Source organism: Rana temporaria, chromosome 1, assembly GCF_905171775.1.
Source record: "Rana temporaria chromosome 1, aRanTem1.1, whole genome shotgun sequence".
NCBI classification, from domain to species: Eukaryota; Metazoa; Chordata; class Amphibia; order Anura; family Ranidae; genus Rana; species Rana temporaria.
In genome coordinates, this window is record NC_053489.1 from 466,931,135 (window position 1) to 467,074,024 (window position 142,890).

The window sequence follows — 142,890 nt, forward strand, 5'->3', positions numbered from 1 at the left end:
GAACAAACCGAGCGTGTGTGGGCCCCATTGGTTTGTTTTCCATCTGTGAAAAAAAATAGAACATGTTTTAAATTTTTCCTATGGATAAAAAAACGATAGAAAGAAACGATCGTCTGTGTGGAAGTCCATCGGTCAAAAATCCATGCATGCTCAGAATCAAGTGGACGCATGCTCGGAAGCATTGAACTTAATTTTTCTCAGCATGTCGTAGTGTTTTACATCACCGCATTTTGGCACGGTCGGATTTTTGACTGATGGTGTGTAGGCAAGACTGATGAAAGACAGCTTCATCGGATATCCGACTAAAAAATCCATCGGATTAGATTCCATCAGATATCCGATCGTGTGTACGAGGCTTAAGGGTGATGGATTCCAAAGAGTGGAAGTTAAAAAAATGTAGGCAAATCAGAAAAAGATATTGCAAGTGTTACACAATCATAAATTGGATTTTATGATGTATTTAGGTGATTTTAGAGCCTAATGGCCTGAAAAACATTCCAATGAAGCAGGAACATAACTCTGATAGAAAATCAATTGCTGACTTGCTTGTAGCTATTGAGCGCAGAGCTAGGCAGTCCTGATAGCCATACAAATCAGCATCTGTTTAAATATTAAAAATAAGTGAAACTTTAAAAACTGAATACCCGGCTTATATAAAAAGGACTTACAAAAGATATTTATTTCTCAATTTATTCCATCCTGTTCTTATTTTGTTTATTAGAAGCAGCACATAGCTGAAGGCTTATCAAAGCTATTAGAAACTTGGATGCAGTTTGACATTAGCAGCAGAAACCACTTTTCCATTTCTGTTATGTGAACTTCTAAAATGTTTATGTTGGCCTTCAGTATTGGGACTGGAATAAAAGCTGGATTATTTCATATCAACATGCAGCTACGGACATACATTGTATTGAATGCCAACATGTCTTGGAGGGCTGCTCATGCTTCTAATTGCAATGGCACAGGCCATATTTTTCATTATTTTCTTCTATGCTGAAAATAAAAATAAACACGCACACACATTTTCTTTAATAAACATACATTTATAATACAAATGTATAAAGCGTGGAGCACCAACATAGGGAATGCACTTAGTAATAAAAAGCAATAAAAGCAGTTGTGGCAGTAGAATGAATTAATTTTATTTAGGGCTGTGGAAATTAACTATTAATTCCTCAATTAATCTAAAAAAAATTTGATCGATTAAAATTTTTTGGATCGATCAACATTCTTTTGATTGGTACTCACCTCTCCGTCGGCTTCTGGGCCTTCAGGGAGTTCTGTCGAAGATCCGGTGACATCGCGGACACCGGCTGGGCTTGCCGTGTCCATCTGAAGGGCTCTTTTGCTATGCCTTCATATCTGCATGCCGGCGGAACCTCACTATCTGCCACACGCAAGGGCTGTTACACTTCCCTCTATCACTTCCCTCTATCAACCTGGGATTCTACAGCCATCCATTGGGAGTTGTGATAGTTCCCTTCACGGGACATCTACATGCCGACGGGCTGATGTTAACCCCTCCTCATCTGGATTCAGCAGTGGTATCGTTGTACACATTTTTATACCAGTATAATACTTAACTACATGTTTTTATGACTGCTTTTGCTACCATTTGGTATTACTCACACCATTCTTACAGTTTAAAGTATATAGCTACATCGATTTTATCCCCAGTGCAATATTTATTTTGTTACCTACTTGAAGACTATAAAAGTTTTAATGCTATCCCCAATCGAGCACTGCCTGTGTGTTTTTTGTATCCTGCTATCCATTTTTCCAGTGGTTGGTAGCTGCACTGGGAATCAGCCTGCAAGGAGATCAGCTAAAAGTAATTGGATCTGTATGTGCATTATAATTAATTGAAGTATGACGATTAATCGATTAAAAACAAAACGATTAATCGAACACAAAAATTGTAATCAGTAACAGCCCTAATTTTATTATATAACCAAAACCATTGTACTTTCCTGATTATAGGCCTCTTATGTAGGCATGGCCCCTTTCAGTGTCTTGGAGTGGGCAGGGCCCCTCTTGAAGTGTTACCCAGAACAGTAAAATCAGTCTGTACAGTATATGCAGTAAAGCATGCTTGTTATACTCACTGTGGAACCTAAGGGGTTATCCTCTGCATTGTGTAAAAGGCTGTTTGAACCTGTATTCACAGATCATCCCCTTCTTGCATTGCCTCCAAAACATGCCTAGATAAGACAGAGTTATTGTAGTCAGCTGCACATGCTCCGTTTGATGTGTATTGCTAGAGAGCTTTTTTTTTCCTTGGAAGAGTGCATGTGATCAGCACAGGGCAAACCAGCACTGTCCCAACAGAGGGTTAGGGGTCCTGCATCCAGACAACCAGTGCAGTATGAAAACCCCTCCTACAAGCTTTAACCAGGAACTGATAGAAGTCACAAGACTGCTCGAACTGCTGGTGAGAAAAAGTATTTAGCAGTTTATATTTACTAAAACTATTCCATGTCCATGTTCTGTGTACAGTGGGAGACCAGATATAGTGAATATGCAGGGTCCTGGGTTTAGTAACACTTTCAAGTGAACCTGTGCCCAGATCATGTATGTGATAGTAAATCTCAAACTCTGTGGAGTGAATGTATGATTTCTCCAAAATTTTATATTAGAATGCAGAAACATCTTAGCCCGGATCTGCAAAAGCCTTCGAAAGAGCCAGATCACAAGTGGCTGTTGTAAACAGTTAAATGATTTGAGCAAATATACATCCTGCATGTTTTTTTCTACAATTTGTGTAGACATAAATGGTTATCATACACCTATGGTAAAACAGTCTGTTGGATGGTTTGTGTAAATATACATCCTTAAATTTGGTGAAAAAAATGATTTTTTTCCCTCAAATGTCTCAATTGTATATTTTGTGTCATTACCATGATCCACCACCAAAAATCAACCCAAAAATAAATTTCCCTCCTTCTGACGTGCATGGGAATGCCACATAATGTATATGTAAAATATACTGTATGTTGATTGTACCTGTAGTGGGGACAATACAATAATGTGCATTTTCCTTTAAGAGGACAATTAACCACTTGCTTACTGGGCACATATGCCCCTTTCCTGCCCAGGCGAAATTTCAGCTTTCGTCACTGTCACGCTTTGAATGACAATTGCGCGGTCGTGCGACGTGGCTCCCAAACAAAATTGGCGTCCTTTTTTCCCCACAAATAGAGCTTTCTTTTGGTGGTATTTGATCACCTGTGCAGATATATGCCCTCATCGTATCACTTAAGTTGATGAATACCATTCCCAACCCTAGTTGGCTCCACTGATTTTAATAATTGTTATTTCCCTCATCATTGCTGTTAATGTGACATTGGTACATATGTAAACTCATAAAATGTGTCCATTGACCAATACAGACCACTATGTGGCGTCAGGTTATGCACTGTTATACCCTTGCTGCTTATTTTGCACATGCACATAATTTATGGGTGCGATAGCATTATGAAATGACATTTACATGAAATGATTGTTTCATCTATGTGGTTCCTGCTTTTGAGACTTGTTATGCAATTTTATGATTTATAAATATGTACTTTTTTTACCTACACCATGTCTGTAGCCTCATCTAAAGTCCCACTTTCCCTTTTTTCAGTATAAACAAAAATAGAGCGACAATTTTGAAAAAAACCACAATATTTTTTAGTTTTTGCTATAATATTGTAAATATCCCATTTAAAAAAATAAAAATAAAAATTTCAGTTTAGTCCGATACGTATTCTTCTACACATTTTTGGTAATACGCGCGCCCGGTGGCCGTATATAGACGGCCTCCCGGCAGGACAGAGCCACCGCAGGGTGGGAAGAGGTTGAAGTGTATGTTACCCCAACATTTTATAATTCTAATATGTGTCATATCACCATGTACTTTAGTTCAAATATTTTTTTACTGGATTCTTCAGATATATAACAAAAGTAGTACATCAACATTTTGGTTCGATAATGTCATCATAAACAGATATAAGACTTATATAAGTGAACAAAACACGTTACCAGTATATTTTTATGGTTTGTTATTAACTCAATACAACTAACAGAATATTATTCTTTCATAATAAATGAATCCTTGTTTACCCCAAATGGGAACACTCTGTAAACAAGGGTATGTTGCTAAACATTAGGAAAGGAAGGGAAAAAAGAGAGGAAGTTACCGTATGAGTTCTATCTCTTATGCCGCGTACACACGGTCATTTTTCAGCATGAAAAAAAATGACATTTTTAAAAACGTCATTTAAAATCCTCATGCGTGGGCTTCAAATCGTTTTTCGGCTTCTGAAAAACAACAACAAAAAAATTCGAACATGCTGCATTTTTTAATGTCGTTTTTCGGGTTGTAAAAAATAATCGTGTGTTGGCTTAAACCCGCGCATGCCCAGAAGCGAGTTATGAGACGGGAGCGCTCGTTCTGGTAAAACTACCATTCATAATGGAGTAAGCACATTCATCACGCTGTAACAGACAAAAAAGCACGAATCGTCTTTTACTAACAAGGAATCAGCTAAAAGCAGCCCAAAGGCGAATAGAACTTCCCCTTCAGAGTGCCGTCGTACGTGTTGTACGTCACCGCGCTTTGTTCATCATTTTTTAAAAACGATGGTGTGTGGGCAACATCGTTTTTAATGATGAAGTTGGAAAAACGTCGTTTTTTGGACATGCTGAAAAATGACATTTTTTTCATGCCGGAAAACGACCGTGTGTACGCGGCATTAGTCTTGTCATCTACCGGAAACACAAACTTTTGTAAATTTAGCTATGGCACCATTTTTGTGTGCTAACATTAATTCAAAATGGGATATAGAATTGACTTTTAAAATGACATCAGATAGGTTAAAGTGGATTTCCATAATTTAGTTATGGGGAGTCTCAAGGCCAATAATATATTGGTTACTCTAATCCTGTAATTGAGTGGGTATATATCTAAGTTTAGACCTAGAAAGGCCATTGCTGGTGTGAGTGCTATTAGATTTCCTCTAAAAGATGCTATAAAAGAGGAAATTTACTTCCAAAAACTGGACAAAGCTTTACATCCCCAAAGTGTATGTAATAAATTACCTATTTGATGTTACATCTCCAACATAGGGAGGATGGAGATGGGAACACTTTGGAAAGTCTGTATGGGGTTAGATACCAACAATTTAGTATTTTTTTTTTAGTTTTCCCAGTGTTCCATACAGGAAAATGCCAAGCTAATATCCGTTATGCCATGTTTCCCATGAGAACGATTGGGAGAGATCATTCTCCTATTTAAGCATATTAGAAATCTTGTTATTTGGGGGAAAGGAGGAGATGAGTTTATAAAATAGTGTTATGCCTCTTTTATTGATGACTTTGCTAGAGGTGAAGAAATCCCATATCACCCTAGGAATCTCCATAGTCCTATTGGGTTTGAAATTCTTGAGGTGTGGTTTGGAATTAATCTTACCCGAGAAATGGGTCTTTTGAGTATCTGGCAGGTTAAGAAAAGAAATATATGCCTTGCTTAATCCAGTGAGTCACAGTAAGCCATGCTTTGCAGTATTCAATAGTTCTTATTGGTAATGGAACATGGACTGCGTCACTTATAGGTTGTAATTTGGTTAAAATAAACTTCCAGGCTGTTAAGGTAGCTTTAAGTGTTAGGTAATTAGGTATATTCACTTTTGGAAACAAAAGGCAAGATGCGCCAATCTAAGTGCAGTAAGCCATTATTTATTAAATAAATAAATAAAAGACAATAAGGTGGCTACTCACAAAAGGAGAAATAACACGGGCACTGAATGAGATGCAAGCCTGGAGTCACTGTGGTATCGTCATCTATGGGGATCCATATCCAAGGCAGCTGCACGCTGAGGATGTTTCACACACAAGGATCAGGAAACCGGAAGAGACGATGAGATGCGGCGTGCGTTCCACCGTGGGGCACAGCGTGCCGTTGTCGCACCGGAAGTGACGTGGAAGTCCAGGCCAGCCAATCGGATAACGCGTTTCACACCGTCAGCTGTTTCGTCAGATCCATCTGACGTCAGATCAGATGGATCTGACGAAACAGCTGACGCTGTAAAAAGGGGTTATCCGATTGGCTGGCCTGGACTTCCACGTCACTTCCGGTGTGACGACGGCACTCTGCGCCCCACGGTGGAACGCACGCCGCATCTCATCGTCTCTTCCGGTTTCCTGATCCTTGTGTGTGAAACATCCTCAGCGTGCAGCTGCCTTGGATATGGATCCCCATAGATGACGATACCACAGTGACTCCAGGCTTGCATCTTATTCAGTGCACGTATTATTTCTCCTTTTGTGAGTAGCCACCTTATTGTCTTTTATTTATTTATTTAATAAATCATGGCTTACTGCACTTAGATTGGCGCATCTTGCCTTTTGTTTCTCTGATTCCTTCAGAAGTCTGCTTCTGCTTCGGGTGTTGCCGCCAAGTGTCCCCTACAGCCACCATATATTGAAAACCAGGACGTTTGTGGACATTAGCCCTCATTTATCCAATTTTTTTTGGACTTTATTTGTGTAACGGCTACCCACTGGTGAGAGGGTCTCAGCCGTTGGAGACGTCCTTTTCCCTGGCAAGCTGCGATATGCCAGTACCGCTGGTATATCCCATCGAACGCCCTTCCAAGAAACGAGACGGGCTACGTTTGAAGGGTCAAGCAGACAGACTTTATTTGGCATATTTCACCTGCTTATATCTGCTTACAACTGTTACAAGAACAATGACAGTTTCCGACCCCCCCCCTTCACCCAGTAGGGGGCTTCAACACAGACCCCCTGAAACAATGACATCTCCTTGAATTAATCACTTGACCAGTCTCTAGACGCTTCGGCACCGCAAACCACTTAACATTTTCTGGCCAGGCACATTCCTTTCTCAATAGAATTCAATTAACCTTTAAAACAATTATCACTCACACATAATCCCCATCAGCATACACCTCACAGGGGGGCTGTTACCTACACAAGAGAGAGTTCATTAGCTATGCGAAGGGAACATTAGCATTCAGCAATGAAAGAGACTTGTCCAATTAACCCTTTGAGCTCAGAATACAATGTGGTACATCCAATTGTGACAAGCCATGCAGTTCCTTGTAGTCCTTCCTGCATGACGATTATAACTGTCCCGGCAGCATGCATATGTCCGTTACAATTTGATATTATTTTACACCTCTTTTGTTATACTATTTTATTATATGCTTTATTAGATTGTGCACCATATACCATTTTCTTTACATATATTCACTTTTGAGGGTAGGTAATAAGTGAAAGTTAAAGAATGGAGTTCGATACCTTTAACTAATTCATGTTCAATATTCAACCATAACTTATCATTTGAATATACAAACCAATGCTTCATCTGATCTAGTAATGATACATAGTAGTAGAGGCGAACATCAGGAAGATTCATACCTCCTTTTGCTCTCGCCAAGGTCACAATCAAAAATGCAACACTAGTTTTTTTTCCTTTCCAGATCAAGTTGTTTAATTTTGACTTGATTAAAACAACATTCCGGTAATGGGATTGGAAGGGATCGGAAGTAATATAACATTTTTGGTAGTGTTTGCATCTTGAATACTGTTTACTCTACCACTCCAAAATATATATTTTTTTGGATAGATTGGAGGTCTTCAGTGATTTGTTTTAATAAGATAGTGTAATTGACCTCATACAGCTTAATGGTGGGGTAAGTGAGACGGATCCCCAAATATGAGATAGATGGATTATCCTAGTACATATAGTTTTGTTGCAAATCGTCAACTTGATCTGGTGGAATATTCATTGGTAAGGCGTAGCATTTGCTGGGGTTTATTTTATAATAGGATACTGTTCCAAAGGCATCTAAATTATTCTTGACGTCGCTCAGAGAAGTAACAGGAGACGAGCGTGTTAATATACTGTCATCTGCGAATAGTCCCAGTTTATGTTCTAATTTTAATACCACAAATTTTAGGATTAGATCTGATGATCTCAGCAAGGGGTTTGATTATTGATTATTGATTATTAATGAAAAAATTATGGGCGATAAGGGACAACCTTGTCTGGTTCCATTAGATAATGTAAAACTACTTGAAATGCTTCCTGACGTGAATACCTTAGCCGATGGTACCGTGCAAAGAGACATTATGGCTTCATGAATAAAGCGGGAAAAGCCAAACTTCTTGAGGGTTTCTGCAATGTAATTCCAAGAACCCTATTGAATGCCTTCTCTGCTTCTAAACCAAGTAGTAGAGAAGGCATGCGTCTGTGCTCTATATGATTGATCAAGTTAATCATCTTTCTAGAGCTATCAGGACTTTGAAGACCTTTAACAAATCCCACTTGATCTGGTTCAATAAGGTAGGGTGTTATTTCTATTAAGCGGTTGGCTAAGACTTTAGAGTACAGTAGGTGACCACGATATTGTGTCAATCTCGCTCCCTTTCTCAGGGAGATTGACCACCTACGAGCCCCGTTGCGGGAGCCAGCGCCGAGCCGGCTCGCCGCAATGGGAAAAAGCCATCATAGAAGCGACGGGGATCCGACTTGGATTACCGCCAATTATAGCCACGCCGTTTGGTATAAATCATGAGGGGGAACTCCAAGCCAAATTTTAAATAAAAAAACGGCATGGGTTCCCCCCCAGGGGCATACCAGGCCCTTAGGTCTGGTATGGATTGTAAGCAGAACCCCTATGCCAAAAAAATCCATACCAGACTTGTATCCAAGCACGCCGCCCGGCCGGTCAGGAAAGGAGTGGGGATGAGCTAGCGCCCCCCCTCCTGAGCCGTACCAGGCCGCATGCCCTCAACATGGGGGGGTGGGTGCACCCCAAAGTACCCTGTCCCCATGTTGATAAGGACAGGGCCTCTTCTTGACAACCCTGGCCGTTGGTTGTCGGGGTCTGTGGGCGGGGGGCTTATCGGAATCTGGGAGCCCCCTTTAATAAGGGGGCCCCCAGATACCGGCCCCCCACCCTAGGTGAATGAGTATGGGGGGTACATCGTAACCCTACCAATTCACCTGGAGGAAAAGTGTCAATAAAATAAACACACAACACAGGGTTTTAAAATAATTTATTAGTCAGCTCCGGGGGTTTTCTCTGCTCTTCGTGGGGTCTTCTCCGCTCTCTGGGGGGTCTTCTTCCATCTTCTCCGCTCCCCGCTGTCGTCTCGGTGCTTCCCGGTTCTTCTCCCACTCGACCTCTGGTGCCTTCTTCGGGGCTGGCCACGCTATCTTCTTTGAAGCTCTCTTACTAGTGGCGGCCTGCCCGGTCTTCTTTGCCGCCTTCTGCCTTCTTCTTTTCTTCTTATGTTGACTCGACGATTCCTCCTGCTGTAATGCCGGGTGTGCGAGGCGGCGGCGATTCATATAGGCCTCTTATGACGTCACAGTCCCACGCCATCTTTCTTTTGGAATGAGATCCCTTAGAGGTATCCATAGATGATTCCATCGGGGCATTAAAGTCTCCACAAATTATAACTTCCTTTTTGTATTTTCTAGACCGTTCTAAGGATCTTTTGCTGAGGATTTTTATTGGGAGAATATACATTGACAATCGTCAATATTGAGTTTTCAATCTTTGCTACCAATATAATATAGCGCCCTTGGGAATCTGTTTTGGAGTTAAGAAGTTGAAAGGAAATGATCGTGACAACACATTTTTTCTCCTTCTGATTGTTTGACAAGAATATGTGAGGGAATTTATGATGGGAGAATTTAGGTGGATTGTCTCTTGCGAAGTGTGACTCCTTGTTCTGTATCAGCATCTGTTGTACCTGTGACAAGCTTCTTGTAGACCCAGTCTGTAAGGATGTATGCAGCAGGTTGATTGATGACTTTAACAGATAGCTTACTCAATGAATAAAGACTCCAGGGGTGTTTTCCAATGCTTCTTTATGCTTCAAGGTAACAAGGATATGAACATAGAGGCTTTCTCATTGGTACATTTCCAATGAAGTTACACAGCTCCCACACTCTGCAGTCTTTTCAAAGCAACTAAAGCAAAATGGAGTTTAGAGCAGGAAATGGAGGGTGGGAACAACCAAACTAGCCAGAACAGAAGGGGGGTAAGGATCATACCAAATAACATAGTAACATAACATGCAATAACAACTGCTAGACAGTAAAGCTGCGTGGCAGCACACTCCCCGCCTGGTATTGTGAGATACCACTATACTCTACATGGTTTTCTTTTAACATACTATTAACATTGCATACAGTAACATGCTATCTAACCTTCTCAAGTCTATAAGCTAGCTATATTATAGGTCTTAAGTGGCTCCTTCACATAACGCTGAATCAGAATTTTTGAAAGCAGGCATTATTAGGACTGTCTGTGACCGGTCTCAGGAAGGTTTTTGAAGCCCCATCCTTAACGATCCTGACTTCCACACTTTGGACTCTTCCATTATCACTAGTGATGGCATTTGTAATAAGTCCAACTGGCCACTGGATCCGGTGAGCTTGCTGGTCTTTTAGCAGGTTTGACTTATTTAGTCGTCTACCGACTAGAAGCATGCCTTCATTGTCGATTATTGGGTTCAGTTTGAACAGTGGGCTACTCTTTGAGACTGGTCTATTGCCTCTCAAGCATTTATTCTCTTCTGCAAAGACTTCTTCTTGCACAAGACGTATGATGAATAATTCTGCGTTCTCGTACTCTAACGCAATGGGTAACTCCTTGCAAGTGTGCCATCCATGACAAGACGATGTCTGATTGGACTTGCGGAAAGTCTGGACAATATGACTCGATCTTGGTTTAGTCTTCACCAATCTTTTCCAAGAAGAGAAACGTTCAAAACGTCTCGCTTCCAAGTTTCTTCTTGAGCAGATGTTGGAACTCAATGTTGTTACTTCAGGGTGGATTTCTGTATCAGTATCTGGATCCACCAGGTGGAAATCGATATCTTCTTTTGAGTTTGTAGAAGACTGGTCCAATAAAAACTTGGGTCCTGAAAACCAAATGGTTTGCGTGAGGACAACTGCTGGCACTGACCTCGTTGCAATGTCTGCGGGATTCAAACCAGTCGGGACGTAGTACCATTGTTCAGGTCTACTGATTTTCCTTATTCGTTCTACCCTGTTAGCCACATACACATAGAACCTTCTTACACTGTTGCATATGTAGTCAAGTACGACCTTGCTGTCAGTGTAGTACTTAACCTGATCAATTTCAGCATCCATTTCATTTTGCAGGAATTCTGCGACTTCGACGGCTAGGGTTGCGCCACACAATTCTAATCTTGGAATAGTGTGAGCAGGTTTTGGAGCTAACTTGGCTCTTCCTAGTAGAAAACCGACATAGGATCTCCCGGAGGGATCTATGATCTTGAGTTAAGCCACAGCCCCTATAGCCTCGGTAGATGCATCGCAAAGGACGTGAATCTCTTTTCTCAGACTTCTTGAAGTTGAAGTGGGTGAATAGCAGCACGGGATATTAAGTTCTTTCAGTACTTTCATGGAGTTTCTCCATTTCTCCCATTTAGGCAGCAGGTCTGGTGCTGGTTCAGCGTGAAGGTTATCTAAAATCTTCTGCATAAATGCTAGAAAGTGCTCTTGCATCTCAGGTTTGTTACAGAGAGTTTTCTTAAGTGCATCAAATCTGGTTAAAGCTTTTCCTCGATTGTTAGGGATAGTAAGCCTTGGTACTCGGAAGGGTAATAGAGCTACCCAATTATTGGAATTGTCCTTGAAGAACTCTTCATCCATAATCTTGATGAACTCCTTGTCTTCGCCTGAAGGGGCAATCTTGTTGTCATCGCAAGTAGTCTGGTACACTGAATCACCAAGGTCCTTCTGAGAAGTGAGCTTGCAGTTTATACCTTGGAGTGCTTGCTATGGAACTTCGTTTTTAAAATCAAGTCTTTCCTTCACATAATAATGCAATGGACCTTTCATCGACCAATAGGCAACATTGGTTTTGTAGGAAGCTACATCCAAGAGCTTGTGAGATTGATCTAAACAGACTTCTCCTATTATCACCCATCCAAGATCAAGTTTCTGGGCATGAGGAGCATCGTCTGGACTGGTACATAACTCTTATTTTATGGACTCTAGGAACGTCTCTCCCTAGTAGAATCAAAATCTTAACATCCTTGTTAAGTGGTGGAATGTAGTCAGCAATGTGGTTTAAATGGGGGTGATGACGTTCAGCCTCTGGTGTGGGGATTTCTTCTCTGTTGTTCGGTAGCTGATCACATTCGATTAGAGTTGGAAGAGGAAACTCTATTCCTCATATTCTGATGCCACTATGAAGCCATGGGCTCTTCTCCCAGAAGTATTGATCTTTCCTGCACATGTCTGCAAGGTATAGGACCAGGCCTCTCCATGAATGTTGAATAGGTCAAAGAATTCTGTACTGGCCAATGAGCGATTGCTCTGATCATTGAGAATGGTGTACATTTTTATGGAATTTTGTGGACATCCTTCAGGAAAAACCCTTACAAGACATATCTTGCTACAAGACTTGTTATGAAGCCCTTCTCCACATAAGTCTGTACACCTTGTGGTTACAGGGTTGGCATGTTGCTCAGTTCTCTCCCCGCCATCATCTGATGTAGACTTGGGGTTTTTGCCGGGTGAAGGTTTCCTTTTGAACAGGTCTGAATGAAGAGCGTCCACATGTTTGGCACTGTTACACAGAGAACATCTGATGGCGATCTTACAGTCTCTAGCTAAATGATCGGAGGATGCACAACACTTGAAACAGATATTATGCTCTTTGAGGAATGACTTGCGTTCTTCAATAGGCTTGTCCTTAAATGCATGGCATTTGCAGAGAGAATGTGGCGTTATGGATATGACACTGTTGATTAAGATTGCTTGCCTTAATGCCTGTAGCCAAGACGTTGGATGCTATCTCGGTCTTCCTCACGGCAATAGGATGCTTTAAATCCTTAAATTTACTGTTAGTGGCAGTACCCCTTGAAGTAGTTAAAGGAATGGTGGTTGTATCTGGATAGAAGAAGCTTGGGTAATTTTTGGATTTTGCAACCTTCCGCGCAAACTCTGCAAAATAAGAAAAGGGAGGGAAGGAAACATGATGTTCATACTTATATTTTGATCCTACACTAGTCCACTTTCCCTGAAGATGACTAGGCAACCTTGCTACAATAGGATTTACACCCTGAGCAGTGTCTAAATAGCTAAGACTGGTAAACTAGGATCTAACTTAGCAATTTCAAGTTCATGAAGGAGGTCACCTAACTCTCTAAGTTTATAATTGTCCTTAACAGAGATCTTAGGCCCCGTACACACGGCCGAGGAACTCGACGTGCCATGCACGTCGAGTTCCTCGTCGAGTTCTGGGATGAAGCCGCCGAGGAGCTCGGCGGGCCGCCTTCTCCCATAGAACAACGAGAAAATAGAGAACATGTTCTCTATTTTCTCGTCGAGCTCCTCGGCGGCTCCATCGAGCCAAAACTGTACAGACGACAGAGTTTCTCGGCAGAATCCGGGTTTTGACCGAGTTTCTCGGTGAATTCTGCCGAGAAACTCTGTCGTGTGTACGGGGCCTCAGTGTAGCTCTCACCCCCAAAGGAGCCGCTGGATAGTTTGGGATTGGCGTATTAAGTTAACCTTTTTCTTTTAGTCTAGGGGTGACACTTGTGAGTGTAGGTACAGAGCGAGTGTCCAGACATCAATTAAGTTTTAAATGCTTTATTCCAAGGCCCAGCACGGCCAACATCAACATGGCACACTATAGAGAAAGGTTGATGAGCATAGAGAGAACTTTAGTATCAGGCCCTGGATATGAAGGAGAGCAAGCCTGCTCTCGGCAATAATTTAGCTCAATTCGTCGCCACTCCAACTAGAGTGGGTAAAGTGCCCCCGGACAGGCAGTTGTCACAGGCCTGGCAGTCGGTGCGCCACTTGCAAATCACTGGGAGGAACAGACCTCTGCCACAGGCCCGACTCAAGGCCTCTCCCATAGGCTTAGAAATTTTGGATATGAAGGATTGAATGGAGCTAATCCTCCCAGTTAGTTTAAATAAGGGTCACCATTTGACAGCTTTAGTGTACCTGTCATGCAACGTGATGACCGGATCCCCGATGGTTCGTCTAGGCCTCCTGGACAACCTCTATTTCTAGGTTCTCCCCGAGCCGTATCCCCACCGTGCAGCTCTCAGCTTAGGATCCTCTCAATGAAGGTCTGGGACCCAGCAAGTCGCTGGGGCCCCTCTCAATGTCAGGGCGGTCATCAAATCTAGACAGTACAGTTGTAATCAATTCTCGTAAAGCCATACACTTGCTGAACTCCACAGCGTCGATGCTTTCAGTTTTTATAGCCACAGGGGATACTGATGGTGCGCCGACTTGGACCATGGTTGGTATCTGATGTTCGCTGGTAGGTGGAGCGAAAGGTGTTGCAGATTGGTTCAATCTAGGTAAGGGTCTGACGTCTGAAGGTCTCTGAGCATTTGAAGTTGAAGAGAGCTGTATCACAGGGGTCATAGAGTTCATCCTGTATTTTGCTGCTGTACCCTTGTAATCTCTATTCGCATAGGGTTGTGGTGGCACGCGAGCCGCATAGGTTGACTCACTTGATTTTGTGACATGCGGTAGTTATAATTCTCAAATGCCTTCTTAACCCTTGAGAGAACAGTGTTCAATTGCTCAGAATTGCTGCTAGTTTCATTAGTGGTTGTTATACAACTTAAAGTCTTCTCCCATAATGCAGTCAGGTTACTAGATGTTTCTTCCTTACTTGCTTCATAAACCTCCCTTGCCTTCAAGGATGAATGAGGGGCTCTGGCAGGACGAGCAGAATGAAGTAAGGAGTCTGCTTTATCTTGATTAAATGCAGGTAACTCTGTGGGATCTCTGTCAGTCATAATGAAAAGTGCTGTCGTTTTGGTGTCTTGTTAGAAATCTCTGTAGGTGGTGACTTCTGTTATTAAAGCGGTGGTTCCCCCTTAAAAACAATTTTTTTTATTCCACTGCCCCCCCCCCCCACATTACAATCGAATTAAGGCTCTTATTATTTTTTTGCTGCTGTACATACCTTGATACAGCATCTTCACCCGTGCATCCGGGTTGCGAGTCCCGCGGGAGTGGGCGTTCCTCACATGCTGTTGATTGACGTTTTGCCCAAAAACGAGCTCTCCCCCCGTCGCGTAAGCCGCATCACGATTGGCGAAAGGAGCCGAACGGCGATGCGCATGTGCAGTATAGCGCCGACTCGCCGTTCGGCTCCTTTCGCCAACCGTGACGCGGCTTACGCGACAGGGGGGAGCTCGTTTTTGGGCAAAACGTCAATCAACAGCATGTGAGGAACGCCCACTCCCGCGGGACTCGCAACCCGGATGCACGGGTGAAGATGCTGTATCAAGGTATGTACAGCAGCAAAAAAATAATAAGAGCCTTAATTCGATTGTAATGTGGGGGGGCAGTGGAATAAAAAAAAGTTGTTTTTAAGGGGGAACCACCGCTTTAAGCAGGTTGAGCTGAGGAGCTGGATATTTGTGACAGCTAGTGCTGCAAATGGTTCAGACTGGATAGCTCAGCTCAGTGCACAGATCACTATCACTTTATACAGGCAGGAATACACAGTTATTTCAGTAGATTCAGGTATTGGATTCACAACCAAAACAGCTTGACAATGATGATTCCTTGGGACTTGATATAGCTATGATACACAGTCCTTGCACAGTTAAAAAGGTACTTATAACTCCCAAATAAAGGCAAAACTTGTTTAAGCTGGTATTACTAGAGAAGTGGGTCTGCAGCATGGACCAAAATCCCTGGCAGTGAACAGTTATGGAGTATTGAGTAGGAGGCTGGCTTCATACACAGAGTAATGCTTCTGGTGGCTGCAGAAGTGGCACATAGGCCTTAACTTTCAGTGCACAGCCTGAGGATGGATTCCTGTGTTAGGATTTTTGTTCCACACACACACGTGGTTACTCACATTTCTGAAGCTGCAGAGATAGCCGTGTGATGGATTCTTCTGGAAATGTACTATTCTGTATCAGCATCTGTTGTACCTGTGACAAGCTTCTTATAGACCCAGTCTGTAAGGATGTATGCAGCAGGTTGAATGATGACTTTAACAGACAACTTACTCAATGAATAAAGACTCCAGAGGTTTTTTCCAATGCTTCCTTATGCTTCAAGGTAACAAGGATATGAACATAGAGGCTTTTTCATAGTTACATTTCCAATGAAGTTACACAGCTCCCACACTCTGCAGTCTTTTCAAAGCAACTAACGCAAAATGTCGTGAGGTATCCCTTACCGCTTGTCACACCAGGCAGGTTCAGTCTCTCCTGGATGGAAATCCATTTGTAAAGCCTCTAAATGAGCTTTATGGTTGCAGCCCCTGTCTGGTGGTCTGGGGGCAAGGCCTGTCAAAGAAAGCTCTAAAAACGCTTTGGAGAGAGTGGTAGCATTTTCCCTTAGTTTTTTCTTCTTTTCTCTGTTTGTCAGTGTTTTTCCTGTTTTGTGTCCTTTTTCCATTTCCAAGATGGCAGCAGCAGTGGAAGTGCAATACACTCTGAGCATTGACGACAGGAAGTGGTGCACCCACTGTGGGCAGTATTTCCTGGCTTGCTCATTTCCAAGATAGCTCACAATTTGAGCTTGCTATCATCACTGATGGCCGGGGTGCACATACAGTATACTTTATGAATAGTATTTTTCAGGCATCATGCATTCAATACAGGTACTTTATTGTGTCCAAATTAAAGAAATACTCCCTCAATGACTCCATTATTTTTTTTAAATAACACACACTTTTTTCCCCTTAAAATCAGGAGAAAATTGCGTGTGCATGTTATACGCTGATCCATGCTGTCTGAGTGAAGAGGAGCGAGAGCAGCTGAATTACATAGAGCCGTGATCTCCTTCCTGTGTATCCGGCACTTCGTCGCGCACAGCCATTTTTCCTGGCCCAGCATTGGACCACTGTACTGTCTATCATATGAGCAGGGGCAGGAGGCGTGGCTGTGAGTGACGGAGCGCCGGGTACACAGGAAGGAGCGCTCGCTCCTCCTCTTCCCTCGGAGACAGCAGGGATGATCTGACAATAAAAGGTAAGACTGCAGATGGGCACTGAACAGGCAGTGCATTTTGGTACATGTATAGGCTGCAGATCGGCACTAATCAGGCTGCAGTGAGGAGCAATGTTGCAGATGGGCACAGATCAGGCTGCACTAAAGCTACAGATGGACACAGATCTGGCTGCATTTAGCCTGCAGATGGGCACAGATCAGGCTGCATTGAGACTGCAGATGGGCACCGATCAGGCTGCATTGATGCTCAGATACCATCATTTTGCTTCAAAGTGTTTATTAAAAAAAACATTTGTTTCCTGAAACTTCCCTCTTAAATTGGGGTGAGTGTTATACACCGTTGCGTGTTTTACGCCCATAAATACGGTACTTACCTTGTCACCAGGATCCTATGATGTCCCCCTGCTGTGTCCTCCACCGGATTATCTGCCCGATGTCCTGTGTTCCGGGCTCTGTTCCCTGCGAGCGTCATGATGCATGGGGGCGGAGCCCGGTGGCAAATTAAAAAAATACAAAAAACATAACACATACAGTACACTGTAATCTTACTTCACCTCCCTTTAGTCCCTAGATCTTTGTCCAGTGCCCTGCCTGCACTTTTATAATAAAAAATATCAGTGTCAACTGGTCAAGTTTTAGGATTGGGGGGGGGCGCCAGACCGTGCCCTTCATTTTTGACCCATCCCACTTCTCATAAGCCCCACCCCTTATAGAATCCACCCACTTTTTCCCCTGTATTCCACTTGCTTCCACCCATAATGTCAGGAGTATACAGCTCAGCATCACAGGACAGAGTGTACAGCCCCAGCATCACAGGACAGAGTGTACAACCCCGGCATCACAGGACAGAGTATATAGCTCAGCCTCACAGATCAGGGTATACAGATCAGGGTATACCGATCAGGGTATACAGATCAGCATCACAGATCAGAGTATACAGCTCAGCATCACTGATCAGGGTATACAGCTCAGGGTATACAGATTAGGGAATACAGATCAGGGAATACAGAGCAGGGTATACATATCAGTGTATACAGATCAGGGTATACAGATCAGGGAACACAGATCGGTATATACAGATCAGGGTATAGAGCTCAGGGAATATAGATCAGGGTATACAGATCAGGGAATACAGATCAGGGAATACAGATCAGGGAATACAGATCAGGGTATACAGATCAGGGAATACAGATGGGGGAATACAGATCAGTGTATACAAATTAGGGTATAAAGGATCAGGGAATACAGATCAGTGTATACAGATCTGGGTATACAGATCAGGATATACAGATCAGTGTATACAGATCAGGGAATACAGATCAGGGTATACAGATCAGGGTATACAGATCCGGGTATACAGATCAGTGTATACAGATCAGGGTATACAGATCAGGGAATACAGACCAAATTTGTATGCAAAACAATATACCGCTTTGAAATGAGAAAATCTACCATAATAATACCACCAGGGAGGTATCTAAAGCTGATGATTGGTTAAATTAGATTGGAGTACTCTTACATGCAAATTGGACTGAACAAAGTCTAAACAAAGTTTTATATAAGCCCCTTTCATACTTGTTGTGACTTGTCCTGCGACTCGGGACCGCAAAGTCGCATTACAAGTGCACCCCATGTTTTCCAATGAGTACATTCATATCTGTGCGACTTCAAGTCGCACCAACTTCAAAGTAGTCCCTGTACTACTTTGGTCAGACTTTAATGTGAGTTGAGGTCCATAGACCTCAAGTTTACACAGGCATTCCCTGAAATTGCAACAAAACCGCAGCAAAATCGCAGCTGGAAAATCAAGGCAAAATCACAGCAGTGTGCTTTGTGTTGTTGTAGAATCTCATATTAGCCAACGTACTTCATATTATTATTTCATATTGTTCATATTGATTTGCATATGTTTTACTGATTATATAATTATTATTCATATTGTTATTATATAGTAGTGGTCTTATGAATATTATTATTTAATGGTAAGCAATAGTTATTAAATCTTTATTAGTGTTATTCTATAAGAATATAGAATGTCTTTATTTTACTGAACTTTAACTGGTATTCTTAAGACGGAGTCATACGCTAAGTAGGTGAAAGTGCACTGGGACACAGTTCATTTTAAGTTCAACTAATTAGACAAAGGAACATTCTGACAACAGTTGAAATATAGCTGATCAGATAAGCACCAAAGATAGTGATACAAGTGGTATAAAATAATTAGGCAGTTTTGAGAAAGTTATGATCAGAACATTAATCAAGCTTGACAGGGTCTGTTTGCGCATTATTACAACTTAAAATACATTGTATAAGTTACATTAATGTTTAGACAATATTGAATAATGTAATTAGCTGATATGCGTGTGTGTATATATATGTATATATATATATGTGTGTTTATGTGTACATGTATGCATATGTATAATGTAAATAATACAGTACCTTTTACTGTATGAAACCAAATTAATAAATATATACACATAGAATTAGTAAGACATAACAGATAAGGTGGGGTTATTGAAAGTTCATTCTCTGAAAGTCTTAAATCTGTCATCCTTGAAGTTGTGGCTAACAGCTGGGTGCCAGACTGTCTCTACACAGGTGTTTTTAATTGGACAAAACCAGTTATAAATCACTTTAATGAACATATAGGAATTCTAGGAATAATTAAGTTTGTTTGGTTGTAGGACATTGATGTAGATCTTAGCAACCAATCACATCTAGGAGAGATGGCTAAGATAAGGCTCAACAGGGTATATAAGAGCCAGTTTTACAATTGTTTGTCAGACAAGTCAGATAGGCGTCTATCAGGCTGACCGCTTGTCCACGCAGCCCTATTGCACGGGTGACACGCGGTCAGAACCAGTAGGCAAATATCTGTCCATAACTTGTCTCCTCGTATGAGTTAAATGGGGAAAACTTCTTAACTTGTTCCAGAGTGTGGTCTCAGGTGAATTTCCCTCACAAACTTGGTTGAGCTGGTCGACCAACTGGTCCCCATCAGGTAACGGGTTTCCAAGAATTGGCAGAAAAGACCCATTCTGGTTCAAGGTGAGAACAATTCACTATTGTTTAAATTTGTTTATAGTATAAGAATACCAATATCTAATATGGTTGCATTGTAAGAAATTGTATAAATTAGACCTGTATCTTGTAATACATTGAACATAAAACTGTATGTTACCGGTTGTTAATAAACCTACATTGTTGAAGTCCTGCCTGGTTCGAAACTTTGTTATTCTACTTCATTTGGTGGCCCGTACGGGGACAGCATGACCTCAACTCCGATCTTGGTTAACTCCATGCTGGTGAGGCACTTAGCTCAACACAATATTGCACAATTTATATCAGGTTGGCAGACACCTATTATTAGTTCTGCATTGTGTTGTGCCGTGTTTCGCTAGCGCTAGGAGGGGCAGGTGTTTGTTGTTGGGGTATCGCTGTCCACCAGGCAGATCTTTGTGATAGCAGGTTGGGTTTTCTCAACTGTAGGTGTCTTAGGGTGCAATGTACAGGGTGAGATACCCTGGGTGAAATTTGAATTATTTTGTTTAAGAAATGAAATTAAATGGGGTACCCCTGTAGAGGGTTCGTTACTCTCTGTGTGAACCTAAGTTTTACATGCATGTTGGTTACCTGGACTGCACAATTTAGTCAGGAAGAGGTTTTGGGGACTTAAGACCCCTGGAGAACCTACATTTACATGCATGTTGTTTCCCTGGACTGCAAAATGTAGTCTGGATGAGGTTTTGGGGATTTAGGACCCCTGGAGAACCTGCGTTTACATGCATGTTGTTTGCCTTGACTGCAAAAATGTAGTCTGGATGAGGTTTTGGGGATTTAAGGGCCTCTGGAGAACCTGCGTTAACATGCATGTTGTTTGCCTTGACTGCAAAAATTTAGTCTGGATGAGGTTTTGGGGATTTAAGGGTCCCTGGAGAACCTTCGTTTACATGCATGGTGGTTTGGCAATCAATCTGGAGGAGGCTTTGAGTAGACTAGTAGAAAAAGGTACCTTTGTTTTGTATAACATATAATATAAAAATTGTGATGTAAAATAATACTCATGAGTTTAGAAATGTCAGGAAAGGTAAGTCCTGACAGGTAAAATAAGGTAAAGGTTTTGGAGCTCCATTTGTTAACAAAGTTAAAAGGTATGTATCATCTTTGTACTATTGGTCTATGTATGTTTATATGTTTCTGTTGTAACGGTCTGTGTACTAACTGAGCTAAGATCAGGTTGAGACATTCCTGATCGCCGTGGCAAGCAGGGCTTGGCGGTTTTTCGTGTCTTGAGACAAGCGTTTTGGTAAGGAGACGTATGCACATACGGTGCCTATTGGCTTTACTCTGAGCACTGCTGTCCATAAGTAATTACTAACTAACCTGTCAGTTTTAATCATTCTGTGAATATGTATGTATATATATGTATATGGTCAGGAATTTTGTTCACATGTATGAATACTTTGCTAGGTGGAATGCATGTGTATTGCTATATGGAAAACAGAAGATAATGACATTTTGTTAATGAATGTTCATAAATGTGAGTTAATTTCTAGGGAATATTGTATGTGTGATTAATGAAGGGAGACTGATCATCTCCCAAATAAGGTTAAAATAGGTCTGTAGTGGTTGTAAAGATGTTGGTGTGAAAGGACCCTGGGTGTTAGTTATATGAGCAAATTGTAAGAAGTATGCAACAATCCCTCCTGAACAAGGTGGAAGAAAAGGTTAAAGTGGGGAACTACAAGGTCCAGCATTATTCTCACTGTACACTGTATTTTAAAACATTCTTGAGGACCTAATATAAATTCTGAAAAGAAACCAAGTTTAAAGGGGTTAGAACCACCTTGAAAACTCTGTATTAGGATTGAGAGGGAGACAGTGTGGCCACCTGTCTCCTCCCCAATGAGGTATTCAAGCTGCACATAGAAACAGTCCCCTCAGCTAGATAGCTAAATGAATAGCTGAGGAGTTAGAAGTTATTTAAACTAAAAAAATAAAATAAAAATAAAAGTTGTTTGTTTTAGGTAGTTTGCGACACAACGTTCACATATTTTTTGTATCTAGCATACTGCTTTTGGAAGGAAAATGTATATAGGTAATCATAGGATCTTAAACTGAAAAGAGGGTTTGTTTTGTTTTATAGTCATTAGCCCCCTTTTCTTGCTGAAATACTGCAATAGGCAGATGGTTCAATGTGACATAAATAATAGTGAAGTTTATATTCATAAAAATATTAGTCTTTTTGGTGGGACAGATGACTTTAATGATCTCTTCTTTAATTGGATGCTTAGACACAATTTGTGTAGCTGCTCTCTTAGTACTATCTGTTGTGGAACCTCAGGTCCCAGCATGGCTGGAATCTGTAGATAAATTCACTGCTGTTAATGTAATTAATGTTATGCTTAAAAAGATTTTACAGTGTAGGTTTTACCTGTTACACAAAATAATATATTTCTTTCGGTATGTATGTAGGAGCGTAGAAGGTTTAGGCCACCATGTTTGAAATAGTGGTCTGCACTAAATCACTTTTGTGACAGTTTATTTCAGTTCTCTGTATCTCTAAGGCCCCGTACACACGAGAGGATCTATCCGCTGGAATTGATCTGCGGATCAGTTCCAGCGGATAGATCCGCTGGTGTGTACAACCCAGCGGATATTTTTCCGCGGATTTTTTTCGGGCCGACCGATTTCCAGCGGATAAAAATTTCTTAGCATGCTAAGAAATCTATCCGCTGGAATCGGCTTCAGCGGATCGATCCGGTGGTCTGTACAGACTCACCGGATCGATCCGTCCGATTCCCTCCCTCGCATGCGTCGTAATGATTCGACGCATGCGTGGATATCCTTATATGACAGCGTCGCGCACGTCGCCGCGTCATCATCGCGGCGACGGCGCGACACGTCACCGCGGACGGAATTCCGCGGGGATTTTGATCTCCTGGTTAGTACCAGGAGATCAAAATCCGCCAGAGGATTTATCCGCGGATACGGTCCGGAGGACCGTTTCCGCGGATAAATCCTCTCGTGTGTACCCGGCATCAGAGGCCCAATTAGGGAGCTATGTCTGGTGACTTTAGACAGACACCTGTTGAACTAGCAGAATATCTCAGAATACTTTCTTATTCTTATACATTTGTTAATTTTTTATTTATTTTTTCTTCAAATGGAAAATGTCTATCCTGAAAATAGTAACCCATTTTATTTATAATAGGTATTCTGTCTTTTATATTACTGACTGAAGTAGTGAAAGGTGCAGTTTATATTTAGTGTATCACTCTTGTAGGGAGGGTGTTTATTACCCCTAATAGCTTTTGTTGTTTATTTTGTCATTTCCCTATCAGTATTATGTATACTGTCATCTTTGAATATTTGCCCACTTCATAATATTAACAAATATAGCAGTAGGGGTTCTTTACATTTGTTTCTTATTCTCTACATGGAATAGTGAAGAGTGATGTATGAAAACAAAATATAGTGCTACCATCCTATTATATGTGCTATTTTCGCGTTCGTGTTCGCTACGTCGCTGCTAGTCTAGTTTCCCGTCGCAAAGTTAGTCGTCGTTTGACCTGCCCTAACTTTACTCAGCAATCGTATTGCTGTTTAAAGTATGGCCGTCGTTCCCGTGTCGAAATTTAAAATTTAACGTCGTTTGCGTAACACGTCCGTGAATACGGAATTACGCTACACGCGTCGCCGTTCGAAAAAATGACGTCACGGCGCGCAAAGCACGACAGGAATTGCGAAACTGAGCACGCGCAGTAGGTCCGGCGCGGGAGCGCGCCTAATTTAAATGGCACGCGCCCATTTGAATTGGCCTGCCTTGCGTAGTTTTCATCGCAAGTGCTTTGTGAATCAGGCACTTGCGATGAAAACTTGCAGCGGTGTAACGTATCTACGATACGTTACGCCGCCCCACTTCTACCTGAATCTGGCCCTTAGAGTCTTAATTTTAATATTAGCTTGTAAGCTCTGGTGAGCAAGGGCCCTTATTGGTATTGGCGATAACTAATTTTGCCCTACCTGATTATAATATTTAGTAATCATCAGGCTGATTATTAGTTTGACTAAAGTAATAATTTGTTTCTTTATTCCAGGAGCAGCTAACACTTTTTATATGTAAAGTTATACTTTGTAAATTTCATAACTTCTAATTTTATTATTATCCAAACTTTTTCCTAGTTATGCTACTACAGGTAGCAAAGTCAGGTTTTGAATTAGCGTCACTCTGCATTAATATGATCTAATTAACAATAAAATGTGCATACAAAGTCTATTTTGTGTGCCTGTATATAGATTATATTGAAATGAAAGAACTAAGCTGTAGATATAGATATACTTTAATAAATGTTTGTTCCTTTTTTTAAAGTAAATAGAAGTTTTTCATATGGTCATGCAAATATGCGAGACAACAGCACAGTATCTGATGTGGGAAGCACTGATATCAGATAATTGTACCCATTTTTATGAAAAATCTGTTCCATTCCATTCTATGCTTGTCATAGATGATAGAACCTTGTGTCTACACTCAAATTCAATAATGGACAGGTAGACCAAATAAAATAAAATTTGCTGGGCCATATGAAACTTTGGATAGATTGTGTCACTAATTTTAGGAGTTCTAGAGGCAAGTGATAGTTGCTTAGACTGCATAATGCACCGTGGGAGATAAAATGTTTATGTGTCTACAACAATTAACTAAATTGGTGCAGTTTTGTTTCTATACAGACTCTTGTTTTAGATGTGATCTCTTGTTCCAATCAAAGCCACTACAGGAATGTATGTCGGTAACTCTTGAAGCCTGCAAGTACATTAAAGATCATACAAGGAAGTGGAAGAATTCACACTTCAAGTGTCCATTTAAATCCACATTTGTGACAGTGACATTTTCAGTTTCTATTGTAGTCACAGTCTGTGTGAGATTAGCAGGATTGTTATTCACATAATTACAAGTGGAATACATATAAGAGACTGTTGCAGACAAAGACATTGGAAGTATTTCAGTAATGGACAATTCTAAATAATTATATGTGATACTCTGTATGTAAAGAATTACTGTTGTTTTGTTTGTTATACTGTATATGTCATAAGTATTATTATTGTGAATACCTTAAAGTGGAACCTTGGTCAGAAAATTAAGTCCTGCTTGATCACTTGAGGCTGACCCCTTTTGCAAGCATTGCTATGAAACTGTGAGCTATAAGTAACACATAGGGCCAGATCCACGTACAGCGGGCGCAACTTAATTTTTGGGATTTAAGTTACACCGCTGCAAAATTTCTACCTAAGTACCCGATCCACAAAGCACTTACCTAGAAATTTTCAGCGGTGTAACTTAAATCCGTCCGGCGCAAGGCGTGCCCAATCTAATGGGGCAAGTCCCATTTAAATTAGGCGCGCTCCCGCGCCGGACGTACTGCGCATGCTCCCGACGCGATTTTCCCGACGTGCTTTGCGCGAAGTTACGTTGCGCCGAGTTTTGTGAATCTCGCCGGGTAAAAAAAGTTGCGTCGGGAAAAAAAAGAGATGCGGCGGGAAAAAAAAAATGTAAAAAAAAATTTGACAGCGTCGCGGGAAAGAAGGGTCTACTTTTACATGGTGTACTAACTTTACACTTGGTAAAAGCAGCCCTAATTTTGCGTTTGCAAACTAACAACTTACGGAGACTTCACAAAGGGAAACCGCTTCGTGGATCTCCGTAAGTGCTAATTTGCATACCCGACGCGGAATTTCGATGAGAAATGCCCCCAGCGGCGGCCAAGGTACTGCATCCTAAGATCCGACAGTGTAAAACTATTACACCTGCCGGATCTTAGGAATATCTATGCGTAACTGATTCTGTGAATCAGTCGCATAGATAGAAACAGGGATACGACGGCGTATCAGTAGATACGCTTGCGTATCCCTTTTGTGGATCTGGCCCTAAATTCCTATACTGTTTAAAATCCATTGTCTCACCCTGCTCTGCACATGATCAGCTGTGCTCTATTTTTATTTTTATTTTTTGCACTAATTAAAATCTAGAGGCCAGTCTTCTGACAACCTGAAATTCTACTGCTGCTCAGAGGTTGTGAGCTTCAGTGCAATGGTAGCTGAATAATCAAGGTGGAATGTGGTTTTCTTGTTAATAAACATTATTTTATCAAATTTTTATGAGTAAAGTTCCACTTTGAGAAAATGTTCACTCATTATAACTATTAGTTTTATAATTTGTTGAAAAAAAAAAAAAGTAGGGAGGTGTAATGTAATAAGTATGACATTTCACCAAGAATGTATGGTATTGATACTTTATAAGGTACGTTATGTTATTTATATCTTGATATTTGCAAGAACTCATTTATATGTTAGGGGATGCTTATACAAAAAGCAATATGTATATGTGTGTACAGATTTGATATGATGTTTTATAATTCATGTTTTTAAGACATAGGAGAGGTCAAAAAATAAATAAATAAAATAATTAGGCTACTGACAGTATAGCAGTGACTGACAGAAGAGACCCATGCTGACTGCTATAGAATTATTGAACTACAGTATAGAATGTGCGGGGATGGACAAAAAGTGAAATGGGTTTGGGTTTAGCAAACTTTGTGGGAAGACTGCAAAATTAAAACTAATGACAAATCTGGACTGACTATATTGACGGTATGATATGATCAGAGTAATAGTGACTGATAGGTGGAGTCGAGGTTAAGAAATTATAAGAATTTTACAAATATTGTATGGGAAATAGTATAAGATGGGTAATGTAAATAAATAGTATATATAAAATACTTTGTATTGAACCAAATGTACTTCAAGGGATTTATACTGGTAATGTGAAGAAATATTCTAAAAGTATTGTGTTGTGAAAAACTATGTACATACATGTGTAAAATTTTTGTGGATGTTGTAGAAGTAAAAGAACACACTAAATTAAGTTATTAGATAAAATGACAGCGTAGGAGCCATTGCTTTGTAGGTTGCCTTGAAATGCTTGCCGGAGGCCTATTGTATCCTGACACTGACTATTTTTTCTATTTATTTTTACAACTAAAATTTTGAAGTGTATTTTATATCCAGACAAATATCATATGATCTCAGAGGACATGATGCAACTTGTTACAAATGTTAATTGCCATAAAGAAAGGATTTCATGCAATAAAGGAGGAACTTGGAAAATCTGAGACTTGCATCTTTGCAGAACAGGTATGCACTGAACTTGTGTCTTACAGCATCCAACGCAGTTTGTTGCTATTATACTGGACCAGCAAATGATGATGAAGAATGATATCTCTCCAGAAACATCAAGCACTTGACTAAGCCGAAAAGACCTATGCAGGAAAAGACAGAGCTTTATGGGACTGAGTCTGTTGAATGGTCCCAGGAAACACATACTTGGCTTTCATTCACTGGCTAAACGGATTGTTCATCTTCCTTGTTATCCTTGTTGTGATGTTGATGAGTAACTGTTGCCTGTTGCAAGAAGTTTGTGGCAAGGATGATCACGATGCCACTAGGACTATATTACTTTGTCTTCTGTGCCACACGTGGAAAAAACTTTGCAGCTAAAGAAGAAGATGCAGTGTGTTTTTGATTGGACTATTTTTTGTTTATTTTTGGACTATTTATGTGATGAGTGTTTGGATACATAGGGTCTCTGAAGATCATGATGAGCAGTCTGCATTGTAATTGCTTTGAAGCTTATGCCTCAATAGGGGGGAAATGTTGTAGAATCTCATATTAGCCAACGTACTTCATATTATAATTTCATATTGTTCATATTGATTTGCATATGTTTTACTGATTATATAATTATTATTCATATTGTTATTATATAGTAGTGGTCTTATCAATATTATTATTCAATGGTAAGCAATAGTTATTAAATCTTTATTAGTGCTATTCTATTATTCTATAAGAATATAGAATGTCTTTATTTTACTGAACTTTAACTGGTATTCTTAAGACGGAGTCATACGCTAAGTAGGTGAAAGTGCACTGGGACACAGTTCATTTTAAGTTCAACTAATTAGACAAAGGAACATTCTGACAACAGTTGAAATATAGCTGATCAGATAAGCACCAAAGATAGTGATACAAGTGGTATAAAATAATTAGGAAGTTTTGAGAAAGTTATGATCAGAACATTAATCAAGCTTGACAGGGTCTGTTTGTGCATTATTACAACTTAAAATACATTGTATAAGTTACATTAATGTTTAGACAATATTGAATAATGTAATTAGCTGATATGCGTGTGTGTATATATATGTATATATATATATGTGTGTGTATGTGTACATGTATGCATATGTATAATGTAAATAATACAGTACCTTTTATGAAACCAAATTAATAAAAATATACACATAGAATTAGTAAGACATAACAGATAAGGTGGGGTTATTGAAAGTTCATTCTCTGAAAGTCATAAATCTGTCATCCTTGAAGTTGTGGCTAACAGCTGGGTGCCAGACTGTCGCTACACAGGTGTTTTTAATTGGACAAAACCAGTTATAAATCACTTTAATGAACATATAGGAATTCTAGGAATAATTAAGTTTGTTTGGTTGTAGGACATTGATGTAGATCTTAGCAACCAATCACATCTAGGAGAGATAAGGCTCAACAGGGTATATAAGAGCCAGTTTTACAATTGTTTGTCAGACAAGTCAGATAGGCGTCTATCAGGCTGACCGCTTGTCCACGCAGCCCTATTGCACGGGTGACACGCGGTCAGAACCAGTAGGCAAATATCTGTCCATAACTTGTCTCCTCGTACGAGTTAAATGGGGAAAACTTCTTAACTTGTTCCAGAGTGTGGTCTCAGGTGAATTTCCCTCACAAACTTGGTCGAGCTGGTCGACCAACTGGTCCCCATCAGGTAACGGGTTTCCAAGAATTGGCAGAAAAGACCCATTCTGGTTCAAGGTGAGAACAATTCACTATTGTTTAAATTTGGTTATAGTATAAGAATACCAATATCTAATATGGTTGCATTGTAAGAAATTGTATAAATTAGACCTGTATCTTGTAATACATTGAACATAAAACTGTATGTTACCGGTTGTTAATAAACCTGCATTGTTGAAGTCCTGCCTGGTTCGAAACTTTGTTATTCTACTTCATTGTATGTTTTGTAATATTTTTCTTCCGTAAATATTGTTCTTTATTGTTCTTTAACTTTTTTAGTATTTATACAATATTTAAACAGTTAAATAGCTTTAAAAAGCTGAATCATTTAATATTTTAATCAGAAATTGAAAAACTTCTGCATCTGTAGGGTGCTACCATATTGTAAACTCTGTTGCATTCCTGTCTGGGCATCACTGTCAGTAATGCAAACATGTTCTTAAAAGATTAGAATTGCAACAGCAGATGTTATGAATTGTGCATGTAAAATACAGTGATAGCTACCGTGGGCTAGATTCAGAGAAAAGTTACGCTGGCGTATCTATTGATACGCCACGTAACTTCTACTATGCTCCGGCGCATCTTTTTTCTGTATTCAGAAAACAAGATACGCCGGAATTTAGCTAAGATCCGACTGGCGTAAGTGTCTTACACCGTCGTATCTTAGGCTGCATATTTACGCTGGCGGCTAGGTGGCGCTTCCGTATATTTACGCGAGGAATATGCTTATTAGGTAAATACGCCGATTCATAAACGTATGTTCGCCCAACGCTTTTTTTTATGTCGTTTACGTTCGGCTTTTTCCGCCGTAAAGTTACCCCTGCTATATGAGGGGTATCCTATGTTAAGTATGGACGTCGTTCCCGCGTCAAGTTTTGAAAATTTTACGTCGTTTGCGTACGTCGTTCGCGAATAGGGCTGTACATAAGTTACGTTCACGTCTAAAGCAATGACGATTTGCGGCGTAATTTCGAGCATGCACACTGGGATTCTTTCACGAACGGCGCATGCCGTTAAAATACGCGGGGTCACAATTAATTTAAATAAAACACGCCCACATCATCCCCATTTGAATTAGGCGGGCTAATGCCGGCCCACATACGTTACGCCGCCGAAACTTAGGGCGCAAATTCTTTCTGAATACGGAACTTGCGCCCTAATTTACGGCGGCGTAACGTATCTGACATACGTTACGCCTGCAGAAAGATACGCTTATCTTTCTGAATCTAGCCCCATGTGTGTAAAAACAGTTAACTGCACACACATTAAAAATAATAAGTTCACCTTTTATTTAAAAAAACAATAATAAATGCAGGTAAAAAAATGTGCTTTTATTCCTTATTTTTTTTACACTGGGGCCTGTAAAGCATTGCACACGTGAACAGCAGATTGCAGGTGTAATGCTAGGCTTCTGCAAACTAATGCTGAGTACACACGATCGGTTTGTCTGATGAAAACGGTCTGATGGACCGTTTTCATCAGACTAAACCGATCGTGTGTGGGCCCCATCGGTTATTTATCCATAGGTTAAAAAATTAGGAACTTGTTTTAAAATTATCTGATGGATAAAAATCCTATAGAAAAAAACGATCGTCTGTAGGCACGTCCATCGGTTAAAAATCCATGCATGCTCAGAATCAAGTCGACGCATGCCTGGAAGCATTAAAATTCATTTTTTTTAGCACGTCGTTGTGTTTTACATCACCGCGTTCTGACACAATCGTTTTTTTAACTGATGGTGTGTAGGCAAAACTGATCATCAGTCAGCTTCGCAGAGGCGTATCTAGTGAAAATGGCACCTATGGCAAGCAGTGAAACTGCGCCCCTGTCAAAACATTTGAAACCCGTCTTTCAGATAACCTTAACAAAAAAAAAAAAAATCACTGATGATGCCAACACACTGGCACACATTGCCATGAGTAGAGAGACCGCTCCACATTGCCCTGCACACAGACCGCTCCGCATTGCCCTGCACACAGACCGCTCCGCATTGCCCTGCACACAGACCGCTCCGCATAGCCCTGCACACAGACCGCTCCGCATTGCCCTGCACACAGACCGCTCCGCATTGCCCTGCACACAGACCGCTCCGCATTGCCCTGCACACAGACCGCTCCGCATTGCCCTGCACACAGACCGCTCCGCATTGCCCTGCACACAGACCGCTCCGCATTGCCCTGCACACAGACCGATCCGCATTGCCCTGCACACAGACCGCTCTGCATTGCCCTGCACAACCACAGAGAGACAGACTGCTACACATTGCTCTGTACATAGACTGCTACACATCTCCCTGCGCAACCACAGAGAGACAGACTGCTGTGTCCCCCACCGCAGACCACCCCCCTCCTCCAATAGTACAGACCTCCCTGAACAAAACACCCCCTACATAGAATATAGCTCTGTCCAGCAGCAAAAAAACGTCAGCAAGCCCACCTCCCCCACCTCGGGCAACGGAAGACATTGTTACTGCACCAGCGAGTGGCTCATATACACAGAACACCCAGGCAGCAGCTGGAGAGTAGAGGATAGTGTGTAGCTGTGCAGCCTGGGTGTAGAGCAGATTGTGACAGGCTTGGGAGAGACAGAAAGGAGGAGGACACATGCAGGCACGAGCTAGAGGTGTGTTTCCAGCTGTAGAAAAAAAAATGCCAAAAGGTAGCAATGCCACTGCTTACTTACTGGTAAAGCACAAACAGTTCAGACGTCAGCCCATCTCTCCCCCTATACAGTACAGTCCCACTTCAGGCTACCCATATCTTCTTCATCAAATCTGGCGGGCTGTGGAAGGAGGTGGGTGGGTTATAGCAGGCATCTGAATGCTGATTGGCTGAGAGTCGGTTGGGGGGGCGGACAATTTCTGCAGAGGCACAGATAGGATCAGGTTGGATCGGCTAACTGTCAGGCATCCTCGGAACATCCTCAGCCACTCACGAGCGCCCCCTTCATGTGGCGCCCATGGCACTAGCCATATGTGCCATAGCCTAGATACGCCACTGGCTTCATCGGATAACTGATGGAAAAATCCATCAGACCGTTTTCATCGGATGGATCGATCGTGTGTACAGGGCATTAGTACACTGTCTGCCTGTACTTCCAATACGGGCAGATAGTGCCGTAGCAGTTCATTGAGAACTAAAAGCCCTCAGCCGCTGTGGGCGACCTTCCAGTGCCTTTGCAGTTCATTGAGAACTACAAGCCCTGGGCCGTAGTGGGCAACGGTATTTGTAGTTCATTCATTCACAGATCTGTATGAGTTATTGCCGCCGCCAAATGGACTGAGCCGAAAACAGCCATGCTATTCCTAAACTATGACAGCAAGTTCAGGGAGAGGATCCCTGCAGTGAAAGGTAAGGGGGATCAGAGGGAAAGAATGCATGTTACATGTTCCATCCTAAATATGGGGAGGACATGTAACTTGTTCCAAAGGTTAACATAGCCTTTAACTTGCCCCAGTAACAATCACTCTCAGTCTACTGGTGCTTGAAATGTGTCTCAGAGCAGAAAAATCTCTGCACAGGGTGGGATTTGAAAGTGTAATTGTCACAAAGCACACTAATGTATTTACATATTCTGAACAAGCAATAAATGCATCTTAAAACAAGCCCTAGTTAATTTTTGTATCTACAAGCAATTAGAGGGAATCCATGTTCAAAATTTCACAACAAAGGCACTTTGTTCTTTTATGAGGAGGTCTTCCAGCAATCTAATGAAAAATCTCAGCAGGTGTTTCTTTTTTTTTTTTCGTTTTTCTTTTACAGCAGGTGTTTCTTAGCTGTTAAATGGATTAAAGAAAATCATTTTTTGTTAAGGCTACTTTCACACTGAAGTGTTGTCGGCGGTGGTAAAGTGCCGCTATTGTCTGAAGTGCTTTGTTGTTTTTGCGGAGCTATTGGGCCACTAGTAGGGCACTTTTAACCCCCGCGAGTGGCCGAAAAAGGGTTAAAACTGCGGTCCGTGTTCATCCGATCCCCCATAGGGGAGAACGGAGGAAAGACAGGGCGGCCCCTGCACAGTGTGCGGGGACCGCCCTGTCAGCCGACGGCTCAGTGGGGATTTTACGGAGGATCCCCGCTGGGCATTTATGGACACACGGAGCGGATCATTACTGATCCGCTCGTGTGAAACGGCCCTTAGGCCTTGTACACACGATCAGTCTAAACCGATGAGAACAGACTGAAGGACCGTTCTCATCGGTTAACCGATGAAGCTGACTGATGGTCTGATGTGCCTACACACCATCAGTTAAAAAAACGATTGAGTCCAACGCGGTGACGTAAAACACAACGACGTGCTGAAAAAAACGAAGTTCAATGCTTCCAAGCATGCGTCGATTTGATTCTGAGCATGCGCGGGTTTTGAAACAATGCTTTTACGTACTAAGCATTGGTTTTGACCTATCAGTTAGGCGTCCAACAGTTAAATTTTAAAGCAAGTTCTAAATTTTTGGACCCAAGGATAACTGACTGATGGGGCCCACACACGGCCGGTTTGGACTGATGAAACTGAACTTCAGTCCGTTCCCATCGGTTTAGACTGATCGTGTGTACAGGGCCTTACAAGTTTTCTTCTAAGATTGCCCTGTATTTGACTCCATCCATCTTCCCATCAACCATGACCAGCTTCCCTGTCACTGCTGAAGAAAAGTATCCCCACAACATGATGCTGCCACCACCATGTTTCACGGTGGGGATGGTGTGTTCAGGATGATGTGCAGTGTTTGTTTTCTGCCACACATAGCGTTTTCCTTTTAGCAAAAAAATAAACATTTGGTCTCATCTGACCAGAGCACCTTTTTCCACATGTTTGCTGCCCCCCCCCCACATGGCTTCCCGCAAACTGAAAACATGACTTCTTATGGCTTTCTTTCAACAATGGCTTTCTTCTTGCCACTCTTCCATAAAGGTCAGATTTTTGGAGTGCACGACTAATAGTTGTCCTGTGGACAGATTATCCCACCTGAGCTGTGGATCTCTGCAGCTCCTCCAGAGTTACCATGGGCCTCTTGGCTGCTTCTCTGATGAATACTATCCTTGCCCGGCCTGCCAGTTTAGGTGGACAGTATTGGTAGGTTTGCAGTTGTGACATACTCATTCCATTTTTGGATGATTAATTGAACAGTGCTCCATGAGATATACAAAGTTTGGGATATTTTTTTTAACCTAACCCTGCTTTAAACTTCTCCACAAATGTATCCCTGACCTGTCTGGTGTGTTCCTTGGCCTTCATGATGCTGTTTGTTCACCAAGGTTCGCTAACAAACCTCCAAGGGCTTCACAGAACAGCTGTATTTATACTGAGATTAAATTACACACAAGTGGACTCTATTTACTAACTATGTGACTTCTGAAGGCAATTGGCTCCACTAGATTTTAGTTGAATGTTGAAAACCATTTATCATTTTCTACTTCACAATTATATGCCACTTTGTGTTGGTCTATCAGATAAATTCCCAATAAAATACATTTACATTTCTGGTTGTAACATAACAAAATGTGGAAAATTTCAAGGGGTATGAATACCTTTTCAAGGCACTGTACATTAAAAACAGCTGGAAACGTCATATCTGGCTTGCTTTAAAGCTCTTTTACTGCTCATTAACAATGTTAAAATAGTTCAAAGTCCATAGCTTGGGCACAGGTGCTCTTTAAGAGTTCACTTGTCAGCCCAGATATTCATTTATATTGAGGCCTGAATTATACAACACCTCAGTCCTCAGAAGAAAGCAGAGGAAAGTGGCTCATTGTTTATGAAAATAAATCAATGCTTGATGCATCTCACTCCTTATAGGAGCTTTTATTTGTAGAGTCTACGATGAAACAGTGAAACGCGTTAGCTTTGGCTGCAGCTGGTGGACTTGTCTGTACATTGATTTGCTTTAATACTGTAAGTGTAACCTTCACTTTTACGACGAGTGGCTTTTTCCCCCTTCATCTGAGGACTAGGGTGTTGGATGTGGAGCAGTTCATTACCATACTGCTGATGCGTTGTGGCTGGAGAGGAAGGTAAAGCCTGTAACTCTTTACATAATTATTTTTTGTTTATATTTTTTCGTTTTAGAAAACCCCAAATTATTCATATCACAATTGATAGAAACATCTATATATTTTTTGAACCTGTTACTTTACTGTCCCTATTGGGTTGATTTTGCAGGGTATTCCCACTTTTTCATATACCGTATTTTCCGGCGTATAAGACGACTTTCTAACCCCTTAAAATCTTCTTAAAAATCGGGGGTCGTCTTATACACCGGTAACCTAACATCCTTACCTTATCCCAAGACATGCAGAATCGCGGCCATAAGATTTTTCAAAAGCCGCGCCTCCTACGTCTTCTGTTCCGTGATAGGCGGAAACACTCAGCTTCCCAGGAGGCACTGTGTTCAGTGTCCGCCTATCATGGAGGCCCTCTCGTCCTGTGTTTAGTGTCCGCCTATCATGGAGGCCCTCTCGTCCTCGGACGAGAGGGCCTCCGTGATAGGCGAACACTGAACACAGTGCCTCCTGGGAAGCTGAGTGTTTCCGCCTATCACGGAACAGAAGACGTAGGAGGTGCGACTTTTGAAAAAATGTACGGCCGCTATTCTGCATGTCTTGGGATAAGGTAAGGGCACAGTCTGGCATGTAATGGGGCACAGTCTGTCATGTAATGGGGCACAGTCTGGCATGTAATGGGGCATAGTCTGGCATGTAATGGGGCACAGTCTGGCATGTAGTGACACAGTCTGGCATGTAATGGTGGCACCGTGAGGCGAGGCATGACTAGTAGGAAGGGGGTAGTCTTATACGGCGAGTCGTCTTATACGCCGGCAAATACGGTATGTATGAAAATGTAATTCTATTTTACTTTTCCTAGCATCTGTGTCTATGGATTTGCTAACAAGTTCAAACTCTCTAGGTGCAGGCTCAGTCTCTGTGGAAAGCTTGTGGAAAAGTCATTTAGAGTGGTCCCATGCCATACAAATTTAAAGCTAAGATGTATAGAGTAAGGATTTGCATTTTTTTTAAACTTGATATGGATAACACACACATTTAGGCCCCTTTGACATAGTCGGACCAATCGGTTCCACCTGTCTGTTTTTCAGAGGGACCCGATTGGGCCAATCATTATCCTCTATGGGGAGGCGGATGTCGGCTGACATCCATCTTGCATCCGATTCTACAAAATCCCCTGAAAACAGATGGATGGCGATACGTTCGCCATCCGTCCAGCAGGTCAGATCGGATGGAAACGAACAGGCTGTTCATTTTCTTCCAATCTCCAAATAGAGGAGGTCTCTGCTCAGTGATCGGAGACTGACCTGTCATCCGCCTGCTCAGCAGGGATCAGTGGAGCAATCCCCGCTGAGCAAGTGGAGTCCGCAAAAATGTAACCCCCTCCCCCGTGTGAAAGTGGCCTTAAAAGGCATTGTACACTTTTAAATGTTTTTGTTGTTGTTACTAGGTATTAGTGTAGTTATATTCCTTGGGTTGTCTGTTTTCCTTACCTTGTAATGATTAGCTCACATTTTGTGGATGCAGTTTGTCGTATCATGGCTTATTGATTCCCCTATGTCTCATTTATCTAGCTTGTCCCTATCTCACAAAACAAAGTGTAACTTTCTATTCTGGGTCCCACAGCATCCAGCGCATGCCTGCCATCCACTCTGTGTTGCATCATAAATGTGGACATGCTAATGTGATGAATCAGTAATCTGCCAGTCTGTGTCTGATCTAATTACTGTGTAGCTCACACCTGCACCAGCACTAGACAGAGATCTGGGGATTGTGGGATAGTTTCTTCACTGGAAGTGTCAGATCTCACTACAGACAGAGGTCATGCATTAACCTGTGCAGTACTATGCCGAATACCTTCTACACACAGAAACTGCTGTGAAGATTTACTCTACTATAGGCTGGGCATACAGAGCAACAAATAGCACCACAAAACTACATCTTATTCAGGTAAAAAAAACACAAGGTGCAGATAAGAATGTTTGCAATGCCTTTAATCAAACTTGATCATACACATTTAATCAACATAATTGCAGGCAAAAAAATTATAAACTATAATTTCCTTGACTTCATGAGATTCAAGCCTTTGCTTATGTTTAATATGTTGATAGTATCTTTCTTGTGAAGTGAAGGAAAATAAACAAAATCCAAAAATCAATATATTCCTCATTTAGCCTTCAAAACAGGATCATAAAAAGGGGGTTTTTAAAATCAGAACTGGAGGACTGTGCGTATGCTGCAAGAGAAAAAAAATAAATAAGAAGAGTGAGACTCCTACACACAATAAGCAACTCAAATATTTTAGACATTTAGGAGTAACAACTTTGAATTGTTCTTTAAAGCGGGAGTTCACCCATAAAACAATTTTTTCAAACAATCCACTTAGATGGATGCTCATTTTGTCTAGGGGAATCGGTTGTTTTAAAATATGAGCTGTACTTACCGTTTTCGAGATGCATCTTCTCTGTCGCTTCCGGGTATGGTCTTCGGGAGCGGGCGTTCCTTCTTGATTGACAGTCTTCCGAGAGGCTTCCGACGGTCGCATCCATCGCGTCACTAGTAGCCGAAAGAAGCCGAACGTCGGTGCGGCTCTATACTGCGCCTGCGCATCGACGTTCGGCTTCTTTCGGAAAATTGTGACACGATGGATGCGACCGTCGGAAGCCTCTCGGAAGACTGTCAATCAAAATAGGAACGCCCAGTCCCGCAGCCCATACCCGGAAGCGGCGGAGAAGATGCATCTCGTAAACAGTAAGTACAGCTCATATTTTAAAACAACTAGCCGAGTCCCCTAGACAAAATGAGCATGAAGCTAAGGGTAAAAAGTGTTATGTAAGGGTGAACCCCCGCTTTAATATTGTCATCTATATTCTAAAGGAATATAACAGTAATGTAAATTAATTAATTTTAAACTTGTATAACATTTATTAATTATCAACCTGGATGATCCCTCTGGAAACGAGGAAATCGCTGTGGTAGGCAATGCTACTACAGTGATTGCTGCTAGCTTCTGGCACCCGTGACGAGCGGCTTCCCTGCTGCTTAGTGAACACAGGAGCTTATTTAGCATGTGCACCATCCAGAAAACACTTTGCATTTTCTCAATGAATGCCAAGCACTCTCTGATTGGACAAGGTGGAGATCATGACATCACTGCTCCACCTCTCCTCCTTGTCCAAACAGAAAACGCTTTACATTCAGTGGGGTAATGCAAAGTGTTCTCTGACTGAGCGAACAACTCCCTGTGTTCCCTAAGCAGCAGGGCAGTTGCCCAGCCTGACCCGGAAGCTATCAGTGATTACTTTAGTAGCGGTACATGCTACATTGATTTACTGCTTCCATTGGGTTTGGCCAGGTATGGCACTTACATCGGTCCAAGCTGGAGCAATGTAATTATGCAAAAGCATTCATACCTGCAATTCAGCTTTAACCATTTTTTCCCATAGTGAGTTTATATTGCAATATGATATAATTCAGTGTTGTGATAGTGTGCATTATGTAATGATATTGTTTTATTCATTTTCACTCTTTCCCATCTTATATAATACTAAGCTCCAGACTTTCTATACATCCGCTGCTTATCTGTCTGTTAAGCGTCTCATGAATAAGATAATAATCTCAAGATAATAAGATTTTGGAAGAACAGAAGTACCTCATTGTGCAGACAATCAACTGTGAAGAGAGCTAATATGCCAGTTTCCTAAATCTCCAAATATTTTCCAGATTTTGTTAACAGCTAGGAGTGCCATGGTGAAAAAGACATTGACCATACAATACAAAAAACATTTATGTTCCCCCGTGTGCTGCACTTTTTTTTTATTCTGATAACATGCAGAACATGGGGTTGAGTTTTTTAAAGAAAATACAATGTGCTCTTTGCAAAGTGCAGTTACACTATGTAGGTGTAGCTTAGTAAATGATGTAAAGCTTCACTTTGCAAAGAATACCCAATCACATGCAAGGAAAATAAAAAAGCAGCATTTTTCCTGATGGAAGTCAGAAGTGCTCATTTACTAAGCACTGGAGCAACTGCAGTCTGTTTGCCTTTACTAAATAAACACCTATGTGTGCATATAGCTACACAGTCTTCTATGGTCAATGGCCCATTTAATAGACTGTTTAGCTCTTTCTCTATACACATTTCATATTTACATACCAGGATTTCAGCAATTTCATTAATTACAAACAAAAAATTATGCGCTTGGCCTGTAGTTCAAAGACAACATTAGCATGCACTAAAAAACAAAAATGCCATATATTGCTGTATACCAGACCTTAGATGTTGTGACTGAATTTTTTTTCTTTTCCATTTTTTTTTATTCTCACCTGATGACCCTGGTAATAACACTTTTCCTATCCAATATTCATCAAAAGCCCTGTACACACGATCGGTCCATCCGATGAAAACGGTCTGATGGACCGTTTTCATCGGTTGACCGATGAAGCTCACTGATGGTCAGTCGTGCCTACACACCATCGGTTAAAAAAACGATTGTGTCAGAACGCAGTGACGTAAAACACAACGACGTGCTGAAAAAAAACGAAGTTCAATGCTTCCAAGCATGCGTCGACTTGATTCTGAGCATGCGTGGATTTTTAACCGATGGTTGTGCCTACATAAGGATCGTTTTTTCCCATTGGTTAGGAATCAATTGGTAAAATTTAAAACAAGATTGCTTTTTTTTAACCTATGGATAAATAACCGATGGGGCCCACACAAGATCGGTTTGGTCCGATGAAAACGGTCCATCAGACCGTTCTCATCGGTTTGACCGATCGTGTGTACGCGGCATAACTGTACTGTATTACCTTAAAGTGATTGTAAAGTCTAATTTATTTATTTTTGTTAAAAAATAACAAACATATTATACTTACCTGCTCTGTTGTAGTAGATTTGCACAGAGCAGCCTGAATCCTCCTCTTCTCGGGTCTCTCTTCTGTGCCCCTGGCCCCTCCCTCCTGACGAGTACCCCCCACAGTAAGTAGCTTGTTATGGGGGCACCGAAGCCAAGTCGCTGCTCCATGTGTCTATTCAGACACGGAGCTGCAGCTCACACCTGCCCCCTTTCTCTCCTCACTGGCTGACTGACTTTGATTGACAGCAGCAGGAGCCTGTGCAGCCAAGAAAATCCTACAACATCGCTTGATGTAGATGGGGCTCAGGTAAGTATTAGAAGGGGCTGAGGGGTTGCTGAACACAGAAGGCTTTTTATCTTAATGCTTAGAATGCATTAAGATAGAAAAAAAACTTCTGAATTTACAACCACTTTAAGAGCACTATTGTTACTCTAGGCTGCTCACTCCTATGTGAACTAGCTTACAGATGAGAGTTGGGTAGGGCTGGTAATACTACTTGAGATTTCAGATCAGCAGAGTGTACAATAACTGTTTCTATCAGGATCAACAGTTATTTTTGTGCCTTTTTAGCAAAACACTTGTAACCAATAAAAGAAGTTCATTGTTAGATTATACAAACACTTTAAACACAAACTAATGTATTGTTTTTTTCTGATCTGTGCTGCAATTGTCAGTCCCCATACACATCAAACCTGTTTTCACATGCTGTGTTCTAAAGAGTTCAGAAGTTATTTAAGGTAGACATAGCCACGATCATGTTTCAGCTGGAATATTTTTCCTATGATTAATTTCTGGCTGAAAGTAACAAGCAGCTTGGCTTTCTATTGGCACAAGATGACTAATGTAATTAATGGGCGTTTGATAAGCTATTAAGCTCTTATGAGTGAAGAGCGACTCTTTATACAGAGATGTGTCTAAAGAATTCCCAGGTTCAGCAACTGCTATTAAACAGTATGTCTGGGATTAAGTTAGTGGTGCCAATGGATTAATATTCAGAAAAGTCTGCATCCTGCAAGTTCTAACAATTTAACTGTTATGTTTTTCAATTTAGCTCTAAGGTGACAAGTGTTTAAAAAGGAAGCCATCTCTGCAAAACTGTGAGAAACTTCATTGTTGAACTGTTTTTGATGATGCAAGTACCACGACTGTCACCTATCCTTCAGTGCTTGGTTAGTAACCAACCTGGAACAAGCAAAGGCATAACAAGTATTGGACACCTGACACACACATACATAAGCGCGCGCAGCCTATTGCATTGGGGTGTGCACCTCAAACCAAAGGTCAAACACACGTGCGTCTGTGTATGTATATATATATATATATATATATATATATATATATATATATATATATATATATATATACATATATATACATATATATACACATACACACACAATTGATCAGGCTGGTATGGGTTATAGTGATGATCAGGATGCTGGTATGGGGTATGGCAGTGATCAGGATGCTGATATGGCATTGATCATGGCACTGGTGTGGGGTATAGATATGGGGCATGGCGGTGATCAGAATGTTGGTACGGGGCATAACGGTGATCAGGATGCTGGCACAGGGTATAGCAGTGATCAAGATGCTGGTATGACAGTGAGCAGGGTGCTGGTGTATGGCAGTGATCATGAAATTGGTATGGTGTATGGCATTTTATTGTGATCACTGGTGACACTGGGACAGGTGACAGGTGCTGGATGCATTTGTTATTACACTGGGGCAGTGATCAGGGACACTGGGGCAGCCTGGCACTGCAGTCTGTGAGTGTACATTCAGTTTGAAAGGCTACTGTACACTTACCGACTGCAGCAATAGTTCTCTCTGCTCTCACAAAGAGAGCAGAGAGAACCAATGCTTGCTTTTAGTTTGCATTATTTACTTTGTGATTGCTGTGTGATTGCTGTGATTGGACAGCAGTCACATGGTACAAGACCAGCGGTAATGTGATTCACTGTGTCCAGGCCACACATCGATCGCAGGGCACTCAGTTGCACGCTTTGTGAGCCATGCAGAAGTCTCCAATGCAGTGGGGCACATGGGGGCCGATTCCTCTCTCCTGCCACCTCTCTATTACCATAGATAGATTCATGCATTGCATGAATCTATCTATGGTTGCCGCTGCCACCCCCTATTCAGGTGCCTGGCCCCTTTTCGGGCACCGGGAGCCTGAATTACAGTGGCAGGGTATTTTTTTTTTACGAAAAATATGTAGAAGAATACATATCGGCCTAAACTGAGGAAAAAAAAAAAATGTATATATTTTTTGGGGGGATATTTATTACAGCAAAAAGTAAAAAATATTATTTTTTTCAAAATCGTCGCTCGCTCTATTTTTGTTTATAGCGCAAAAACTAAAAACCGCAGAGGTGATCAAATACCACCAAAAGAAAGCTCTATTTGTGGGAAAAAAAGGACGCCAATTTTGTTTGGGAGCCACGTCGCGCGACCGCGCAATTGTCAGTTAAAGCGACGCAGTGCCGAATCGCAAAAAGTGCTCTGGTCTTTGACCAGCAATATGGGCCGGTGGTTAATACGGAATCTGACTTTGATCCGGCTTCAGAAAAAAAGTAGTGCACAAACTACTTTGAAGTCGGCATGACTTAAAGTGGTGCCAATATGAATGGTAGTCATTCAAAATCATGGAGAATGACTTGTCATGCGATTTTGCAGTCCAAAATTGTGCAAAGGGGGGCTTAGACTGTAACTCAAGTCAGGGCGAGTACAGTTGGTCCTTCTAATGCCCCGTATACACAATCAAAATTTCGTTGGGATAAACTCCAACTGATTTTTTTTCCATTCAAGCTGTCCTGCATACACATTGTCACACCAAATTCTGACCGTCCAAAACGCGGTGACGTACAACAATACGACGAGTCGAGAGAAATTAGGTTCAATGCTTCCGAGCATGCGTCGACTTGATTCTGAGCATGCATGTTTTTTACACTTTATTGGAGTGCGGCTGTCCATCATCTCCTCCCTTTTACTTATATTTTTTTCCCTGTCGGAGTTCCATACAGACAAACAGAATTTCCGATAGAATTATTTTTTCATCGGAAAAAAAGAGAACATGTTCTCTTTCTAAGTCCGTCGGAATTTCCGATGTAAAAACTCCGATGGAACACACACACGTCTGAGTTTTTCCATCGGAAATTCTGATTGTGTGTACAAGGCACTAATGTTGAACTACCTCAACAGGGATTCTGCCCCATGAAGTGCCTTTGGCAATAGCTGATTACATCCACATGGTTGTGGGGTGTTTGTCTCTCATGCCTTGTCTCTCTAGACTTCTCCCCTCCTGATATTTGTATGAACATGAAATTAATCCATTGCGCCACTACAGGAAGGCTTTGTCTAAAAGGGGGTCTAACACCAATTACATAATTTCCTATTATCACACAATTTTGTGACAAAGCCACTTAGTGGCAGACTAGACAAATGCAAGTGCTTACAAGTAGCACAATTAAGCCTAACTGGGCCAGGTAAATTTACAGGAATAAGTCTGTGTTTAGGGGCTTAAAAAGCCACCTACTGACTGAATAGAGCATTATTCCATATTTCATATTTGCCTGAATGAAAAAAACGAAAACAAAATCTCTCTGAACCACAGTAATTGAGTGACCACGAGAGAGCATAGGAACATAGGGGTTGATTTACAAAAGGCAAATTGACTTTGTAAAGTGCATTTGCATTCTACAAGTGCAGTTTCTCCAGAGCTTAGTAAATGAAAATACCCAATCACATGCAAAGAAAATAAAAAAACAGCATTTTTTCCTGCACATGATTGGATGATTGAAGTTAGCAGAGCTTCTCCTCATTTACTAAGCTCTGGGGCAACTGCACTTTGCAAAGTGAACAGTCTATTTGCCTTTAGTAAATCAACCCCCAAGTGTATGCTGTGCAAGGTGCAAGGGTTCTATGCAGTATGTAAACACACACATACACACAATACAGTGCAGTGCATGCACTCTATACAGGTTTTCCAGCTAATGTGTGTTATAAGTAAAGCACAAAAGACCTAAGTGTGCACTTACACGTTATCAAATTCTTTCAACAGATTATTTGAAATTGGTAAATTACCTTTCCCCTTTATGCAAAAGCTCAAATCCTTTGTTTACTTCAGTAAAAGGCAATCTGTGAGTTATCAAAGCATCCAGGTTGAACTTTTCTGATATTAAATCTGATACAAGTTGAGGAACACAATCCTTGCTCTTAAAACCTAGAGAAGAAAAAAAAATGTGATAATGATGACTTTCGATATTCTCACATCATATACTCAGGAACAATCAAACAATCAATAAGGTTGTATATATGCCCTTCCAGTAATGGTTAACACATAACAGTTACAGGGAAAAAGGCATATCCCCTATATCCACTGAAGATACTGGTTATGGGGAAATGTGCTGGATGGGGTTCGGCATGTGACTTCATCACGCATGCCAGCCGGGGACCTGGCGGCGTGTTCCTATTGTTATGCCGATATTGTACAGCTTCTTGTAAGTGCTTATGACAGAGAACTCACACAGCAAGTGCTCATCCTCACGCAGCTGCTAACCTCCATTCCGCTAACATCAATGACACAGAAAGTGCCCATCCTCATGCAGCAGCTGCTAATCTCCGTTCTGCTAACGCCAATGCGCATGTGTGGAATCTTAGAGAGCGACAAACGGGGTTCAGAATGGGCATGCGGAATGGAGTATCATGCGAACATGTGTATGCTAGTGCGCATGCGTGCGCTTCCACAAATTCTGTACCGAGCTGACTCTGGCTTGGATTTTGACCACATCTCTGTCTCCTGATTGTGTACCTCACTGCCAGCCTGTTGCCGACTCCTACCAGTTCCTGACTCTTCTGTTGATCCTGATCTGGTCCCAGCTGAACAACCTGGTGTTCAGTCCTTACAGGAATTCCTGTATCTTCAAGTTCCAGCCTTTGACCTGCAGGCACCTACACCCTTTCGCTGCACCTGCACTTCCTGTATCCATCACCAGGGGTGCTAGGGCCGGAACTGTGCAAGAGGCCACCCTCATCCTCTCGGACTCCGCTGTAACGTACGGGACAGCTTATACTTTTATTAAAAATTAGCGGTTTTGAAGATACTGCACTACGGCATCACTTTCTTTGTCTTAATTGCTTTTGTGAAGCGCATCCCACTTAGGTGGTGGAGGAGCAGTAGGCTGGAGGTATTGGTGTTGAGGGGCATTCAGATCTCTTTGCAGGATCTGAATACAAGAAGCCTATTAATCCCTTGGGTGGAGTGATCTTTCAGCACCTTTCCTCCTGTGGCACCGAGTCATTTAATCCCTCTTATTTTGGAAGTTGGTCGCCTGATTTCTTCATTTATTTGGACTTCTATTTGATTTGGATATTTTATTATTTGGATTCATTTCACTGTATCCGTTAAGTTCATTTCACTTCTGCACTGTTTGAATCATACAAGTGCTTACTTGCTCCGGTGTAACGAGTGCTCCTGATTCAGGAACCTCGTTACACCGAATGCAGCCTAGGATGTGACAAACATAAGCCTCCTTATGCCTTCACATCCCAGGCTGCATTCTTGCGTTGGCCGCTAGGGGGCGCGGCCTTTGTGATCGGCGTGTAGTATGCAAATTGCATACTACCACCGATTCACAAAAGTTGCGCGGGCCCTGCGTACGCAAGGTACGGAGTTTCCGTACGGCGCCTTTAGCATAAGGTTGCTCCTGCTAATAGCAGGCGCAGCCAATGCTAAAGTATAGCTGCGCCTCCCGCTCGCGACGTTCAAATTTCACGTCGTTTACGTAAGTGAACCGTGAATGGCGCTGGACGCCATTCACGTTCACTTACAAGCAAATGACGTCCTTGCGACGTCATTTGCCGCAATGCACGTCGGGAAAGTTTCCCGACGGAGCATGCGCTGTTCGCTCGGCGCGGGAGCGCGCCTAATTTAAATGATTCCCGCCCCCGGCGGGATCATTTACATTAGGCAGCCTTGCGCCCGGCTGCTTAGCATATTGCCCGCGCAATTTACGGAGCAACTGCTCCGTGAATCGCGGGCAAAGCGCAATATTTGCGTGGGCGCAGAGAAAAAAATTTGCTCTTTGCCCACGCAAATATTGCGCGATTCTACTTGAATCTGGGCCAGTATATATTTGTTTTTTTAGGATATTATTGATTGCACTTTTTTTTTTCATTTATTGCACAGCTATTAGCACAGTATTTTAATATATCTTTTGCCATTGTTTGTTTCACATTTGCATATGATTTAAAGGGAGGGCAGACTTATTTTTTGGTTAAAAAGCATTTTTATGTACATTTCCAGATATCTTGTGTACATACAGTATTTATTGTATCTATTCAGTACTTTTCAATAGTACCTGTCTCTATTACCTCTATTGTTAACCCTGGGTTTCAAAATCCAGAAGTGAGTTGTAAAGTATATTTATAGGCAAAACTTTTGGTTAGTAGAAGATCGTTAGAACCCCTGTCAGGCTTTTAGGGCCAGATTCACAAAAGAGATACGACGGCGTATCTCCTGATACGCCGTCGTATCTCTGTTTCTATCTATGCGACTGATTCATAGAATCAGTTACGCATAGATATCCCTAAGATCCGACAGGTGTAATTGTTTTACACTGTCGGATCTTAGGATGCAGTACCGCGGCCGCCGCTGGGGGGAGTTCGCGTCGTAAATCAGCGTCGGGTATGCAAATTAGGAGTTACGGCGATCCACTACGGATTTTCGCGTTTGCTAAGTCGCCGCTAGTCTAGTTTCCCGTCGCAAAGTTAGTCGTCGTTTTTGGTGCCTTAACTTTACACAGCAATCGTATTGCTGTATAAAGTATGGCCGTCGTTCCCGCGTCGAAATTTAAAAATCAACTAATTTAAATGGCACACGCCCATTTGAATTGGCCCGCCTTGCGCCAGGCATATTTACGATACACCGCCGCAAGTTTCCAGGTAAGTGCTTTGTGGATCGGGCACTAAAACTGGAAACGTTACACGGCCGCAAATGTATGTGAATCTGGCCCTTAATGTCTGTACTGTTGAACAGATTTGCCTTCACTTTTAGCCCTGGAGATGCAACAGAAAGAAAATCACCCAAAGTAAGGACAATGCCCGTTAGACAGCTGTTATTGTCATGGGGTTAATTTACCCAGAAGCAGCAATAAAACTCTGGCACAGGTTCCAACCCATCCACATTCTATCTTAAAAATGAAAAAAAAAAAAAGACTTACCCTGAAGCCTCGTACACACGACCGAGAAACTCGACGGGCGAAACACATCGTTTTGCTCGTCGAGTTCCTTGTTAGGCTGTCGAGGATCTCGGCGAGCCAAATTTCCCCATTACCGTCGAGGAAAAGAAGACATGCTCTCTTTTTGGCTCAACGAGATCCTCGACAGTTTCCTCATCGAAAAGTGTACACACGACCGGTTTTGTCTGCAAAAAAAAAAAGCCAGCAAGTTTCTTGCTGGTTTTCGCTGAGAAACTCGGTCGTGTGTAAGAGGCTTTACGCATTTTTTAATCTTAGTCCTTTTTAACTTTTCTTTTATAAATATTTTCTAAACATAGTTCTCTTACTGCTGAATGATTCACAGTAAATTGGAATTACAGACTGTCAAAAGTCCTTTAGATCACATAAAATAAATATTAATTGAATTAAATTTCCATCACCTCCAAATATAGCGCCTTTTAAAGTGCGTCCCATTAGAAGTATCATTGGGTTAAATGAGATTTCTTCAGCTGATACTCCAATAATAACTGTAGTGCCAGAGCCAGCATAAGTGGACAATATTGCAGAAACCTAAAACAAACAATATAGAGATTACTACTTTACATTCAATTTAGCTATAATACAATTTAACACTGAAAATATTTTATGCAAAAAAATTAAAACTACTCTTGCTGTGGCGCTCCCGCTGCAACGTTAGGGTTAAATGCAAATTTTGTGCCTAGGGTAGCTTTAAAAGCAGTATTTACTTCTCTTGTACCTCATCCCTCTTGGAGTCGATGCTCAACTTGTTCCTCCAGCACTTTGGGTTGTGGACAGGCTCTCAGCATGCTGACTCACAATGCAGGACTGCCGGTCCTAAATTGTATGTGATGTCAGAAAAATTGTACCCTTACAACGAGTCCCGCTCCCCACTGCAAGGGTTAATGGCTTTTTTTTCCTAGAGGGTGATGAATAAGGTGATGTGGTTATCTTATTCATGATTGATGCAGGATTGCTCCTTTTAATGCAACGGGTCCCTGGATCCCCCTTTCTGCATGTAACTCTCTGACATCATCCCATACAATGCAGGTTCAGCAGACCTACATTATATTGGAGGAGGCCTAGGGCCCGGCCACATTCTGAAGCATAGAAAAGTGGAACAGAGTGCTGGGGGAGTGAAGAATAAGGTAGGTATATTACCTTATTGAATAAATATGTGATGTGTCACCGGAGCAAAAATAATATTTATATTGGTTGTATACTAAAGATCTGCTGCAGTACTGTGTACACCTCAAAAGAATAAAGGGCCAGATCCACAAAAACCTGACGTAACTTAAAAAATCCAATTTAAGTTACACTGCCTTAAAGTTTCTACCTAAGTGCCTGATCCACAAAGCACTTATCTAGAAATTTCAGGCTGTGTAACTAAAATTCCGCCGGCGCAAGGCGTTCCTATTCAAATGGGGCGAGTCCCATTTAAATGAGGCGCGCTCCCGCGCCGGCCGTACTGCGCATGCGCGCCGGCCGTACTGCGCATGCGCGAAGTTACGTTACGCCGAGTTTTGAGGATCGCGACGGCTTAAAGTTGCGTCGGGGATAAAAAAAATGACAGCGGCATGCATTCCTGAGGGAGAACTCCATGCCCATTTTCAAAGAAAAAAACGGCATGGGTTCCCCCCCCAGGAGCATACCAGGCCCTTAGGTCTGGCATGGGTTGTAAGGAGACCCCCCCACGCCGAAAAATTGACGTAGGGGGTCCCCCTACAATCCATACCAGACCCGTATCCAAAGCACGCTACCCGGCCGGCCAGGAAGGGAGTGGGGACGAGCGAGCGCCCCCCCCCTCCTGAGCCGTGCCAGGCCGCGTGCCCTCAACATGGGGGGGTTGGGTGCTCTGGGGCAGGGGGGCGCACTGCGGGCCCCCCCACCCCAGAGCACCCTGTCCCCATGTTGATGAGGACAGGACCTCTTCCCGACAACCCTTGCCATTGGTTGTCGGGGTCTGCGGGCGGAGGCTTATCGGAATCTGGGAGTCCCCTTTAATAAGGGGGCCCCCAGATACCGGCCCCCCACCCTAAGTGAATGGATATGGGGTACATCGTACCCCTATCCATTCACCTGTAGGCAAAAAGTAAAATGTAGTAAACACACAACACAAGGCTTTTTAAAATAGTTTATTATTCTGCTCCGGAGGCCCCCCCTGTCTTCGTTATTAGCTCAATTACCAGGGGGGGCTTCTTCTTCCGCTCTCCGGGGGTCTTCTCCGCTCTCCGGGGGTCTTCTCCGCTCTCCGGGGGTCTTCTCCGGACTCCGGGGGGCTTCTTCCATCTTCTCCCCTCTTCCGCTCTTGACTCGGCGAACCCCGGTTCTTCTTCAGCTCTCCGGTGCCTTCTTCTTCAGCGCTGGCTGCCTGCTATGTTTGTGTGTTAGCTCGATTTCAAACAGGCAGCCGGCGCGGTCTTCTGTGGCGTCATCTTCTCTTCTGGTCTTCTGTTCTTCCGATGTTGCCTCGTCGCCTGTTGTCGCTGTAATGATGGAAGCGCGCCTTGCATCACATTTATATAGGCATCACCGTCCCATCATGCTCCGGTAGGTACCCACCTGGTAATTGTGCTAATAACGAAGACAGGGGGGCCTCCGGAGCAGAATAATAAACTATTTTAAAAAGCCTTGTGTTGTGTGTTTACTACATTTTACTTTTTGCCTACAGGTGAATGGATAGGGGTACGATGTACCCCATATCCATTCACTTAGGGTGGGGGGCCGGTATCTGGGGGCCCCCTTATTAAAGGGGACTCCCAGATTCCGATAAGCCTCCGCCCGCAGACCCCGACAACCAATGGCAAGGGTTGTCGGGAAGAGGTCCTGTCCTCATCAACATGGGGACAGGGTGCTCTGGGGTGGGGGGGCCCGCAGTGCGCCCCCCTGCCCCAGAGCACCCAACCCCCCCATGTTGAGGGCACGCGGCCTGGCACGGCTCAGGAGTGGGGGGGGCGCTCGCTCGTCCCCACTCCCTTCCTGGCCGGCCGGGTAGCGTGCTTTGGATACGGGTCTGGTATGGATTGTAGGGGGACCCCCTACGTCAATTTTTCGGCGTGGGGGGGTCTCCTTACAACCCATGCCAGACCTAAGGGCCTGGTATGCTCCTGGGGGGGAACCCATGCCGGTTTTGTTTTTTACAAATTGCCGTGGAGTTCTCCCTCGGGAAAGCATATCAAATGCCGTCGCTGGAATGGGCCTTTACAAGGTGTGACTAACTTTACACTTTGTAGAACGAGCCCTAATTTTACACTTGCAAAATAACACTTACGGCGCAAAAAGGAAGCTAGAAAGCTTTGTGGATCGCCTTAAGTGCTAATTTGCATACTAGCAACGGCATTTCGACTCGAAATGCCCCCAGCGGCGGATGCGGTACTGCATCCTAAAATTAGGCAGTGTAATTCAATTACACATGCCGGATCTTCTGTGTAACTTTGGAAAAAGCCTTTTGAGGATCGTTTCCAAAGTTACACACAGACTGAACAGCAGTTAAGTCGGAGTATCTCTTTTGAGGATAACCCCCAAAGTGTAAAGTCCTTCCAGCAGTGCCGAGCGAAAGACGCTCACCAGTGTGTGGATCCCTTCGGCCAGCGTGTGCACCACGCCACCGTAGGCATGCGGGTCAACGGCAGGAGGTGACGTATTCCCTCCAACGTGCTATCCAGAAACATCTACGCGTTTCGCAATCCACATTGCTTCATCAGGACGATGCAGAGGCTTCTGGAGGCGCATGGCTACGGAGGCGTAGAACGCACACCGGCCAAAGGGATCCCGAGACTGGTGAGCGTCTTTCGCTCGGCACTGCTGGAAGGACTTGGTGCTGGTCTGGGGGCACCGAACCTTGTGAGTGAGATCTTATTTTTATATTTTATAATAAACTAATTTGGACATATTATGCTATGATTAATCCCTTTTCTTAGAACAACTAGAAACCGTCAGGAACCTTATGTGTGTATTGGTGGAGGAGGATTGCGCATTGGCTGTGAGGAGAGGAGAGACCCACCTATAACCTACAGGCGTATTTTAAATATAGTTCTGGTGAGTGCCCATTTCAGAAGTTAGTGACGGTGGCACGTTATGGTGGAACAGTAGTCACATATTTATTTTCACAACAAGGAGCAATATTGGACTTTTTATTGGATTTTCTTTATAACATTGGACTTGCTTTGGATCATTGTACTTTCTTTATAGACACAATTTAACAATTTTATTAATTTAATCTTTATTTAATATTTATTTTTCATCCACACGGGTATTTGGTATATGGCATTATGGATACGTTTTTTGTATAATTATATTGGGATCACCATCGCAAAAAATAAGGTTGCAGGATTGGCACAGTAACACATTTGTTCACATATATTACCTTATTCATCATCCCCTAGGAAAAAAAAACAGTTAATCCATGACATGGGGAGAGGAACCACTGAAAGGATAAAAGGTTTTCCTTTCTCGAAGTTTAACTTTAACATTCAGCAAATTTAGTATCTCCTGTAAAAGCTTGTTCCAGCTTTAGTTTTAAAACCCATATCACATTTTTGTAGCTATCTGTGTCCCCAATGGAAAGATTCACCCTGTCTAGAAATTGATGGTAAACCCAACATTTCACTGGAATTGCACGTAAAGGTTAATCTTTAGGAATGGGTGGATGGTTCGGGCTGAGCATAAGTTTGGCCTGAACATCGCCTGCTCAGGTGTTTGCTGAACACCCAAATTCTATATATGCTTGGCAGGACGTTCACCCGCGGAGCAGGGATGTCTTAATAGCATCATGGGCCCCTGGGCAAAGTAATGCTCTGGGGCCCCTACAATGGAGGCAGCGCAGGAAAACATCAAGTAGGTAAGAGGCAGACGAGCAGAGCTTCCCCTTTTGGGTGGAGCTCCGCAATAATTACATGAACGATCATTCTGTACAGCAAAGAAACAGTGGGAAAATACTACATACATAAAGTAACAAAGCTGTCCTGTGCATATAATATATCTGCTAGATTGATGCCTCCCCAGCACTATGGCCCCTCTACAGCCCAGATATCCCCCCGGCACTCTGACCCCTCTACACCCCAGATATCCCCCCGGAACTCTGACCCCTCTACACCCCAGATATCCCCCCAGCACTCTGACCCCTCTACATCCTAGATATACCCCCAGCACTATGGCTCCTCTACACCCCAGATATCCCCTGGCATTCTGACCCCTCTACACCCCAGATATCCCCCCAGCACGCTGACCCCTCTACTTCCTCGATATCCCCCCCGCACTATGGCCTCTCTACACCCCAGATATCCCCCCAGCACTCTGACCCCTCTACACCCTAGATATCCCCCCAGCACTCTGACCCCTCTACATCCCAGATATCCCACCGACACTCTGACCCCTCTACATCCTAGATATCCCCCAGCACTCTGACCCCTCTACATCCTAGATATCCCCCCAGCACTCTGACCCCTCTACGCCCCAGATATCCCCCCGGCACTCTGACCCCTCTACACCCCAGTTTTCCCCCCGGTACTCTGACCCCTCTACACCCCAGATATCCTCCCGGCACTCTGCCCCCTCTACACCCTAGATATCTCCCCGGCACTCTGACCCCTCTACACCCCAGATATCACCCGGCACTGTAACCATATACCATAAGATACCCCTTGTATTGTGACCCCACTACATTCCTGATACCCCTACACTGTGGCCTCTTTACATCCCTGATACGTCTACACATCCCTGATACCTCTAGCACCCAAGCTACCCCAAGCATTGCTACCTCCTATACACCCCAGATCCACCCCTGAGCATTGTTTTCCCCCATACACCCTTTATATCCCCCAGCACTATTATTCCATCCATGTAGTACCCCCTTTCCAGTGGAGATACAGTGCATGTAAACTTTTATCTCTGTGTCCATCTCCAGCACTGGACTCTCCTATACCAATCAAGCAGGCAAGAGGGGAGGAGCAAGGAGCATCCCTCCAGGCATTCCAAACCTTTTGGTGCAAACAGTGCTGGACAGCTGGGCTCACCATGACACTATCCACAATGCTACTTCCGCAGGTGCTGCTACTTTCCCAGTGCTCAGCAGCTCCCACTCCAGCTCTTACCCCACAGCCTTAGATTCCCGAGCATTCAAGCTGCATTGGGGGGGGGGGGGGGTCAGAGCATCACTGGTGCTCCGGCCCTGCCCCTCTCTGCTGGCTGTGAAATAATAGGTATCGTTCTGCACAACACACCGCTGCCAGCCTGCCTCCCCTATGTATCCATCAATCTCAGTGTCATCATGGGGCCCCCAATTTCGTGGGCAGCTTGGGTTTAATGACCGTCTGCTTTGGGGAAAGTGCAGGGGCCCCCATGCAGCTGGGGCCCCTGGGCTGTGCCCAGGTGTGCCCTCACACTAAGACAGCCCTGCCGCCGAGTGCACAGTCAATAGTTTGTTAAGGAGCAGGGCCGGAAAGCCAGTCACCGCGTCCTGAAAGTGTAATTGAGAACAAAAACATTCCCCTCTGGGTGATCTATGTACATTGTTATTCTGATGAAATCCATGTGTGTTTGTCTGTATCCATGTGGGAAAGTGAGTCTAATGGGAGTAGTTTCATCATTATCAGCTGTGTACCTGCAGGGCAAGCAGAGCGTTTTCTTTTTTTCCGGGTCCAGTGGTGCGGCAGACGTCTTGATTGATGATGGATCTACATCAGGGGATATTGTTTTATATTTTTTAAATAAAGGAAATGACAAAAACTGCCTCCTGTCTTAATTTTTTTGATACTTTTTTTGGTGAAAAATAACCTCTACTCATTCACACAGGGGGCGGTATCTGGGGGGCCCCCCTTGTCAAAGGGGGCTTCCAGATACCCATAAGCAGAGCCCCCCTGCCCCAAAGCAGCCCCCCCCCATGTTGAAGGCATGTGACCTGGTATGGTTCAGGAGGGGGAGCACTCGCTCATCCTGACAGGCTGCGTGCTCGTATAAAGGTCTTGTATGGATTTTGGTGTGGGGTTTCCCTTAAAATCCATACCAGACCCAAAGGGCTTGGTATGCATGGGTGAGGCACAGGGTTTTTGTTTTGTTTTTTAATTTTTTTTGTTGTATTGCCGGCAATGGCTTGCAGCCGCAAAACTGTTTAAATGTAAATGTATTTTTTTTTTCTTTACAAATGTCAGTTTTTCTGCAGTAGGTTCTATACATGGTACAGATGCGCCAATTTATAGGCAGACTAAGGGGACCCCCAGGTACTACTGTATATGTAGCACTACCCCCGAAGGAGCTGCTGGTTTGTTTTGGGTGGCACGTTACCTCTGTATCTCCGCCGTCTAGGGTACTGGATGAGAGCTGCAATAAAGTCAATGTCCACACGACCGGTGTCTTTTCAGTGCTTTTATTACCCAATGGGGTAAAATAGTGAAATTAGTAGAAGGTGAAGGGATAGCAGAATGGAAGATACCAAATTCAGGTGTAACTGGATACGGAAACAGTCCTGCTTCCAACGACAACTTTCGTCGCCACTCTAGCAAGAGTGGGTAAAGTGCATCAGGATAGGCCCCAATCTCAACCTAGCAGCCAGAGTGTCACTCGGAAACTTTCGGGTAAAGTCCTTGCCAAGACCTTCCCAAAGATGGAGATGGTTTTGGTCCAAAATCCCTCTTGACTGGATTCAGCACCCTGATCTCCTTCTAACAGCTGCAGTTAAATCCGGGACTGATAGGTGACCAACGTCCAGCCTCTCAGAACCAAAGTGTCCTTTGATGAGAAGATATGCCTCTCCTGAAACACCAGCCTCGTGCTCGGTATCCCCCGGACAGGCTCCTCATCGGTCGGCTTCCTCCCACTGGACGGACAGCTCAGGACCACTCTCAAACTGGGGACCCAGTCGACTACTGGGCCCACAAGGCAGATTAGTTGCTCCAAACCAATGTGGTCCCGGAACCAGGAACACTGTGACACACGCACACCCCGGTCAGGAGGGCCATTTGCAGGGGTGTGGTGGGATGGCTGCCCAGATGGTGGGCGCAAACGAGAGACCCTGAACCAATGGCGTCTGCCCTTTAAATACCCCTCCTGATAGGCTGCTGGGGAGAAATATCCAACTACACTTGACCCCACTGCTGCCACCTGACAGCCTGGGGCGGGACTCATTCCCCAGGCAACGACAGTTTGCACAGTCAGTACAGCCAAAGCTGGAGCAGAGGCCCTAAATTTAACCAAATTACAGGTTCAGATCCAACTAACTCTCTGAACTCCCTCTAAATTTACAATAGCATCGGCTCTGAAAGTAGCCAGGCGCTACACACTCCCCCCACTTAAACAGACACTGTCCTCAGTGTCAAAACAAAAAGGAGTATCAATCCTGGACGCCTACCTGAATCTGCTTAAACAGTATAGTAGAGGAAAAGAGAAAGGTAGAGGATAAACATCACAATGTTTGCAATTCACATAGCAGTACAATTGACAATAATATTCCTAACTATCTAGTCTGCCCTATTCTCCGACATTCTTGATAGTAGATCAACAGGACCTGAAGAACAGAAACAGAAAATACACACAAAATATCACCATATTTACATTTACTAGGGGTGAATGAAGCTGCACCTTTCTACAGCAAAGGCGAAACCTCCTTTCTCCCCCTAGGAGCATTCAAAGAACTAAGTGCTAAACTGTTGTGGAAGTTTAGAGGCCAACGAAAATAACAAAGTCTCTCTTAATAGAAAGTTATGGAACACTGCCCTCTAGCGACAGCATTTCCAATGAGTAAGTGCATGAATATCTCTCATTGAACATAGAACATAGAACATATTGGGAAAAAAAACTCCCCTTCTTCTTTACTTGAGTATTGAAGTTTGGTGCGAGTTTGGTGCCAAACTCGCCCTACGTCTCACGCAGGGATGGTTAACTCCTCCCACTCCGTTCTTTTCTGGGCACGTTGCTGGTACACATCACTCCGCTGCACGTGGAAGTCCTCTGGAACCCTAGTCTAACTGACTAAACATCTTATTCCCCCCAAAGTCTTATGCCGCGTACACACCATCATTTTTCGGCATGTAGAAAAAAAGTATTTTTTTCCAACTTCATCATTAAAACGATGTTGCCCACACGATAGTTTTTTTAAAAATGCTCTAGCAAAGCGTGGTGACGTACAACACGTACAATGGCGCTATAAAGGGGAAGTTCCATGCGAATGATGCCACCCCTGGGGCTGCTTTAGCTGATTCCCTGTTAGTAAAAGACGATTTGTGCTTTTCTGTCTGTTACAGCGTGATGAATGTGCCTGCTCCATTACGAATGGTAGTTTTACCAGAACGAGCACTCCCTCTCATTTTTTACAACCCGAAAAACGACATAATTTAAAACGTTGTTAAAAAATGCAGCATGTTCGAAAAAAAAAAAAACGTTTTTCAGAACCCGAAAAATGATGTGAAGCCCACACACCATTTTAAATGACATTTTTTTTAAACGTCGTTTTTTTCATGCCGAAAAATGATCGTGTGTACGCGGCATTACACATCACCACAAATGTGTGGAGGAAAAGAAAAAAAAAAAGAATAGTTCCTGTTCTGTACTTCTCTGAAGCAGTAAAAAGTAGCAATGTAGGTGAGTCCTATCAGTCCTTCCGTCTGGGCTCACAAGTAAAATCTGGGATCAGGAAGGGTAAAAATATCACCTTGGTCATTCAGCGTGGTGATCGAATAAACCCGGTCAATCTTGCCGGGGCTTTTGATAACCACCCGATCATGGTATATGTGCCGGCCGTAACTCCAGGCTTCCAGACAACCTTCAAACTGAGTGTAGACACGGATAAAAGAGTAGTCAGTGTTGTGGGCGGGCTTTGACACGATTATATAGTCCCAAATGCTGTCTTTACATTCCTCTCGATTACCTTCAATCTCCTTCATGAGATCTGCAGGCACATACGGGAACTCCCACCCATAGTCCAGGGCCACCTTCTTCATAACAATTCTCTGAAGGCGAGCAAGCTTTGGCAGCGTGCGGGAGTGTCCCAGTCCCGGCATAACAAGAGCGTCTGGGGCTCTTTTTAACACAGGCAATGCATCTTGGGGTGGAACAGTCTCTCTGGTCTCATTACCTTTTGGTACTGCAACCTCCCAACTTGTTTGCGGGGGGCATCCACCTGCAGCGTGGTATCCCCTGAGTCCATCGGAGAACATTCTCTGGAGTTGCGGGTGGTTAGGGCACGGAACACTTTGCCCCATTTCAGCTCAGGCAACTCCGGCTCAAACCAATGGTAATCGCACGCGTCAGAAGAAGAGTCAATTTCAGAGCTATTGTACTCCTCCGCAGGCAAACAGACACGCTCAACTTTCGGTTTACTGTCCTTATCCTGCTTTCCAGACCTCTTCTTGGCCTCGACAGGGGCAACATCCTCCCTGGAGTCCGGTCCGGGTGTGCGCAGGGGTAGGCCTCGACCACAGCCGTGGGAGGCCTTTACGTATCCCACCTTCCTGATCCCGAGACACGTGGGCACCAATTCCATGCATGCAGTCTCTGTTGTATCATCCACTTTCACAGTAGGCACAGTCTCACTGACATCACAGTCACTTAGGTTGGGGGACACCATTGGAGTGGCAACGACGACAAATTGGCGGCAGCAGTGGTAGTAGCGGTGGGAGCGGGCATGGGAATGACTTCCTCCTCAGTCACAGCCCCTGTGACCCAGTCAACTCGAAACTCGCGGGGCGATTCCGTCGGTTGCTGAACTTGTAAAAGATACTCCCCGCACTTCGCGCATCGGATAAACGGCTGAATCCTGATCGTCAGCTCCGTGCATCTGGGGCAAGACACGCCTAGGGCCTCTACGCTGCCACTGGTGAACAGCGCAAACCGCCCTTGCATCTTCATACGAATTCCGGTGTCCGTTAGGGAAGCTCCGATGAGAACAGGAACCTGGTTGACTCCCGATAGAGACATAGTAGGCCTCAATGTCTCAGATGGCGTTGGGTACGTGGACATGTTTGCACGATCCTTTCTCGTGGGTGGGCAAATCACTCTGTCCTTTGGTGCCAAACTCGCCCTACGTCTCACGCAGGGATGGTTAACTCCTCCCACTCCGTTCTTTTCTGGGCACGTTGCTGGTACACATCACTCAGCTGCACGTGTGCCCAGACTTTCCAGTACCTGAACTTAACCCCTTTTTCACTGGCACAGTCCAACACCATGACAATTCTAAGGCTCTCAATGGCGGAATAAATTGCTCAGTTCAGTTACCAGAGGTAACAGCCAATCCCGGACGAGAACCCATGTGTAGCACTACCCCCGAAAGAGCTGCTGGTTTGTTTTGGGTGGCACGTTACCTCTGTATCTTCGCCATCTAGGGTACTGGATGAGAGCTGCAATAAAGTCATGGTCCACACTAGACATGTGCATTTCGTTTCGTTACGAATTCGGACAAATTTTTCATTATTCGGAAATTCGTATGCATCCGAATTTCCGAATTACAAAATTAACGAATTTAAACAAATTAGAAAAAACTCGAATCGAATTCGAAAAAACTCGAATCGAATTTGAAAACAAATTCAAATCGAATTTGAAAACAAATTCAAATCGAATTTGAAAAAATAGAAATTGATTTTCTAAAAACTACAATAAAATAGAATATAAAACAATAAAGCAATAGAATCAAAAATAATAGAATAGAAGTTAATAGAATGTAATAAAATAGAACATGACAGTTTTCCAAAATTCGAATAGTATAAATTTGAATTCTAGAATAGATTGGAAAATAATTAAAATTTATGGAAACTAAAATATAAAAGAATAGAAAAACAATAGAACAGAATAGAATCAATTATAATATATATTATATTTTATTATATTCTCTTGTTTTTCTTTTCTATTCCATTCTAATCTTTTCTATTCGAATTTGAATTCATTTATACAAAATTCGAATTTCTTATTGAATGAAATCGAATTTGAATAGAAAAGATTATTAAAGATTAGTTTCATATTAGAATTTGAATTTTTTTTGACCGAATTCCTAAAAAGTCGATCAAATTTAAAAAATTTGATTAGATTAGAAAAAATCTACTGCATTTGAAAAAATTCTACCACATTTGAAAAAAATCGACTAAATTTGAAAAAACTACCACATCCACATTTTTATTACATATAACCATTTTCCAAAATTCGAATTTCATATAGAATGAAATTGAATTGGAATAGAAAAGATTAGAATAGAATAGAAAATAATAGAAAAGTTAATAAACTAGAAAAACAATAGAACAGAATAGAATCAATTATAATATATATTATATTGTATTCTATTCTCTTGTTTTTCTTTTCTATTCCATTCTAATCTTTCCTATTCGAATTTGAATTCATTTTATACGAAATTCAAACTTCTTATTGAATGAAATCGAATTTGAATAGAAAAGATTATAAAAGATTAGCTTCATATTAGAATTTGAAAACATTTTGACCGAATTCCTAAAAAGTCGATCAAACTTGAAAAGTTTAATTCAATTAGAAAAAATCGACTGCATTTGAAAAAATTCTACCGCATTTGAAAACTATCTACCGAATTAGAAAAACCTACTGCATTTGAAAAAAATCTACTAGATTAGAAAAAACTACCACATTCGATTTTTTTTTACATATAACCATTTTCCAAAATTCGAATTTCATATAGAATGAAATCGAATTGGAATAGAAAAGATTTGGCAAAGAATAGAAAATAATAGAAAAGTTAATAAACTAGAACAATAGAACAGGATAGAATAAAATATAATATTTTATTCGCTTTTGTTATATTGTTTTTCTAGTCTATTCTTTTATATTATTTTCTATTCTATTCAAATCTTTTCTATTCTAATTCAAATTCATTCTATACGAAATTCGAACTTCTGAAGCCATCTTCCAAAATTTGAATTTCGTATAGAATGAATTAGAATCGAAAATACAAAAGAATAGAAAAGAAAATAATAGAAAAGAATGGCATAGAAATATTGTATATATATTTATATATTCAAATTCAAATTTCGGAAGATGGCTTCAGAAGTTCGAATTTTTTATAGAATGAATTTGAATAGAAAAGAATAGAAATACCCTAGAACAGAACAGAACAATATATAATTAAAAAAAAATTAAAAAATATATATATGTATATATAAAACCATTTTCCGAAATTCCAATTTTGTATAGAATGAATTTGAATAGAAATATATTTTATTCTATTCTGTTCTATTGTTTTTCTAGTTTATTATTTTCAATTTGTATTCTAATCTTTTAACCCTAACCATAATATTTATTTATATAACCATTTTCTGATGTATAGAATGATTTTGAATTAGAATAGAAAAGAATAGAAAAGATTAGAATAGATTAGAATAGAAAAGAAGAAACTAGAAAAACAATAGAAAATAATATAATATAACATATATTGTATCTTATTCTGTTCTATTGTTTTTCTAGTCTATTCTTTTCTATTCAAATTCAAGTTCATTTTATACAAAATTAGAATTTTCGGTTCTGTGCTATTGTTTTTCTATACTAGTATTCTAGTATTTCTAGTATTTTCGATTCTATTTTAATCTTTTCTATTCAAATTCGATTTCATTCTATACGAATTTCGAATTTCAGGAAATGGTTATATATAGTTTTGTTTAAATGTGGTAGCATTAATTCGAATTTGATAATTGTTTTCGAATTCGGTAGATTTGTTTTCAAATGCGTTAGAATTATTTCGAATGCGGTAGAATTTTTTTCGAATACGAAATGAATCCCGAAAACGAATGTAATGAATGCAACGAACTTAACTAAACAAATTTAATTAAATAACGAATCGAAACAAAACAAAACATTTTTTTTCATCCTGCACATGTCTAGTCCACATGACAGGTGTCTTTTCTGTGTTTTCATAACCCGACGTGGTAAAATAGTAAAATTTGTAGAAGGTGAAGGGATAGCAGAATGAAAGATAGCAAATTCAGGTGTAACTGGATACGGAAACAGTCCTGCTTCCAACGACAACTTTCGTCACCACTCTAGCCAGAGTGGGTATAGTGCATCTGGATAGGCCCCAATCTCAACCTAGCAGCCAGAGTGTCACTCGGAAACTTTCGGGTAAAGTCCCTGCCACAGACCTTCCCAAAGATAGAGATGTTTTCGGTCCAAAATCCCTCTTGACTGGATTCAGCACCCGGATCTCATAACAGCTGCAGTTAAATCAGGGACTGATAGGCGACCAACGTCCAGCCTCTCAGAACCGAAGTGTCCTTTGATGAGAAGATAGGCCTCTCCTGAAACACCAGCCCCGTGCGTCGGCTTCCTCCCACTGGATGGACAGCTCAGGACCACTCTCAAACTGGGGACCCAGTCGACTACTGGGCCCACAAGGCAGATCAGTTGCTCCGGACCAACGTGGTCCCGGAACCATGAACACTGCGATACACGCACACCCCGGCCAGGAGGACCATTCACAGGGGTGTGGTGGGATGGCTGCCCAGATGGTGGGTGGCAAACGAGAGACCCCGAAACCAATGGCGTCTGCCCTTTAAATACCTCTCCCCTGCTGGGGAGAAATATCCAACTACACTTGACCCCACTGCTGCCACCTGTCGGCCTGGGGCAGGACTCATTCCCCAGGCAACGGCAGTATGCACAGTCAGTACAGCCAAAGCTGGAGCAGAGGCCCTAAATTTAACCAAATAACAGGTTCAGAGCCAACTAACTCTCTGAACTCCCTCTAAATTTACAATAGCACCGGCTCTGAAAGTAGCCAGGTGCTACATATATTTAAAGGAATTTTTCATTTTCATTGTTTCACTTTAATCATCATTAAAATCACTGCTCTTGTAAAACAATATATTTGTTTAAATATTTTTTTTGCATTGATACATGTCCCCCCAGGGCAGTACCCAGATCCCTATACCCTTTTTTATGGCCAATAACTTGCATAGAAGCCTTCAAAATGGCGACTTTTGATTTTTCATGTTCAAGTCCCATAGACTTTAAAGGGGTTGTAAAGGAAACCCCCCCCCCCCCCTCAAGAGGCTTTCTCCACACCAGGAAGAAAGCCTTGCATTACGGTGGTGAGTTACAGACAGAAGAACAGGAAGTGAGGATTTCTCAGAAGAAATAAGGACATTTAAAAGCAAAATTGAAGGATGAGGTAAGTAAAGGAGGACTATTTAGGAAAAACAATGTTTTCAGTTCCAACCCCTTTAATAGAGTTTGCGGTTCGGGTCTGAACTTTTTCTCTGTCTCAGAGTACTGTTGCGAACTGAGGGAAATGTGTTTGGCCCATCGCTATTATCCCTCTAAAGGGGAGACCTGTATTAATGGCAACAAAAGAGGGGATTTCTCTCTTTTTTTTAAAGAGATTTCATCACAATTTCTGTTGTGTATTCAGGACAAAAACAATTAGTGGGATGCAGACAGCAAAAATAAAATGACTTTTGGCTTCCACATTTGGCTTTATAAACAAGGCTGAGTTGTTGATAGTGATACTGATGAGTCTTTTTTTCAAAGTATAAAAGTGTTGGACTCATATCTGTATAATTTGTGTGAGCAAATTTTCAGCTTGCCTTGGAAATTGATTGTTCCTGTCAGTCTGTAGTAAGGTTACCATTTAGAAGCCAGTACAAATAAGTAGACCCATCAAGTAATGTAACTATAAACCCAAGTCAAATGGTTTTAATTGAAGACTAAAATTGAAGCTTAGGTATAAGATTAAACAATATTATTTGACTTGACAGCTGTTAAGCACTTGCCGACCGGCTCATGCCGATATACGTCGGCAGAATGGCACGGCTGGGCATATCAACGTACCCGTACACGGCTTTTCAAGATGTGGCATTGTGGGCGCGTGCGTGCCGCGAGCTCCGTGAGTGTGACCGCAGGTCCCGCGGACTCGATATCCGCCGGAAGTCCCACAATAGTCTCACGGAGAGGAAGAACTAGGCAGAACGGGAAATGCTTGTTTACATCAGCATTTCCCCATTCTGCCTAGTGACAGGACACTGATCACAGCTCCCTGTGATCGGGAGTGGTGATCAGTGTCATGTCACACGTAGCCCACCCCCCTACGGTTAGAACACATTCCTAGGACACACTTAACCCCTTCAGTGCCCCCTACTGATTAACCTATTCACTGCCAGTGTAATTTTTACAGTAAATCAGTGCATTTTTATAGCACTCAAAAAGTACTGGAAATGGGCCCTACCTAGTAGTACAGCCCAGCGCTCAGGAATAAACTACCAAGATATCTTTAACGCAACTAGTCAGATGTTAGTACCCAAACAAAGCAGCTGCTTAAAATTATAACATGTATATCAAAAATGCGGAAATATTGAAAAAGGGATGTTCACCACGTGGGGGGGATTAGTCCCCTTCAGGGGATGCACTCACCAGATGTAAGATTTCAAACAGCATTCATTACACCTCCGTATCCACCGTCTACGGTTACCACTTTACTAATACAGGTACGTTACTGAGAAATGAAAACATCAGTCAACTGGGTGCTGTAGCTAATCCATAAGCTAATCGCCGCTTAGTGAAGGATTGGTTCAGGCGGCTCGGCTGCTCTAGTCCTGCAAAGGAAACTGAGTTCCTGCTGTGAAAAAAGTGCAGGAACTCCGTTCCCACAGGACTTGAGCCCTGATCTGGTGAGTGCATCCCCTGAAGGGGACTAATCCCCCCACGTGTTGAACATCCCTTGGTGAAAGGAGCACTTATGTTAAAGCACAGCAATCCCTGTCATCTTCACTGACTGTCATTTACACACAACGCATTGTTTGTAGCGCTGCTGCAGAGCTATTTGTGGACTCTCTGGGAGTTTTTCAATATTTCTGCATTTTTATAGCACTGATCGCTGTATAAATGACAATGTTCCCAAAATGGTGTCAAAAGTGTCCGATGTGTCCGCCAAAATGTCACAGTCACGATAAAAATCGCTGATCGCCACCATTACTATTAAAAAAAAAAATAATAATAAAAACGCCATAAAACTATCCCCAATCAATAAACAATCCCCAATCAATAAACAATCAATAAACAATTTTTTTTTTGCAAAAATATGTAGAAGAATATGTATCGGCCTAAACTGAGGAAAAACATTTTTACGTATATATTTTTTTGGGGGATATTTATTATAGCAAAAAGTAAAAAATATTGCTTTTTTCAAAATGTACACTCTTTTTTTGTTTATAGCGCAAAAAATAAAAACCGCAGAGGTGATCAAATACCACCAAAAGAAAGCTCTATTTGTGGGAAAAAAAAGGACATCAATTTTGTTTGGAAGCCGTAGTTAAAGCGACGCAGTGCCGAATCGCAAAAAGTGTTCTGGTCTTTGGGCAGCCAAATGGTCCGGTGCTGAAGTGGTTAAGACATCAGTCTTATTTAGTCATTTGATGCCAAATTTGATAACACTTTTAGTATTATTATCAAGCACTTGAATTATACAAGGTCATCGCTAAATCGCAGATCGCCACAGTGTCAGTATTCCCATGTGCCAGTTAAAATTTAGAAAAAAAGTATTACCTCCATTAGTATCATATTTTTACAGAAGCATGGAATTGTAGGTGTGGGATTCTACAGGGAGGAAGATACATTTAAATAACAATACAGATGTCCGTAGATGACCCTGGAATGAACAAGCCACTCACAGGACAGAAAAATGAAGAGATGAAATAATATCCTGACTATTGTTGCTTTGCTTAAACCAAGCTTTCCTTTGTTTTGCATGGAAAGTAAACACAGCTGGAAACAAATAATTTCCATACACATTTCCCTTTCACTATTTAATATTAAACGTGCTTGCTGGGATACCAAACTTTATACATTCTCTAAAGCATATTTGTTATTTTTGGACACTGACCGTCTATATGTATGTATGTATGTATGTATGTATGTATGTATATATATATATGTACCGGTATATATATATATATATATATATATATATATATATACACACATATATGTATGTATGTATGTGTATGTATATATATATATATATATATATATATATATATATATATATATGTACCGGTATATATATATATATATATATATATATATATATATATATATATATGTACCGGTGTGTGTGTATATATATATATATATATATATATATATATATATATATGTGAGTATGTGTGTCTTAGTATTCATGTAACAAGACAGCAGTAATTTCCTTACTCAAAATCGAGAAACAAATGTAATTTTTCCTCCTCCCACCCCGTGCAAAGGAAAATGGCTGCTGAAGGCCTGGAATGCTTTGCACCGCGAAAAACAGATGTCACAGGAGAAGGACCATATACAGATGAACCAATCATATACACATATATGTGATGACGTTTGCTTATGTCACCATGGGCCAGATTCACGTAGGGCAGCGGCGGCGTAACGTATCGTAGATACGTTACACCGCCGCAATTTTTCATCGCAAGTGCCTGATTCACCAAGCACTTACGATGAAAACTACGCCGGCGGCCTCCGGCGCAAAGCGGGCCAATTTAAATGGGCGTGTGCCATTTAAATTAGGCGCGCTCCCGCGCCAGACCTACTGCGCATGCTCCATTTCTTAATTCTTTTTTTGAACTGCGACGTGCGTAGCGTAATTCCGTATTCCCGGACGGCTTACGCAAACGACGTTATTTTTTAAATTTCGACGCGGGAACGACGGCCATACTTTACACAGCAATACGATTGCTGTGTAAAGTTAAGGCACCAAAAAAAAATGACTAACTTTGCGGCGGGAAACTAGACTAGCGGCGACGTAGCGAACGCAAAAAAAACGTCGGGGATCGCCGCAACTCCTAATTTGCATACCCGACGCTGGTTTACGACGCAAACTCCCTCCAGCGGCGGCCGCGGTATTGCATCTTAAGATCCGACAGTGTAAAACAATTACACCTGTCGGATCTTATGGCTATCTATGCGTAACTGATTCTATGAATCAGTCGCATAGATAGAAACAGAGATATGACTGCGTATCAGGAGAAACGTCGTCGTATCTCATTTGTGAATCTGGCCCTTTGTTTATATAAGGGGCTGTGACCTTGACTCCAGGGTTCCTGTTGATGATGAAGAGCTTACACTGATTGTCCCAGTGTGATTCTTTTGCATGCATGCATTCACATCACCTTAGATTTGGATCAGAGGCAGAATAGAACAGCATTCGGGAATTGGACCAGGGATAAACCTATAGCATTACAGGCGACGTCTGTGCGGTGCGATTTCAGCCATACATCCACACCAAAATAGTGCAGGACCCTTCCCCCTCTCCCCGCACCTGAATCGCACTGTAAGGGTGTTCACGCCCATGTGATGTGATTCGGGCAATCGCACTGCAATTGGGGTGTTGTTAAGATAACATTGACACCTGCAGCAGATTGCATGGATGGCGAAAGATTGCTTTGGACTACAATGCAATGAAACGCAGTGAATCTTGTGTGTTTCCCGCATCGCATTAGTGTGAACCAGGGCTGAAAGGGACAAATTTTATAATACTGTAAATTATGTTAACACATAAGAAATTACGAAGCTACAGTACAAAACAAAGGAAATAATATATTTTCAGGACTTTAATATATTCATACCACTAGATCAAAAAGTGTAGCTTAACTATCTGATCTAAAGTGATTATAAATCACCTTGTAAAACAACCCACTTCTTTTAAAAAATTAAATGCAAACATTTTTTATAGATATAAAAAAATATATAAAAACCTTTTTTTATAAGTGATCACATTCCCTCTGTTCTCAGCTGTATAAGAGCTGGGGAAAGGAGAAGCAGCAGTACACTGAGCTTCCCAGAGAATCGCTGTGCAGCAGGGGTGTGTCAGGACAAGTCTGATCATTGGAGGAGAGTAAACAGAGTTGCCAGCATAGCTAAGGAACTGACCATAGTGTGCTCTCCTGCTTAGTGTGGTCAGTTTTTAAGAGGAAATCAAGGGGACTGGCAGGAACAGCAGGGATTTCACATAAGAGAAGCAATACAAAGATAACAGGATACTTTCTCATACACGTACATGGTACAGCAGGCACACATCAAGAATATGAAGTGGTGAGGTAACAAACACTTTAAGAGATAATTGTAAAAAACTATCCGCTTAAAGGTTTTGTACACTTTCAAATGTTTTCATTGTTTTAACTAGGTATTAGTGTGGTTATATTCCGTGTATTGTTTTGTTGCCTTACCTTGGGCTCACATGTTGTGGGTGCAGTGTGTAGTGTTCATGGCTAATCAATTCCTTAATGTTCATACATTAATTTACCTAGCTTGTCCCTATCTGTGAAAGGCATCCAACCCATGCCTAGTAATTTCCTCTGTGTTGCGTTACAAATGGGGGAGTGCTAATGATATGAAGCTGCATGGTGAGCTCTGTGTTAATTGCTCTGCCTTTTTGTTTCAGATCTAAAGCTTAGTACACATGCACTAACAGTGCGATCTCAGTACAGTGATCTCCCCCGTTGAGCTATTGTGTTCTGATCACTCATCACACATCTTTTGACTACCAATGCTGATCGTCTGCTTCAACAAAAGCCAGTCATTAGACCAACTTCTGTCTGATATACAACTGTACACACCATCCAAATGTCCGGTTCTTGCTTAACCTGCCAATATTTGGATTGCGTGTACCAGTGGCGGCCCGTCCATAGGGACGCACGGGCGCCGCCCCCCCCCTCCCACAGTCACAAAAAAAAAAACAAAAAAAAAAAACGGGCCCTTTAAGAACTTTTATTCGGCTAAAATGTCATTTTGACATTTTAGCCGCAGTTCTGGCGGCCGTCTATAGAGGGCGCTGCAGCGCCACCCCCTCTCGCAAATAACACACATTCGTGCATAAATGCACAAATGTATGTTATTGTTGGTTGCCAGCGCTGCCTGGTCTATTCAGATAACCGGATGCGGGACGCCGGTTACCCGAATAGCGGCAGCTGGTTGGCTGAGGGGAACTGCCTATCAAAGCCAGCGGCTCTGATAGGCTTTTCTCCGGCTCTCAGCTGTCTATACTCTGAGCGCAGGCAATCTGCGCTCATTGTATAAGACAAACGGCCGTTTCAGCCAATCAGGTTCCCGGATTCTGGTTATCAGGAACCTGATTGGCTGAAGCTTCACCACAGCGGCAGAAGACATCGAGGGAGCACATGGAATCCTCAGGTAAGTGCTTTTTACAGGGAAAGGGGCACAGTGACATCATGGGGCACAGTGGTGACAAAGGGCACAGAGGTGACAATTGGCACAGTGGCATCATGGGGCACAGTGGTGAGTGACAATGGGCACAGTGGCATCATGGGGCACAGTGGTGACAATGGGCACAGTGGCATCATGGGGCACAGTGGTGACAATGGGCACAGTGGCATCATGGGGCACAGTGGTGACAATGGGCACAGTGGCATCATGGGGCACAGTGGTGACAATTAAAGGGCACAGTGGTGACAATTGGCACAGTGGCAACAGTTGAGGGGCACAGTGGCTGCGTTTGATGGCATAGCGCAGTGGTGACAATTGATGGCACAGTGGCTGCGTTTGATGGCATGGCACAGTGGTGACAATTGATGGCACAGTGGCTGCGTTTGATGGCATGGCACAGTGGTGACAATTGATGGCACAGTTGCTGTTTGATGGCATGGCACAGTGGTGACAATTGATGGCACAGTGGCTGCGTTTGATGGCATGGCACAGTGGTGACAATTGATGGCACAGTTGCTGTGTTTGATGGCATGGCACAGTGGTGACAATTGATGGCACAGTGGCTGCATTTGATGGCACAGTGGCTGCATGTGATGGGCACAGTGAGGCTGCAATTTTTTTTTTTTCGTTTGCGCCCCCCCAAAAATTTTGAGCACCAGCCGCCACTGGCGTGTACCCAGCATAATTCATAGCTCCTGATTGTCTCTTATTTTGGACAAAAACCCCCTGTCCCTCATGCAGCCTCAGTTGTCCCTCTTTTTGGTCGGATGTGTACTTTTCTATATACAATGTACTGGTAGTTTATTTTCCAAAAGTGTTGTGCTGCACTAAACTTTTATCCAACCTCTATATCACTGCATTTATTATTTTAAAAAGCCTATATAAAAAAAGGAGGTGAAAAGAGCACTGTGTGTTTTAGCCAATCATTTTCAGCATATTAGATCTTTCACCGTGTCCTTTGTCTACATAGAGTGTGTGCTAAAAGGTGCCCCTCTCCATCATAAAGTTTATACTTACATTTTACCTGTTTTTTCTGTAATATACTTCCTGTCCTAGGGGGACAATGCTCATACACTATACTGCATCTACAGAGAAGCATTGACGCCCTAGGACAGTAAGGGTGTAGGACTTCAGAACTCTATTTTCCTTATCTATGTTGCATACAGTGAAGTGTTTTGTAGTTCACAGACTGAATTGGCAGGGATGGTAACATTGCTCGTAACTTCAGAGTAGCAAAGGCAGTGTTTTGTTAGCTTAAAGGGGTTGTAAAGGTTTGTTTTTTATTTTCTAAATAGGTTCCTTTAAGCTAGTGCATTGTTGGTTCACGAACCTTTTCTTCGATTTCCCTTCTAAATGTTTTTTTTTCTTTGTTTGTCCGAATTTCTTACTCCATGTTCCTCCTCAGTAAGCTGTTCTAGCTGACTAACCCCCCAGGGGGTGATGGGGGAGAGCTTACTGAGGAGAAACAGGAAGTGAGAAATTCAGACAAAGAAAAATAAAACATTTAGAAGAGAAATCGAAGGAAAAGGTTAGTAAACCAACAATGCACTAGCTTAAAGGAACCTATTTAGATAATAAAAAAATAACCTTTAGAACCCCTTTAAGCAAGAAGTTACAAGGTCAGGCAGATCAACAGCTTTTTTTTAATTCATCAGTTTAATGGCTTTTTGTATCAGATTAATTGAGCAAAAATATGGGCGATTTGTTAAACAGAGCCATTATTAGGATCAAATATTTAAGTAGCTAAATTAGGTACCCACCATGATATCAGGTCTTCCAATGCACTCAAACGAGTAGTTGGTTCCACCATCTGTCATCTTTAGTAACACCTCATGGATGGGAGCTTCAAATTCTTTTGGATTGAGGCATTCGGTAGCTCCCAATTCTTTGGCTTTTTCAAACTTATCACTATTTACATCAACTCCAATGATTTTGGCAGCTCCAGCAATCTTACATCCAATTACTACAGAGAGGCCAATGCCACCTAACCCAAACACAACACAGGTTGATCCAGGAGTTACCTGCAACAGAACAGGACACAATAACATGTATGTATAGTCAAACCTTTTTATTTTTTACAGCATACTAAAGGGTTAAAACCCCTGCCAGATTATTTTTAACATCTGTGCCCGAATAAGATTTCCCTTTGCTTCCTGCTCCAGAGATGCAACAGGAAGTAAATATCCCAAAGTGAGGCAAATTCCCCTCTCCAAAAGCTTTCATGGAACATGTGTTCCAATTGGAAAATTTACACATACTTCTTTATCTAGGGACAAATCAAAAATGTTGGATTTCCCCTCAATTTTCCTCTTGGTGACCTTGGTCATAGAACAAACAGAGGAATACATTTGCCCAACAGGGACACAGACAAAAAAAATAGATCGGGGGTCTATCCAAGACAAAAAAAGTTTTGCCAATAGGTACACTTTAAGCTTACCATACGCATTAACCAGTTACATTGTCAATGTTAGATGAGGAACCTGGGTCCAAGAGGCTTTAATGTGATCATGTGAGGAAATGTTAAATGTCAATACATTACACTAGGTCAGGAGGCACACATCTAATCACTAGTATATCAACTGAATGTAACTGACTACATACTGGGGCAGATCCACATACATCTGCGTAGGGGCAGCGTATGTGAGATACTCTACACCGCTGTAACTTACTTTTCTTTTTTTTGAATCCTGAAAGAATTTGCGCCGTAAGTTACGGCGGCGTAGTGTATCTCTTGCGGCATAAGGGCGCGGAATTCAAATTGGGCGGGTAGGGGGCGTGTTTCATTTAAATGAAGCGCGTCCCCGCGCCGAACTAACTGCGCATGCCCCGTCCGTCACAACTCCCAGGGTGCATTGCTCCAAATGACGTCGCAAGGAAGTCATTGTTTTCGACGTTAACGTAAATGGCGTCCAGCCCCATTCACGGACGACTTAGGCAAACGACGTAAACATTTTAAAATTATACACGGGAACGACGGCCATACTTAACATTGAGTACGCCACCAGATAGCAGCTTTAACTATACGCCGGAAAAAGCAGAACGGAAACGACGTAAAAAAATTAGACGTACGTTCGTGGATCGTCGGAAATAGCCAATTTGCATACTCAACGTGGATTACGACGGGAACGCCACCTAGCGGACGTCAAAAAATTGCATCTAAGATCCGAAGGCGTACGCCTGTCGGATCTAACCCAGATGTCGTCGTATCTTGTTTTGAGGATTCAAAACAAAGATACGACGTGGGAATTTTGAAGATACGCCGGCGTACTTTCTTTGTGGATCTACCCCACTGTATTTACTTCTCTCTTAACTACACACAAGTGCTTCTCAGGCCTCGTACACACGACGGGACATGTCCGATGAAAACGGTTCGGACCGTTTTCATCGGACATGTCCGCTGGTGGATTTTGGTCTAATGGCTTTACACACCATCAGACCAAATTTCCCGCGGACAGCAAACACGGTGACGTGGCCGCGCCGTCGCCGCGGCGACGTGCGCGACCCTGGAAGGTCAAAGCTTCCACGCATGCGTCTAATCACTTTGACGCATGCGAGGGCTTTCGGCCGAGCGGAGATGTCCGGTGAGTCGTACAGACGACCGAACATGTCCGACGGACAGGCTTCCAGCGGACATGTTTCTTAGCATGCTAAGAAACATTTGTCCGCTGGAAACCTGTCCGATCCGCCGGAAAATTGTCCGGTCGGCCGTACAGACGACCAAACATGTCCGCGGAAATTGGTCCGCGGACCAGTTTCAGCAGACATGTTCGGTCATGTGTACGAGGCCTCATACACTTCTTACAATGCAATCTACTTTTTTCCATTGATCGCTTGGAACCAGTGGGTGCATGCATTTTAGGACCTATGGCTATTGAGCAGAGGTAATCTAAACTTGTCTGCTGCCTGACACAACCACATACATGACCCACCACCCACAACCACATAAAATTGCCTTGTCTAAAACAAGATTTTAATTTACCAGCTCACAAAATATTTTTTATACTGCATGCCAGCCCTTAATATCAAAGGCATAGTAAAAACCCAAGAATGACATATACACCAATCCCCAACCTCCTCCATCTCTGCACAGCTCCCATCCCTGATTACTTCTGTTCCCCCAACCAATTCTTTCATTGCTCATCTCTGCACCCCTTATCCAGTGTTCTTTTCTGTACCTTCTGCACCTCTGCACCTCTGCTTAATTGCTCACCTCTGAAAACCCCTATTTTACCACTCTAGCCTGCACCCAATGTCTACCACTCACCTCTGTACCCCTTGCACCCCTGCTACACTGTTCACACCTGTACCCCCTGCACCTCTCTTTCACTTTTCCACTGATAAACCAAGCACCACTACTCACCTTTGCACCCATTGCACCCCTCTTCCAATGCCTCTGCACCTTGTGTAGTGCTTGCACCCCTCTTCCTTCACTCTGCTTTGCTCTACCACTCACCTCTGCAACATTTTTCAGGGCTCGTTTTTACACCCCCTGAGGTGCCTGCATCCTCTCTGCAGCACTTATATCTGCACCCCCTGCAGTACCTGTACACCTCTTTCAACACTATCTCCCAAACCCCCTGCAGTAATTTCACCTATATTTCATTAATTAACTCTGTATCACCCTGCACTTCTCTTCAAGCATTCACCTCTGTATCCCCATGCAGTAGATAAAAAAACGATAGAAAAATCCGATGTTGTATGCGTCTGTATGGAACTCCATCGGTCAAAAATCCACGCATGCTCAGAATCAAGTCGACGTATGCTCGGAAGCATTGAACTTTATTTTTTTTGTCTCGTTGTAGTGTTGTACGTCACCGCGTTTGGACAGGATCGGATTTTTGACTGATGGTGTGTAGGCAAGACTAATGAAAGTCAGCTTCATCGGATATCCGACGAAAAAATCCATCGGATTAGATTCCATCAGATATCCGATCGTGTGTAGGAGGCTTTAGAGTGGGTAAACTTTACTAATCCGAAAGTCCCTTTTCTTCCTCTCTTGTTATAAATGTTTTGGAGTTGCTTTTGGGTATTGATGAGCTCCAGTGAGAGGATAGATGCAAAGTTAGCTGGCCTCTCTAATTGCATGTCCACCTTATCAATTGTGGTAAGGTGAACCAAATACTACAACTACACTCCTTGAGGACTCTTGGGTCTTTTTGGTAGGGCAATGCACCATGCACCAAAAGTATAAAAGTATTCATAATAATTGTTCAATTTTGTACATTTTAATATTGTACTATTTTCAGCCACATGTAAATCATATGTGTGGATAAATACAATTATGTGGAATACTGTTGCTGACATTTTTGTCTTAAAATGCTAGTTGCATTGCCATTCTGATTCAGTATCTTTGGAACTGTGACCCATGGACATGAAATAAGTGTGTAGAAATGGTGTTATGAATTCAGGCAGATTTATTTTTCTGCAAGCTAGTTGCATGTCACTAACACCATAAAATATAGTAATAAAAGATAGCCAAGCAATTTGCATTTTCAGAAAAAGGTCAATAGGTCAGAAAATAGGTAGGTATGCCTACCTATTTGTCTCAGCATTAATAATAGCTTTGTAGAAGTTACTTTACCACTTCCATGCCAAAATGTTATAGAACTGAACTAAACGGTCAAGTGCAGATATACAAAAATGTCTATATAACAATATAACTATATAAAAAGTATGCATGTATCAAATCTAAAATGTGTATAAAATTAGTTTAGTTTAATTTAAACAGATCTCTAGTTGAAACAAGAATGGTCACTTGCCTTAGCCACGTTAACAGCTGAGCCATAGCCAGTGGAAAATCCACATCCAATCACGCAAGCTTTATCTAGTTGTACATCATCATTTATCTTAACCACACACATTTCCTCCACCACGGTGTACTCTGTAAAGGTGCTGGTGTTGAGAAAATTATAAACCACTTGTCCCTTACAGGTAAGTCTGCTGGTGTTGTCAGACATTAGACCACGATATTTTCCAAAGCTATAAAAAAAAAAAAAAATGATGTTATGCAATTACTTTTACATGTGAATTAAAAAAAGGAAATATAATCACATATTTTGTAAACATTCAAAATATAAAGTGAGGAAAGAGGAAGTCAACCCTAATAGGTGTTACTTTCTCTTTGTTTCCCTGCAAAGGTAAAACATAATGGACTACTATGCATCGCATAGTAGCCCATTATGTGTCACTTACAATGTAATGTACATGATTTTTAGCAGATGTACAAACCAAATATGTTTAAAATTTTTTAAAAAAGGTTAAAAATTAGAAAAACTATAAAATGTGATTGTTAGCAGATCTTACAGTGCGTGGCTATACATATATACATATGGAAGATCTGTTCTAAGCGGTGACTAACAGATGTTTTACGTTAGAGGTCATTAACCACTTAACGCCCACCGCACGCCTATTTACGTCCACAGAATGGCACGTACAGGCAGATGGGCGTATATATACGTCCCTGCCTTCTAGCGGGTGGGGGGTCCAATCGGGACCCCCTCCACTGCGTGCGGTGGGCGGCTTACCTCGGGGAGCGATCCGCGACGACGGCGCGGCTATTCGTTTATAGCCGCTCCGTCGTGATCGCTCCCCGGAGCTGAAGAAAGGGGAGAGCCATATGTAAACACGGCTTCCCCGTGCTTCACTGTGGCGGCGTATCGATCGAGTGATCCCTTTTATAGGGAGACTCGATCGATGATGTCAGTCCTACAGCCACACCCCCCTATAGTTGTAAACACACACTAGGTGAACCCTAACTCCTACAGCGCCCCCTGTGGTTAACTCCCAAACTGCAACTGTCATTTTCACAATAAACAATGCAATTTAAATGCATTTTTTGCTGTGAAAATGACAATGGTCCCAAAAATGTGTCAAAATTGTCCGAAGTGTTCGCCATAATGTCGCAGTCACGAAAAAAATCGCTGATCGCCACCAATAGTAGTAAAAAAAAATAATTAATAAAAATGCAAAAAAACTATCCCCTATTTTGTAAACGATATAAATTTTGTGCAAACCAATCGATAAACACTTATTGCGATTTTTTTTACCAAAAATAGGTAGAAGAATACATATCGGCCTAAACTGAAGAAAAAATGTTTTTTTATATATGTTTTTGGGGGATATTTATTATAGCAAAAAGTAAAAAATATTGAATTTTTTTCAAAATTGTCGCTCTATTTTTGTTTATAGCGCAAAAAATAAAAACCGCAGAGGTGATCAAATACCACCAAAAGAAAGCTCTATTTGTGGGGAAAAAAGGACGCCAATTTTGTTTGGGAGCCACGTCGCATGACCGCGCAATTGTCTGTTAAAGCGACGCAGTGCCGAATCGCAAAACCTGAGGCTCCGGGGCTTAAGTGGTTAAGGAAATGCCCTCTCTTAGCAGAGAGATCGGGTTACACAGCCTGACACGCTGAATGTTAGAGTTGAAACCGGAGAACATGTGGCTTTTTGTATTGTCATAATAATGATTGAAAAAAAAATGACCAACTTACTCTGATTTGTGGCAAATATTACCATTTGGATCATGACAGCCCCTGCATTCTCCACACTGAGGGATAATTAGTGGTATTACTTTGTCACCTAAAAAAATAGATGTAATATTTAATTCATTCATTTACAAAATCCAAAACAAAAAATACAGCCATCCTACGTTTAACATTTACTTTCTATCACAGTAAAAAGGTGAACTTACACAGGTCCCCCTGCGCCCCCCCCCGGTCTCGCAGACCTGGACTGCGGCAACCTTCGGTTCTAAGCCCCGGTATATCCGCACCAGGAGTCTGGGTCTTAGAAATCCTCTCTGCAGCCATAGCTGACAGGGTGGGTTATGCGCCACCCATGTAACGGCGCTGACCAGTTAGAATGCCAATGAGAATGCTCCAAAACGTCCATCCTGACAAGGGACGTTTTGGACATTCAGTTTAGGGGATTTTTAAGCCACGGACTCCTGGTGCGGATATACCGGGTCTTAGAACCAGAGATTGCCGCAGTCCAGGTCTGCGGGCTCGGGGTGGGGGACGAGCAGGGGGACCTGTGTAAGTTCACCTTACAGATTTTTCTGTAAAGGTAACCTAGAAGTCAGGGTACATCTAGTGGGGGAAATTAGTTATGGCAGGGTACAGGTACAATTTTAGGCTCGGCTCACACTGCTGCGACTTTGCCAGGTGACTTAATAACAACTTGCGTACAACTTGATGTGGCTTTGAAGCAACTTTGAGGGAATGCCTAGGCAATCTTCCTGTAAAGTCAGATCCTAATCACATGAATTTAGTTGAGGATCTGACTTGGAGGCAACTTCCATTAAAGTCTATGGACACAAGTCAGATAGAAGTCGCCTTGAAGTAGTACAGTAACCTTTTCTAAAGTTGGAGTGACTTCAGTAGTGCTAAATAAGACAACTCTCATTGACTAACATGGGATTTCACATGTCATATGACTTGGGGTCTCACAAGTTGGAACCCAAGTCACGGCAGTGTGAACTGGGCCTTAAAGCATGTTTGCAGACAATTTTTGTTGTTACTATTTTACTATTACTAGGCTATAGAGGTTGTTTTTTTAGCTTAGATTCAGCTTCAAACAATGGTCACATAAAGCTAGGTTGGGGCAAGGCCATATTCTTTTCAATATCCAAACCTCTATTGTCTTATCACCATTCTCCATTTTGTTGCAAATTCAAACATACATACATTTTACGTGTACAGTCCAAAAACTAAATGCATCTCATCTTTATATGTGGAAATATAGGGTAAGAAAAATACAATAACTGCAGAGGCCTAGCCACAATCAAATATACCCTAACTAACCACTGACCAGTGGCCAAATCTGCAAAATGTTTGCTGGAGATGCGTCCTTTTAAACTTAACAGTGGATCACTCAACCATGAAAGGAAGGTTTTGTAGCCCTCAGAAGTAAGGCCTCGTACAAACAACCGTTTTCCTCGACAGAATCCATCAAGAAACTTGGTGGCAGAGCTTTTTTGCGGAGGAAAACGGTCGTGTGTATGTTTTTCACCGAGAAAACTGTCGTGGAACTCAATGAAAAAAACAAGTTCTCTTTTTCTTCGTCGGGCTGGTTTTCGATGAGAAAAACGTTTGTGTGTATGCTTAGAAACCCGCACATGCTCAGAAGCGTGGCGCCAGTGGAACCAAACTTCCCCTTTATAGTGCCATCGTACGTGTTTTACGTCATCACGTTTGAGAACGATGAGATTTTGTCTTGACAGTGTGTACGCAAAGAACTCGTCGAGGAAAACGATGTTTCATTTACAACGAGTTCCTCGGTCATGTGTACGAGGCATTAGAGGGTATCTTCAAAAAATTCCCCAACTATCCATAGTGAAAAGGTGCAGAGGTTTCCTTTTAAGAAAGCTCCAGTACCACCACAGGCAGTAGTCCCAAACAGGTGTAAGCTCATTTCAACACAAGAAACGGTGCCAAAATACCACTTAGCTTAACACATTGATGTCTGCCAAAAATCCTCCTGATGCAACCTGCTTCCTAATGGAAGCCATTAGAGACTAGATAAAGGCAGGTAAGGTGAAGGCCTCACTGTCCTGGCTGGACAAGGCAGGACAAGAGGAAGGACACTTGGAGGTTGATTTACTAAAACTGGAGAGTGCAAAACCTGGTGCAGTTGTGCATGGTAGCCAATCAGCTTGTAACTTAAGCTTGTTCAAGTAAGCTGTGACCAAAATAACTGGAAGCTGATTGGTTTCTATGCAGAGCTGCACCAGATTTTGCACCCTCCCATTTTAGTAAATCACCCCAATGTCCCTAGTGCCTCTATGTTGATGTCCTCTTAGTAGAAAATTCAGGCAAGGGTAGGTTGCACTGCTTTGGTCTCCCCTCTAATTTTCACTTGTGGTAATCCAATGTCTTCCCTGGTGGGTCTCCACTGCTCAGGCAAATCCCCATACTTCCTGCCTCCTGACTTATGCTCTGGAGTCCTCCCCCTGCTTCCCAACCCTCTCTTAAATTGCACTCTATCCCTAAGTAGGGTTTAATCTGGCCACAGATGCAGCCCATTATGTCTCCCATTTGCAGTCTGTGGCAGTGGCAGAACTACCAGGGGGTGGCAGCAGTTGCACTTGCAACTGGGCCCTGGAGTTCCACCACTGTTGGAGGGCACATGTTCTAGTGTGGGGGGATGGGGGGTGCCCGCATGGCCGCGAATTGCTGCTGCCACTTATTGCTCCATAATTCAGTCAGATGCCATGGATGTCAGGAGGAAACCAGAGAAAAAAGTAAGCTGTCCAGCTGACAGCCAGTAGAGTGAAGGGGGAGGAGCTCTCCATTTTGAGGAGACCCCATGTCAGGAGAGGCATAACTGTAGGCACCGGAAGGGAGCAGAGAGGCAGAGACACACTGAGCAAGGAGGAGGGGGAATCGACTGACACTGAGAACAGGTGAGTGACAGTGCCACTGTTCCCTTTACCCCCCAACTATCACCGCTGCCCCGACTAATCCCATTCCCCCCATCAGGCAGTGGTGATGGAGAGGATAGGGATGACATCAGTGGGGGGATAGGGATGGCATCAGTGGCAGTGGTAATGGAGGGACTGGGATGACATCAGTGGTGGTTGTGGGGATAGGGATGACATCAGTGGCGGTGATGATGGCCACTGATACATGGGGGGGGGGGCTTTCATGGTTTCTTGCACCGGGCCCTGAAGGTTCTAGTTATGCCTCAAAAAGTCAAAAGTCTTTCTTCTACTCTCTTCCCTGCAACCTGTCAGGCAATGGCTGGGGAGGATAGGCAAGCTGAGGTGTGGCAGTGAGAATGCTTAGGTTGTGTGGGTCCTGCAACATAAAGAAGCCACCAACTATGTGTATGTATGACATTAAATGAATAAGAGACATAACAATATTTGTATTCTTGCACACTAGTAGAAAAACACCTACTACACACTGTAAATGTTTCAGTTTGGTGTTGCCCCTTTCCTGCTTCCCTGGGCATAGGCTCATAAGATCCTTATTATAAATACACCCCTACCTATAATGCAGGCAAACTTCCATTTATAAAAAAAAATGTGCCTACCTGGTTTAACTGTAGTTACTCCTTCACCAATACTTTCAACTATTCCAGCACCTTCATGGCCTAAGATAATTGGAAATTTCATTTGTTTTACATGTCCTTCTATCACATGGTCATCTGATCGACAGATTCCAGTAGCTACAATCTAAATACAAATAAAGCAATGAAATGTTAAATGTAAAACATGTAGACGTAGAAACTGGCTTCTCTGCATGTTATAGTTTAAATCAGTAGTAGACAATATGGCAGATTATGAGATGCAGTGCCGGATTTATCCAAAGGGCCATGTCTTATCCTTTGATTTTTGCTTGGAAGAATCGAAAATATCCAGGGGGTCTGATTATGCTAGCTGTAATACCCACCCATATGAACATCAGTAAGCATTGTTTAGTAATTTGCCAATTAACAAATAACCTGTAATTAGGATTACTACGAATGCTTTGGAACAAACAGCATATGTTATCCTGTAGTCTCTTGACTTGGCCACCTACACCAATGCTGAAATTTGTGAGTAAAGCCATGTACCCATGCTGTCAGCTGGGCATCACTGGTTAATGATGTAACTTACAACTGTGGTGTAATTATATAAAAAAATAAAATTGATATATTTTATCTTATTGTTTTTTAACAATGTTCAGATCACCGGGTGAAAATAAACAAATTGGTCAGCTGTAATATACTATATACCGTATATACTCGAGTATAAGCCGACCTGAGTATAAGCTGAGGCCCTAATTTAACCACAAAAAAAAATGTATTGACTCGAATATAAGCCTAGGGTGAGAATGCAGCAGCTTCTGTAAGTGGAAAAGAGGGTCAACAATGCCCATTTGCAGATTCACTGTGCCCATTTGCAACCTTACTGTGCCCATTGTAGCCTTACTGTGCCCATTCTTACTGTGCCCATTGCAGCCTTACAGTGCCCATTGCAGCCTTACTGTGCCTTTTCTCACTGTGCCCATTGTAGCCTTACTGTGCCCATTGTAGCCTTACTGTGCCCATTCTCACTGTGCCCATTGCAGCCTCAGTGTACCTGTATTTTTGACAGGCTGCGTACATTTTTCAAAAGTCGCGGCTTCCTCCTGGTCCCATTCATTCCGTGATACCTGTCGGTCGCGGGCATCCATTTTTTAAAAGTCGCTGCTTCCTCCTGGTCCGTGATAGGCGTTTGAAACTGTGTTCGACTACCGCCTATCATGGAGGTCCTCTCATCCTCTGACTCAGTTTCCCAGCAGACACTGTGTTCAGTGTTCCGCCAATCACGGACCTTCTTTCATCCTCGGACAAGAGGACATCCATGATAGGCGGAACACTGAACACAGTGTCTGCTGGGAAAGTTCAAGGATGAGAGGACCTCTGTTTTCCTGTCGCATCATGGCAGCATACACCTTTGGGGAATAACTCGCAAACTGGGTGGGTCTGAGCATAAAGTCAAGTTTATTTACATGGAATAGAGGTGTTGGACTGAATAATTCTTCGTCCAAACTCTGCCGTGGACAGTCAGGCAGAGTCCACCTTGTAATGAGATATAAAGTTGTTTCTAGATGACCAAGTCGCTGCTCGGCAAATAGTTTCCAAGGACACCCTGCAGTAGGCCGCCCAGGAGGTCGCCATTGCCCTTGTGGAATGTGCCTTCAAGCCCTCAGGTATTTGTGTTTGAGTAAGCCTTTTTGTTAGTCTTCACCAACCATGCTGCCATGGTGCGAGAGTTTGCCGCTTGCCCTCTCCTAAAGCCGTGTGGGATAACCAGGAGGTTTTCAGACTTCCTAAGGTCATTGGCTGCTGAGAGGTATGCCAGGATGTTGGTTCTCACATCCAGCGGATGTGGTTTCTCTTGTTCTGTGGAGAGAGCAGGAACGTTAATCTCCTGATTGAAGTGGAAGGAGGATAAAACCTTCGGAATGAAGCGATCAGATGGTCTTAAGACTACTTTGTCAGGGTAGACGATTAGGTTTGACTCCTTAGCCAATAGAGCTTGCATCTCTGATACTCTCTTGGCCGATGTTATCGCTATTAGGAAGGTGACCTTGAGCGTTAGGTCCCACAAGGAGATTTTTTCCAACGTATGGTTCATGGGATAGAACTTCTAGTACAACCGAAAGATATCAGGTCGGGAAGGAAGGCTTTCTGGGGGCCTCAAGGATTTGACCAACTGTTGGAGATGACGGGTTCCAGGCTTGTTTCTGTGCGACTGAGAGAAACTTCTCCCAGATTCTCTTGTAGGTACTGTTGGTGGTGTACCTTCTGGCTTGAAGAAGAGTCTCTACCACTTTTTGAGAGCAACCTTGGTCTAGGAACCTAGCCCTTTCAGTCTCCAGGCTGTCAGGTGTATTCTTTACAGGGATGGATGAAGAAGTTGCCCCTGAGAGAGTAGATCCGCTGCTGGTGTAAGCAGTAATGGCATTGCTGTATTCAGCTGAAGGAGAGTTGTGAACCATGGCCGCCTCGGCCAAAAAGGAAAGACTGCTATAATTGTAGATGCTGACCTCTTGAGCCTGAGAAGAAATCTCGGTATGAGAGGTGTCTGGGGAAAGATGTAACCCAGACAAAGGTTCCAGTCGTGCTGTAGGCAGTCCGTCCCCTCCGCTAATGGGCAAGGGGTTCTTGTCAGATACCTCTGGCACTTCGCGTTGTCTGGTGTTGCTGCTAAATCTAATCCGGCATGCCCCAAGTTTGGTTATGAGGGAGAATGCTTGGTGGCTCAGAGTCCATTCGTTGTTGGAAACAAAGCTTCTGCTTAGCATGTTGGCCAGCTGGTTCTGGGGTCCTGGGACATACATCGCCCTTAGCCACGAGAGGTTCAACTGCGCCCACTCGAAAACTGGGCAAACTCCCAGCATCATGGAGCGACTTCTGGTGCCACCTTGCCTGTTGATATAGGCGACTGCCACCCTGTTGTCCATCTTCAACAGGACTCCTTTCCCCTTCAGAAGAAGACTGAAGGCCAGGAAGACTTGGAATGCTACTTTCAATTATAGGATGTTCAATACCACCTCCTGTGTCTCGAATGGCCAACAGCTTTGGACTGCAAAGTGCTGGTAGTGTGCTCCCCAGCCCTCCCTGCTGGCGTCCGAAGGGATCACCTCCCGGGGAGGGCAGGGGATAGGGAGGGACTCAAACTGTTAGAGGAATTGAGGATGAATTGGGACAAGTAGATGTCTGATAAACCTACAGAGCATCCAGTCTCCCAGGCTTATGAATAATGTAATTGATTGGAGGTTTTCCATCTTGCACCACTCCAACTTCCTTTGCTTGTCAAGTTTTTTTTTTTAAACTGGGCACTGATTACCTGATTTTTTATTTATTTTTTATTTTATTCATTACATTTTTTTGCTAGGAACAGAGGGGAACCGAATCCTCATCTCCTCGGGCGTAACTAGAACCTTCGCAATTGCTCGTTTTTTTTTTTTTTTTTCAGATGATATTTGCCCTTACCTGCTAATGGTCACCCTTGAGATGGCTGTATCCTTTCTAACGGGATCCACCAACCATGGCTTCAGCCATAATGCACTCCTTGCCAAGACCGCGGTGAACACCGCTCTTGAAAAAACATTGATTGACGTCTGACACGTCCACCACAAAGTATGCCGCCAATTTCAGCTCTTACAAAGCTGTTACCACCTTGTCTCTTCACTTCTTCCAGACGGGCTTATTAAAAGGATTACTCCACTTTTGCAGAGCTGCAATTTCCTGTAAAAAGCAATGAAACATAATTTCCTGCTTGTATGACTGGCCCAAGATAAAAGCCAGATTTAGTCATATACTGCAATATTTTTTTTTTTTGATAAGGTACTCCCAAAAGGGAATCATTCCTCTAATGCCGGTATCCACACCCCAAATAAATTGCTCCAAACATAGCATTACTCACCCAGCCAACTTCTGCCTCTCTCAGAGAACATGCCCGCTGCTGGGGAGAGGCCTGGACTTTCCAGGGTGACTGGGCTCAATTCGTCATGCTGTTGGGGATCTGGGCCAACTGCCCCCCCATCCCTGGGGTATACAAGTGGAGACTGAAGTCCCATCCACTTGTGGTAGGTAAAAATCCCCCGTTGCTTGCAAAGCAAGGCTGACATCCTCCTGTCTCAGTGCCGCACCATTTTCTGGGGTTGTGTCAGTGAAGATCGAAGTCCCATCCACTACCACAGAAACTCCCTCTTCTGTTAGTTGAGAGCAGAGGCCCGTGGCACTCTGCTCTGTTGCCAGCTCTTCTGCTGGGTTGCTGTGAGTGGAGACCGTCCCATCCACCGATATCAGCTTAACCTCCCTGGCGGTATTATTCTGTCTGAAAAAAACATGCTGAAAGCGGTACAATTATTTGCAAGGAAATTTGGTGTTTTATACTGTAGGCCTGTGATTTTTAGGAATAACTCACTGAAATCTGACCAAACAAGAATCTAATAGGCATCTCGGGTATGACATTTTTTTAAAAACAAAATTTTAAATTATAATATAATAAATAATTATAAATAATTATAGCAAGTAATAATATAATTAAAATAAAAATTATTCAATAATGTAATCAACTCAAAATCACTGAAATTTGCTCAGTTGCAGAATTGTTGCTGTCATTATTTTTTTTTTGATGACGAATTTCCCCGCAAATCGCTATCGCACAATTCTGCAAGTGATTATAATTTATTATCGCTGTTTTCTAGCTGATCTAAAACCATTTTTGACATAAAAAGACACTTTTGGTTGCTATGGACAATCTACAGTTTTCAGGCAGAAAAAAAGGTTTTTATTATATAAAATGACATGCATCACACTGGGCAGACCACTAGGGACAAGGGAGGTGTGTTTTTTTTTACATACAGTACTGTAATCTATAAGATTACAGTATACTGTATGTATAGTGTTTGTTTACTTTTTTGAATTTGGCGCCGATCTCCGCTCCCGTGCGTCGTAACGTCGCAGGGAACGGAGATCGGCGGCACAGGAGGACGCTGTGTGAATCGAGCGAGGTCCCGCTCGCTCACACAGCGCGGTGACATCGCTGGATCCAGGACAAGGTAAGCCAGCGCACGCTGCAGGCTCTGCATGTCTACCCCGAGCGTGACTCGGGGTTACCGATTTTGGTAGAAAAAATCAACCCCGAGTCACGCTCGGGGATACCGCCAGGGGGGTTAAGCTGCAGTTGTGTGCAGCGGCCAGTAGCATCCTGCCCTGCTGCCAGTGATTCAGCTGGGAGTAAAAGCTTTACAACCTCAGCTTGTTGCTGGGCAGAGGGGCCAACTGCCCCGGCTCCCTGGAACCCCACATCACCCGCTTCGGCTTTAAGATTGGCAATCTTCAGATTTTTCACTGCCGATTCATCAGCCAGGATTTCAGAGTTGTCAGCTGATATTTCCTGATAGTCCCAGGCAAAGGGAGCCCCACCCTGCTGCTGAGCAGAGTCTAGCAGCTGTCTGTAGGCGATATCCAGCTCCCATTCCTGAACGGCCAGAAACTCCAAATCTTCCTGTGCCCAGTGCCCTTCCGACACAATACATTTTTGCCCTCTGCGCTCCATTATTTCCTCCAAGCGCCACTCCCAATCTCTCCCAAAGTCGGGGTCACTGGATAGCTTCCAATACAACAATCCCAGGCCAACATAGTCAAAGACTTCCGTGGAGCTGTCATCCGCTGACCACAGGCACTCTTGGGCTACATACCACCGGAGGGCTCTGTAGCTCTCGTCCAACCGCATCTCTGCCCGGATCAGCCTGCTTAACTCGGCTGTCCACACCTGCTTTGGTTGTTCCCCCAATAACGGCATTCGTACATCATACTGCGACCAGTACCTTACATGGATGGAGGGGAGGACCTTTCCCTGGTGTTGCTGCTCGAGAGCTTGCGATTTCTTCCAGAGTTCGCAACGGATCAAATCAGACCATCCCAGCAGGACCTCCTCTGATACTGGTCCTCTGTGCTGTATCTGCAACTCTTGTAACCTCCTTCTGAATTCCTCTTCCCTGGTGACTGGTATCTGTACCTCTCCTCTCTCTTCAGTTGGTGCTGCTGTCACTTATGCTGCTGCAGCACCTCTTTGATGTAGCCAAGTTGCATCCACAGCAGCTATAACTAGGTCTATGATTTCTGCTGGAGGGTTAGGACCATACTGTGCCAGTCTTAGTTTAACGGCCCGATCAAAACTTGCCTCTTCGGGTGTCCTGTCTGTTACGCTGGGCCTTTCCGTTATGTTGGGTCTTTCAGCTCTATCCACTTCGACTAATTCTGCGATAATGTCCCTTTTCTTACGGTTGTTGGCCAGTCTGCCACGGTTCTCCAGTAAGTCCTTGAGGGAAGAGAGCTTTAGCCGTTCATACTGAGCCTCCATTGTCCTGTGTCCTCTTGTAGCTGTTCTTCTGGTGGTAGGAATCATACCACTGCTTGCCAACAATTGTAAAGGCACCCCAAATGGGACAGGGGTTAAAGCCGTTCAGGATATTCCATTCCCGAACACAAGGCAGCTACCGACACTCCACAATCCGGCGAACACGACCCTTAAGAATTCCCCCATTACCAAACACACACAGCTCTGTTTGAGGTTCCACAGGAATAGACCCTTTATTGAGAAATACAGCTCTTATATACACTTTAGGATACTGCAGTAACCAAAGGAACAATGACCCAACTCCACCCACAACATCACACAATGGTTACCTAATGAGCCCCAATACACATCTTTTAACAGACATCCTGACTCCTGGTCCTGACCTAATTTACATTAGCTAATTAACTACAGCTGAATACTCAGACACCTGACCTTTAGGCAGTCTGTTAACTTACAATACACATGTATCACAGTAGCAGACTTAATTACCACAATAGACAAAATAATGCAATCATACCCCACCTCATCACAGCAAGCTTTATAGTACACTACAGCCAACACACAATATATATACAATACATACAATATATACTGCATTAAATCTGTCTAGCACAGACCACAGTGGGGTTCTTATTCACCCTGTGCCCCTATTAGAGACACAGGGTGATCTACACATAAGAGGCATCGGGGAAGCTGAAACAGGAGTATCTCATACTTTCTAAGAGCTTCTGGGTCCCACGGGCCCTTCCGTTACATCTCTCCCCTTTTGGCAGGAGACTATCACAGGAGGAGACCCCAGACGGGTTGACTCCGAAGTTAGTCCATAGTTCCATTCCTCTAATGCCAGTATCCACACAGTACCCCAAATAAATTGCTCCAAACATAGCATTACTCACCCAGCCAACCTCTGCCTCTCTCAGAAAACATGCCCACTGCTGGGGAGAGGCCTGGACTTTCCCTTCTCCCTGGAGTCCTTTCAGCCGCTGGAGAGAAGACAGGGTGACTGGGCTCAGTTTGTTATGCTGTTGGGGATCTGGGCCAACTGCCCCCCATCCCTGGGGTATACAAGTGGAGCCTGAAGTCCCATCTACTTGTGGTAGGTAAAAATCCCCCGTTGCTTGCAAAGCAAGGCTAACATCCTCCTATCTCAGTGCCGCACCATTTTCTGGGGTTGTGTCAGTTAAGATCGAAGTCCCATCCACTACCACAGGAACTTCCTCTTATAGATTACAGTACTGTATGTAAAAAATACACACCCTCTTTGTCCTTAGTGGTCTGCACAGTGTCCTGCATGCACTTTTTATAATAAAAACTGTTCTTTCTGCCTGGAAACTGGAGATTGTCCATAGCAATAAAAAAAATTGTCTCTTATGACAAAAGTGGTTTAGACCAGCTAGAAAACCGCGATAATAAATTAGAATAACTTGCAGAATTGAGCAAGAGCGATTTGTGGGGAATTTCGTCATCAAATATAAAAGTAATGACAGCGACAATTCTGCAACTGAGCAAATTTCAGTGTTTTTGATTTGATTACATTATTGAATAATTTTTATTATAATTACATTATTATTTGTTATAATTATTTTTAGTTATTTATTATATTATAATTTATGATTTTGTTTTTCAAACTTTATCATACCTGAGATGCCTACTAGACTCTTGTTTGGACAGATTTAAGTGAGTTATTCCTAAGAATTACAGGCCTACAATACAAAACGCCAAATTTCCATGCAAAATAATGGTACCGCTTTCAGCACCTAAAATCTGACATAATCATACCGCCAGGGAGGTTAAAGTGGGGGACCCAACAGGAAAGGAAAGAAACTTCCATTGAATTAAAAACCTGTTTTTATTAAAAGACAATAAATGTAATCCACTTACATAACACAAGTGTCAAACCCAACGCTTAGGAACAGCCAGCTTGCATGTCACTTAGAACCGCACCGGCTCCAGGCGCAATACACAGGCTATGAGCTTGGCCATTACAATTCGTGGTGACATTGTGGGGTTGATTTACTAAAGGTAAATCAACTTTGCACTACAAGTGCACTTGTAAGTGCAGTTGCTGTAGATCGCTGTAGATCTGAGGGGAAGCTCTGAAATGTGGGGAAGCTCTGCTAATTTTATCATCCAATCATGTGCAAGCTAAAATGCTGTTTTTTATTTTCCTTGCATGTCCCCTTCAGATCTACAGCAACTGAACTTTCAAGTGCACTAGTAGTGCAAAGTGGATTTGCCTTTTGTAAATAACTCCCCATATCCAAAAGGCCCCATACTATGTGTTTCATCTCACTGATGTCTTCAAGAAGTGGAATGGACACAGACATTTTGTTTTTTAAGCACTTTATTGAGGCATTTTAAATCTGAAGCATGGAACACTTTATTTCAGATATCAATGCTCTTGAACATTGAAAGGACAGAACACTTTATTTGCATGAATTCATTTTTACACATGATTTTTGCACATTCATTTTTTTAGGCCCCTTTCACACGGAAGTTCTAATCGGTTGCTCCTGTCAGCTTTTTAAGTGGACCCGATTGGAACCTCTATTATCCTCTATGGATAGGGGGGATGTAAATGGACATGTCAGTTTTCACCGGCCTGTATGGAATCCGATCCAATCTACTGAGAGGGGATGCATTCCCCTTTCCTACAGCAGATCAGATGGAAGTTGGTGTATATGGACAGTTGATCCATTTACATGTGACCACCCATAAAGGAGAGCGTACTGTGTCTGTGTCTGCTCTGCATTAGTGAAGTATACACGGACCTGTCATCCGCCTGCTCATCAGGGATCCGTGGACTATATGAATTATGTACACATATGTTGGTGTAATTTGCACAGAGATTTTTTTTATTTACAGTGTAGCGCCTGTGTACTTTCGTACAGGTGCTATATTTAAATTAATTGGGGGGATGAGAGAGTTTTGTTGCTCTCATTCTTTGATTTGTCAAATTTGGCTGTCGCCAAATCTGGATTGTCCTGTGGGTCAGTCTGTGCCCCAGAGATGTGGTCTCATCTCTGGGTGGCAGGTGGAGCCAGAGGGGGGTCTAGGTGGAGCCGCTTCTTCTCAGCAGCCAATCAGAGGAGTTTTCCCTCGTGGGCATGCTGGGGAGGGGTATTTCTGTGATGGAGGCTGTTGTTCGGGGTTCTACGCGGAGTTCCTGACTCTGGGCTCTCATAGCCCGGGGCAACTGATGCTGCCAGGGGACCCCAGTGACTTACCGGGTTCCCATACCTATTGAGAAGATCCCAAGCTGGGTGCTGTTCGGTGGGGGATCGGTCTGAGGAGAACCCGGAGGCAGGTAATCCAACAGGGCTTGAACGAACCACCAGGGATCTGGGTGACCGGACACTGACAGGTCACATCCAAACTGTCAGTCGGTAACCCCAAAGACAAGCTGGGAGGATTTGCTCTATCGTTCTAATTCTTAAGCACTAGGCCTGTGGCAGAGATCTCACCTTAACATCCCAATTTAATTAGAGCTAAGTCGGTGGCAGAGACTTTATCCTTCCCAGAAGCTCTAAGTGGCACTCTGGCTGCCAGGCCTGTGAGAGAGGTCTGTCCCGGGGCACTTTACCCACTCCGGCTGGAGTGGCGACGGGACTAATACAATTGCTAAAGGGCAGGACTGCCTTTACTATACATAGCCTGATTCTGTGAAGTTGCTCTTCCTTCACCAACCTATCCTGTCTACCTCAAGTTGACATGTTGGTCGTGTTTGACCAGAGAATAAAGCATTGAAAACGTCAACCAACGGTTCTGGACATTCTGTTGCTGCTCTCAACACCACCATCACCCCTAGACACAGTATAGAGGTAACTTAAATACGCCGATCCCAGATCTGACCAGCGGCTCCTCCGGGGGTAGCGTTACACGAGTATTTGATTTATTGTTTTTTTTCACACATTGATTGATGAAATAGGGATTGTTTCGTTTTTATTTGGTACACTAAGCAGCGCTGTCTAAGACTGAAAATAAACCATTTAACACTGTCAGGGTTTTTTACCGTGATCAGCCTATTATTCACGTAAAACCTTTATCCCAAAAGGAAAATTAAATGTTTGCTGTAGCTGCTTATAAAGTGGTAGCTGGAGTTTGGCTTTAATTTGTTAGTGTATTTTAATCTGCTAGTACATCTGACACTCCCCTCTCTCTAGACCATGGGTCTTCAAACTACGGCCCTCCAGTTGTTCAGAAACTACAATTCCCATCATGCCTAGTCATGTCTGTGAATGTCAGTGTGTTACAATGCCTCATGGGATGTGTAGTTCTACAACAGCTGGAGGGCCGTAGTTTGAGGATCCCTGCTCTAGACTGAGAGACTGCTGTCCAAATGGGCCCCCTGCGCTTATTCATCCAGAGTGCAGGTGTGTTACTGGCCAGATTACCAGTTAAAAACAGAGAGAAAAAAATAATGCATCCACCACATCTGATTGGCAATATATAACATTTTTGGTTTTGGGTTTCATACCATTTTAATCCAGCCGCAGGGCTACAGTGTTTATAGAACCTCAATTTCATAAGACTTTTTAAAATGTGCTAAATTTTCCATTTCAAAATTTTGAGCATCAAATATATAACATGCTAACATCTCAAACTAATTGACCCCCCCTCCCAATTTTTTTTTTTTTACCTTTATCCGGACTTCATGAGCCTTTGGTGGAGCAACTTCTATTTCTTCAATACTAAGAGGTTTTTTTGGCTCCCACAATACAGCAGCCTTGCATTTGATAACCTGGAAAATTTTAATATAACCATAAATAAATGCAGTTAACGGTAGAATGCATAGGTAAATAGATAAAAAAAAAAAAAGATTTTGATATATGTTAATCCTTTGAATGTCGAGGACATATTGTAAACATTATTGGGGTTGATTTACTAAAGACAAATAGACTGTGCACTTTGCAAATGCAGTTGCACTCATTTTCCCCAGAACTTATGCCGCGTACACACGGCCGTTTTTGGGATGAAATAAAACAACGTTTTTCATCATGAAAAAAAATTACGTTTTTCTAACTTCATCATAAAAAACGACGTTGCCCACACACCATCGTTTTCTGAAAATGCTCTAGCAAAGCGCGGTTTCATACAACACGTACGACGGCACTCTGTTCCATTCAAGCTCCTGTCTCATAACTTGCTTCTGAGCATGTGCGGATTTAAAACATCGTTTAAAAAGTAATTTTAGCCCACACACGATCATTTTTTATGACACAAAAAACGACATTTTCAAAAACGACATAAAAAATTTAAGCAGGTTCAAATTTTTTTTTTGTCGTTCTTTAGAACACAAAAAACGATGTGAAGCCCACACACGATCATTTAAAATGACGTTTTTTAAAACGTCGTTTTATTTCATCACAAAAAACGACCGTGTGTACGCGGCATTAGTGTAAATGTGGTAAAGCTCTGCTGATTTTCATCATCCAATCATGCACAAGCACAGAAGTTTTTTTTTCACCTTGCACCTGATTGGGTATTCTTTACAAAGTGAAGCTTCACTACATAAACATTTACTAATAAAAAAAAGTCTGTTTACCTCCGTTTGTATAAGAACAGAGTGAACAGCAAGCTTTCAGCAATTTTTGCAAATAGTTTTGGGTGAACGGTTGGACCAAGCAAAACAAATGCTGGTTAGAAAAAAAAATGGCGCCGGTGCCCCCCTCAGTCTATACCAGGCCCTCCGTCCCTCTGCTCCCCCCACCCCAAAGCACCTTGTCCTCATGTTGATGGGCTTTGTCCCAGACAGCGGCAGTCTGCTACAGTAAATGCCATTAAATCCCCCTGGGGGGTAACACAGAGGTTAATTTTTACACAGTGAGATAGATCTTCCTTCTACCTCATCCACTTGCATGAAGTCATGTGGTGCCTTCCTCTCGCGTGATTGGTCAATAATAGTGAGGGGCGTGGCTAGCCATGGGTGTTCTTACCAGCCCGCCTTGACCTGATGATTTGAACATGGGAGCATGTGCAGAGGTGCAGAAAGCTTCTGCTGAACGGCCACAACAGCCGGTGGACACAGGTTGACTGCTTTAAGATTAATAGCAGGCGCTTTGTCTGAGCCGGTGTGCGTGGCCGGGGGCAGCAATGTCCGCCGGCCACCCGCGATCGTGCCACAGAGAGCCAGAACAGGATCTGTCAACAGATCCCTGTTCTGAAAGGGGAGTAGAGAGAGATTGTCTGTTCCTAGTGATCTCTCTCCTGCTCCAGTCCCCCCACAGTTAGAACCATCTCCCTAGGGAACACTTAACCCCTTGATCGCCTCCTAGTTGTTAACCCCTTCCCTGCCAGTGCCATTTATAACGTGATCAGGGGCCATTTTTAGCTCTGATCGCTGTGTAAATGTCACTGGTCCCAAAAAATTGTCAAAAGTGTCCAATCTGTCTGCCGCAATGTCCCCGTTCTGGTAAAAATCTCTGATCACTGCCATTACTAGTAAAACTACCAGCATCAAATTTTCCAAGGCCAAAAGCTAATGTAGTGACATTTCATAGTTTGAAAAAAGTTACTACTGTAAAATCAAATTATCCTACTTTATTTTAATCAAATTTTTGTGAATGAAAAATGATCACCAACCCTCTGGTTCTTTATTCATTCTCGGACATTAGACTGCCAAGGTTTTATCACATTCTACATACACATACACATACACATTCTGTATATTTAACATTTACAACTATTTGATAGCTATGTATTTTTGATTTTCTGTAGACTTTGATCTTAAGTTAGTTAATCATTTCATAAAATATACATGTCTGTACTTAGCTACTTTGAAATATCAATATTTAAAAGAAGATTGGAACAAGTAGATATGGATTAAAGCTACCTGTGCATACTTTTACTATGCTGTGGCTAGTAGTAGTTTATCAAAACTGTCAGCTGGAGTTGTTTTGTAGTGTTGAAGATATTTTGCTGCTTACCCAAGCAGCTTCTTCAGTGCTAATGTGTGTCATAAACATATCCAGCATTTATAGCTACAAAGGTAACTCACTACTATGTCCATAGTTTCAATTTTTTTGGGGGTCTCGTTATCTCACCAGGCAAGACCACCTCAATACCAGCGTGTTATACCCCCTTTCTGTCTGGGCCACTTTTCAGTTTTCACTCCTGTAAGTGTTGAACTGAAAATTACTTGGCCATGCAACAGTGTGTCCAAAATAATTTTACACTATCTTATAAGACAGATTGAGCTTTTATTTGGTGGCATTTACTAGTCACTGTTTTTTTATTTTTTACAAGAAACAAGGCCAAAATGTTTAACTAACAACAGTTTTCTTTACTTTATCTTATAAAATATATAAAACAAATAGTATTGCTCATGACAAAAAGACTTGTCAACCTTGGTCCCGCTACTAACCTTTTTAAATAATAACAGAGACTGAACAACATGGGTTTAAACAGCCACAGGAGCCATTTTATTTACCGTGTTTCCCCGAAAGTAAGACTGGGTCTTATATTAATTTTGTCCACAAAAAACACACTAGGGCTTACTTTCAGGGTAGGGCTTATTTATTTATGGAATGTACAAATTTTACAAAGATTCTGTGTCCCCCTGTCAGGTCAGGAGTCATTATGGTATTTTGAGAAAGACATCTTGGCACTGTATAAGGTGCAGTACCATAGAAAATACCTTTTACCGTAGGGTATACAGCTCCCTGGTGTACCGGTATTCACCTGCTCTTCTTTCGTCATCCGGGGTGAGAGAGAAGGGATCTCGCTGACGTTCCCCTGCTTCGCGCACTGAGGAGGAACGGGATGAAGACGTCAGGCGGGAGGAGAGAAGGAGAGAGGAGAGCCAAGGTCACCTGTCATCGGCTAGCTCCGTGCAGTAAGAAGGGACGGGCTGAAGATGTCAGGGGGGAGGAGAGGAGGAACGAGAAGAGCCGGCCCGCTGCTTACAGTAAAGAGGGACGGGATGCAGACGAGGCAGCAGTGGCTTTAAACATAACGGTACCATATTTTTGAACACAGTAATAAACGGAAACACTGCAGCAATGTATAGGTTTGAAAAAATAGATTTTTAATGAACTTTGACTAGGGCTTACTTTCAGGGTAGGGCTTATATTGCAACCCGCCCCGATAATCACGCTAGGGCTTACTTTCGGGGTAGGTCTTACTTTCGGGGAACACGGTATATATAAAAAAAAACATTAACATAACATAAAACAAATTCAACAGTGCAACCAGAAGGGGTCATTGAGTATCCATTGTTGGGCACCATTATAACTAGAATCACACATGTCCTCTGCCACGTCCCAACCAGCAAGACATTACAAACTCACACACTTACTTTTTTCCCCAGATGACCTACTTTAGCTCCTGGGAGAAGCACCGATAACCAAGTGGAAGCGCCATACCACAGATGCCCCACCCCCATTTTTGTAACTATTAAAGCATTAACTGGCCGCCCAACGACCCCCTGGCCTGCCAAGCTGCTGTGACAAACATACCTCGCCTATACACAATTGCTTATATAATGTTTTCCCACAACCCTGAACTAACAACAACCGCAAGTCAAGGGAGGGTGGGAGGGCAAACTTCTTTGCCTGAACTTTCTGTAATGAATTCCCAGCACCCTTTGCTTGAACAACATTTGCAGCTCAACCCAGCCCATTATCCTCCAATCAAGTAAGACCTATTCCCTCACCCTGAGCTCCCAAATGTAACTTTTTTTGTTTTGACCTGTTCCTCACTAACATGTATTCTGCTACATTTTTCTTTGGAGAAAAGTAACCAAAAAGTGTGTATCATTTTCTTGAGGCCCTGAAATGCCAGAACAATACAAACACTCCCCAAAATCCCCCATTTTGGAAAGCAGTCACCCAAAGGGATTTAATAAGAGGCTAGACATGTGCATTCGTTTTCATCCGAATGCATTTTCATCCAAATGCATTTTCATCCGAATTTCGGGTATTTTCGCTATCGTTTTAACAAACGAAAACAAACGTGCAAAATCCGAAATCCGAAACATCCGACATAAAAAAATGCTTTATTTTCTTTTTCGTTGCTACAACATTTCGATATAGATAGGAGATTTGACATGACGCTGACAATAGCAATCTGTGTCTGTCGAATATGTCTAACCTTAACTCTATTGGTCCAAGATTGTTCTACATAGAGAGGAAAGATTCGACATAGAGTGGAAAGATTCAACATTATAGAGACAGTGTTGGGGTAGACCATTCGACGTGAACGACGAAAATTCGACGAAGCAGCGAAAAACATGCAAACGTTGAATCTGTCATTGAAGGCTTATGGTGTCTGTCGAAAGTTCTAGAAAAAATTTGATGAAGCAGCTAAACTGTACGACGCCACAATCGTACATTTCCAGTCAAATGCTCCTCCCATAGGCTATAGAAGAATTTGAATGTTGATTGACTAGTAATAATAATTTATAAATATAATTATTACTAGTGTCATACAACATAAAAATTCTTCTATAGCTTGTAGGCAGAACATTCGACAGGAAATGTACAATTGCGGCGGGTCGTACCGTTTAGCTGCTCTGTCGAATCTTCTTAGAACATTCGACAAACACAATAAGCCTTCAATGACAGATTTGACCTCAGAGTGGTTGTAAAGGTTTGTCTTTTATTTTCTAAATTGGTTCCTTTAAGCTAGTGCATTGTTGGTTCACTTACCTTTTCCTTCCATTTCCCTTTTAAATGTTTTTTTTCTTTGTTTGAATTTCTCACTTCCGGTTTTCTCCTCAGTAAGCTTTCCACCATCATCCGAGCAGTGGAAAGTCATTTAGAACAGCTTACTGAACACCTTACTGAGGAGGAACAGGAAGTGAGAAATTTAGACAAAGAAAACAAAGAAAAACATATAGGTAGATTCACAAAGAGTTAGGCCCGCTTATCAGTAGATAAGCCGACCTAACTCCGAATCTACGCCACCGTATGTTTAAGCGTATGCTCAAACAGAGATACGCTTAAACAAAGCTAAGATAGGACAGCTTGCGCCGTTCTATCTTAGCTTGCAATTTTTCGTATGGCCGCTAGGTGGCGCTTCCATTGCGGCCGGCGTATATTATGTAAATGAGCTTAGCCGCAATGCGCACTGGTAAATGTAGGTGCCCGGCGCATGCGCAGTAGCAAAAAACATCAAAAAACGTGAGGTCAAGCCTCATTTCCATACAACACGCCCCCCTCCAAACAATTTGAATAAGGCGCCCTTACGTCCGCTCGTTTTAGGCTACGCCTCCGTAGATTAGCAGGTAAGTTGATTTAGAATCATTACTAGCCTAGCTAATTTACGGCGGCATAGCCTAAAAAGGCTAAGCTACGCCGCCCTAAAGATAATCCTATCTACCTGAATCTACCCAATAATTTAGAAGGGAAATTGAAGGAAAAGGTAAGTGAACCAACAATGCACTAGCTTAAAGGAACCTATTTAGAAAATAAAAAACAAACCTTTACAACCCCTTTAATTAATTCGGATTTTCGGCACACTTAATGTTTGAAGATCTTTATTTTGCCACAATTTTTTGGAAAATGGAGAAAGTAAATTAAAATTTATTTTGACGATTTCAACACATGCTAACTTTACACCCCGCCTAGGTACGAAATTGAAAGGAATATTTCACTTTTATTGTTTCACTTTTAGCATTATTAAAATCACTGCTCCTGAAAAAACAGCCGTTTTTAAAACTTTTTTTTGCATTGATACATGTCCACTGGGACAGGACCCAGATCCCCAAACACTTTTTTGGACAATAACTTGCATATTAGCCTTTAAAATTAGCACTTTAGATTTCAAACGTTCGAGTCCCATAGACTTTAATAGGGTTCTAACATAGGGTTCTAACATTTGGTGTGTTCGCAAGTTCTGGTGCGAACCGAACAGGGGGGTGTTCGGCTCATCCCTAATGGTGACCTCCAGAGCCAGGGATAGCTGACATCCGCCTTTGTAGAGTGGGTTACAAGGCATGGTGGGTGTGATTCAAGATGGAGTGATGGGCTCCAGACACTTTTTGAAAGCAAAAGAGATTTATTGTCTCTTAACAGAACTGTGGAAGAGCAGGTTAGGGCCAGGACACCCTTAGATAGATGCGATGTTAATTAGCAGACTCTGAGACTCCTATAGGGAGACAGCTATACAGAGGAAGGCCTCCAGCCGAATACCACTTCTGTATAGGTAGGACCGCTGTCTTCTATGGCAACAAATCTTGTAACAGTCACTAACGATAGTTTTATTTAACTAATGGTAACAAAGATAGTTCTCCTCGCACTCTACAGTCTCTCACTGTAGGTTTTCACTCACAAGCTCCATGTCTCTCACTAGACTCTGAGACCCAATCACCACTGGATCTCCGGATCTCCTTCACTTCCATAACTTAGTATCTTCCTCAAGCATCACCCCCCAGTTCTCTGCTGGGTCCCTGGCTTGGCACTCACAGATACTCCTCAAGTGTCACCCCTGCTGACCCGCTAGGTCCCTGCCTAGGCATTTACTGATGCTCCTTAAGAGTCAACCCTGCTGTCTCGCTGGGTCCCTAACTTCGCACTTTCTGAAGTTTTCCTACTTCTTCACTGTCCCTGGCTGGTGAAAAGACTGCTCTGGTCCTGGCTCCAACTTACTCAAAGAGATCTCCAGTAACAAGGTGGATGGTCCCTTAGTGGCGACAGCTTCCACTCTACCACAACTGGTTCCCCCTCCGGCTGAACCCTTACTCTCAGTAGGACTCCGATCCTGCAGTCCCAATCCTGTGCTGCTCCTCGTGCTTCTGTATAGGCCCTCAGACAGCCTAGCAGCCAGATGTCCCCAGGATAGGCCTCAGGCTTCCGGCCTAGAAGCATGGGGCAGCATAGCAAACGTCAATCCAGACAGCCATCCGGGTGGCACAGAACCCAGATCACCTGACTCCAACCAAATAAATAGGCTCTCCCAGCAGGCCAAGGGACTAAAGAAATTGGCTGAGACACTGCATCCATTCATAACCTGACCTTGCTAAGCCCTTGTCTATCTAATGTCACCAGCATAATGCCACCTAGCAAAAGAAGAGAGAAGGTGCAGCAAGTCCAGAGGAATCAGTGCATCCACTAACAATTAACCAGGGCAACTACCGCCTGGCAAATTAAATTGACTAACAACCCTGCCTAAACACCAGGGTGCTACAAAAAGAAAAAGTGATCATTTACAAACACTTTGATCTTATTCTGTGCTAGTAGAACAAACACTTTATGATATAGGCCTTAAACAGCGCAGTAACCCATTGAAACAAATCATAATTCACTCTCCTGAAGCTAGCCCAATACAAGGTGGGTTCCAATAAGTTACCACCACCAGGAATAATAAGCAATTAAACTATAACTAAAGCCAAAACTTTATTTTTTAGATTTGGATAGAGTGAATAGAAATTAAAACACCTGTCAGGTTTTAATTGCTGTCTATGTCACCATTAGGCTGGGTTCACACTATACTACACAACAGCAGTAATGCCGCGTACACACCATCACTTTATGTGATGGAAAAAAATGACGTTTTTAAAAACGTCACTTTAATTGACTGTGTGTGGGGGAAAACGTTGTTTTATGTCTTGTAAAAAACGACCAAAAAAAATTGAAGCATGCTTCAATTTTATGTGTCGTTTTTCAAAAGTGCACTTTTTACTTCACAGAAATTGACCGTGTGTAGCAAAAAACGTAGTTTTCTAAGACGTTTTTTCATCCACGCATGCCCAGAAGCTACTTATGAAGCGAGCTTCAATGGTAAAACGTGGTGGAACGTAACCTCACTTTGCAAGATCATTGTGAGAAAACGATGGTGTGTAGGCAACTTCGTCTTTGAAAATTGAAGTTTCAAAAACTTCATTTTTTACTTCACAGAAAGTGTCGTTTTTTTTCATCACATAAAGTGATGGTGTGTACGCGGCATAAGACTTTCATCCTACTTTGCTCTGCGACATCGGTCCTACATTGGTCCTACATCCATCCGACTTTCATGAACAGGATACTACTTTGATCCGACTTTGTGATAGTCTGACTTGTTCTTTGACCAATCAAAACAATCCCAGAGTGAGATAAATTCCTTTTACTGCTGCTGTAATCACATGTCGGATGTCAAAAGTCAAATGGTAATGACAAGGCTCCTACTTTGGTCCGACTTCAATGATATTCAATGGGCTGAAATAGGATCAATGTCGGACCAAAGTAGTACAGGGAGCATTTAAAAAGTCGGACCGACTTGTGTCGGACCAGTTAAGACGGCTCTCAGGCCTCGTACACACGACCGAGGATCTCGACCGGGCGAAACACATCGTTTTGCTCGTCGAGTTCCTTGTTAGGCTGTCGAGGAACTCGACGAGCCAATTTTCTCCATTCCCTTCAAGGAAAAAGAGAACATGCTCTCTTTTTGGCTTGTCGAGTTCCTCGACAGTTTCCTCGTCGAAAAAAAACCCAGCAAGTTTCTTGCTGTTTTTTGCCGAGAAACTCGGTCGTGTGTACGAGGCCTCATAGGGAAACATTGATTTTCACACGTCATGCGACATGAGCTCCCAATGTCGGAGCGTTTGTCGGACAAGTGTGAACCCGGCCTTAAGTAGATTCACCCACCTGATCACCTTTATAACCAAATTTGAGGTTGTCTTCAGAACAATAATAGAAGAGAAATATTCCAATGTGGACATACAGTTCTGGTGACACTTTGGGGGAGATTAACCACTTAAGGACTGCCTCCTGCACATTTACTTCGGCAGAGTGGCACAGCTGGGCACATGCACGTACAGGTACGTGCTGTGCTATTGTCCAGCCGTGGGTCGCTATAAATTTTGCGCAAACAAACCGATAAACGCTTATTGCGTTTTTTTTTACCAAAAATAGGTAGAAGAATACGTATTGACCTAAACTGAGGAAAAAAAATGTTTTTTTATATATTTTTGGGGGATATATATTATAGCAAACAGTAAAAAATATTGAATTTTTTTCAAAATTTTCGCTCTGTTTTTGTTTATAGCGCAAAAAATAAAAATAAAAACCGCTGAGGTGATCAAATACCACCAAAAGAAAGCTCTATTTGTGGGAAAAAAAGGACGCCAATTTTGTTTGGGAGCCACGTCGCACAACCGCGCAATTGTCTGTTAAAGCGACGCAAAACCTGGCCGGGTCCTTTAGCTGCATTTTGGTCCGGGTCTTAAGTGGTTAAAGGGTTTGTAAGGGAATTTTTTTTATCTTAATAGCTTCCTTTACCTTAATGCAGTGCTGTTTTCGTGTCCTCATTGTTCGTTTTTGCTCTCAATTTGCTGTAATTCTGCTCTGATCTCCACACTTCCTGGTTGTCTGTTTCCTGATAACCACAGTACTGGGAGCTTTCTCTCTGTGGTCACTAATGAAGGAGGTGTGATTACTGTGTGTCTAAAACCCCTCAGCACCAATTAGTTCCGTTTTCCAAACCATCACTGCCCTGTATTGGCTCTGTGGCTCTGTACATCACAGAAGCAGGAAACAACATGCAAAAACGAAACTAGAAACTGCAGGTACATTATATGATTGATTTTTTATCTAATTTTAATCATTTTTAAAAGGAATCAGTTAACTATTATGTCTCTATACCCTGTAAACCAGGGGTGTCCAAACTTTTTTCAAAGAGGGCCACATTTGATGAAGTGAACATGCTCGAGGGCCGACCATTTTGCCTGACATTCTTTGAACATTTAAAATTTGATCTAAGTGTGTTTGTCCGATCACTAATACACTGCCCAACAGGAATTCTCTTGCCTTTGTGGCTGTGTGTGGTGAAGAGATGAGCTCAGGCAATAAACAGAACAGTCATCCAATGGCATCCCAGGAAACGGGACTTCCTATTACAGATGCTGCCGAGTAAACAGGAGATTCTCTTTATGTAATATGACGACGCTCGTCCTGTGCCCTCCGAGGCAGCGCCGATAAATATGGTATATATCTTTTGTGGCCCCCAGGGCACAGGGCACATGTGAGGCTGCAATGGCTATATATATCCAAATCCCCAGGGGGGCATATTAAATCACCAGGGGGGCCACAATTGGCCCCCGGGCCAGACTTTGGACATGCCTGCTGTAAACAGTCATTTCAGCAAAAAAAAATGTTTCCCTTTACAACTCCTTTAACTAAAACTGGTGCGCTCAGAAACTGGTTTATCTGTGCATGGTAGCCAACTACAACTATTTTGTGGGATAAAGACAGGACATTAGAAAGCATATTTGCAGGCACACCCGCCATAATAAACAGTAGAATACAGAAATGTGATCATTTAAAATAGGTAAATTGTTATGTAATGTAATTAACAATAATGTTAGGTATCTATTGACTCTGCATAATATCATCTTTCACATTATACAAAAAATTGGGCTAACAGTTTTTTTTTTAATTATTAACCACCTCCCATCCACACTATAGCCAAAAGACAGCTACAGCGCCGCCCTAGTTCCCGGGAGGGTGTCCATTCATGTACTCCCGAGATTGCAGGGCATGCACGCTCTGTGATTAGCGAGTCAATGAGATCCCGGCCCCTTACCATGTGATCAGCTGTCAGCCAATGACAGCTGATCACGTGATGTAAACAGAAGATCGGTAATGGGCTTTTTTCCCCTCACGCTGACATTGTGAGGAGAAAAAAAAAGCCAATCACCGGCTTCTGTCAGAGGGACATCGATCCCTAACAAGGAGAGCCAATGCCTCATCTTTGCCCACCAGTGCCATCTGCCAGTGCCCACCAGAACCACCTACCAGTGCATATCACTGCTGACTATCAGTGCCCACCAATGCCACCTATCAATGACCACCAGTGCCATCTATAACTGCCCATCAATGCTGCCAATCAGTGCCCATCAGTGCCTCATCATCAGTACCACCTATCAGTGCCCTTCAGTAGTGCCCATTAGTGCCACCTATCAGTGCCCATCAGTGCAGCCTCATCAGCGCACATCAATGAAGGAGAAAAATTACCCATTTTCAAAATGTTATAACAAACTATAAAAATGTTATTCCTTTTCAAATTTTTGGTCTTTTTTGATTTTTTTGGCAAAAAATAAAAAAAAAAACAACAGTGATTAACTACCACCAAAAGAAAGCTCTATTTGTGTGAAAAGAAAATGACTGCGCAATTATCATTCAAAGAGTGACAACGCTGAAAGCTGAAAATTGGCCTGGGCAGGAATGGGGTTTAGGAAACCCAGTAAGCAAATGGTTAAACTGTAAACTGTTTTCCCCAAAAAAAGCTGTGTGACATAAAATATTTTAATGACCGCCATTTTATTCTCTAGGGCAGGGGTGTCAAACTGGCGGCCCTCCAGCTGTTCCGAAACTACAAGTCCCATCATGCCTCTGCCTGTGAGAGTCATGCTTGTAACTGTTAGCCTTGCAATGCCTCATGGGACTTGTAGTTTTGCAACAGCTGGAGGGCCGCCAGTTTGACACCCCTGCTCTAGGGTCTCTGCTTAAAAAGAAATATATAATATTTGGGGGTTCTAAGTAATTTTCTAGTGAAAAAAAAGTAGATTTTTACATGTATATGAGAAGTGTCAGAATTGGCCCGGTATTGAGGTATCTATGCACTATCACTATTACACCAAATGCATTTTCTTTCTGCTTTCGAGTTTCTGTATCTGTATCTAAACTCTATGGATATCTATGTATGAAAAAGTGTAAAAATGTATTAGCAACCAACCAGCTTGCAAATGTAATTATTACAGCCCATGGTTTAAAAACAAAAACAAGGATTCTCTTGGATTGCTAGAGGCAGTCATGCCGCCTACACACGAACATTTTTCGGCATGAAAAAAACGTTGTTTTTCAATAACGTCATTTAAAATGATCGTGTGGGCTTCACATAATTTTTCAGGTTCTGAAAAACGACAAAAAAAAAATTCGAACATGCTGCATTTTTAAACGTCGTTTAAACTGATGTCGTTTTTCGGGTTGTAAAAAATGATCGTGTGGGGGCTAAAACGACGTAAAAAACCTTTGCATGCTCAGAAGCAAGTTATGAGACGGGAGCGCTCGTTCTGGTAAAACTACCGTTCATAATGGAGTAAGCACATTCATCACGCTGTAACAGACAGAAAAGCGCTAATCATCTTTTACTAACACGGAATCAGCTAAAGCAGCCCAAAGGCGAATGGAACTTCCCCTTTATAGTGCCGTCGTACGTGTTGTACGTCACCGCGCTTTGCTAGATCATTTTTTTAAAAACGATGGTGTGTGGGCAACGTCGTTTTAATGATGAAGTTGTGAAAACTTTGTTTTTTGGACATGCTGAAAAACAACGTTTTTTTTCATGCTGAAAAATGATCGTATGTACGCGGCATAAGACATTTTCTTGTTAGCACATTTTTCAAGCATGAGTAGAGATTAAAGGGGAGGTTCACCCTAAAAACGACTTTCTATTATTACATTGGCCCCCCACATTACAATACAATTATGCCTATTATGTTTTTTTTTGTGCTGTACATACATTGGTACAGCTAATTCACCCGTGGCTTTCGGGTTGCGAGTGCCGCAGGAGTGGGCGTTCCTAACATGCTGTTGATTGACGTGATGACCAAAAACGAGCTCCCCCCATCGCGTAAGCTGCGTCACGATTGCCGAAAAGGAGCTGAACGGCGGTGCGCAGGCGCAGTATAGCGCCGACTCGCTGTTTGGCTCCTTTCGCCAATCGTGACGCAGCTTACGCGACGGGGGAGCTCGTTTTTTGTCATCACGTCAATCAACAGCATGTTAGGAACGCCCACTCCCGCGGGACTCGTAACCTGGAAGCCACGGGTGAATTAGCTGTACCAAGGTATGTACAGCACAAAAAAAAACATAATAGGCATAATTGTATTGTAATGTGGGGGGCCAATGTAATACTAGAAAGTCGTTTTTAGGGTGAACCTCCCCTTTAAGTGCTCAACAGATTACGTGCTCAATCACATCTAGGCACTGCAGGAATTTGTATGAAATTACATGTAATTTTTGTAATTTTGCAATGCACAGAACGTATGTTTTTATTGTAAGTGTGCTGCAGTGCCATTCATTCTTAATGGCACCTCACAACTTGTTATTGCATGTGTGTTTGTAGCACCACAGTCCATAGTACGTTTATACTATTCATTTTGGTGCAATGAGTTTAAAAATAATGGTACATGCACTTCTGTAGTGCGTTTTCTGTGCACTGAGCGTCCATTCAAATGAATAGGCTGCCCAATGCAAAGCATGTACAACTCAAATCTATGCACATGCCACGTTACATAAACGTGAACCTACATAATTCCACATGGTCACACAGTCCTGGTAACAGTCCAACACCAAGACAAACACTATTTCAATTTTACTAACAGCTGTAAAACCAAAAAAAATTCTCTTACTTTTCCAGTGGTATTCATTTCAATCAGAAGTCTTCAATGTGCAGCTTCTTTTTTTTAGCAGCTTTCGTACAAGGTAACACTCTTACCGCTCCTGCTGTAAGTAAATGATTACAACTATGCTTGCACTTTGTTCACGTCCCTTTTTAAAAAAATAAATAAATAAATCACTATGTAAAAAGTCAAAAGGCTGAGCAAAATCTTATAGATAAAGGGTTCACTGAAGCTGAAATCTGGTTATTCCACTTTTCACAATGTGTGGTTGAAGTGGTATAGGTGACAGTCTTACATTCTGAGTAATTCAATTACATTTCTTTGTTGTCATGAATTTTAATATGGTAGATTGATTTTCAGATGGTATAAGGGGCCTGAGGAAGACTCCCGGCACTGGACCAAAGTGGAAGTCATTCAGAACATAGAAGAGATAAGTGAATTGCAATATATTTATATACAGAAGGGACAATCTAAAAAAAATTAAAATAAATCCTGAAGTTCTAATTTGAAACACCAATCAGAATTTCTATTCAAACATTCCCAGATTGCAACCGAAATGGTGTCCTGGTGTGTTGCATTAATGCACATACATTATGCACATTAAAGCGGAGTTCCACCTGAAAACATTTTTTTAAGTCAGCAGCTACAAATACTGTAGCTGCTGACTTTAGAAAAAAAAGGACATTTACCTGTCCAGGGCGCGCACAATGTCCTTACCCGAAGCAGACCCGTCCCTCGGCTCTGGGTGGAGGCACCGGCATCTTAAAGGGGTTTTCCACCCATTTTTTAAGTTTATTAAAAGTCAGCAGCTACAAAAAGTGTAGCTGCTGGCTTTTAATAAACTGACACCTACCTGCTCCAGCGTTCCAGCGTCGCGCCGGCCGGGGGTCCGCTCCTTTCCCCCCCTCCCCGGCCGGCGTCTTCATTGTCACTGTGGGCACCCGGCCGTGACAGCTTTCGGCTTCACGGCCGGGCACCCACTGCGCATGTGCGAGCGGCACTGCGCATGCGGCACGGCCCGGCGCTGTTTGATTGGACAGGTGAACGCCTAGGACCTGACGTGTCCTAGGCGATCGCCTACAGGGAGGGGCTGCCAAAAGGCGATTAAGCTTAATCGCCTTTGTAGCCCCTCGGCGGAAGGAGGAAGTGGGACAGGAAGTCCCCTTCTCCTGAAGCCCCCACTCCCCCCCCCCCAAAAAAAATTACATGCCAAATGTGGCATGTAAGAGGGAGAGGAGTGGGTTAAGAGGAAGTTCCATTTTTGGGTGGAACTCCTCTTTAAGTAAGGGAATCAGGAAGTGAAGCCTTGTGCCTTCACAGCTTGGTTCCCTGTTGCGCATGTGAGAGTCACGCTGCGTGTTATGAGTTGTCTTTGCTGTCTTCTGGGACCTGTGTGTCTGCCAGAAGACAGCTGGGGGGGGGCGGAGGAGGGCCAGGACATGGCGTAGATCGCCACAAAATCTGCGGCGATCTTTCGCCACAGCGGAAGTTCCATTTCTGAGTTAAACTCCGTTTTAAGGCTGACAACACTCCAAAATTTGCAAAAAATTTACATTGCCGTCGGTTGTGGTGCACTGCAAGGCATGTGAATTGGAATTGTGTTGTCATTTAAAATAAAGCAGGGTCCAGGGTTTAGTAACACATTAAGGCCTGATTCATAATTATGCTTTGTGGTGCCATTAGTTTTGAATTCCAACAAAATGAGTTCAAATTTGGAAATAAGCATTTCAAACAAATTCAATATCAATGTTAAGCTCCATGTACACAGTTGTACAGTAGCCATACGGCATGCAGAGCCTGTGTAACGCTTTCCTGGGACCTCCTGCCGCCAATTACAGCCACCAATTGAGATGTATTTGAAGAATCAGCTGTAGGGTATAGTGTGAGGGGTTGTGTAAAGCACCCTCATGCTCTGACGTACCTTGAGCGCACACTACAGACACGCACTACAGAAAGTACAGTTGTGGCCAAAAGTTTTGAGAATGACACAAATATTAGTTTTCACAAAGTTTGCTGCTAAACTGCTTTTAGATCTTTGTTTCAGTTGTTTCTGTGATGTAGTGAAATATAATTACACGCACTTCATACGTTTCAAAGGCTTTTATCGACAATTACATGACATTTATGCAAATAGTCAGTATTTGCAGTGTTGGCCCTTCTTTTTCACGACCTCTGCAATTCGACTGGGCATGCTCTCAATCAACTTCTGGGCCAATTCCTGACTGATAGCAACCCATTCTTTCATAATCACTTCTTGGAGTTTGTCAGAATTAGTGGGTTTTTGTTTGTCCACCCGCCTCTTGAGGATTGACCACAAGTTCTCAATGGGATTAAGATCTGGGGAGTTTTCAGGCCATGGACCCAAAATGTCAACGTTTTGGTCCCCGAGCCACTTAGTTATCACTTTTGCCTTATGGCACGGTGCTCCATCGTGCTGGAAAATGCATTGTTCTTCACCAAACTGTTGTTGGATTGTTGGAAGAAGTTGCTGTTGGAGGGTGTTTTGGTACGATTCTTTATTCATGGCTGTGTTTTTGGGCAAAATTGTGAGTGAGCCCACTCCCTTGGATGAGAAGCAACCCCACACACATAGGCGTGCGCACATAGGGTGTAAGGTGTGCCTGGGCACACCCTAATCACCCTGTACTATGCAGATTCCCCCTGCTGCCTGGCTGCAGAGAAAGGGACTGGGGAATCTCTGTCCTCAGTCCCTTATTCTGTCTCAAAAGTTAGAAATCAGGGGTCTGTTTAGACCACTGATATTTCACCAAAGCCCTCAAACAGGGCTCCTAAAAAAATAATAATAATAATAACAATATAAAAAAATAATAATAATAAAAATAAAATTGTAAAAAATAATAATAATACAAATGAAGATAAACTACTGACAATGATCTCTGCCCTGCTGACAAAGCCCTACTGACTTGCCCACTGCCATATATGGTATATTACACACGCATGTGTGTGTTAGCTTTGGTGTGCACACCCTAATGCAATAGGCTGCGCACACCTATGCCCACACATGAATGGTCTCAGGATGCTTTACTGTTGGCATGACACAGGACTGATGGTAGTGCTCACCTTTTCTTCTCCGGACAAGCCTTTTTCCTGATGTCCCAAACAATCGGAAAGAGGCTTCATCGGAGAATATGACTTTGCCCCAGTCCTCAGCAGTCCATTCACCATATTTTCTGTAGAAGATCAATCTATCCCTGATGTTTTTTTTTGGAGAGAAGTGGCTTCTTTGCTGCCCTTCTTGACACCAGGCCATCTTCCAAAAGTCTTCGCCTCACTGTGCGTGCAGATGCGCTCACACCTGCCTGCTGCCATTCCTGAGCAAGCTCTGCACTGGTGGCACTCCGATCCCACAGCTGAATCCTCTTTAGGAGACGGTCCTGGCGCTTGCTGGACTTTCTTGGGCACCCTGAAGCCTTCTTCACAAATGCAGTGGAATTTTTTTTTATGGGATTAAGTTAATTTTCATGGCAAAGAGGAACTTTGCAATTAATTGCAATTCGTCTGATCACTCTTAATAACATTCTGGAGTATATGCAATTTCCCATCTCAAAAACTGAGGCAGCAGACTTTGTGAAAATTTGTATTTGTGTCATTCTCAAAACTTTTGGCCATGGCTGTAGATTTATTAACATGTGTGTGTGCATTCTCTATAGAATGGTCAATGGATGCTTTGTGACAAAGGTATTTATACAGTGTGGAATGTGCATTCATAATTGGTCAACAGACATTATAAAAATAAGCAGAACACATTTCTAAAGTAGCCACACCATGCTTAATAATTAGTTCAGGTGCAGGATAACCTCTAGCACTTCACAGAATAACCTATGACATGTTATCAGATGCAAATGGTTATAAACAGTTACACATTACTCTGTAAACTACCACAAGAAGTCATTGAGAGTTCATGACACAAAACTGAACATTAATAATCTCAGGCCCTCTTTTATTCCTTTATTTCATTCTCAGGTTCAATTCTTTATCACTGGTGCCCTACTTTATATGGCTGCCTCTTCTAATGCATCTTCTAGGGCGGCTGTACGCAGAACGTCAACATGAAGTACAGCCCATCTATGGCCCTGTGCATGAGTCTTTATCCTGGTGCATTAGAAAAAAAATAACACACTGCATAAAATACATGTATTCATTTTGACTTTACAACCACTTTAAATTGTGTCTCTTTGTGTTTGTTTGTAAATTTCAATTTTGCTCTAGTAATCTTACAGCAAGGATGACAAAAATATGTAGAGATGCCACAAAATGCATACTAAACCTTTTAGGGCCCTTTCACATGGGCGGACAAACGGTCTGTTTTTTACAAGTCCGTTTACGCACGGTCTGTATTCATTCAATTCCCCATAGGGGAGAGCGAAGGAAAGACAGGGCGGTCTCTGCACAGTGTGCGGGGACCGCCCTGTCCGCCGACAGCTCAGCGAGGATTTACGTATGATCCCCGCTGAGCAGACGGACACACACGGGGCGGATCAATACGGATCCGCTCTGTGTGAAAGAGCCCTTAGTGTCGGTTCACACTACAGCGACTTTAGATCAGACTTGTCAGACCTCGCTTGACATCAGTAATCCCATTTTAGTCAATGGGAGCCGTCTTAATGTACACTACTGAATTCGCTCCGACTTCAGAAAAGTTTCCTGTACTACTTCAAGGCTACTTCTAGGCAACTTGTACCCATTGATTTCAATGGAAGTCGCCTCCAAAGTTGGATCACCATCTTAACTGAAGCAACTTTACAGGAAAAGAAAATAGTTTACTCAGGCAAACCCCTCCCTCCCACAGAGCTGATTATTCTATAATTGGCCACATCCAAAGTCGCCTGTCCTGGAGGCAACTTTAAGTTGCGTTGTAAGTTGCTCCAAGTTGCGCTGAAGTCGCCTTGCAAAGTTGAACTGTAAGTCGGGTTGCCCCTGTGTGAACCGGCCAGGGGTCCTGGGGAAAAAAGTGTGGGAACTCCCACCCAAGATCCACTCCCCCACCAACAAAAAAAAAAAAATTATATGCTATGCTATGCTCATGATGTGATATGCATAATTACTAAACCGCATGTTTTTTTTTTCAATCCACTGTACCTTAGTAATCCTTGATGTTGGGTAGTGTGCGGATATTCCGTCACTTCTTTGATGCCGCAATATCTCCTGGGAGATTTTGTCATTATTCCCAGGAGACATTTCGGAGGTCTGCCGCAAGTTATTGCGGGATTTAGAAAGAACTTTAAGTTATTTTTTAAATCCTGCGATAACTCGTGGCAGACCTCCGCAATGTCTCCTGGGAACAATGACAAAAGCTCCCAGGAGACATTGCGGCATCAAGGAAGTGACGGAATACCCGCACATTACCCGATGAATCCATATACAGGAAGCGGCCATTAACATAAAGGAATACTAAGGTTCGCCTGCCCCTGACAGTGACTTGAGCTGGGCATCACCGCTTAGTGAAGGATGGGCTCGGGTGGCTCGGCTGCTCTCGGCTGCTCTAGTCCTGCAAAGGGAACTGAGTTCCTGCTGTGAAAAAAGTGCAGGGACGCCGTTCCCTTGCGTTCCCGCAGGACTTGAGCCCTGAAACCAGTACTTAGTCTTGTATCTGATTTTAAGGGAAACTCAAAAAGCAAACAAAAATGTGTGAATTTCATACCAGATCCTTTGCACAACAAAGATTTGCTTTGAGGTTATACTATCAATCCAAGGTAATCAAAATGTTTTTAAAACATCACTGATATATGTGAGATATGAACATAGCATAAAAACATTGGAAAAGCAGTGCATTGCACAATCAGATTAATACAGGTTTGGTCAGTACTACAAAAGCATTCATAGAACATCTGCTGTCCCGCTAGAGTAGAAAACTAAGCTGAGTAAATGACATGTTTTTTTAAACCTCTTTGTTATATAGAATTTCTCAGGTTTTCCCAGTCATTCCACTGAGTATTAGACTTCTACAAAACAACAAAGTCAGATTTTCTTACTTGAGAAATGTCAGATAAATCATAATACTATATTGGTGTACCTGCCCATGCTTTCTATCAGTCATTCAAAAACCACACAGTTTTCATAGCAAAAACTTTGAATTCCATATTGAGAATAATATTACATGACTCAGGCCTTGGCTCTTCAGGTAAATGCAAGAAAGCTAGTACTTAGATCTTTCTTTAAGCATATTCATAGTTACAGCTGCAGCTCGTCTGATTTGTAATTGATCAAAGTAAAATCTCAAACTTGCAGTTATTACCTCATATTTGGTGTGACGGTGTGGACAGTGACAGTGGATAGTGTCATTAGGGTAGAGGATGGTGTCAGTAGAGCAGCGGACCATGTCAGTAGGACAGAGGATGGTGTCTGTAGAGCAGTGGACCATGTCAGTAGGACAGAGGATGGTGTCAGTATTACAGTGGACCGTGTCAGTAGATCAGTAAACAGTGTCAGTAGGACAGAGGATGGTGTCAGTAAGGCAGTGGATGGTGTCAGTAGAGCAATGGTGGTTGTCAGTAGAGCAGTGGACGGTGTCAGTAGCAAGGTGGACTTTGTCAGCAGAACAGAGAACAGTGTCAGTAGAACAGTGGATGTTGTCAGTAAGGCAGAGGATTGTGTCAGTAGAGCAGTGAACAGTGTCAGTAGGGCAGAGGATGGTGTCAGTAATGCAGTGGACGGTGTCAGTAGAGCAATGGAGGTTGTCAGTAGAGCAGTGGATGGTGTCAGTAGCGTGGTGGACTTTGTCAGCAGAGCAGAGGACAGTGTCAGTAGGGCAGTGGATGCTGTCAGTTAGGCAGAGGATGGTGTCAGTAGAGCAGTGGATGAAGTCAGTAGGGCAGTGGATATTGTCAGTTAGGCAGAGGATGGTGTCAGTAGAGCAGTGGATGGTGTCAGTAGGGCAGTGGATGTTGTCAGTTAGGCAGAGGATGGTGTCAGTAGAGCAGTTGACAGTATCAGTAGAGCAGTGGGCGGTGTCAGTAGGGCAGTGAATGTTGTCAGTTAGGCAGCTGATGGTGTCAGTAGAGCAGTGGACGATGTCAGTAGAGCAGTGGACAGTATCAATAGGACAGCGTTTGGTGTCCCTAGGCCAAGGGGTGGTGTCTGTAGTTTTTTTATTATATTTTAAAATTGTATTATTTTTATTATTTTTTACAATGTTATTTTGTATTATTTTTTTGTTTGTTTTTTACCAACCCTGTTGAGAGAACTTTGATGAAATGTCATGCCTCACTTTTAAGACAGAGAAAGTGATTGAGGACATAGTCTGCAATCATAATTTCTGCAGCTTTAAGTGCATATAGTAAATGACCAAGAAGAACACAGTTTACTATGCTTCAGTTATATATGAACACTGTGAGTGATCGGTACCGATTACTCACTGTGTTCATTTAAAAAAATCCCCAGCTTACTTAAAAAATCAATCCGATGAAATCAAAATGATTGTAAAACTTCACTGATATTTAGGAGATATGAGCATAGCATAACATTTTTGAAAGTGCATTGAATGATCAGATCATCACATGTTTGGTCAGTATTACAACACATTAATTGAATATCTGCTATCTGGCTAGATTAGAAAACAAAGCTCAGTAAATTACATGTTTTTTTAAAACCTCTTTGTTCTTTAGAATTTCTCAGTCATTCCATTGAGTATTATGCCGTGCATGTATACCGCTGCCAGCCTGCCTCCCCTGTGCATCCATCACTCTCAGTGCCATCATGGGGCCCCCAATTTCAGAGCAGTGTGGGCTCAAGAACCAGCTGCTTTGGGGAAAGTTCATAAATTTAGCCCAAAATGTATTCTACTACATTTCTTTGGTGAAAATAACCAAAATCAGTGCATATTATTTAGTCTGTAGGAAAGTTATAGAGTCCACAAACTCTGGTATATACAGTATCTAATTTCTTGAGGCCCTAAAATTCCAGGAAAGTTAAGCAGGCCATACACGGTCGAATTTCGAATGAATTTTCTTTTCAAAATCAGAAAGTTCGTTTTTTTTTGTGATCCGATGATGCCACCATTGATTTTCGAAGTTCGGCCGACAAAATATTCATGTTGCCGGGAATATTCGTTTCTCTCCGAGAATATTCTTTTCTCTCTGGGAATATTCTTTTCTTGCACATGCGCGTTTTTTTCTATTACATTTCTCGCACGATTCTCCCATCATTGATCAGAAAATCGTTTGTTTTTCAAAAAATTTCCAACATGTCGGATTTCTCAAATTTGTTTGCCGCACGAAAATCAGCTGTTGCTGCAGCCCACTAACGGTGCGAAATTCGTACGAACATTCTTTGATACGATTTCCGAAAGAAAATTCTTTCGAAATTCGAACCGTGTATGGCCGCCTTAAAAATACCCTCCAAATGACCCCTTTATGGAAAGTACAGTAGACAGTCCAAAGTATTTAGTAAAAGGCATGGCGGACTTTTTGAAGTTGTAATTTTTTGTCATAATTTTTGGGAAACTGAAAAAAAAAATCACAATTGTTTTTTTTTTACATACTGTCACCAGTGCAGTACAGTGTCATCATATAACTAGTGTGGTGGTGATTAGGGACACTGACTGGTGACAGTAAGATGTTTTTATTTATAATTTAATTATTTTATATTTTACGACCAGCGCAATATCATTTTACTGTAGTAACATTGTACTACTCTGAGGAAGTGATCAGGTTTTTTTTTTGCACAATATGCTTGTTTATAGCTCTGAATTGAATTTCTATAAGCAAGCATTTTACTGAATGAAACAGATGGGTTGTGATTGGCCATGTCTGTGCCATGTGATCAAATTGACCAGTAACAGTAACAGCTGGCAAAACACAATTGTACACAATGGATGACATCAAAGGAAGAAAGCCATCCATGTGTACAACTGTCATGTGACCTGCTGCGATTTGTCACGGCGGTCACATGGTGCCAGTAGCATACTCTGATCGGTCATCGGCTGTGTTGTGTCCCATGGATGATATGATGTCTAGTCAGGATGGGAAAGCACCCACTCGGCTGTCATTTGACTATAGGCCGGGTGGGAAGTGGTTAAAATACCAACACCTTTTTACAGGTCTAACTGCGCCTTGGGATAAAGAACTCTTGTTTTTGTTTTTTTTGCAAATGGATGGATGGATGGCTGTAAACCCGCTTCAATCCAACACAGACACAAGAGACCAGACTCAACAGCCAAATATAGTCACCTCCAGTGTTTGTAAATCAACTCCAGGGTTATACACTCACAGTCATATGTGGATTCATACACTCATATGTAAAGAGAAGGGAAGCGCTTCGCTGTGTAGTATTTTATAACCACATTTATTAAAATGAAGTAATTACTTACATAATACACAGTAAAATAAGCATCGTGCTCATAAAAGTGGCCAGAGCCCAGATGATGTCACCGCTAAGACTCCATTCTAGGTGTTTTGCTCTAATGGACATCATCCACTTTTGCCCCAGTAAAAAGGATAATTAGGACCAAATGCATGCCAGGCTGCATGCACGGTCCAGTATGGATTTTGGAAGGGACTCCACGCCATTTAAAAAAAAAGTTTGACATGAGGGACCTAAGGGTCTGGTATGGATTTCGGGGGGGACCCCACGCTGTTTAAATAAAAAAAAAATTGGTGTGGGGTTCTCCTTAAAACTCATTCCGGACCCAAAGGGCCTGGTATGCTGGAGGAGGGAGAGCCAGCTCTTATTTTCCACTGGGGGGCTTTGGTGAAATATGAAACAGACATCTAATGTTCTAACTTTGACACAGAGAAAAGAGATCGAGGGCACAGCCCTTAGGCTCCATTCACACCTAGGCGTATTTACGCCCGATACGCTGAAGGGGAGAAATACCATTGCCCTCTATGGAGATGGTTCACATCCCCACGCCGAACGCCGAAACGCCGAACGCCTGAAGCTCAAAACAAGTCCCGGACTCTTTTTTTCAGGCGGCTTCGGCGTTCGGCATAGGAGATGTGGACCTGGGGGTTAATGAGGGTTAAAATCGCGACGTTTTGTCGCCGCAAATTGCGGTACAAAATGCCGCAATTTGTCACCGCAATTCGCGGGACAAAACGCCGCGATTAGGTGTGAATGCAGCCTTAATCTCCATCTCTGCAACCTCAGCAGCACAGAATGAATGGACAGGAATAGCTCTGTACAGAGTTTCCTGTCCATTCACAAACTTAAAGGGTCACTAAAGGAAAAAAATGTTTTGCTGAAATGACTGTTTACATGGTATAGAGACATAATAGTTAACTGATTCCTTTTAAAAATGATTAAAAATAGATAAAAACCAATCATATAATGTACCTACAGTTTAGTTTCGTTTTTGCTGTTGTTTCCTGGTTCTCTGATGTACAGAGCCAGAGAGCCAATAGAGGGCATTAAAGGTTTTGCAAAACGAAACTGGATTGGTGCTGAGGGGTTTTAGACACACCTCCTTGATTAGTCACCACAGTGAGAAATCTCCCAGTACTGTGGTGATCAGGAAACAGACAACCAGGAAGTGTCCAGAACAGAGAGGAATTACAGCAAAATCAAAGCAAAAACGAACAATGAGGACATGAAACCAGGACTGCAGTAAGGTAAAGGAAGCTATTTAGCTAAAAAAAAAAATCCTTTAGTGACCCTTTAAGCATATTAAATATAGTTAAGAATGGACACAGTGACACAGTAAGTGATCGGTCCATTCCGAAAAGGAAATATAGAATATGTTACCCCAATTGGGACTTTAAGGGCAGAAAAGGAGAGAAAGTAGAACTTAGACATGTGCGTTCCTGTTCGTAACGAATGGATTTTCGTACGAATTTGTTAGTATTCGTACATTCAGATCAATTCGAACATCCGAAAAGCTGAAAGAACCAAAATATGAAAATTACGGAATTACGAATAAGCAAAATAACGAACAAGGGAACATACGAACGTATGATTGGACAATCTTACTAAAATACGAAACACAGAAAAAGCAAAAGAACGAAAATGACATCTATAACGAACAAATTGCATTCCGTATTTTAAATCCTTTGTCTGTTCGTATTTTCATTCGTATGTTCGTATTTTCATTTGTGTGTTTTGTAAATCCGTTTCTTTGTCTGTTCGTAAATTTGTGTACTTGTATCGTTCTTTCGAATGGGTACTGGGCAGTGTAGTTAGTGAGTGATGTATCTTACTTAATATCTTAGCCAATCAGCTTATCTCTTTTGTGCTGAGTCACATTGTACAGTGTAAAGCCTCGTACACACGATCGGACTTCAAACAAACTTTTCCATGGATTTTTGTCTGAAGGGAGTTGGCCAGACTTTTGAAACCGAAAAAGTTTGTCCGATAGAGCGTACACACGGTCGGATTTTTTTAAAAACGCTCATTTTGAAGTTTGTTGGCAAAAAGTCCGACCGTGTGTACGGGGCTTAAGAGAAAGTCTATCTTAATATGGATTAGCCGCGTGTTGCTATGTATTTACGAAAGTACAAAATTACGAATCCATTAAACGAAAATTATTATCTAACAAAATTACGAATTTCGAATCAACGAAAATAAATTAGACAGAATTACGAATCATTCAGTATAAACGGAAATAAAACTGTTGCGAAAATACGAACGGGTCCGAATAGGAAAACTTGCGTCTTACGAAATACGAACAGGTCCGAATAGGAAAACTCTTACGAATTTACGAATCTTTACGAATCTACGGAACGAGACGAAACGAAACAAAAAAATACAAATCCTAGTGCGTGTTCACCGAGCAGAATATGTCATATTTACTGGCCCCATCCCCCGCTCTCCATTCTGACACAGGTAGGAGAAGGGAAAGGGGAACCAGGCAGTGCTACGGGAGGCACAGGGGAGCACACATGGGCCCTGGGGCAGCAGGACCTGAATAGGAGGTGCAGCCAGAAAGCATATAGATGAACCAATCCTATACATTTTCCTCCTGCAGCCACTGAATGCCTGCGGGAGGAGGAGGAGTACCGGTCGTTCAGCAGCTGAAGAAGGAAAATGGAAAGCATTGGTTTTCTGCTGTCCCTCCTATCCATGTATATAGATGACTGTGTAACTCTATAGTCACGTGGGCTGCCCAGATAAGAAAAATAAGGACATGAAAAACTTAGAAGGGAATTGAAACTGGAACATGCTCAGTAGATGTGCTAATGGCTGGTCTACAAAATCTCAGGCTGCAGCGGGGGGGGGGGGGGCACAGACAAGGGGGGAGGGACAGTGAATAGGAGGGTCAACCAGGTGTTTTGCAGAATACAGAAACCAAATCCCATGACAACTGAATGAGTATGATCAGCAATGCTGTATCCTGGCCTAGGCCAACAAGGCCCAGGCCTAGGGCAGCACTTTGCAGGGGGGCAGCACGGACAGTGTCACCGCCGGCTTGCGCTACACTGTTAGGCAAATTAGTTTAGTGCCCCCATAAATCGGCCGCACTGCTCCCAGTATGTGGGCAGTTGGCATTCTGCAATTGTGGGGGGGGGGGGGGGCGTCGCTTCAATTTTTTACCATCCCTGTCCCATTGCAGAGATTTCCCTTCACTTCATGTCCATAGCCAAACAGGAAGTGAGAGGAAATCTATGCAAAATAAGGGGATCCATTGCCCCTCCCCCCAGGCCATCAGAACTAGTGTCCCCACTTGAAAATTTCAGGGTGGGTCTTAAACCGCAAGGGGTGTGGCCTTGACAGGAAAGGGGTGGGTCATATTTAAATTAGGGGTTGCACGAGTTTAGTCAGGCCTAGGGCAGCACAAAACCTAAATACACCCCTGATGATCAGACTGTAATACAGCATGTACTGACAGTTTTAATTATATGGGTTTAACTACATGCCGACCAGCCACCGCAGTTCTACAGCGGCAGGCCGGCTCTCCTGCGCGAGAGCCCATAGCTCTACGTCGGCTCTCGAAGCGGCCACTCGATCGCGATCACCGCCGGGCACCCGCCATCGCTCGTTACAGAGCGAGAACCGGGAGCTGTGTGTGTTAAACACACAGCTCCCGGTCCTGTCAGGGGAGAAATGCCTGACCAATGTATGAACAGCGATCAGTCAAATTTCCCCTAGAGAGTCCACCCCCCCTACAGTTAGAACACACCCAGGGAACATACTTAACCCCTTCCCCGCCCCCTAGTGTTAACCCCTTCCCTGCCAGTGGCATTTTTATAGTAATCAATGCATTTTTATAGCACTGATCGCTATAAAAATGCCAATGGTCCCAAAAATGTGTCAAAAGTGTCCGAAGCGTCCGCCATAATGTCGCAGTACCGAAAAAAAAATTGCTGATCGCCGCCTTTACTAGTAAAAAAAAAATATTAATAAAAATGCCATAAAACTACCCCCTATTTTGTAAACGCTATAACTTTTGCGCAAACCAATCAATATACGTTTATTGCGATTTTTTTTTACAAAAAATATGTAGAAGAATATGTATCGGTCTAAACTGAGGAAAAAAATCGTTTTTTTTATATATTTTTGTGGGAAAATTTATTATAGCAAAAAGTAAAAAATATTCATTTTTTTCAAAATTGTCGCTCTATTTTTGTTTATAGCGCAAAAACTAAAAACCACAGAGGTGATCAAATACCACCAAAAGAAAGCTCTTTTAGTGGGAAAAAAAGGACGCCAATTTTGTTTGGGAGCCACGTTGCATGACCGCACAATTGTCAGTTAACCACTTCCATACCAGGCACTTACGCACCTTCCTGCCCAAGCCAATTTTCAGCTTTCAGCACTGTCACAATTTGAATGATAATTGCGCGGTCATGCTACACTGTACCCAAATGAATTTTTTTTAATTTTGTTCCTACAAATAGAGCTTTCTTTTGGTGGTATTTTATCACCTCTGCGTTTTTTTTTTTGCGCAACAACTAAAAAAAGACCGACATTTTTGAAAATGTATTATTTTAATTTTTTTTCTGTTAATTTTTTTTTGTAAATAAGTACGTTTTCTTCTTCAATTATGGGCACTGATATGGCGGCACTGATGGGCACCGATGAGGTGGCACTGATGGGCACCGATGAGGTGGCACTGATGGGCACTGATAGGCGGTGCTGGTATTCTGCACTTATGGGCATTCATAGGCAGCACTGATGGGCACTCATAGGCGGCACGCACTGATGGGCACTCATAGGCGGCACTGGGCATTCTTTGGCGGCACTGATGGGCACTCATGGGTGGCACTTATGGGTGGCACTTATGGGTACTTATAGGTGGCACAGATGGGCACTGAAAGGTGGACACTGGGCATAGATGGGCACTAAGAGGTGGCACTGATGGACACTGGGTGGCACTGATGGACACTGAGGGGTGGCACTGATGGCATTGCTGGGCATCATTTGAGCCAGTGCCCATGTTGCCAGCACTGATTGGCATCGATTGTGTTATTTATTTTATTGGAGTTTTTTTATTTTTTTGCTCTTTTGAGCACCAGGGGGCACTCCCTGGTGGTCCAGTGTTGGCATCCAAGGGGGGGCTGCGCTGATAAACAATCAGCGTGAACCCCCCCTGTCAGGAGAGCCACCGATTGCCTCTCCTCTACTCGCGTCTGTCAGACGCAAGTGAGGAAGAGCCGATCAATGGCTCTTCCTGTTTACATTGTGATCAGCCGTGGTTGGACATGGCTGATCAGGTGGTAAGAGGCTCTGCCGGAGGCTCTTTACCGAGATCAGAGATGCAGGGTGTCAGACTGACATCCCGCATCACCAATCGCTGCGCTGCGCGCCCCCACGGGCGCATGCCGGCATGAAATCCTGCAGGACGTCAATAGACGTCTAGTCAGGATTTCACAACCACTTCCCGGACGTCAATTGTATATTGACCGGGCGGGAAGTGGTTAAAGCGACGCAGTGCCGAATCGCAAAAAGTGGCCTGGTCTTTGACCAGCAATATGGTCCGGGGCTTAAGTGGTTAATGACACAGAACAAGAATACTGCTAAAAAGTGTGGCAAAAAGCTAAAGAAATTATATATACACCAAGCAAAATTATAAACGCAACACTTTTGTGTTTTCCCCTATTTATCATGAGCTGAACTTAACCACTTCCATACCAGGCATTTTCACCCCCTTCCTGCCCAGACCAATTTTTAGTTTTCAGCGCTGTTGCACTTTGAATGACAATTGCGCGGTCATGCAACACTGTACCCAAATTAAATCTTTATGGGTTTTTTTTCCCCACAAATAGAGCTTTCGTTTGATCATCTCTGCGGTTTTTATTTTTTGTGCTATAAACAAAAAAAACACAATATTTTTACTTTTTGATTTAATAAATATCACAATTTAAAACTAAAAATAAAAATTTTCCTCAGTTTAGACCGATATGTATTCTACATATTTTTGGTAAAAAAAAAATGCAAAAAGAGTATATTGATTGGTTTGCGCAAAAGTTAAAGCGTCTACAAAACAGGGGATAGATTTATGGAATTTTTTATTTTTTTTATTTTTTTTACTAGTAATGCATTTTTTTTTGTGACCGTGACATTGCGGCGGACATATCGGACACTTTTGACACGTTTTTGGGACCATTCACATTTATATAGCGATTAGTGCTATAAAACTGCACTAATTACTGTGTAAATGTGACTGGCAGGGAAGGGGTTAACACTAGGGGGCACTGAAGGGGTTAATATGTTCCCTGGGAGTGATTCTTACTGTAGGGGGAGGGGACTCACAAGGGGAGGAGACCGATGTGTGTTCCTCTGTACTGGGAACACACATCGGTCTCCTCACCTCTGAGGCCGCGTACACACGGTTGGTCCAAACCGTTGAAAATGGACTGTTCAGTTTCATCGGTCCAAACCGACCGTGTGTACGCCCCGTCGGTCTTTTGTCCTTCGGTCCCAAAACAGAGAACTTGCTTTAAAATCGAACCGATGGACGCCTGACCGATAGGTCAAAACCGATGATTAGTACGCAAAAGCATCGGTTCCAAACCCGCGCATGCTCAGAATCAAGTCGACGCATGCTTGGAAGCATTGAACTTCGTTTTTTTCAGCACGTTGTGTGTTTTACGTCACCGTGTTCTGGCCCGATCGGTTTTGGAAACAATGGTGTGTACGCACATCAGACCATCAGTCAGCTTCAGCAGTGAACCGATGAAAACGGTCCGTCGGACCATTCTCATCGGATGGACTGATCGTGTGTACGCGGCCTCACAGGAGGTGGATCTGTGTGTTTACACACACAGATCCACACTCCTGCCGTGATCGCCATCAATTGCGGGTGCCCGGCGGACATCACGCCCGCCAGGCATGCGCACCGAGTCAAGAGCGCGTGCCCTAGATTGCCGGGAAGAAAAGACGTCATATGACGTCCACCCGGAGGGAGGGAGGGTTCCTGCCAGCGTCATATTATTATGGCCCAGTAAGGAAGGGGTTAAAGATGTACACAAAAAGCCTATTTCTCTCAAATAATGTTCACAAATCTGTCTAAATCTGTGTTAGTGATCGCTTCTCCTTTGCCAATATAATTCATCCACCTCACAGGTGTGGCATACCAAGATGCTGATTAGACAGCATGATTATTGCACAGCATAGATAAAAAAAAATTATAGGGACACTTTTATGCCTGTGGGCGGTGTCTTATTATAATTAGGGGCAGGGCATTCGTTTGTAGGCGTGACACAGTGAAAAAGACACATGGGCGTGACTTCAGTGCATAGTGGGCGTGGCTTAAAGGTAGCTTGGCTCCAAGGGGGTGTGGTTAGAGTCTAAGATGAACGAGGGAGAGGGCGGAAGAGAGGGAGAGACAGCAGGCCCAGATCCTACACAACAATAGAAATATGTGTATTCCAGAAAGTTTAAAGGAGTTCTCTGACCTAAAACTTTTAACCCCTGCTGTGCCCGGGCTGTAAAACTATACAAAATAAACTTTCACTTACCTGCCTACGATCCCCCGTTGTTCCGATATCGCCGTCCCGTTCTCCGGTCCCGGTCTCTTCCGCTTCCTGCGTGTCGGTGACTCATAGTGCGCTCAGCCTATCAGCGGCCGCAGCAATGTCCCGTCGCGGCCGCTGATAGGCTGAGCGCACTGTGAGTCACCGACACGCAGGAAGCGGAAGAGACCGGGACCGGAGAACGGGACGGCGATATCGGAACAACGGGGGATCGTAGGCAGGTAAGTGAAAGTTTATTTTGTATAGTTTTACAGCCCGGGCACAGCAGGGGTTAAAAGTTTTAGGTCAGAGAACTCCTCATAAGCAGATAAATATACTCCAAACATCAATGTATAGCAGCCCCCAGCCATGTCAGTGTCCACTGTCCAGGCTGGACTTTAGAATGCTCAAACTCCCTCCACATACCCCCACCCCCCTCCTGCATCTGACCTCTTGGTGAACTTGCAGTATCTCCGGCCCCAGCTTAAAATCACGTATCCCCAGCCGGGCCCCGACATGACTAAGGACAGGTGGGGGGGGGGGTGTGGCAACGACAGATGAGGGAGGTGAGGAGGAGAGATAAGAGAAAGTTAGTGAGAGATATAAAGGGTGGAGGGGGCGGAAGAAGCTCACAGAGCAGCAGGGACAGATAGAACACTCACTGTTTGGAGGCAGTCGGGATGCCATGTTCTGTGGAGAGCTGATGGTCATGGTCCGCCCATGCGACCTGATGCCTGAGGGGACGGGAGTGATCTGTCACATATTTTTTTCTCACATACTGGCCCCTCAAGTAACCCAGCCGCCCACACACAGGCACAGCAGCATAAAACCTAATGTAACAGGGCGGTCACACAGTACAACTATTAGCAGCGCCGGCACTTTACTGCGCCCCCCTCCCTTCAGCAAATTGTACCACCCAGGGCACCCGCTCCTTCCGACCCTGCCTTGTACCGGCCCTGCATCTATGTCCCCATCAGCGGAGCCCCTCCTTACATCTGTGTCCCCATCAGTGGAGCCCCTCCTTACATCTAGTGCATTGCACACGGTTTCAGCCCAGCCCCATTCAGTTGAAAGGGTTGAGTTAAGCAAGCACAGTGCCGTGCGCCACTAACATGTTTTGGTTTGGCTTGAAGAAAAGTTGGCAACCCTATATCTAGTGCTGACATAGTTTAGGGAAGGTGGTTCAATTCTTGTTATTATTATGTTTAGTAATATGCAGAATACATATAAGTCAGACAGTTTTTTTCATCATTTAAAAAAATAAAGGAAGACAGTACAATTACAATATAATTCAAGACAAGAGGGTTAGGAGCAGGGGTGGACTGGGACAAAAATTTGGCCCTGGACTTCATCCAGACCGGCCCACTTAATTTTTGCAAACACAGTAAACTATACGCAATTGTCGGCGGTAAAAATAGCGGCGTTTTACCGCCGACGCTATGGGCGGCTCAGTGTGAAAGGGGTCTAATACATCAGTTACTATGACCAGTGGCAGTGCATTTACTCCCGTCCCCCCACCATGCTGCATATTAAAAAAAAATCACAGACACATACACTGACCCCCCCCCCCTCCTGGCACAAACACTGACCCCCCCCTCCTGACACAAACACTGACCCCCCCCTCCTGACACATACACTGACCCCCCCTCCCTCCTTACACATATACTGACCCCCCCTCCCTCCTTACACATATACTGACCCCCCCTCCCTCCTTACACATATACTGACCCCCCCTCCCTCCTTACACATATACTGACCCCCCCCCTCCTGACACATACACTGACCCCCCTCCCTCCTTACACATATACTGACCCCCCCTCCCTCCTTACACATATACTGACCCCCCCTCCCTCCTTACACATATACTGACCCCCCTCCCTCCTTACACATATACTGACCCCCCCTCCCTCCTTACACATATACTGACCCCCCCCCTCCTTACACATATACTGACCCCCCCCTCCTTACACATACACTGATCCCCCCCCCCCTCCTTACACATACACTGACACCCACTTCCTTTTACAGTCCCCTCCTTTCTGGTATCCTTTACAACCATCTTCTTTCGTTGCAACAAACACAGCTCCCTTTATGTCAGTGCCCCCTCCCTTACCTTACACAGCAGGGAGAAGACAGAGGCGGCAGACGAGTCCAAGCAGAAGGCGGGAGCTGTTTAACTTTTCATGTAACAGACAGACGATTGGTTGCTAGGACCGCCCCTAGCAACAAATCACAAGCTTTTTAACTTGAAAAGTTAGACAGCTCTGTCTTCTGCTCGGACAGGGGGGAGGAGGAGTTACACGGAGAGAAGAGGTCTGAGAGGACACACAGGCAGGATGTTCAACAGGTTCACTGTTGTCACCCTGCACATGCACTCCACCCACCATGCACCCCCTCCAGCAGCGATACTCTGCAGCCTGCACTGGAACCGTGCAGGTGCAGTAGTTGCAACGGGTGCGGCCACCACCTTCCTCCCCAGCCAGCAGTCAGATTCTGCAGCCGCACGACCCGATACCGATGTGCGGGCCCCCTTTGTCCAGTACATAGCAAACACTGCCTGTATACATTCTGACTGTCAGAGTGTATACAGGCAGTGTTTGCAAATGTACTGGACGAAGGGGCCCCGCACATTGGTATCGGGGCGTGCGGGCGCAGTGAGAGTGGAGCTGTCAAATCTAAGCAATGATGTCGGGGATGGGGGTGCCCCCGCCCGCATATTGGCCCCGCCCATCCCCGACATCAGTGCTTCGTTTTGACAGCTCCACTCTCACTGCGCCCGCACGCCCCCCGCTTGCCCGCCAATCTCCAGGCTCCGGACTCCGGGCTTTTTGGGGACCCACTTGGGGCTCTAGCCATCCCCTCCCGACGCCCCTGAGTGACAACTGGCCCACTGAGCCATCGGCCCGCCGGGAAACTCCCGGTAGTCCCGATGGCCAGTCCAACCCTGGTTAGGAGGGTTCTAGTCAAAAGACCTTGTTATCTAAAATAATTGTTTCTTAATATATATATAAAAAAAATGGAAAATAGACCAACTCAACCAAAATGAGATTCTAATATTACATATATGATATACACCAATTACAAAAACACATTCTACACATGTATATGTAATATGTTTAAATTCATAGTACTTGATCTGAATCTTCTGTTTTTTCCATTCGTGTCACTTGAGATATTTTGTATACTGCACATGTCATTGCATACATTATGAGACAATTTACTATCTATAGATAACATAAATGCAGTTGGTAAAACACATCTAAATACGCCTAAACACTAAGGCCCGGATTCACAAAGCACTTGGGCCGACGTATCTCAAGATACGCCGCGTAAGTGCAAATATGCGCCGTCGTATCTGTGCGCCGGACCCACAAACTAAGATACGCCTAAAAATAGGCTTCATCCCGCCAACGTAACTTGCCTACGCCGGCGTAGCGTGGGCTCATATTTAGGCTGGACGCATGGTGGCGCTCCCATTGATCAGCCATTCAAATATGCAAATGAGGAAAATACGGCAATTCAAGAACGTACGAGCGCCAGACGCAGGCTACGAGTGGTGTGCATAAGTTGTACGTCCGGCGTAAAGTTAAGCCCCATAAAGGAGGTGTAACCCAGCAGCAGACATGCAAAGGTCTGCACCAAGGAACACAAGCCGGCGTATTTTACTTTGGACGTGAGTCTGGCTGGGCGTAGGATACGTTTATGGCGTAGGCAGTGATCCGGCGTATCTTAGGCAGTTTTTCCGACGTGGTTGTGAGCATGCGCAGGGGGATGCGTCCATGGCACGACACATGCGCAGTTCATTAAATGTATTTGTCTGGCGCTCGGACCATCATTTGCATGGGGTCACGCCTCATTTGCATGGGTTTGCATGGGTTTGCATGGGTCAAGCCCACTTCCACCTACGCCGGCCTGCGCCTTCGAAATCTACGCCACGCCGACGCAGCGTTGGGAGCAATAGCTTGCTGAATGCAGTGCTTGCATCTGTGCGCTGCGTCGGCGTAGCACACAGGGGGATGCGCTGCGGCGGCATAATGTGCGCCTGCTGTCTGTGAATCCGGGCCTTAATGGTGTGGCTGAATCATTCTTTTTGTGTCTATGGCCGCACACAGCCGGGCTCAGGAGCGTGCACACATGGGCTACCCCTTAGCACACAGCTTGCTGAGGGAGCATCCACTAGAAGGAGGAGCAAAAAGTACCGATAGGGGACTGAAAAAGAGACGGTAAGCGACTGCTCTGTGCAATATTCTTGCACAGAGCAGGTAAGTATAACATCTTTTTGATTTTAATAAAAAAAGATTTAGTATCACAAAATTTAAAGGGGTTGTAAAGGTTAGTTTTTTATTTTCTAAATAAGTTCATTTAAGCTAATACATTGTTGGTTCACTTACCTTTTTCCTTCAATTTCCCTTCTAAATGTTTTTTTTCTTTGTCTAAATTTCTCACTTCCTGTTTCTCCTCAGTAAGCTTGCCCTCATCTTCAGAGCTGTTCTGGCTGGGGGTTAGAACAGCTTACTGAGGAGGAACAGGATGTGAGAAATTTCGGACAAAGAAAACTAAGAATAAAACATTTAGAAGGGAAATGGAAGGAAAGGGTAAGTGAACCAACAATGCACTAGCTTAAAGGAACCTATTTAGAAAATAAAAAATTAACCTTTACAACCCCTTTAAGTATTGCGTTTGGTTTTGGAATTTTTAATGCAGCCAATTTCTTACACTACTGCACCACCTGCTGGCTATTTGTTAGACTTTTCAAACAAAAGCCGTGTAGAAGTAGAAACCAGTGATATAGAAGCATTGAGGTTTCCACTTAATAGATTCTGTATGTTCTGAATCAATGATCTGGAACAAGTATACATATTAGAAGGTTTTCCTTCACTTTTATTGATCTGTATGTTTATCCCAGGTTACTAATTTAGTATTGAAGTCAGAAACAGCCAGGTGACTGTCATATTTAGAAAAAGTCAGCAATAGCAGCACAGGTTTCATTTGACATTATAGTCATATGGTTTCAGTCAATTTAAAGCCTAATGCCGCGTACACGCGGTCGGAAATTCCGACAACAAATGTTCGATGTGAGCTTTTAGTCGGACATTCTGAACGTGTGTATGCTCCATCAAACATTTGCTGTCGGAATTTCCGACAACAAATGTTTTAGAGCTGGTTTTCAATTTTTCCAACAACAAAAGTTCTTGTCGGAAATTCCGATCGTCTGTATGCAATTCCGACACACAAAAATCCTACGCATGCTCGGAATCAATTTGACACATGCTCGGAATCATTGAATTCCATTTTTCGGCTTGTCGTAATGTTGTACGTGACTGCGTTCTTGACATTCGGAAATCATTACCAGCGATGGTACTTGCATAACAAGAAGTTTCCTTTGTGCTTGTACCGACCCTCCTGATTAAAATCTTCCATCCTCTCCCCCCTAACACCTCTGCAGCAGTAATTTTCTGTTGCTGCAGGAATTTAATACAGATGCTGGACCTGTAAAGGGCCCTTTTTAACCTTTTTTTTTTTTTTTCCAGAATAGAAGTTTATTAGATTATAAAACATTACAACAGTATAGTTAATCCAAATAGTAAGCATTTTATGGCAATCACAGAGCATAAACAGTACTACATGCATATAGTGGTGTGGAATATATACCTAGGTGTACAGTTTATCATTACTTATGTTATTAAGTGGCATAAAAGAGGTTAATCAAGAATCTACACATGAGACAGTATGGTAGCAATCATAACAGGAGAGTCATATGTATACTTTCTGTTGTGATAAAGGTTATCAAGACTAACATATGGGCCAAAAAGAGACAGTAACGCCCATAACGACCAGCAGGGTTAACCCCCCACTCAACCCACCCCTAACGGGGGCAAAACTGTGGGCAGTGTGGGGGTAAACTTGAAAAGTACATATCAGAGGAAATTTGAAAAAAAATCCTGGTCTATTTAGGTAACAAGTTGTCACAGTCTAACTTGTAGCCCAAAGGACATATCTCCTTAGATTGTCTCAAAAGTTGTATAGTGTTATACCCATGAGGGGTGGGAGGAGAGAGTAATGCCTCCCTAGGCTATTAATCTAAAGCTGAAATGCATCTATTAGGTCCTTACAGATAAGACCAGAAGTAGTTGGGAAGGGAAAGGGGAAAAAGGTTCAACAAAGGAGGGAAAGAAGGGGACCAGAGATCTAAAGAATAAAAGGTAAAGAAAACAGTTACGTAGGGTCAGTCATGGTGGTCAGAGGAAGCCGTCAGTGAGTCGGTGGGAAGGGATTCTCTGTAAAGTGTCCAACAACTCCAAGTGAGTCTGAATGTATCAGCTGCATCTCTCGCTTGGTGGATTAGTCTCTCCATCAGCTCAATTTTATTGACTCTGGCATGCCATTCCTGTATGGTTGGTGGAAGAGGGTCCTTCCATCGTAGTGGGATGCACTGAGAGGCTGCATTAATCAGATGCAGTATTAGAGACTTTCGGTATGTCGACTGTGGCAAAGAGGTATGATGTAAAAGATATTGCTCAGGGGTAAAGTCAGGCGTGAACGATGTTATGCGGGCAATGAGTGAGTGGATAGATTTCCAGAACAGTTGGAGCTTAGGACAGCTCCACCAGATATGTAAAAATGTACCCTCTGCCTCATTGCATCTCCAGCAGGTCGCAGGGACATTTGGGTAAAATTTATGTAGTTTACTAGGGGTTCTGTACCAACGAGAGTATATCTTATACCTGTTCTCCTGTGCAGATACATTAATCGAACCTTTGTGAATATGTGTCCATATGGAGTTCCAATCGTCATCAGAAAGGGAGATCTTTAGATCAGTTTCCCATTTGTCGTGAATAGAGGCCATTGAGGTAGTTGTGAATGTGAGCATGGAGTATAACACTGAGATTAAATGCCGTTGTGGAGCAGAGGAAACACATAAATTTTCAAGGGGTGTGAGATCTCTGCTCCATAAGGCTGGTGTAGGTGAGTTCTGTAGAAAATGCCTGATTTGGAAAAATTTGAAGCGTGGAATTTGAAAGGTAGGAAATTACAATACCATATCTGACTGGGATAAAAGTGTTCCATTATTAAAAAATTGGTGTGCTCGTAGGGAAGGCTCGGTTTGAGTTGCCTGTGGGTCTACAGTATTGACACCATCTGGGAAACCTGGGTTATGCGTAAGAGGGGTCATGGGACTAGGAAAAGGTGTCGAGCCTGGCTCTTTAAATATCGTCCTGAGACAGGAAAGGGTTGGGCCAATCAGTGGGTGTGAAGTGCATTTCCTGGGGGTGAGCGGTCGGTCTATCCAGGGAAGGTGAGATATTCGGAAGCCAACAAAGGCTTCTTCTAAATCGACCCAACCTTTATTCTTTTGTAGGGAGCTTAATTCCTAGATAGGTTATATCGTTAGGGTCCCATTTAAAAGGAAATTTTTTTTTACACAGGTCTACAGTCTCCACCGGTAATGAGACATTTAATGTCATTGACTTACCGAAGTTAATACGCAGATTGGAGAGTGTATGAAATAATTTGAAATCTTTAAGAAGGTTGGGCAAGGTAATCAGGGGATTTGTTAGAAACAAAAGGACCTTTTTAACCTTTTTAACCGTCCCTTGCACATATACATCGGCAGAATGGCACGACTGGGCACAGGCACTTACCTGTACATTGCCTTTAAGAGCCCAGCCATGGGTCGCACGCATACGACCCGGTCCGAAGCTCTGTGACAGCGCCCGCGGGACCCGCGGACCCGATCGCCGCCGGCGTCCCGCAATCGGTCACAGGAGCTGAAGAATGGGGAGAGGTGTGTGTAAACACACCTTCCTCGTTCTTCTCTGTTCCCTGATATAGGGAACGACGATCAGTGATGTCACGCTTACAGCCACACCCCCCTACAGGAAGAATCACTCCCTTAGGGCACACTTAACCCCTTAGCGCCACCTAGTGGTTAACCCCTTTACTGCCATTGTCATTTTTACAGTAATCAGTGCATTTTTAAAGCACTTTTCACTGTAAAAATGACAATGGTCCCAAAAATGTGTCAAAAGTGTCCGATGTGTCCACCATAATGTCGCAGTCATGAAAAAAAAAATCGCTGATCGTCGCCATTACTAGTAAAAAAATAATTATTAATAAAAAAAATTTGCCTGTACTCACCGTATAAGACGACCCCCCTTCCGACGCTTCATATTTCTTGCTTCTGGAGCCATATTCTTCTTCCTTCTTGCTGGAGCTGGAGCCAATCACAGCAAGCGATGTATTCTATTAATAAATACAAAGCCTGCTTGGATTGGCAGAGGCTGTAACGTCATCAGCCCATGCCTCTCTGACTCTCAAAGCCAATCCGAGCAGGCTACTGTACTGTATGTAGCCTGCTCGGATTGGCAGAGGTTGTTACTCCATTTCGAGCAGGCTCTGTATTCATTTGAATACATCGCTCACCGGGATTGGCTATGTGGTATATACTTTATGTAGCCAAAGCTACGTACAGTATTACCGCACATCCAGCAGGCATCCGAGCAGCTGATCCGGCGTATAAGACGACCCCTGTTTTTTGGCCAGTTTTTTTAAGTGTAAAAGGTAGTCTTATACGCCAGCAAATACAGTATTAGCCAGATTCAGAGAGACTTAGGCTGGCGTATCAGTATCACATCCTGAATCTAGCTATATATAACTAAATGTAGGCTTTAAAGATAAAAAAAAACCTTATAAAGCATGACCGAACTTGCTTTAACTCTTTAATGTCCAGATGTCTCGCGATCCTATCAACGCTGCTCGGACAGCTCATGGGTGCCCTGTTCTCATAGTTCTTCTGCTGCCCTCTCTTCTCATAGTTTCCCACAGAAGAGGAGAAGCAGGAAAGTAAGAAAAAAAAATCCAATCACAGCAATCTAATTTCAATAGTACACAAGGGGGGAGATTTACTATAACTGGTGCACACAGAATCTGGTGCAGCGGTGCTTAGTAACCAATCAGCTTCCAGGTTTTATTGTCAAAGCTTAATTGAACAAGCTGAAGTTAGAAGCTGATTGGTTACTATGCACGGCTGCACCAGATTCTGTGTGCACCAGTTTTAGTAAATCTCCCCCAATGTCTTTCATTCATAACCATTCATTGGGTACTGTTGCAATCTCTGGTCACAGTGATCACATAGTACAGGGCCAGTTACAGAAGGCCTGCACCATGTCATAGTTGTGGTCATTCACAGCTATCACAGTAGCACACAAAATGATTGCTTTTACAGTGATCAGATCATCACGGTTATAAGCAATCATTGTTAAGAAAAAAACATGATCCCCTCCTAAGAGCAGTACAGTGTCACTATGGTGACACTGCACTGCTCTGGTCACAGTATGTAAAAGAAAATAGTAAAAAAAAAACATATTTTTTTTATTTTTTACATATTGTCACCAGTGAACACCATGGCAGTCATTTGATGATGCTGTACTGTTCTGGTGACAGTATGCAAAACAAAAAAAATGTAATTTCTTAATTTTCTAAAAATTGTGACAAAAAAAATTACAACTTAAAAAAAAAGCCTCTTCCTAAATACCTTTGACAGTCTACTTTAAAAAAAAGGGGGGTACTTTGAGGGGGTATTTGTACTGTCCTGGCATTTTAGGGCCTAAAGGAATGTGATAGGCAGCCAGTACAATAGGATTGATCAATTTTCAAATACTATATATACTGTATGTACTATAATTTGTAGACTCTATAACTTTCACACAGACTATATAATATAGACCAATTTGGGTTATTTTTTTTTACCAAAGAAATGTAGCAGAATACATTTTGGAATAAATTTATGAAGAAAACATTTTTTTTCCCAAAATATTTGTTTTTTTCTTGTTTATAAAGCAAAAAATAAAAAACCCAGAGGTGATTAAATACCACCAAAAGAAAACTCTATCTATTTGGTACAGTGTTGCATGACAAAGTAATTGATATTCAAGGTGCGACAGCACTAAAAGCTGAAAATTGGCCTGGGCAGGAAGGGGGTGGAAATTTGCGGCGTAACACTGTAAAGTGCATTTCCACTTTAGCAGTCAAATTTTAGAAAACATATACATAACATATATATAATGTACCATATTTTGTGAACGCTATAACTTTCCTACAGACTAAATAAACACAGATTTGGGTTATTTTCACCAAAGAATTGTAATGCCGCGTACACACGATCGAAAAATTACAACAATAAAACCTTGAATTTTTTCTGACGGAATGTTGGCTGAAACTTGTGTTACATACATACGGTCACGGAAATTCCGATCGTCAAGAACGAGATGACATAAAAGACGTACGACGAGCCGAGATCAATGAAATTCAATAGGCAGTTCGGCTCTTCTGCTTGATACTGAGCATGCGTGTTCTTCGGAGAAAAAAAAATATATATATATAAAAAAAAAATATTCCTCTATTCCGCCTCCGCCAGTGCACAGCCATATTCTCTAGAGCAAACATACGCTGACCATGTTGACCATTTTTTATTAAACTTCTCTTCTCTGCCTTGAATAGTAGCACTACCTCTTTCCATAGTATATATTTCAGCTATTTTTTAAGCCACTGCGAGAGAGAGAGGGAGATGATTCCCGCTTCCAGAGAGCTGATACACATGACTTGGCTGCATTCAGAAGGTGAACGGTCATCGAATTACTATATTTATGCCTAGAAAGCTCTGAAAGATGGAGCAAGTATCTGGCTGGTTCAGAACCCAGGTCCTGACCTGTCAGCTGTCTTATCATATCTCGGACCTTGGCCCAGAATGCCTGCAGTTTTTGACACGACCAAAAAATATGGAGCATATTGCCCTCTGTCACACCACAACGCCAGCACATATTCGTCCTTTCCGGATACATTTTATGCAACAATGATGGAACTCTATACCAACGTGTGAGAATTTTATAACACAGCTCTTGGTACTTAGTAGCCGTTGAGGAGTGATGAGTAAAATGTAAAATATATCTCTGCTGCTCTTCAGAAAATGTAATGTCTAAATCTCTTTCCCATTCCCAAAGGAATCCCGGGGCATAACCCTCTGACGATTGTACTTACAGTTTATACATCTCAGATACCCCATGTGCTGAGGGAGCATTTACCAAGCATACATTTTCCACGGGCGTATTCGGACGATCTAACCACTCCTTACGAAGAAGGGAACTGAGAAAGTGAGTAAGTTGCTGCATCCGCCATGGATCCAGTGGTGGATTAAACATCAATTGTATTTCCGCCCTAGTCTTCAGCCTATATTCTTCAAGATAATCTCCTAGACGAAATTCACCCTGTCTGAAACGGCTATCTGTATATCCAGAGGGAAATGCTGGGTTTCCCAATATTGGATACATCCGGGATATTTCTCCTTCTTCCTTGGAGAAATAAATGGCTTTGTTGTATTACTCGCATGAGTTGCCCCTATCAAAGGATGGTTCCTCAATGTGCCAAGTGCATTTGGCCTTAACCATGGCACACATTGAAGTGAAATCTTGGTGCACGATTGTTCAATTGCTACCCATGTTTTATATCCCTCATCTCTGCACCACGCCATGGTTTGGTTGTATTTGATCACCTCTGTGTTTTTAATTTTTTGCTAAACAAATAAAAAAAGACCGAAAATTTGGATAAAAAAAAAAAGTTTTTCTTTGCTTCTGAAATAACATTTTGTAAATAAGTACGTTTTCTCCTTCACTGATGGGCACTGATAAGCTGCACTGATAGGGCGGCACCGATGAGTAGGGATGAGCCAAACACCCCCGCGTTCAGTTTGCACCAGAACCTTCGAACGGACCGAACGTTCGCACGAACATTTAGAACCCCATTAATGTCAATGGGACTCGAACGTTCGAATTCAAAAGTGCTCATTTTAAAGCCCCATATGCAAGTTATTGTCGTAAAACGTCTTTGAGAACCCGGGTCTTGCCCCAGGGAACATGTATCAATGGAAAAAAAGTGATTTTAATGATGCAGCATCATTAAAAACACTGTTCCAGAAAAAACGGCCATTTAGAAAAAATTCCATTGATACATGTTCCCGGGGGGAAGACCCGGGTTCTCAAAGACGTTTTCACAGGCATACTATAGACACCCAGCAGGTACAATATTTAAAGGAATTTTTTTATTTTTTTTATTTAAGCATCATGATGCTTAAATAAAAAAAATAAAATAAAAATTCCTTTAAATATTGTACCTGCTGGGTGTCTATAGTATGCCTGTGTAGCTTTATGGTGCACACTGCAGAGGACACAGTCAATACACCACGTGAGAATACTGCAGCTAGCACAATCAACTACCTGCCAGTAAATTAGGAAGAACTGATCTAGCTAAGCTATACAGTGTATAAATATATGCACAACACCTGGGATGTATATATATCTTCTACACACTGTAACATTAAAGCGGGGGTTCACCCTTAGAGGGCACTTTTCCCCCTTAGATTCCTGCTCGTTTTTACTAGGGGAATCGGCTATTTATTTTAAAATATGTGCAGTACTTACCCGTTTACGAGATGCATCCTCTCCGTCGCTTCCGGGTATGGGCTTCGGGAATGGGCGTTCCTTCTTGATTGACAGTCTTCCGAGAGGCTTCCGACGGTCGCATCCATCGCGTCACGATTTTCCGAAAGAAGCCGAACGTTGGTGCGCAGGCGCAGTATAGAGCCGCACCGACGTTCGGCTTCTTTCGGCTACGAGTGACGCGATGAATGCGACCGTCGGAAGCCTCTCGGAAGGCTGTCAATCAAGAAGGAACGCCCGCTCCCGAAGACCCATACCCGGAAGCGACGGAAGAAGATGCAGCTCGAAAACGGGTAAGTACTGCTCATATTTTAATACAAATAGCCGATTCCCCTAGACCGAACGAGCAGGAAGCTAAGGGGAGGAAATTTTTTTTTTTATAAATGGGTGAACTCCCGCTTTAACTGACTAACCTGCCTGCCTGTCTGCTCTATCTACCTAGAAAAAATTACACCCTCTCTCTCTGACTGATCTCTAACCAGCGCCGGAACACACTACACAAGGCCTACCTGCAGACGGCCTTTTATAGTGTGGGGCGTGTACTAAACCCCCTGAGACATAATTGGCCAATGCCACCCTGGCTTTGGCCAATTACGGCTCTCTGTACTGACGGCGCTGTGATTGGCCAAGCATGCGGGTCATAGTGCATGCTTGGTCAATCATCAGCGCGCAATGCCGCAGTGAATTATGGGCCGTGGCGCGTCACTCGAATTTGGCACGAACGACCCGTTTTGTTCGTATTTCGACTAACGATCGAACATCTGATGTTCGAGTCGAACACAAAGCTCATCCCTACCGATGAGGTGGCACCAATGAGATGACACTGATGAGGTGGCACTGATGGGAACTGACGATGAGCACGGATAGGCGGCACTGATGAGCACTGATAGGCGGCACTGATATCACCTCACTGATATGCAGCACTGATGGGCATTGATAAGCGGCACTGATGGGCACTCATAGGTGGCACTGCTGGGCACTGATAGACGACACTGATGGCACTGAAAGGCTGCACTGATGGGTACTTATGGGTGGTACAGATAGGCAGCACTGATGGGCACTGATGGCTGGCACTGATAGACTGCACTGATAGGCATTACTGGTGGCACTGGTAGGCATTTTAAATAGGCACTGATTGGCAGCTGTCTGGACCCAGCTGCCTGGGCACTGATTGGCATATCCCTGGTGTTCTAGGGTGGCATACCTGGTGATCCTGTGTTGTGGCCATCCCTGGTGATACTGGCGGCATCCTGGTGGTCCTGGGAGGGCATCTGCGGGGGGCTGTGCTGATAAACAATCAGCACAGACCCGCCTGTCAGGAGAGCTGCCGACGCGAGTGAGGAATAGCCGATAAACAGCTCTTCCTGTTTACATGGTTGGACACGGCTGATCATGTGGTAAAGAGCCTTCGTCGGGCCCTCTTTACCTAGATCGGAGTTGCGGTGTGTCGGATGGACATGCCGCACCACCGATCGCCACGCTGCGCAACCCCAATATATAGCTTCAGTAATATTTCATACTAAAGGTATCATACAGGTCTTGCATTAGCTGTCAATAAAATTCTACTTATTGTTCCAATAAAAAGAAAGTCATCCAGGTAAATCCCCTATTTCTATAATCGTATCAATTCTATAAATGTGCGTTATCAAGGAATTGACACGCTTAACATAATTGGTGGTTTGAATGTTAGGAAGCAACCTATGTGTGCTGTACTGCAGATCCCACTGATCCTTCAAACTGATGACTAGAGTTGCGTAGAACCACCCCCCGGTTATGAATAAAAAATAGTGCTGCACTGTAGGGATAGGAAATAATAATATAAATCTCATAAATACAGTGCTAGATCCAAAAATGAAATAAGTGCATCTAAACAGTGTAACAGTACACAACTTCAGTGATGCATAGTAACAAATCCAATGTGAACACAATAGTGTTAGGTGAATAAGATAGCAGGCGCTGCTAGAGCCAGAAGGCAAAACTATACACATGGTGATTGCAAACATATAAACAGTGAAAACAGCATAAGTGTTCATGCAGGAGCAGCAGGCTGAATGCTACTGGAACGCATGTAATAAAGTGCTGGTGCTGGTGCCAAGTGTCCAAACATATAGTACTTGTCGGGGAAGGTTTCCAATTTCCTTAAGAAGTCACTTGTGAGTGACCAATGCGCGCAAGAGTCCTGTTTAAAGAGGTACCGGATGTGATGTCAGCGAGTCCGCCACTAGTTTTTTATATGCTGTATTTTAAAACTACCTTTGTTTGTACCTAGTGTATAAGCTGTTTTTATACTATTAAATTGCTCCTACGTTATTACGCTATTGGTGCTTTCCTTTATCTTTCCGTGTGAGGACCATTGCCACCTCCAACGGCCTGAAATTTCGTTGCTGCACTTATCCATATAGAGTTGTTTTATGCTGTTACCTTACAGCAATAAGGTAAGGGGACATCTGCACTACTTTTAAGGAAATTGGAACCCTTCCCGGGCAAGCACTATGGTCCGGATTCACAAAGCACTTGCTCCGACGTATCTCGAGATACGCTGCGTAAGCGCAAATATGCGCCGTCGTATCTGTGCGCCGTGCCCACAAAACTAAGATACGCCTAAAAACAGGCTTCATTCCACCGACGTAACTTGCCTATGTAGCGGGGTCACCCTGTCAGAGTCTAATGACAGGCCATCCCCGCCGGAACTTTGCTCACGCTTGTAAATATGTAAGATACCTTTAAGAAAGTTATGCATTGTGGGACTTCAAGCAGCAGAAGATATGGACTCCATTGACATTTAGCAGGAACAGACTACACTTCCCACAATGCCCTGCCTCCTTGGAGCACATGACACCTCCGCACAGCCTTATGGGAGAGGTTACTTAAAGGCAGGGATGAGCTGATTTCTCTCTCTGGGGACCTGCCTCTTCTCATCTGGATCTGGGGACCTGCGTAGAGCTCCACAGCAGTGCTGCTAGGCCTGAAGCCTGGGCCTGGATTTCTCAGGAAGATTAACCATCCAGAAGGAAGCAAGACTCCAGTATCCAGCCCGTGTTCCCGGAGATCGGAGAGACGACCCAGCTGACAACTGAAACAGTGGAGAATCCTCGTCCGGGATCCTTGTGCTGTGGAGCAGTGATTTATCAATGCGCCTTCTGAGAAGAACTCAGGCTGATCAGCCTGTCGGGTGAGAGAGCACATGCTCAGCTTGAAACTCTCCCTTTAGACAGTTAACCTAGTGCCACCCCACAGGCCGGAGACACGTGTTGGGCCTCCAGCTGAAGTTTAGAGGCCCCTTTTACTGTTCATTGTTATTATACTGAAGTGACTGATGCTGGCTAGCGATCAGCTCACCAACGTTGCTGTTCAGGATACTTTGTTTAATCAACTTTCCCTTATCATTTACCACTTGTGGATTATACAGTAAATCTAATGTGCACCAACCGGCCGCAACGTGAACATTAACTGTTTGCAGGATAGCCTGCTAGCGGGCGCTCGCGAGCACAGACTGTTCACTTTAGTTTTAGCTGAATGGTACCATTCTTTAGTCTAGATCTTTCTTTCATTAATGTAATTTGCTGATTCCCGCAAGGGCCCTTGCGAAATCATATTGTGCTAATGTGTGACAGTTGCTCATTTATGATTTAAACTTATGCTTGTCTTCTCTGAGTTCATATAAAGTAAACTCATTCTTTTGGTTTAAATATACTACTGTGTGAAGTGTATTTTCTCGTCTGGAGGGACCATCCGTAAAGCAGGTAATATTACTGCTACATTGTCATTGAATATTACATGCCTGTTATTGTGACCCCAGCCCAGCAGAGGTCACAATATTCCCACCAGACTTCTGATGTGTCAAAGGAGGGTTCGAGCCAGTTAAATAGGGGTGAGCCAAGCAAAAGAGATAGTAGATCCCAAAACAACCAGCGGCTCCTGAGGGGGTAGCGATACACCTACGACGGCGTAGAGTGGGCGCATATTTACGCTGGACGCAAGTGGCGCTCCCATTGATTTTCTATTCAAATATGCAAATGAGGGAGATACGCCGATTCACGATCATACTTGCGCCCGACGCAGGCTACGACTGGTGCGCGTAGTTGTACGTACGGCGTAAAGTTATGCCCCATAAAGGAGGTGCAACTCAGCAGCATCCATGCAAAGGGCTGCACCAGGGAACACAAGCCCGCGTATTTTACGTAGTTTACATTGGACGTGAATATGACTAGGCGTAGGTTACATTCACGCCGTAGGCAGTGATCCGACGTATCTTAGGCAGTTGTTCCGACGTGATTGTGAGCATGCGCACTGAGATGCGCCCACGGGACGGCGCATGCGCCGTTCGTTATACTTATCAGTCTGGCGCTCGGCCCATCATTTGCATGGGGTCATGCCTCATTTGCATGGCTCACGCCCACTTCCACCTACGCCGGCTTGTGCCTTGGAAACCCAGTGCAGTTTTGGGAGGAAGTGCTTTGGATCTAGCACTGTATTTATGAGATTTATACTATTATTTCCTATCCCTACAGTGCAGCACTATTTTTTATTCATATATTTTGGGTTTTGATACACTTGCAGTGCCGCAGCAGTTTTACCTTTTCTCCCCTTGTTTGTTCACTGTCCTTCCCCACTCTCCCCCCCCCCCCCCCTTCCCATTAGTTTCCCTTCCACAAGTCCTTTGGTAGCGCGGTAATACCCCTTCTTACACTTACACCCCCCCCCCGGTTAGGTTCGCACCAAAACTTTCAAACAATCGCAAAAGTTCGGACCCAAACCGCATAAAGTCTATGTGACCCGAACTTTAAAAATGTAAAAGTCCCCATTTTGAAAGCTTATATGCAAGTTATTGCCCATAAAAAGAATATGTGGGCCCTGGTACTGGCCTGCCCTGCCCCCATTTTTTAAAGAAGCAGTGATTTTATTGATGCTTAAAGTGAAACAGTAAAAATTAAAAATTCCTTTAACCTCTTGCCGACCAGCCGCCGCAGTTTTACAGTGGCAGGTCGGCTCTGCTGGGCGAGATCACGTAGCTATATGTCATCTCGCCGAGCAGACAAAAGGGGTGCCCGCGCCGGCAGAGACATGCACGCTCGCCCCTGATGCGCGTGCCCGGCAGGCGCGACCAGCGCTGGTCACCCGCGGTCGCTCGTTACAGAGCGAGAACCGGGAGCTGTGTGTGTAAACACACAGCTCCCGGTCCTGTCAGGGGGAGAAATGCCTGATTGTCTGTCCTAAACCGTACAGGTTTAGGAAATATCCTGGGTAGCTACAGGTAAGCCTTATTATAGGCTTACCTGTAGCATAAAGTGGTCTGTAAGGGTTTGCAACCACTTTAACCACTTAAGGACTGCCTCCTGCACATATACGTCGGCAGAATGGCACGGCTGTACGTACAGGTACGTCCTGTACTAGAACCCAGCCGCGGGTCGCGGGACCAGGACCCGATCGCCGCAGGACCCGATTGGTCCCCGGAGCTGAAGAACGGGGAGAGCCGTGTGTAAACATGGCTTCCCCGTTTTTCACTGTGGCGGCAGCATCGATCGTGTCATCCCTTTTATAGGAGGACACAATCAATGACGTCACACCTACAGCCACACCCCCCCTACAGTTGTAAACACACTTCAGGGAACACATAAACCCATCAGCGCCCCCTAGTGGTTAACTTCCAAACTGCAATTGTCATTTTCACAATAAACAATGCATTTTAAATGCATTTTTTACTGTGAAAATTACAATGGTCCCAAAAATGTGTCAAAATTGTCCGAAGTGTCCGCCATAATGTCGCAGTCACAAAAAAAAACGCTGATCGCCGCCATTAGTAGTAAAAAAAAAAATGAATAAAAATGCAATAAAACTATCCCCTATTTTGTAAATGCTATACATTTTGCGCAAACCAAACGATAAACGCTTATTGCGATTTTTTTTACCAAAAATAGGTAGAAGAATACGTATCGGCCTAAACTGAGGATTTTTATATATATATATATATATATATATATATATATATATATATATTTTTTTTTTTGGGGGATATTTATTATAGCAAAAAGTAAAAAATATTGCATTATTTTCAAAATTGTCGCTCTATTTTTGTTTATAGTGCAAAAAATAAAAACCGCAAAGGTGATCAAATACCACCAAAAGAAAGCTCTATTTGTGGGAAAAAAGGACACCAATTTTGTTTGGTAGCCACGTCGCACGACCGCGCAATTGTCAGTTAAAGCGACGCAGTGCCGAATCGCAAAAAGGGGCAAGGTCCTTTAGCTGCATTTTGGTCAGGGTCTTAAGTGGTTAAGGTGTCCTCAAGATATTTTATCCTGTGCTCCCTCTGTGAGGGCAGGATGAGTTCTGCAACTTTCCCCTTGTAACGGTGGTCAAGGAGGGTTGCTAACCAATAATGATTCTTCTCCTTGATGCCACAAATTCTCGGGTCCTTTTGCAGGCTTAACCCCCAAAAGCTTCATTGGTAGATTTGGTGTTTACAAGTAAAACAACATTTTTTTTTTTGCTAGAAAATTACTTAGAACCTTCAAACATTATATATACTGTATATTTTTATAACACCCTAGAGAATAAAATGGCGGTCGTTGCAATACTTTTTGACACACCATATTTGCGCAGCGGTCTTACAAGAGCACCTCTTTTTGAAAAAGACAACAGTAAATTTTGCACCATTTTTTTTGTATTGTGAAAGATAATGTTACGCCGAGTAATTTGATACCCAACATGTCATGCTTTAAAGTTGCGCCCGCTCGTGGAATGGTGACAAAATTTTACCCTTAAAAATCTCCATAGGTGACGTTTAAAAAATTCTACAGGTTGCATGTTTTGAGTTAGAGGAGGTCTAGAATTATTGCTCTCACTCTAATGAGTGCAGCAATACCTCACATGTGTTGTTTTAACATCGTTTTCATAAGCGGGCGCTGCTCACGTATGCGTTCGCTTCTACATGGGTGCTCGGTGGGACGGGGAGCGTTAAATTTTTTTCTTATTTATTTTTTATTTTTTTTACCTTTTATTTAAAATTTTGACATTGTTCTTTAAAAAAAATTGGGTCACATTTATTTCTATTACAAGGAATGTAAATATCCCTTGTATTAGAAAAAAAGCATGACAGGACCTCTTAAATATGAGATCTGTGGTCAAAAAGACCTAAAATCTCATATTACATTAATATGCAATAATAAAAAAAATGTAATGTAATTTAATAACAGTTAAACATATGGGGGGTGGGTGCGCTAACAATTAATAGTAATACATAAATATATCAAGTGTCAAGAAACAAATATATAATACCAAAACACCTAGTGATACTAGAAGATCTAGTAAAAATGTCCTTGAATGCAGTATTGCTTACTGCTGGTGATTTTCCAATATTGCTGTGCAAAACATAGTATGTGACGTTAATAGATATGAACAAGTCCAATACATGCATGGAAACAAAGGTTGTGAAAAAGAATTCTCATTAAAAGTCCTCAATGATTATTGAAAGATGCGTGCTTCCAATCAAATCAATAGTGTTCCACCTTCACCATATAGCTGACAAACACCCAAAGTGAATGAATAAGATGGCTCCTTACCAAATAGAAATGCCCCTTATTTTGATACCAAAAAAGGAGACATTTAAAGCTTTGACAGGATAACCTGTGTGATCAGATGCGTCCTGGCAGTGATAGTTGTTGCAATCATTGGTATCCCAGTGGATGCATGTAAAACAGAATTGTGCCAAACATAGTGTAACTTGTTTATTTTAAAATTAGAAAAATTAATACAGAGGGAGCCGACGTACGTTTCGTTGTGAACGTCTTCAGGAAGCGCTTCCTGAAGACGTTCACAACGAAACGTACGTTGGGGCGGTACCCAACCACGCACGCTAATTCGTCACTTCCTGTACTTCCTGCACCGCTGGTTCCGATCATCGCCGAGGTGGAACGCACGCTCGGGACACGAGTGTAGCACACAGCGCTCAGGATCTACCATCTTATCCCACGCGATTGAGCCTCAGTACCGGGTTTGAGGCACCTCAAATAGTAAGCGGCCACTTGGCTCCCTCTGTATTAATTTTTCTAATTTTAAAATAAACAAGTTACACTATGTTTGGCACAATTCTGTTTTACATGCATCCACTGGGATACCAATGATTGCAACAACTATCACTGCCAGGACGCATCTGATCACACAGGTTATCCTGTCAAAGCTTTAAATGTCACCTTTTTTGGTATCAAAATAAGGGGCATTTCTATTTGGTAAGGAGCCATCTTATTCATTCACTTCGGGTGTTTGTCAGCTTTATGGTGAAGGTGGAACACTATTGATTTGATTGGAAGCACGCATCTTTCAATAATCATTGAGGACTGTTCATGAGAATTCTTTTTCACAACCTTTGTTTCCATGCATGTATTGGACTTGTTCATATCTATTAACGTCACATACTATGTTTTGCACAGCAATATTGGAAAATCACCAGCAGTAAGCAATACTGCATTCAAGGACATTTTTACTAGATCTTCTAGTATCACTAGGTGTTTTGGTATTATATATTTGTTTCTTGACACTTGATATATTTATGTATTACTATTAATTGTTAGCGCACCCACCCCCCATACAGTATGTTTCACTGTTATAATCATTTGATTATTTTGGGTAGCAGCTTGAGTACATTTTAGTTTATTTTAGTTTAATTTTCTTGGCGCGAGATACCACACACATTAATGTAATTTAATAAAATGTTTTGCTTTAAGAGCTATGGGTGGAAGTGACTGTCAAATACTGTCAAATAGTAAGTCAGCCAATCAGGAGACAGAGGGGTGAGGCTGAACTGGGCTCTGTGTCTGAATGGGAGCCCCCTGCCATGAGTGCTAAAAAAAGGCCCACACATTTGAGCTGTGGGAAATGGGCCAGGAAATAACAGCTCCGCAATCTGATGGAATAGGGTGGCTGCTCTCTACTGTTCAATAATGGCCGCCTCTGGAGGACATCTTGCCTCATTGGGGATTGGGGTTGTGCTCCCCCCTCACTTTCCTCCTCTGCTCTATCTGGCACCCAAGTCGCATCAGTGACCTCATCATCCTCTTCATCCACATCATCACTGGAGCCAACTTGGCAATACACTTAGGCTGGTGGAACATGACTGCCAATTTGTTGTTTATCAGTGTTCTCCCCTCTGTAGGCTCATGTTACTCCCTTCCCCAACCTCAGAACCAACATCAGATTCAAGTAATGCCTGTGCATCCTCAAGAAGCAAGTAGATGATGCTGTGTTCAAATAATTCTTCTGACTCCTCCATGCATGATGCTGGGGCTATAACAGGAGTAGCTGTAGTGGACTGCACACTAGTGTCGTAGAGGAGGAGTAATAAAATAACCTGGCCTCATACTGTGGAGTGGCATCATCCCTAAATGCAAACTGCACAGATCATCACTCTAGAGTTGGGATTATATCAGAACTAACCAAGAATAGTAATGCCGCGTACACACCATCACTTTATGTGATGAAAAAAAATGACGTTTTTAAAAACGTCACTTTAATTGACTGTGTGTGGGGGAAAACGTAGTTTTATGTCTTGTAAAAAACGACCAAAAAAAATTGAAGCATGCTTCAATTTTATGTGTCGTTTTTCAAAAGTGCACTTTTTACTTCACAGAAATTGACCGTGTGTAGCAAAAAACTTTGTTTTCTAAGACGTTTTTTCATCCACGCATGCCCAGAAGCTACTTATGAAGCAAGCTTCAATGGTAAAACGTGGTGGAACGTAACCTCACTTTGCAAGATCA

General features: G+C 42.9%; 1 protein-coding gene across 1 annotated transcript; it reads right to left on the reverse strand.

Annotated features, from left to right (window-relative positions):
* Nucleotides 1–36,874: 36,874 nt before the first annotated feature.
* Nucleotides 36,875–103,921, reverse strand: LOC120917170 (alcohol dehydrogenase 1-like). The gene is made up of 9 exons (XM_040328272.1): nucleotides 103,807–103,921; nucleotides 90,118–90,219; nucleotides 79,169–79,310; nucleotides 75,625–75,712; nucleotides 73,891–74,110; nucleotides 69,892–70,152; nucleotides 47,416–47,545; nucleotides 43,842–43,980; nucleotides 36,875–37,134 (listed from the first exon to the last, which is right to left on the reverse strand). The coding sequence occupies exons 1-9, from the start codon at nucleotides 103,822–103,824 to the stop codon at nucleotides 37,110–37,112; spliced, it is 1,125 nt and encodes a 374-aa protein (XP_040184206.1). The 5' UTR covers nucleotides 103,825–103,921; the 3' UTR covers nucleotides 36,875–37,109.
* Between the last annotated feature and the right edge of the window lie 38,969 nt (nucleotides 103,922–142,890).

Coding starts and splice junctions, on each gene's coding strand:
- LOC120917170 (XM_040328272.1), bottom strand. Junction 79,311..90,117: donor CTCATGAAGTCCGGATAAAG/GTAAAAAAAAAA, acceptor ATTTGTATTTAG/ATTGTAGCTACTGGAATCTG. Junction 43,981..47,415: donor AAAAGGCGCTATATTTGGAG/GTGATGGAAATT, acceptor TTTCTTCTCTAG/GTTTTAAGAGCAAGGATTGT.